The sequence below is a fragment of the Archocentrus centrarchus genome, chromosome 12, assembly GCF_007364275.1.
Source record: "Archocentrus centrarchus isolate MPI-CPG fArcCen1 chromosome 12, fArcCen1, whole genome shotgun sequence".
NCBI lineage: Eukaryota > Metazoa > Chordata > Actinopteri > Cichliformes > Cichlidae > Archocentrus > Archocentrus centrarchus.
The window spans coordinates 2,535,264-2,645,541 of NC_044357.1; the positions used below are offsets into that span (position 1 = coordinate 2,535,264).

Consider the following 110,278-nt stretch of genomic DNA (forward strand, 5'->3'; position numbering starts at 1 on the left):
ACTTTTTATAATTGATTGTGTTAATTTATTTAAGCACCAAGACAGAGTGGAAGATTTAAAAATAACAATGCCCCTAGTGATGTGTATCAGGCATGTGTGCATTCAATTGTGCAATCTTATATGCATATAGGTGCATACATGCTTGAATATGAATATATTTGTGAGTATAGGGTTGGCTGCCTCCAGTGGGATAGAGGTGTTGGTGGTGCTGAGCAGGCGGAGACAGGAGCAGGGAAGATAGAGGGGAGCGAGAGAGTCCCTCAGGCGTGTCCAGGCTCTGATGGCTCCCCTGACAACCTCCTCTGTAATGGTCTCCCTCTCTCTCTCTGAGTGCTGTGAAATTGCAGGCCGGCGCTCTACAGCTGAGGACTCAGAGGAGACAAACGGCCTTTTAATTCAGAGCGCAGAGAGGTGACGGAGAGGGAGGCCCTAAGGGAGGGCTACCAATCAGACATCCATCATACTAACCTCTCCCCTGGGACTGGCCCCGCCAAAGAGGGGCCCTGGAGGTGGTCTTGAGCGTACATGTGCGCGCACCTTTGGGGTTGGGGTGACACCGCATGCAGGGGAAGGGAGGGAGGAGAGGGGAAGAAGCAGTCTGCTCAGGTGTCTGGCTGCCTCCAGAGCGGAGGGGAGTGGAGCAGCGAAGATGACGGCTGAATTTGGGGGTGGGGGGCAGAACCCCCACCACCACCCTCTGTGTCTCACATTTATTTATGTACCTGTTCTAGATTTATATTTTCATCCACTACTTCTTCCCTTCCATTTAAGATTTCATTTCAGCTCACAGTGCAAAGCAACCACCAAAAAATGATCCAGCTGCTTTAAACAGGAGCGGGGGGGGGGTGTTGTTTAAGAACATTTTCTGAAATTTAATCAGGACAAACATGCAGTTTGATTTCTGCATTTCTGTAGGAAATGGCACTGAAGAAAAATCCCAGGTTCAGAGTTTGCGGACATTACTTGTGTTGTTTAAATTACTGCCTTTCCTCCCTGCGCATTATGAATAAAACTACAGAGAAGGAGAGACGTAGATGCCGCTCAGCAGAGATATTTTATGAAGACCTCTCAGTAAAGAAAGGCGACTGATGTTCAAACCACTTCAGATGTTGGTCCTTGAAAAATGTGTTGTGATGGTCTGTCAGCCTGCATAAACAGTTGTGAAGTGTGAACAAACTCCCCATCCTTTAAAAACAAACTAATAATTTCAGAAGTAAACATGTTATTATTAATCGGTTCACCAAAATTTCTAAATCATTCTCGTTTGATTTTTGAAAGGTATTCCAGTCTTTTTTATGTGCTGAATGACACAAATCAGTCCTTCAGCACCTTAGCATGTGTGAAGCCTTTTTATGCAGGCAAAAAGACAAAAAGCAGGATTTTATTTCTAAGCCTTGCATGTGATGAAACTAAATTCATAAAGAATGCATCTTAAAATTGTATGCCACATGATTGTGACTAAGGTCAGGTGATTCTCCCTGCAAAAAAAAGGAAGTCTGCTGCTGTCCTTGGTGCTCCCTGCCTTTGGTACCATGGACAGCGCCCTCATTTTTCTCCACAGGTGAGCGTCTCACTCTTTGGGTGGTGCTCGGTGTGCACAGAAGAACGGAACAAAGCAAAAGCAAACAGAGCCTTTTTTTTAATTATTCCTTTGCACAATGTGATGTAGCTGCATTCAAACAAGAGGCGAGTGGATGCACTTGCCTCACATGCTCTTTTTCCCACTGTGGGCTTTTTGTCTGCACCTCTCTGAGTCCTTCTCATTTTTTCCCTCCCCCTCACTTTATAGGCTAAAGGTCATTGGTTTGGGAGCTTGGATAATTGGGGAAACTCATTCAGCTTTGTCTCTACAAAAACCTGATTTGGCCAGGTTAAACCACATATACCTGTAGGGTAAAATCCACACTTGAATCTGAGGCATCATTTCGATAAGAAAAACACTCATTATACCCTGTGTCATAGCTGAAAGGCTGGGGGTTCCTTTAATGGTTCTATACACCATCAGTGTAACAATTTAGGAAGCCAGTAAAAGGGGAAATTAAAGTGAGGAAAAAACAAATGAGGGAGATAAAAAAGAAAGAAAGAAAGAAAGAAAGAAAGAAAGAAAGAAAGAAAGAAAGAAAGAAAGAAAGAAAGAAAGAAAGAAAGAAAGAAAGAAAGAAAGAAAGAAAGAAAGAAAGAAAGAAAGAAAGAAAGAAAGAGGTTTAATAACTGGCTTCTGCCACTACTATTGTGTATGAATGTTTTAAAAAATGAACATATTGTGACCTAATTTTTAATGTTATCAATGCTCATTTAAAGAATTATGTAATTAATGTTTAAAAATTATTTATATTAAAACTAAATCCCTATTAGAACCCATAGGAAAAACTACGTAAATGTTGATACAAAGATATTAGATAGATAGATAGATAGATAGATAGATAGATAGATAGATAGATAGATAGATAGATAGATAGATAGATAGATAGATAGATAGATAGATAGATAGATAGATAGATAGATAGATAGATAGATAGATAGATAGATAGATAGATAGATTTTCCTTTCTTCCTCTGTTAAAACTAACAACCTTGTTGTTTATCTGTTTCTCTAAATGTTATCTTGAATGGCCTTCAGTCAGTAAAGTGAGCCAAAATTCACACCTAATTTCATTCAAATCAGTCCCCATTATGCTTAAAACAGTCTCACCCAACATGAATTAGCGCATCGCATGTTTGCTTAACTGCAACTAACAAAACGAGGCTGTTGGTAAATATTGAAATTCCCTTCGATTGGTGGCCACTCTGTTAAAGCACCGGGTGACCACGCTCTCCCTATTGATGAGCTCCTGCTAATCCATCGCATTTCCCTGTAAATAGCTTTCTGCATGAGAAAAGGCCCGCGGCCCCCTCCTCTCTTCGCCCTGCACAGCCACCGTGTAATGCAGGGGCATTTTGCCGCAAAGCCATTATAAAACTGTGTAGCATTAGTCCTTGTTCGGCTACTCCCACTCCCAATAATCTACTTCTATTCAGATTCATTTCAGAGGCAGCGGCGTGCTTGTTGTACATATGTACTTCCTAACATTCATCCGTTTTGTAGATTTTCACGTTTATGGCCAGTAAAATGTTCTGACTTTCATAGTCTAACCTGCAGCTGATGCATTTCCTTATAAAGTCAGTGATGTCTCCGTGACCCACCATGAAACTTCCTCATGCCTGCTGGCCCCTATCAGCGCCACTACAAACACCCTGCATCCACGGCCTAGGTATTTTTTGTGCGGCTTGTGCTTAGGGTCCGCTTGGAGGCTACAGCTATGAACGTGTAACCATAACAACTGCACTCTGATTGGCTCTTCTGGCACGGGAATTAACAAGGGCGTCGTCCAATCTCAGCGCAGGATGCGCGTCGCGCTGGCAAAACCTCGTGATAACCCAGGCACAGGGACGTGCAAGTAGCGACGTGAGGTGAGCCTGAAGGAAATTACTGGACCCCAAACAAAGCATGAGCAAAGGGATAAATTATTTAGAAATAAATACGTTTGAAAAATGATGTTTTAACATTGTGTTGGCGAGAAAACATGTCTGGTGTGTCCAGTACGCAGTTCATCAGCTGGCGCAGCTGAATTTTTTTCCTCTTCTCCCCTGGATTTGTGGATTGTGACAAGTAGCAGGAAAGCAACCAAACAGGACCAGGACTACAACAATTCTCGGGGATTGTCACTCCGCTGCCTTTGAACGACAGGTCCCTCCAGTTTTCGCCTGACAGCGCACCTCCCTGAGCCAAGACGTTGTTCCGCGTTTGCCCAAGTCCGAGCAGCGCAGTCCGCGTGGGTAGGTCGGCACTCGGCATCCTGCAGGCCGGCGATATGATGGTCCACTGTGCCGGGTGCGAACGGCCCATCTTGGACCGGTTCCTCCTCAACGTGCTGGACAGAGCCTGGCACGCCAAGTGCGTCCAGTGCTGCGAATGCAACTGCAACCTCACCGAGAAGTGCTTCTCCAGAGACGGAAAGCTCTATTGCAAAATTGACTTTTTCAGGTAACAGAATCTGGATTCAGAGGTCTTCAAAAATCATGATTTTGTTTTTCAAACATTCATGACAGAATGCGCCACAGTTAAGATAAGGAAAATATTTATGTGGGTAAATATTGATATATTTTTTAATTGTAGATCAAGATGAAAATAATATCATCAATAAAAGTGTGGCCCATAAACTCAAGTCCTAAATCTGAATTTTGTGTGCGCTGGGCTCAGGTCATAGGCCACGTTAATCTGTACCTGGATAAAAATAAAATACGAAAGATAAAGTAATTTAAAAGAAATCTAAAAGTATAAATAACAACTGATTAGTTAATAATACATGTAATTTTAAAATGCATGATTTTAACCCCTCTGCGGTGACATTTTAGGAAATATTATAAACCGTCTGGCCTTTAAAAGGGCCTCTACAATAAAAGAAGGGACATCTAAAAATCTATTTCACTGTGTATCCACGTCTGTTCTGTGCTTAGTTTTTTTTTTTTTTTTTTAAATCTATTTCCAGCTCCAGACAACACTTTTATTTCAAACACCCATTAGGCTATTAACCGGTTCACAATTTCCAAAAAGTGTTCCAGGTAATTGAGTGATAAGTGAAGCCCTTGTTTGTCACTCTCTTAGCATCATTTTCATTTGTATGTGTCAGTTATTTTCTCCCAAATTGTCTAATGACATGTAGCACACATCAGCCTTTGTTGGGACGGGGCTATTATTGGCCTCGCGCGGCCTTGGCCGTCATATTACCACAGGTCCCATCAAGCGGTGGATTTAAATGGCCAGCCATTAGCCAGGCGAAACAGTAATCACCCTAATGTGTCCATTTGTTGTGTAAGTAGAGTTGTGCCCTTTCGCTGGGGGAGGCTTGGCCACGCATGTGAAAAGCGGATAGTGATGCGATACCATTGTAAGTGAATGGAAAGGGAAGCCCAGTGTTAAAACAATGCTCCACAAGAAGGGTGCTTGCGCTCACCCAAAGGCTTAAACAGCCCCCGACAGGCCGACTGAAAATGCAGCTCCAGTAGGCCCAAAGTGAGCTTTAAGTATCTGCTGAAACTCTTTATATCAACAATGACATCTGTGGAGGTGAAAGACAACCCCAAACTACAATAAGCATCACTCAGTCAAATATGTTTTAATTTCAAAGCAGTTAAAAAGAAAAAAAAATCCTTTCAATTCAGGAGGGGGAATTTTAGTGAATTTATTTTTGGGTTATTTGTGTATCAAATTGATGAGCCTTCCCACCCAGTGCCATTTAAGCGCGGGTGAATATGGATTAAGAGAAGATTTTCACGCTAAGATGCTCCTACTCTGCCTAATCCTATAATATATCCACGAGTACAATGTGTTGATTGTCACTAATACGTTTTGCGTGGGGTTATTGTCAGAGCACCTCAATCAAAATTAGAAAGGTTTTTTTCTCTAAAGTCTTTTTTCTAAACAATTTTTAATGGCCACGTTATCAACACTCACAGAGAGAGATGCTTTTTTTGTTTGAATATGTGTCTGTGTAATTACCTGTTACTTGCCATATATTTACTAAATATTTCAAAGTGGATAGAGTCCTATAGTAATAATAATAATAATAATAATAATAATTATTATTATTATTATTATTATTATTATTGTATGTGTTAGTGGCATTGGTAGCACTTGCTAAACTATAGGCGTTAGTTCTCGACCTGTTTATTCTTACTAAACTAATATGATATTAACATCCTTTTTTGGTATTAATGATTATACGATGGATTTGTGCACTTTCTGAGAGGCCCCTTTATGCGCTGCTATTGTCAGTGGGTGTACAGGCTGCAGTCATAAAAATCCCCCTCAATTTCACATTAATTTTTCGTTTTTATGCAGGCGGTTTGGCACGAAATGCGCGGGCTGTCTGCAGGGAATCTCGCCGAACGACTTGGTCCGCAAAGCTCGCAGCAAGGTGTTTCACCTAAACTGCTTCACCTGCATGGTGTGTAACAAGCAGCTGTCCACGGGAGAGGAACTCTATGTGATAGACGAGAACAAGTTTGTGTGCAAAGATGATTATCTGAGCTCCGGGACCATAAAGGAAGTCAACTTGAACTCAGGTAAGCGACGCGACAGCAGGCCTGCGCTGCATTTTTTTTCACCCTGTTCAATAATAATAATAATAATAATAATAATAATAATAATAATAATAATAATAGTAGTAGTAAAGCAGATCGTGTTTATTTTAATATGAGTGGAATATTTCATCATGATTAAAAATCTGATGAATAAAATGGCAATCGGCCTTTTAAAGGACAAAAGAAAGGCAGAAGTGGAGGCTTTAAATGCACGTTTATGTTGAGCTTTTGCAGCAGTCCGAGGAGAGCATCTCACAGCAACCTTGTGAGATGAATACTTTCAATATTTACCTCCATAGAACAATAGCTTTCTGTTATTGTACGCCAGGGTCCACTGGGGATGAGCATGCTGAGCTGGCCGTGTGTGCTGCTCCTCTTTCCACTCTCTATTTATCCTCATAAAAAGCTCAGGAGGGCAGCAACTCCACTCCACACCCTGTTTACTGAAGGTGTCACGCGCCTCCTTTTTCATAAACCGCTTATTTCGATCTCCTTTATGAATCTTTTTCATTTGCCTGCAATCCTAATGTGGCTACATGTTCGTATTTTCTGTTTTTTGTGCGTAAATTGGAGATGTTTCCGACTTTACTGAAGAAAAATGTTCTAATTTGTGTACTTGTGCTTTTTTTTTTTTTGCTACTTCAAATATTATTTAAAGAAAAATACATCTGCAAATAAATGAATAAACAAATGCATAAATTAGGAGAATAAAAATCCCACCCAAGGGCGTAAAAGCGCATTTAATTTACGATTTGATAACGTTTGGATGCGTAATAGTCTGCGATGCTGCTTTGCATCGCCAAGCCTGATTAAAGCAGAAGACCCCCCCCACAACGCCCACCCCCTTGACATTTCGGATCGTGACCTTCCTTCTTGTTTGTGCCCCCCTCCCCCTCCCCAGTGTCGTCGTGCACAGATAGGAGTTTATCGCCGGATCTGCAGGACCCAATACAGGACGACATAAAAGAGACGGACAATTCAACGTCCTCAGATAAGGAAACGAACAATATTGAGAACGAGGAGCAGAACTCCGGGGCCAAAAGGCGGGGGCCCCGGACCACCATCAAGGCCAAACAGCTGGAAACATTAAAGGCTGCGTTTGTCGCTACGCCGAAACCGACCCGGCACATCCGAGAACAGCTGGCCCAGGAAACCGGACTGAACATGCGAGTCATCCAGGTAAGCTCAGCCGCCTGCTGTTTGTGGATTGTTGGAACCTATTATGCGGAGATGAGGGAGGATCTGCAGCGACACGGACATATTAGAGACAAATGACAGATTATAAATCAAAGAAATTACTTTTTAATTTTACTGAAATGTGCAGACATTTAATTGAAAGCCTCATCATCTATTAGTGAAATGTCAAAACACGACGCGGACTATTAGATGGATATAAAGCCACATTTAAATGAAACACACCACCTGCTGTATGTAAACTGTTTTTCTTGTTTGTTTATTTTTGGCTTATGTTTTATGGAAGTATTTCATAAAATTTATGGATTTGTTTGAATTTATTTGTACTGTAGCATTTTTTTTTTAAATCTTGTAAAACAAAATAGTCGAACATATGGAACTGGAAGCAGTATGGTGCCTAAAAGTAGATTTTTCTATTTGCATGTAACAGCAGATTCACAGTATGCAGAAAAGCTTTCTTTTTAATATTATTATTTAAAAATAAATTCATTTTAATATTCATTCAAATTTGACTTTTAAAGACACAGGTTCACAGCATTTCATATTTTTATTTTAATGCAAGATTTCTTTTAATTACAGCTTTCAAAAATTCACACTTTATTTTTTCTGTAAAAAGCAGCCCCCTGTTTACGTGTATTTTCAGTATAAAAGCATTAACGTACACTTTGAGCTTACACCGATGCATGTTGTTGATGCATGAAAATAAGAAACACTATTTTAAAAAGAATTTCCTTTTTTGTGTGCAGACCTTGTGGCTTATTTCAGCAATAAGATGTGCTGCACAGCCATGAAATTAGTGAAAGGTTAGCTTTGTTTTTGCCAAAGGCGAGAGGAAACCCAGATACAAACATGTGCTGTGCAATATAACACAAGCGTACACTGTTTTTGGACCCCTCTGCCTGTTTTTTCATCCTCAAACACATATACACACGCACGCACGCACACACATGCGCCGTGCCTGGGTGCAGACTGTGTTAGGATGATTAGCGCCATCTCTGCCAACTGTGATGTGGCTTTTTGTGCACTCACTGTAATTATCGCTGATTTCACAGATTTACATACCACCCTCCCCTTTCCCACCTCTCCGCTCTTACTCACTTACAGCCTGCGCTTCTCCACTGCTTCATCCATATCATAAACTGCAGCCAGCATGTGCGCGTGTGCAGCAGCAGAACTCAATCACTCACCGAATCAATCAATCATTCAATGAACCAGTAAACCGGTCGATATATCAGTCAGTCAGTCTGGCTGCCCCCCCCCCCCCCCCCCCCCCCCCCCCCTCCACCTCTGCACCCTGTGTTGCTCGGAGCCAAAATGGAGGATGCGTTTCGTCATCTTCCTCCTCGTTCAGTGTGTGTTAAATACCATTGCTCTCAACGCAGGGAGCCCTGTGAGCCACGCTGCTTCTCCAGCATGTGTATGTAATCCCTAAGCAACGCTCTCTCAAGGGAAGCGAGAGCATTTCCATAAAAATGTACCCTACAGTTAGATGATTGTTCTCAATAAGCAGGTGTTGCGTTTGCCGCTGGAGCACAGAGAGCAGAGCCTAAGTAGTTTTAGGCGTGCGTATGTGTGTGTGTGTGTGTGTGTGTGTGTCACGTTTTGCGAGTGTGTTTTTGTTAATCTGTAGCACAGTGGGATTCTCCCTCTGGCGTAGCCTGGCTGGTGTGAACATAGATCATTATGCAGCAGTGAAGCAAAGGCGAAACGAGATGTGTTATGTGCTTATAATTCAAAGACATTCTTCCATATGATGCACAGTTTCGCAATTTTGAAATTCTCCTTTGTTTGTCCTGAAAGACAGTTTATTTAATCTCAGTGGTTTAACTTTATAGGCTTTGTATTTGGGTCCATTGGTATTACTTTGCTACTTAACTGAAATTTACAACAGGAAATTTATAATCACCGAAAAGTGCAGCAAAAATGGTTTCTTTCATGTTATTATTCAGTCATCGCCGCCCTTCCTAAATCTTTGACTTTGATCCTTTTGTGCTTTCTTGACATGAAGTCTAACATTCCAGCACAAAATACCTTCCCATTCATTGTGTGCAAACAATCATTTAATAACACCTATGTAATTCTTGTATTGCACTGGAGAATGCTCCTGTTAGACTGAGTTCTTTGACTTTTTTTTTTGGACTATTTTTAATGGTTTAACACTTTGAGTTAGTCGAGCCATCTTTGAAGCTGAATTTCAAACATTTACTCCTCAATTAATACAAATGAAAAAAGGCCACAGCTAATTGTGGCACAGTAAATACAGTTCAGAATGGGTGCAGAGGCGCCAGAGAATTGGGAGGCAAGTGCTTCATGTCATTTCTAGGAAATAGTTTGTGGTTTCTGAATAAAAGGGCTTTAAAGGAATTAATTCATTATCATTTAATTATGGCATTTTAAAGCTGTGCAAACTTTGTAACAGAGAGCATTAACAGCAAAAGATCACCTTGAAGTTGGTCCATATGTAATTGTTTTATTGTCAGTTGTGCTTCACAGATAATTTTGTGGTGATTTCACCTGAATCTTACTCTCACATCCACACGATTCGTAGCCTTTTGCGAGGTTTGCGAGGTGCAGTACAGTTTGAGTGACTGGTGAATAGGAAAAGGATGCAAATTACAAATTTTGCAGAAGTGATGAGATCAGCTGATAACAGAGCCTGCATTGTTTCAGGTCTGGTTCCAGAACAGAAGATCCAAAGAACGGCGAATGAAGCAGCTGAGTGCTCTGGGCGCCCGACGGCACGCCTTCTTCAGGGGCCCGAGGAGGATGAGGCCGCTGGGAGGCAGGCTGGAGGATCCAGACATTTTAGGACCTGGGGCCTATGGTTACTATGGAGGTAAGAAATGAATGCTGTGATAACACACGCGGTGCTAGTGCAAATCACCACACCTGCAGGTTCTTTACCTCTTGCAATATTAATGTGCAATATGGAGCGAGAGTAATGGCAAACATAATCTGTATTCACACTCGGTTCAAAAATGTGATATTGTGTAAGCAAACTGCAGCAGCTCCACCGAAAGCTGGTACTTACACTATGTTTTCAGGCTGCAAGTATATCACATAAATCTGCTATACAGTATAATGCAGGTGAAGCCCCAGTGTAGTTTATTGGATCATTTGCGTTCGCATTATTTTCTTGAATCCCCTCAGATTTCTGCTCAGAGATTAAATGATCTAGACTTTATTTTGACTCTAATCTCGTGCACGCCGCAGTCGGTTTGTGTGGTACAAAATAAGCAGCTAAGAAGCTTTTGTTAACTGTTCCAAACACAGCTTTGTAGTCTGGTTATCTCAGCAGTGCGCAGAGGAATGCAAATAAAGTATCAATCCTGTTTAACTGTCACATTTGTTAAGCAGCTAGGAGAGTAAATGGCAGATAGGAACACATATGTTCTAGTGGGACACTTTGCAAACAAAGCTAGCAGGCTGGGTGGCATGCCTGAGGCACAATATTTTTTTTGATCTTTCAGAACGGTGAACTTCAAAAAAAACGGCACCTGTAATGGTTCCACTATATTTGTGCGAATTGATTTCTGTGCCATCCTGAAATAAAAACGTGTCTCCCGTCTTGTCTCTCTTAACTTTTATTCAGCGTGAAGTTGCACCTAATGACCTTTTCCAGATTACAACATTTGAGTGTCATTCACTTTCTGAAAAGTTGGTAGCTTCCTTCTTAAAAACATAGCTGCTTCAAAGAAAGAAAGAGCGAGATTCAACAAACAGTCAATACCGAAGAGAAGACGTCCTAATTTTAAAGAGAGATTAGCTGACGTTAACCAAAGGCACACACATAGTTTCATAGCAGAATATAGAATATGTATCAGAATATATTTAGGTTCTGTGATATAAACCTTTGTGGAACAATCAGCCAGTTGTGACATCTTTTGGCAAAGGTGCTAAACTTGTATGGAGGTTTGTGCACTGATTTACTGACCATTTAAATGCAAATAAATACAACACACAGATAAAATATTATTGCTGGGGGGGGGGGGGGGGGGGGGGGGGGGGGGGAGTATTTGCAGTTATTAAGTCACAAAGGTTTCATACAGAAAAGGAGTTGTAATTGGTTTGTTTCTGAATTCGAATCTCCAGTCACTGCAGAAATGTTCAAAAAATATTCTCAAAAAAAAAAGCTTGTTGAAGATCATTTGAAAAAAAAAATGTCCCCAGCATCAAAAGGAAATAATCTCGAGACAAAGGAGGGAGATGACAACACGGCGCTAACACAACAGCCGCCCCGCACTGAACTGCAGGAATAAAGCAGATGCACCTGTCATGCATATCAGCAGTTTGTTTTTGATGGACAGTCTGTGAGCTGCTGTTTCCATACAGCTCCTGCACCTCTACCTGAAGGGTCCTGGCATTGAGGATACAATAAACCGGAGCCATCAAGGCTGCAACACAGGGAGTGGGAGGGGAAAAGAGAGGACAAAACCTCCATCCCTCGCTCTCATGTCTCCTCGCTTTCTTTGCACTCTGCTTTTCACACCCTTTTGTCCCACAGCAGCACAGGCCAGCCTGCTTGCCTTTATCTGAGCTCGCTGCCTCCTCGTGTTCCTCTGCTGCTGTTTAAAGCGAGGAATGCCTGTGTGTGGTATGATGCGTCTGCATGTGTGAGTGTAATTATAGTTTGCAGAGATGACACTCCCCTCCTCTCCCTCTCTCTCTCACACACACACACACACACACACACACACACACACACACACACACACACACACACACACACACACACTGCAAACCAAGCTTGTTGCTTATTCCCAAGGTCAGCCAATCTAGCAGGGGCCAGTTTGTGAAATCAGACAATTAGCTTGTTTGTGCGAGTCGAGTCACCTTTGAATATTTTCCCTGATAATTTCTAAAAACTATGTACAACAGCAAATAAATTTAGATCTTATAATTAGACAGGATGTTTCTTGATGTCTGAACTGTTAGTTCTCAACTCTCCCTGTTTAGACTGAAATAGCAGTGAGAAGAACATATGGTGGGAGTGGAGAAATGTCAGTGCAGCATCTGGGGCACGGGGGTAAAACCTGTCATCGATCTCAGTTCGCGGCGGTGCCAAAACTGAATAGATTTAATGTAACTTAGGGAGTTTGCAATGAGAAATGGGAGGCAGGTGGAGGTTTTTAGTAATTGTTGATTAATGGATGCAAACAGTGTATAAAGTAACGGGCTACATGTAAAGGCAATCAATTATTTCCAAACTGTTTTGGTTATTGCTTATAATGAGTGACACACTAAGGGTAAAATAGTTTCATATTTCATATTTAAAAATCAACTTCCAGACTTTTGTCACACAAGCACGGCCTGTGGCTGACTGTCATTTGAGTCCACTGTGCTGGCTAATAATTAATAGAATAATTGTGCAGCCAATTTGAATGTATAGCAGTGCATGGTTTAAGATCAATTCTTTTTTTTTTTTTTTCTGGAAATACAGGAAGTTATTCATATAATTTAAGCTGGTTTCTTGTATGTAAGGATCCAGTTATCTTAAAGCTTAGCGTAAAATGTGGGATCAGCTAACTTGGCTTAGTTATTAGATTAAATCTGCCTTTCCGCATCATTAAAGCTCAAAAAGAGCAAATGCAAAACCTTTGTCTGTTTGACTCCTTTTAATAAGACGTGAGCTCCCCTGAAAACATGATTTGCAGCATTTTGGGTGGTCTCTAAAATACTGACAATATACTATTGTTGCTATTCAGTATGCAGAATTAAGCTATTATATTACATGATTATGTGCAGTCACAATTTAATGTGACTTCTTATGGGTGGATTTTATTTCCTTCAGTCAGAGCTAGCTAGCGTTTTCTTTTCCATTGTTTGTGCTGAGTTAGTAAAAAGAAGTCTTTGTGCTAAGCTAAGCTCATCGAACCGGCCTTTGGTGATTGCATTACATTTATCAGACGGCATCGAGAGCAGCGTAGATTGTTTTTAATAATAGTCTTGGCCAGAGGGATATTTCTCTTAAAGACCGTAGTTGTTGCCAGCTTAAAATACCAGCTTTGCCATATACACTACATGCAGAGCTGTTACTAAAGTTTGCAAAAGAGGTTCAGTTGCTGGTTACTTGGCTTCATATTTACTACACTGTGTGATATGTAAACATTTAGTGTAGGTTAATCTTTTGTCCCTGACACTAAAATGTTACATTTTAATCCTAAACACTAAACACTTGTTCCTCTGGATCAAAAGACCATCTTACAATAACCCCTTTGCTTCGTCATAGAAAGTCGTATTAATTATCCAGTCAACAGGGACAGCGTTTGTAGAGCTGGACATCACTGTTTATTTTTGAAACCAAATGTTTCAGTACCATGGGAACCAGAAACAAAATCGTGCTGTGGAAGGATAAGTGAGAAGACACAAAGAGATGTCTGAAACCTCTAAGAGGCATAAACCATGCCAGTCAGTGTCATAAGTTAACCAGAAAATATTTATTTATCCAGGTATGCGACGCAGAATGTCTGTGGAAGCAACAAAATCTGTTATTAATGTGTCAGTTGTTTGCCGCAGCACTTTGAAGTGAGTGCCGGGAGAAGGTTAAGACATTTTAGGCACGACAGGGCACGGCCCTGGCTGAGGAAGCGTTTTAAATGTGAAGGCGGTGCTTCAGATGTATTTTTAGCCACTCTAAAAAAATCTGTGTCATCAAAAGATGAATTCTGCTGACTTTGGTCAGCAGAATAATGCCATAATAGTTGTGTTTTTGTTTGTTTTTAATCTTTTTACCATGATTAATGGTCCAACTAGGGTTGCCACCATAACAGATTTTTGCTTAGTGATTATCACACTCAAAAATTCAGTGATATCAATCAGCTAATCTATAATTTCTCTTATTGTGTGTTGTCTTTCTTCACAAATTAACCGTCAAGTGGCTGAATGGGGGTGATTTATGACCCCTGCTGCATGTGTATTTGTGCTTTTATTTTAGTGATAGAAATGCTTCCTAATTTGTTGCACTTAGAACTTTTCAAAGGTTTTTTTTTCCTATCTTTTTTTTTTTTTTACAGGAAGTAGCCCACTGGGGTGGTAAAGATAATAGAAAGTTGCAGTGAGGGGTCATTTATGACCCCAGAAATAATATGTGTGTATGTGTTTTATCATTATAGGCTTTGATTTTCCTGTAATGTTTGCCTTCTAATCACGATATTGTAAAGTGTTTCTGTGAATCACGGCTAACAGACTGAGAGTAGAAAGATTAACTGCTGCAGAAGCTCTGAGGCAGATACGGAAACACCTTTTAATCCTAAAAAATAATTGAAAACCGTAGTTATTTACATTAGAAGATTTTAGAACGTCAGATAAAGGAAAGAGTGCAGGTATGGGGAGTGACCCCTCACGGTTATTTTCACACTTAAGTACTTTGGTTGTGTGAAGGTTAAAGTCAAAAACAAATGCAAGGTGTGATGAATGGAGTGGTTCTGGTTCTCATAGAGCGCTTTTCTACTCAACTTGAACATTCAAAGCACTTTAAACTGCATGTCTCATTCACGCACACATTCATACAAACACTTTCTACATCTAAGTGCTTTCCAGCCAACAGTCACACTCTGACGAACGCATCAGGAGTCCAAGGATACTTTGGCATGCAGACTGCAGCAGCCAGGGATCAAACCACCAGCTTTCCGATTAGTAGATGACCTGCTCTACCTCCTGAGCTGCAGTCACTCCCCAGAGAGATTGGGTTAATCAATCTATACAAAAACATACATAAGGAGTTATTATATAATTATTTATGATACTATTCTTACACATTATTGACTTAATATTAATATTAAACTTTTATCTTCTTTTATCATCAATACGTGGCTATCATGACACTGGATACACACAATGGGAACATGATGACAAACCATAAACGGAAGAAGTGGAGATTATACAATGCTGAAAGCACCATGTAGTGGACAAAACAGAGGAGAGAGGGCTAATTCAAAAGGGGAAATAGCATGAAAAAAATACTAAGGAATTTTTTAAAAACTGATTTGGTGTTGTGGACTGATGAAATGAAGATATCACACTGTGTGGGGACATCTGGTGTTTTCCTCTCATGCCACAGAATACCAAGGTTTTTTTTTAAAGACTAGTTGAATAATAATAATAAAAAAACCCATCAGATTATTCAATAAAAATCCTTCTTAGCTGAGTCCTCAACACTAAAGCAGAGAGTATTTGTAGCTCAGGAAGTAACCACAACCTAGTGATGTAGAGGGAAGGGACGGTGCTGGAATCTGCCATCAGACCTGACAGAGAGATGCAGGCGACAGGACCTGGCAGGGCTGCAGGGAAGCTGGAATCTCATTTTGGAATTCCTCATCCAAATCCAGAAGTTTCTGCAGGGGAATCCATCGAGGTGCACGCATGGCTGCGAGCTGAATGAGGGAGAGGGAGATGAATGCACTGTGTAAAAGGCGAGAGAACTGAGGTGGAGAGGTGTGGAGTTGTTTATACACTCAAATGAGGCTGTTGGAGACTGGTTGGTTGGGAATTGGACATGATCAATTTCACCACTTAGGTAGGGGTGGAGCTGTGTGTATAAATACACTCTGCTTGGGGGAACTGTAAGTGTTTTATGTATCTGATAGAAAGTCTAACCTCATGTGTTTTCCTCTCATGCCACAGAATACCAAGGTGACTATTATGGACCAGGGAGTAACTACGACTTCTTTCCCCATGGCCCCCCATCATCGCAGGCTCAGTCTCCGGCCGAGTCCCCCTACATCCTGGGCTCTGGGCCTGGAGCAATGGAGGGATCAGGCCACCACCCATCAGATGACCAAAGGTTCACGGACATGATCTCCCATGCGGAAACTCCCAGTCCAGAGCCGGGCTTACCAAGCTCACTTCAGCCTGTCCCGGGGGAGGCATTTGGGGGTGGACCCAGTCCCCCTTTCTCCTTGGCCAGTAATTCCAGCTACAGCGCTCCAATGTCCCACCAAGGCCAGGAGATGGGAGAAACCACAGCCTGGTAAAAGACAAGAAACGGACGGGGACCATTCCTGGGCTGAATATCAGCCTAGTTAATTCAGGAGATGAATAAAAACACATTGTGGGGTGAAAATTACAGCTGAAATTTTTACGGACTGATTTTCACAACTGATGAACTGATGGACAGAATCAAGAATGGGATAGCTTGCAGGAGAAAGTAATATTTGCTGCCCGGTAGACACTCCAAAGCATATCCCTTCCTGGATTACTGGACTTGAAATATATATATATATATATATTTAAAAAAAGGAGAAAAAAAAAGCGATTCCACCCAGCAAACTTGCTTCTCGCCTTCCCCTTGATTTTAATGAAGGTATCTTCTAATAGAGAGAAATGCCAAAGGGGACATGTTTAGTTCTCTTAGTTTCTCACCTTCTTTAAAAACATTGCTTCAAAGCAGTTTTAGTTTCCATTCTGTTGATCTTCATTGCCGCTTCACACTCAGCATAACAAAGGATCCGGTTGTGATACATGCTTTAATGTTCATCTACAAACACGTCCGTTTCAATTGAGACAGCTTATTTTAAACATTTGCCAACATGTCCAATCAAAGGCTGCCACTTGATAGACACGCTGACACCTCCAGCACGGCACTGACATTCTGTAGCCCACGTCTCAGCTATAAGTCCCTTAATGCACACAAAGCGTTCTTGATCATAGCTCAAAAGAAGGATGTCTATACCATTATTCAAAACACGGACACAATTATACAGACACTTGTACCCACACACACACACACACACACACACACACACACGGACAAATCTCACATCCATCGAAGCGGCCCTGATAGTTCTGCTCGGCACACTGCTTCACCTGACCTTCCTTTTGTTACTGTCCCTTTTAAAAAACATGTTTTAATGGAATTGATTTTCAAAAGAACATTGAACCCATAATGGAGAATGTCCTTCAACAGCTGAGGTCTCCTTCCTCTAAAGAGAGAAAACAAAAGAGGGGGCAGACAACATCTGTGACATTACCGCTGTCTGCTCCGAAGCACTCATTGCCATCTAGTGGCCACATTTTTAAGACACAGAATTAAAATAAGCTCAAAGCGGCAGACTCCAGTTGTGTGTGTGTGTGTGTGTGTGTGTGTGTGTGGTGTGTGTGTGTGTGTGTGTGTGTGTGTGTGTGTGTGTGTGTGTGTGTGTGCGCGTGTGCATCTTTGTACTTCAAAGGACGAATTCTCTACATTTTTTTTCTCAGATTGATCAGGGCCAAGTGTCACCACAGCTGCTATTTGAAAAGTCCGCCTTTGTGAAAACATATTAAAAGGAAAGAATTACGTTTTTTTTGTCCCTTAATTCCTAATTTCAACTCCATGTCAGTCTTTGCTCTCTCAGCTCCATCTCATCATGCGCAAAATGTCTCACACAGAACACATCTAATGCATTGAATGCTGTTTTTCTGCAATGAGTTAGCTCTACTTGAAATTTTGTTTTGAGATCACGTGTATTTCCTTTGGATGCCGTTTCAGATGTAGGAAGAATGTGTCTTTTTTTTTCTCTGTTTTATGAAGATATACTTGGATACAGAATTGAGTGGATGCTTGTCTGTGTGTGTCTGAATGCTTGGAGGTGTGTTCACGTGCGTATGTGTAGATTTAAGGGGGGGAACTGGGGCAAGGCTGTATTATTTCTATGTAAATAGCACTGGTAATAAAACCTTCTCTTATAACTTGAAGATGTGGTTTCTTGCTAAGTGTCATCACACATCTTTTCTTTAGTTTGTTGTAGGGGAACGTAACTGTACTAGCACGATTTTAAGGCAGCTATAAGTCGTTTTAGCTGCTCATTACCCTTCTGAGTAAAATACCACACACTTAACTCAGCTACACCTGTTTAACATTTACTGTGCTGATAATGATTATAACAAGAAAAATGGTTAGCATGTTAGAATGCATTGGTGTAAAACTCACAGCCCAATAGTATATAAGGCAGTTTAAATGAGCTTGAATCCAACCAGCTGTAACACAGAAATCTCCCTGTTAAGGCATTTTTATAAAAGGTTGATCAGTTGTAACAATTTTAATGTTACTGATTGATATTGGTGAATTCATTTATCATTAATTAATATATATATATTCAAAGGGGGGTTGCCAGACTTAACACATGCAGGAGCACTTTACTTATTTTACCAATCATGCTTATAGTGTGTCAATTAGATGTACATTTTTTGTCTGTGAGGTCACTATAGCAAGCTAAAAACACAACATTAACATTTAATTAGCTTAGAAACATGGCATGATGAATACACTATATAGCCAAACATATTCACTCACCCATCTGAATCATTGAATTCAGGTGTTCCAGTCACTTCCACGGCCACGGGTGTATAAAATCAAGCACCTAGGCATGCAGACTGCTTCTACAAACATTAGTGAAAAAATGGGTCGCTCTCAGGAGCTCAGTGAATTCCAGTGTGGTGCTGTGATAGGATGCTACCTGTGCAACAAGTCCAGTTGTGAAGCTTCCTCACTACTAAGTATTTCATAGTCAGCTGTTAGTGGTATTATAAAAGAGTGGAAGTGATTGGGAACACCATGAGAAACCAGCTATGAAGTGGTAGACCATGTAAAATCACTGAGCGGGGTCAGCAGATACTGAGGCGTATAGTGCACAGAGGTTGCCAACTTTCTGCAGAGTCAATCACTACAGACCTTCAAACTTCATGTGGCCTTCAGATTAGCTAAACAACAGTGTGTAGAGAGCTTCATGGAATGGGTTTCCATGGCTGAGCAGCTGCATCCTAGCCTTACATCACAAAGCACAATGCAAAGTCTCGAATGCAGTGGCATGAAGCACGCCACCACTGGACTCTAGAGCAGTGGAGATGTGTTCTGTGGAGTGATTAATCGCTTCTCCATCTGGCAATCTGAAGGATGAGTCTGAGTTGCCAGGAGAACGGTACTTGTCTACATTGTGCCAAGTGTAAAGTTTGGTGGAGGGGGGGATTATGGTGTGGGGCCGTTTTTCAGGAGTTGGGCTCGGCCCCTTAGTTACAATGAAAAAAACTTGGACAATTTCATGCTCCCAACTTTGTGGGAACAGTTTGGGGATGGCCCCTTCCTGTTTCAACATGACTGCACACCAGTGCACAAAGCAGGTCCATAAAGACATGGATGAGCATGTTTGGTGTGGGAGAACTTGACTGCCCTGCACAGAGTCTTGACCTCAACCCAACAGAACACCTTTGGGATGAATTAGAGTGGAGACTGTGAGCCAGGCCTTCTAGTCCATCATCAGTGTCTGACCTCACAAATGTGCTTCTGGAAGAATGGTCAAAAATTCCCACAAACACTCCTAAACCTTGTGGAAAGCCTTCCCAGAAGAGTTGAAGCTGTTATAGCTGCAAAGGGTGGGTCAACATAATGGATTAAGAATGGGATGTCACTCCAGTTCATATGTGTGTGAAGGCAGATGAACTAATACTTTTGGCAATAAAGTCAAGCTGAAGTCACTGAGATGGACCTCGTGACCACATTTGTGGTGTTCTGGGCTTTGAAGCATTGTTTATTAATTATTTGACAAATTATATTTGATTGCTTTGTGATTAGTCATACTAACGGTTTGTCCTTTAGTTTTAATTTAATTTAACAGAATTTTATTGTATTTTATTTTTACATTGGCCCTAACTAGCAGCTGTTAGTGTTTGTGTGATTGATGCATCTTGCTAACCAACCACATCTAAATATGGACACTTTTGACTACAATAAAAAAAAAAATTAATAATAAATGAAAGGGATGCTGACAGCTGAAATGTTGAACTTGAGGGTTCAAAACAGAGTCCCACAAACCAATGAGTGACATCACGTTGGTCATGTCCATCTTTTATATACAGTCTATGAACTAGAAAAACGAGTTGTTTTGCTGTGTAGCTACAAGTGGATTTGCTACTGAGACCCTGCACATTACATATAGTGATCTGAATGATTGCTATTATAAAACAAACATTGGTTACTGCTGTAATGCAGACATTTAACTTACAATTACACACTTCAGTTAAGTGACTTGGCGGACATCTAAAATGCACCGTGAACACCAAGATGAAGAAAGCATTAATCAAAAGCTCTTCTCCATCCCCTTAAATCTGGCTCTGGAGTCAAGATTTTTCTAAGGCCCTCAGGCACTGACCCAATACCAGAAATCCTCTTCTTGCATGAAACTGCCTTCAGAGCAGCGCCCCTTGGCAGCCCTGTCCCTCCCTCCAGGTCCCTTGACCCCCCCCCCCCTCCTCATCCCCTTATCCCCCCTCTTTATCCCCTACTCTCTCTGTGGGGCCAGGTGGACAGACTGTGGCCCAGGTCTGCAGTAATTTTCCCCCTGACTGGTTTTAATGTAAAGGGTAATGTGAGAGGAGACAGGCAGACACCGTGTGAGAGTGTGTGTGCGTGTGTGTCTGTGCATGTGTGTCATTCTTATATATGTTCACAGACTTTCTCTCTCTCTCTCTCTCTCTCACACACACACACACACACACACACACACATACACACACAAACATTCACATGCACAGAGGTGGTTGTGGTCTTCAGCATCTACCAGTCCATTACCAAGAAGCTCTACATCCTCTTTATTTATTTCTTCCTTGCTCCCTCTGTTTACTCTCTGGAGTATTTTCCTCAATTCTGGTTTTTATCACTCCATCCTCTCCAGCAGAGCAAGATACATACTCGCTCTCACACACACACACACACACACACACACACACACAGACACACAGACACACACACACACACACACACACACACACACACACACACACACACACACACACACACACACACACACACACAAACACACACACACAAACACACACACACACACACACACATCTAGGAGAGAGAGAAAAATGCTGGCAATGTATTGGCACTAGCCTGCTCTGTAAAAGTCCATAGCAAAGCTCTGTGCCTATAGGTGCACACCTACAAATATGTATATGCATAAATATAGGAGGGCACGCACATGCACAGAAACTTGTACAGTTTGTGCACCAGTAAACCTCCACGAAACAGCCTTGGTAACCTTCACCTTCCTTTCACCCAGTAGCATCTGGTTATCACTCTCTTACACACACGCACGCACGCACGCACACATACACACCCTTTAAGGTGCACACTCATACTTGTGCAGCCTCTGGATCATGCACACACACATATGAGCATGCACGGACACACGTATACACACAACAATCCCATTAACATCAGTACGTTTGTAATGGATGTGTTTGCGGTGCTGCTGTGGGAGAGAGGAGAGACCTGAAGTAGCTGTTATAAATCACTTGCTTGTTCCCCCTCCCCCCTATCACACACACATATACACACGCACGCACACAGAAAGGTCCTCTATGGCATCACTACATGGGGCTCCATTCACTAACTCTGCAGCAAACACACACTCTCACATACATATGTGCATATCCGTTTTTCTGCCCCCCTCCTACTACCCTTACCGCCCAGGGTGGGGAAATCCTATTACCGTATGAAGAGGAGGAACACATCATTAATTACATTCACATGCTCTTTTACACACACAAACATGTATGTATGCCAGATCTCATTGCAGCACACACTTCCTCACTTAGATCACAGCTACTCACGCTGCCACCAAACTCCAAAATAAGCTGTATCATGGAGCAATATTTTGTAAATTCATCTGCCAGCTGCTCTTGACAAGTGACGTTAGGAGCTGAGCCACTTTATCTGATGGCGTCCGCACACGCACACACATGCATATACACAAACAAACAGAGCCTCTGCATTCACAGGGAATATGTCATGATGTGCGAGAGAGAAAAGTTACGATAGGCGAGAGAGATTTCAGGGAACATGGACAGGCAGATCAGGGACTGTCAGAGTGTCTCCCCCCAGATTTATTCACAGCCTCAGCAGCCTTTTCAAGGTTTGCTAGATAGATGGGTGCCATAAAGTGATACATGCACGCTACAACATGAGCAGAGGAGAAGGAAGCCATGCACAGCAAGGGTGTCAGGAAGAGTGCTTATGCATCCAACTGGGCACCTTAAGGACACATTAAGTCATGGCTGTCCAAGCAAAAATAGAACTATAGCTTCACTTTAGTCAGGGGACATTATATTTTACATATTTTGAAATTTGTCTTTTGGTCTCTATCCTGAACCAAAATTACATTTGAAGAGCAGATCAGAGCAAGTCAGACAGTCCAGAAAAACAATCTTAAAAGCATAATTGCTTGCATTTATCATAGAGAGGTTCACATACACAATTTCCCAGCATCTGTTCCATAGGATATGTGTAGATGACAGATGTAGAATCATTCGCTTCACGATATATAACAAAATAATGCCATGAGCAAAATCTTTTACTCTTCAGCAATAACATCTCTTTTCTCACTTTTCTTCATTGTTGTCATTTTGTTCATAGTCAAAGTTGTGAGATTTGAAACCTGTTTTTGTCTGAAATAAGACAAAAGAGAGAGCAGGGCTCCAAAACAATGTGAGCAGAGCATCTTCCTCCGCCACAACCACAGCACCACCAAGTGGATGCAGACTGCCACTGCGCAGACGCAGCTCATGCTTTTTGGATTGTAATAGGAGGACTGGAGGAGATGCTGATTTGAATAGAAAATAATGAGAGGCACGGTCTGACTTTTGTATGTAGCAACAATGAGACGACTGACTTTGCAAATCAAGTATATCTGAAGTGCCTCTTGGATCCAGCATTGCCAAATAATGTGTTATGAATGAAATTTTGGCATCAAGGTCAGGAAATTAAAAATAAAGAGAGAGATGAAGTAACAAAACAAGCTTTTCTCACTCACTCATGAGACCCACAACGCAACACATAATGGCTCACTCGAGAGAGCTACCAAAATAAAATAATTTTGATTTTTGAGGAAAGACCTTGGTATTCTTTCTTTGTAGTTAAATTTCTGCACAAACAGAGCCTTGTCTCATTTTTCTTTCCACTCTTCTACTCTTTATGCTCATTGTGAGCAGAAATATACAGCTGAGGTTTATGATCTCTTAAATTCTTTTGAAAATATATTTAACCTCATGCTCTATGTCGCTACCCCGTCATTCTTTCACATACATTTAGGCAGAGAACAGAAGGCTATTTAACTTTTATCACATGCTCTATCAGGTGTAATAATGTTAATACATGTTCATTCAAGGTATAAATACACACAGGAATCTTAAAGCAGGAGTTCAGCATTTGGGGAAATACACCTATTTGCTTTGTAGCAGAAAACTGAGAGAACCCTCAAGTATGTTGTGTCAATGTGCAGCTGAAGCCAGAAGATGTGAGATCCAACACAATGTGCAGGTGCAAGATCTCTTAGCCCCAGTCATCGAAGCACTGGCCAACAAAACTGAAAAGTTCAAGTTAGAGAAGGAGGCGTACCCTCAATTCATAGCTAAGATTCTTTATTATACAGTTTTCCAGTGAAGCTAAAGCAGTTAACAGACCTAAATTTGACTCATACCAAAATGTACAATACACTAAATAACAACAGCTGAAAAGGGAGAGATCCTTGCCGCAAGATTTTATTGCCAAAAATTCATCACAAAACTCTTCTTCTATACGACTGCAGCTAGTAACAGTTTCTGTACAGGGAAGTCGTTACTGGCTACAGCAGTTCTGAGATGAGATGCTTCAATATTCCCGCACAATCTGACTGTGTTGTCAGGGTAAATTAAAGTGCTATTTAAAAACAAAAAAGTAGTAAATTACAGACGTATTTCAAGCTGGGATGCATTAAGCTCTCACTCTAAGCACTGACTATTCTCTGAAAATGCTTCAGTGTGTGTGTGTGTGTGTGTGTGTGTCTGTGTGTGTGTGTGATCTTAATCTAAAACCAGTTGCTGCAGCCATCCAGTTCTTGAACTTCTAGTGTAAAATATTTTCTGAAAGTCCAGATGTGACTCAAATTTTTTTTAAATATTGAAGTCCACAGATCATTCTCTGAATACCAAAATATATTGCTCAGCATTTTTTTCCTTTCTCGAGAAAGGTCATCACTAAAATGCTATTAGAATCCAACATTTCTGACCCTGGAAATCTTCAAGGATTCTTCAGAAAAATGTTTGTCGTTATCTTGTTCTTACATTGCGGAATTTACTTTTTGATGCACGAATCAAAACTATAGTATGTAAACAAAACCTATAATAAATTGGTTATGGTGTGTGTGAGGGTGCGTGTCAAAACAAACAGTGGTAGGGCTGCATTTGCCAATATCTATGAATTTTATCCCTTCTTACTGAGTTTTCAAGCCATTCCGGATCATGTATTAATATATTATGATTGTGTTAAGTTTTTGAAGACATATTATCAGTCAACTGAAGGGTTGTAATTTATATATTGGAACAAATATCTTGTTTTAATACAATGCTTAATAATGCTTTACTCTTTCACAGCCTGCAGCCTTGCTGTTTTTGTTCACATCAAGCTTGGCAAAAACTCACAGGCATCAGGCACCCGGGTGGCTTAGTGGTGAAGCCAGTGACCACATACATATGTGTTGTGGTGTGGGCGGCGCAGGTTCGTGCCCCGGCCTGTCATCAGTTTTCCCGCGTGTCTTCACATGTATCTTTCCCTCATTTCGTGTCTCTGTCCACTGCAAATAAAAGCTGCTGTGCCCAAAAATGTGAGAAAAAAAAAGAAAACTCACAGGCATGGTGTATTAGTTGGTTTTTCCTAAGCACAATCAGGTGTCTGACCAAGTGAAATCTCTTTCATCTTTAAAGATATGTTGATGTACTGCTATCACACACTTTAATCATTTGTGCATTGAAGCTGTTCAATAACACACTTTTCTGTAGTGCTCTAAGTTACACCCAGCAGTCCTGTTTTACTTCAATCCCGGTCCTAGGTTCGAATCCACATTTCTGTGTGGAGTTTGCATGCTCTGCCCGTGTGTGCGTGGGTGTTCTCCGGGTTCTCTGGTTTCCTCCCACAGTCCAAGGACATGCACTTAGTGGGGTTAGGTTAACTGGGGAATCTGAAAGGCACATATGTGTGAGTATGAGTGGTTGTCTGTCAGGCTGGTCTGTCTGTTGGCTGTCTGGCTCCTGAAAAGGAGGAAGTAAATGAATGGCTGAATCAGTAAAACCACTGTTTCTTTCTCCTGAAAGGACTTACATCAACTTCCCTTACCCTGGGCTGTTTCTTCAAACTCACACAAGATATATCACAGAAGTGAATTTCCTATTAACTTCAGTACATTATCACTTCTTGTTTTGGTTTTTAGGTTGTTTTATGAAGTCAGAAGAGAAAGATGCCTTTTAGAACAACACAGGTTAAGAAGAGCGTTTTCAGGGTCACTCAGTTCTTAAAAATAAAAACACACACTTCTGTACTTCTTTTGTAATTTCAGTATTAACAGAAATTCTAAGTTATAATCAAACTCTATTTATTTATACAAACACCATTTTTGAGGAGTGTCACCATAGCAATGGCAAACAGAAATTAAAAATCCACTGGATAGAATTAAACTCAATGCTCTATGATATTTTCAACTAGGACATTTTCTATATCCACAGTGAATTATAAAAAAAACACCTCTCCCTCATCCAAATCATTGAATTCAGGTGTTACAGTCACTTCCACGGCCACAGGTGTATAAAACCAAGCACCTAGGCATGCAGGCTGCTGCTACAAACATTTGTGAAAGAATGGGTCGCTTTCAGGAGCTCAGTAAATTCCAGTGTGGCACCATGATAGGATGCCACCTGTGCAGCAAGTCCAGTTGTGAAATTTCCTCACTACTAAATCAGAGTCAATCACTACAGACCTCCGAACTTCATGTGGCCTTCAGATTAGTGCAGGAACAGTGCATAGAGCTTCATGGAATGTGTTTCCACGGTGGAGCATCTGCATCCAAGCCTTACATCATCAAGCTCAATGCAAAGTTTAAAGCACTGGACTCTAGAGCAGTGGAGATGCTGCTAGACCTCAGTGCAGCATTTGATACTGTTGACCATACTACTTTATTACAGAGGTTATAGCATGCACTATAATGGTTTGAATCTTATCTATGTAATAGACTCCAATTTGTTTATGAGTCTTCTTCAAACACTTACATTATTCATGCTTCCCTTGGGCAGTATTATTAGAAAGCATTGCATAAATTTTCATTGTTATGCAGATGATACTCAGCTTTATCTATCCATGAAGCCAGATGACACACATCAATTAGTTAAACTGCAGGAATGTCTTAAAGACATTAAGGCCTGGATGACCTCTAATTTCCTGCTTCTAAATTCAGATAAAACTGAAATTCTTGTACTCGGCTCCACAAATCTTAGAAACATGGTGTCAAACCAGATACTTACTCTGGATGGCATTACTCTGGCCTCCAGTAACACTGTGAGGAATCTTGGAGTCATTTTTGACCAGGATATGTCCTTCAATGCACATATTAAACAAATATGTAGGACTGCTTTCTTGCATTTGTGTAATATCTCTAAAATTAGAAATATCCTGTCTCAGAGTGATGCTGAAGAGCTAATTCACATATTTATTACTTCTAGGCTGGACTATTATAATTCATTATTATCAGGCTGTCCTAAAAGCTCCCTGAAAAGCCTTCAGCTGATCCAAAATGCTGCAGCTAGAGTACTGACAGGGACTAGAAAGAGAGAGCAGATTTCTCCCATATTGACTTCTCTTCATTGCCTCCCTGTTAAATCTAGAATAGAATTTAAAATCCTTGTCCTCACATACAAGGTCATGAATAATTTCATACTCCCAGCTTTAAAGGAACAGTTTGGGCATGGCTCATTCCTGTTCCAGCATGGATGCATACCAGTGCACAAAACAAAGTCCATAAAGACATGAATGAGTGTGTTTGGTGTGGAAGAACTTGACTGTCTGCACAGAGTCCTGACCTCAACCCAGTAGAACACCTTTGGGATGAATTAGAGGGAAGACTATGAGCCAAGTTTTCTCATCCATCATCAGTGTCTGACTTCACAAATGTGCTTCTGGATTATTCCCATAAACACACTCCTAAACCTCGTGGAAAGCCTTCCAGCTGAAGCTTTAATTGATAGATTTCAGAATAAATCCCTTTAAAACAATATGTAATAGTGAAAATGTGTGGAATGTGGTTAGTAGCTTGTGGACCAAAATATAGAACGTAGGACACAGAAGTTAACAAAAGGCGACCATTTAATGCTGGATCGATTAAAGGAAAGCACAGTCCAAAAACAGAAAGCTAAAGCCAGGTGCCACGGGATATAAAGCAGAATTCAAAAACTATAATAAGCTAAGAAGACCTCAGAATATAAACATAATAAAACCAACCAGGAATAAGAGTAAGAAAAAAAATACAAAACTCAAAATACCACAACACAAGAACACAAAATACAAAATTCACACCCAAAACTCCAGGGTGGTCACACGGCTCACAGGGACCGGAAACCAGAACGGTCTTCCCCCAATATACCACAAATATGCTACTTTCCCATTCTGTTCCATATCATTCACCAAGCAGCATGCAAACTTTTAACAGTGAATGCAAAAGCTCAGAAACACCACTCGATTATAAAATGCCCTCGTTATCAAAATTTGAACATGTTTGCATTTGTTTTTGTCAGTAATGTGACGCAGTAGCCAGGTATCTGGTCAGACAGGAAATATAATATCTGGAACACTGTGTGACTGTTCAGTTTGCTCTCTATACAGTTTATCTCTCACAGGAATGTTGTTTAGTGAGTAGCTAAAGTTACAAAACCATCCTTTAAAGAGTGTAACAGAGATTGAAACCAGAGCTTGGAGGAACTGAATCTTGGAAATGAAAGAGGACAGTGTCCTGGCCCAGGGTGGCAAAAGCCTTAATGTGCCAAAGGCTGAACATAAATAAGAACCTCCTTGTGCTTTTTGCTTTGTTTTCTTTTTTCAATGTTTTGCAAAGATGCTCTTGTCTTCTTTTTCTTCTTCTTCTTCTAGCTGCTCCCTTTAGGGGTTGCCACAGCAGACCTTCTGCCTCCTTCTCACCCTATCTATCTATCTATCTATCTATCTATCTATCTATCTATCTATCTATCTATCTATCTATCTATCTATCTATCTATCTATCTATCTATCTATCTATCTATCTATCTATCTATCTATCTATCTATCTATCTATCTATCTATCTATCTATCTATCTATCTATCTATCTATCTACAGACAGACAGATTAACATACCTTTAATCAGTATTTGAATCGTTCAAAGAACAGACCCTATTTTTTTACTTGCATGGGTTCAGGCTAAACTTTGCTGCTTTAAATAGTGCCTTACATATTCACTGAAGCATTTTCAAGCAATTTATTTTGGCTTTCGAAGTGCATTCTAGAGCACTTTTAAGACTGAGACCCACTGCAGGGTGTAATTATGAGTCAGAACATAATTTAAACCGGGCACTGGGCCTCTGCAGAGTAAAAGAAAAAAGTTTAAGCAGGTTAAAAGAACTCAGGACATGAAATCAGCCTTATTAATGTGCACCTCTTGTGCTTTTCTGTTAGTGGATGGTTCATATTAAACATGACCAAAGTTTCAAATAATGAGGTCAGTTTACAAGTAATCTGTGTAAGTCAAAATCTCAGGCTTCCGGCTGTTCTAAGCGTTCTGTTTTTTTTTTTTTTTTTCTAATCTTGGATCTTTATGATGTCATAAAGGGATATCACTGATATGGTCATGTCAGCTGAACAGTTGTGGCTTTCAGAAATCATTACAGGATAAAAACTGATTTCAACTGCAAAATCATTCAAATCTACTCATGTAGAATCCAAGAATAAAATTGTGGAGCTGGAAATGTGCAGAACATGTGCCCTTTGAACACTGGTGAGCCATTTTTTAAAAGGTTTATCATCATCTTTTTGCCTTTAGTAATGCAACATCATAAGCCGAAGGGAATTTTTGCAAATATGCATAAAATAGTGTGAAAATGATTTGAAATAAATGATTCGTGGCTGCTTAAAAACCATGAAATGAACAAACAGAAATATCTTAAATACTCAGCGGATCAAATCACCTCTAATCCCACACCTGTTCCCTGTGTAAGGTGATTCTCATGCTTCCTTTAGGGAAGTGCAGCTCTCAGAGCAATGCCTGTGACCAATCTAGCGTATAGGCAGATGTCTTCTCTGGCTGTGTGTCTGCAGAACAGGCAGATGACAAAGGACACCTCAATGAGGAGTCACCAACTCCCACTCAGTTTGGTTTTAATTAAGGCCTGTAAAGTTAGGCTCCCTCCCTGGAAGACTATATAAACTAATGTCTGTCTGGTAGTCAGCCGTGTGAACAAAACCAAGGTTATGTTGACAGAGGCAGGGAAAGGTGACGGCAATGCTGCACAATTTTTGAATGGAGGTGTATGAAAATAAAAGGTGACGAGAGATTACTTCTTAATGTAGATATATAGTATATAGTGTGACATTAAAGGAGACATAGCAATGAGGTTAGCATGTGTAAGTAATCCATATGAGCCAAAAGCTCAGGCTTCAGTCTGCTCTAAACAGTCTGTTTCATTCTGGTTATTCCAGCCTCAGTTTTGATATTGATATTAAGCAGGATGTATTGGTGATATCTATCCCTAAGAGTCATTTCTGGCAAATAACACTGTGAGCGCACAAACCCCCACCCACCTGACTTTCAAACATTCTTTTGATAAAGAACAGCCAATCAGATAAACGTTTGCTTGTTTCAGCTTGTTCCAGACAAAGGATAAAATGACAGCCCGCACAAAGGCCTAATACACAAAATTCACAAGGATTATATTTAACTGTAGCTGTTCTAGTAGAATCCAATAATATAAACAATGCACTGGAAATCCGCATCATAAGCTGAGCATTAAGTGATGTTTGCTCTTCTTTTAGCTCCAGTTTAGTCTTGACTGACTCCTGAGAGAAATTTCTGGCTCCTTACGAGTCAGTGTTCACTAGCTGTGAGGTCTCACAATGTCTGTCTGCTGCTCGGTGCTGAGCAGGTGTTGTACTGGAGGACAAAGATAGACATGGCGATAAACCAAAATAAGTTAAACAAAAAAAAAAAAAAATGACCTGAGTTACATTTTTGAAAATAAGACATTTAATTCAGTAATGAATAACCTTTTAATTCAATCAATTTGCTGAACTTGAAGAAGTTCATGTTGAAGGCTCATTGTTTTGGCTTTCAAAATCTGACAAAGCGGTTGATGAACCGGTTTAACTACTCAGCTTAAGGCAAAACTATTCAAAGCTGAACGGAACGTTTAGCAAAGCAGTTTGTTTGTGAGTTGAGTTCCTACAACAAGGAAATGAAATAGTCATAAATATATTCCTATCATAATATTACAAAATATTACATTACAAAAATGACATTTGTTAAACTGGTCAAATTAAAAAAAGTTTGTTTAATTCAGAGAATATTGACCTCCTATCACAAGCAGGCAAACAGGGCAGCCACTGTGCTGTATGTATGGTACTTACATACTACCTTTCTACTCAAACTGCTACGACGGTATGTAAAGTAATGCAGCAGTGCACTTCACCAGAGGAAATGAACTGTGACAAGAATTTATATTTATAAGGGTGCATCACTGAATTAAAATAACTCAATACTGCATTAACAGAAGACCTCCTAAATAGCCCCTTAAAGTGAAATCCTATGTCTTCAGTGGGTTTCTTATACACTCAGACAAAATAACACTTTATCATTATCATAAAGAGAAGCTCTGCGTGTGATGTGTGGAGAGTTGTGTACACTCCAGGCTGAACACAAAACACTGAAAGAGATAGCGTTCAGCCTGTGTGTATTTATTTTGTTACTCAGCCACCAAAAGTCAATTATACATGGTTTTTAATGCTGAGGATGAGCAAATACTTGCTTATGTGGCATTTGAACTAAAAGCTTTAAGAGTTTCAATTACTGAAAAGGGTGTTGCTGTGTTTTAAAGGTCCCTTTTGGGACACACATAAGATGCAGATATTAACATGAAAAATGAAAAGAGGGAAAAGTTTTTATCAAGAAATATGTGGCGCTGCTGAGGACCACGCTGCACATAGCGACAGTTAAAAAATGTTTTACTTGCAGGTCTCCTCAGTTCTCTCACATGTTGCTGGCATCAAATTCAAGATGAGCTCATCTTTTCCTAAAAAGAAATACATCTCTGTTTTAGCACAGGACCCATTTTCTGTGTGCTGTTTTCAGATCCTTGAAATCTCTTTTCATTTACATTATTTGCATTTTACAATGCAGTTTAATCCAAATGTGTAAGTAAAACTGAGAAGTCAAACTTATTTTCAAGGCTGAACCGTAAGGCTTGTTAGGAAATGTGTCACTGGGGCCTAAAAGTTATTTCCATTAAAAGAGTTCATCCTCTTGAGCAGCGGTCAAGGGGTTTCTCTGGATGACTTAACAGTGCAGCTAATGGGTCCAAGATGCAGCACCAATGTGCACACAAACAAAACTGTGTTTATATTTCTCAAATAGGACAACACTGTGCAGCCATTTTATACCCAGGAAGCAAACTAAGCTGTCCTTATCTGTCCCATCGTGTCTGTGGGTTCTTCACTCTTTGCAGAATAAACCTTTACATTAGTCTTCCGTTAAAAACAGAGCAAAGCAGCCCGTGCAGAAACCAGACACCTCTCAGATATGTGGTAAGTGAGGAGCTACAGTTCCATGTCCTATTTAAGGCTTTTGCTGTGACCTTTTCCTGAACACTCCCACTGTCTCTCTGTGCAAAAACCTTAGCAGCTGGATTTGTGTAAGTGATGACACACCAGACACCACACTTTTTAAACAGATACCCCCCCCCCCCCCCCAAAAAAAATGCTAATACTCAGAAAAAATACTCATAAGGAACAATGACAAATGAAACAGGAAATGCCACTTAAAACATCCAGCCCACAGGAAGCTAAAATGTGCACATCACCATGTGAAATGAAACTGAGGACATGCAGTATAGTTACTGAGAAAGTTAAAATTAGCAGCAAGTTTTACCAGAAATATAGAGAAAAATCAAGATATTTCTGGGATATACTGATAAATGTTTTGAGACTTCAGCTCCTGAGATGAGTGCACTAGGCTTTAGTCATGAGGGGCAAATGCTGAAGTAGTTACATGAGATGTGCCAGATTAAGTGCACTGACCCCTTCAGTCACCACTTACACGATCGTGTGCATCACCTTCTATAGTTATATATTGTAGTATAATATTCACTTTATGACTTCTCCTGCGTAAAAAGGTTATGTAGACCGAAGGGGTCACCTCAGCAAGGCTCTACAGGAGTCACACCCTCAGATCTCTGTGAGGAGGCTTGCAAGTGAAATATTACATCACGCACAGTACAAGGGATGAACTGTGAAAATTGTAGTTTGTCAAGTATGCAGATACAAAGTCAGTTGCTTTCCAGTTTTGTTTCTGCAAAATGCAGGAATGAGTTTAATCATAGTGCCTTATAGCTTTCACAGCACCTTTGACAGACAGTCAACTTATGGAAATTGTGACGCTTCAGAAGTGTTTCACAACTAGGATTATGATCATAAGACTCTGAGACCAAGCTGAGTCAAAAAAGAAAAGAAACAAAGAAGAAGAAAAAAAAAAACATGTTTTTTTTCTTAAACAAACCTTTAAACAAACAAAGCCTTCAAGGTGTTGTTAGCTCTTATCTTCCTTCTAGTTCCTGCTTTGGGCCATTTGCTCCAGTTAACCAAGCTAACAACCTCGTCAGCAGCTTGTTGATTGTCAGTTTGCACATTAGCTTGGCAGGCAACAGAATAATTAATGATGTCTAAGATTTATTTATACAATCAACTTTTAGCTACCAGCTATTCACAAACCGATCTTGTTATACAGAGTTTTAACTGTCACAACAAGAAGCAAGAGTGGAAGATGCAACTCAGCTAATTAGCACTGAATGGGCTCTAAATTAGCCATGGATGTGAGCTAAATAAAGTGCTTAAAGTGTACAGAATAAAATATGCTATATGAATGCATGATTAAACCTATTTACCAGTAGCATAATATGATAGCTTACTCTGCTGGAGCTGTGAATGTTTTCATTTAGTAAAAGGTGACTACAAACAGGTAGCAAAACAAAGAAGCCCACTTGAGCTGTTTTATCTTGAGTAATTAGATTAGTACTTGGTCTAATCACAGTAGAGTAATGGTTAATTATTAAAAACTACTGCTGGCCAAAAGTGAAAAACTAGATCTCTTTTTACTGGTATTTTTGATGGCTCAGTATGAATCAAGTCTGCACCATCAGGGAAAATTGAATGCCATGCTCAAAAATGATGCCTATTCCTGCGAATGAGAATTGCCTGCTTGTCATTTTCTGCCTTCTAGTTTGCCCTTTAGTCTTTTACTCAGTTGCTCCATCTCTGTGTTTCTGCTTGGCTCTATGCATTGCATTGAGATTATGATCACTGTTTCAGATTCGCACACCCTTGCATGTCTGTGGCACTCTTCAACAGCTCCTAGCTCCCAAGGACTTACTCCCAGTGACCTGGTGCCAGACACCGCAAGGCATTGTAGAGTTTATTGCCCCAACAGGTCAACTTCCACAATAGCAGGCAGGTGGTTGTGATGTCATTGCTGATCGTGTCTGTGACTGGCCTGTGTTATAGCAGACATGCAGGAAGAAAGCAAACTTAAACCTGACACTCCTTCTGGCCTATACAGGTGTAGCATTCTCATTCAAAAAACCAGAATATCCCATAAGCTAAATAATTTACTGGAGTTAGAATAAACCCTCTTGAGTGCTCAGTATTGTGTAAATAAAATACAAAGTTAAGAAGGAGGAAACACAGAACACTGTAAAACACTGAAAAACTAGATGCAAATGTGCTGCCTTACTCCTTGTGTGTAAGCTAGTAGAAGGGTGGACAGACTCTCTTATTGACACTCACTACTTCTGTGAAGTTATGTTTGACGTGCGTATTTTATTGAGTGCCTGAGTCAGCACCTCAGTGCATTGGAAACATTCATTTAGTCCTCACACTTCTATCTCGAAATTGTGTGTTTTTCTTCTGCACTGCTCTTTTCAGTGTCTAAAACCCCAACTGACAAAACCCACAGATGTTGATTAGCTTTAACCATCAGCCAAACCTCTCAAAATCCAGTGTTATTTCCTGTTTTGGTTACAGCCTGTTCATGTCATAAGTACAGAAACAGTCAGACTCAATAGCAGGCCACACGAGAGCAATGCAAGTTTTAAGGGCTTTACAGGAGGCTTTGAGGGAGGCAGGTGTGTTCAACTCACATAAGTAAGTTTTCTGCACAGGGACCCAGCTGGGGGACACTGGAGACCTGCCAAAGATGAGAGGACTGGTGACTATCAATGCAGTAGAGTATTTTGGCTGTGGAGATTTTTGCCTCCTCATGTGGAGTTGGGAGTTAGATTTTTTTCAAAACTTCGACCCAATTCTTGCACGACTGTTTCAGACGTGTCATTGTTACGCGAAGCCGCACCTTGCCCATTATTATTTGCATGTAACTCAAGGCTAGCCAAGGTGCACACACCGACGCATGGAACAAGGTCAGGTAACAGAAGGCACAAGCCAAAAACGCTCACATCGAGCGCTTGATTACCATCACAAGGGTGACAATGATCCGGCAAGGAGTGCGGTTTCTGCTGACCCTTTTATCCCCTTAAGTGATGAGATAATGGCAAACAGGTGTGCTGGCTGAAACTCAGTCAGGGGTACCCCACCCAAGGGCGGGGCAAGGCACCAAAGCCTGCCCAACTCCACCTGAGAATTGAAAGAATGAAAGAGACAGAGGATGCAAAAGATAGCAGTCCTGCCAGAACAATGCAATTCACTGTTGTGCTGTTTATGTCCTCAAGGACAAGAGCTTCACAATTGGAGTCTCTTGGCTCAGTGCTAATTATGAGTCTAAATAGCCATGGTTTATTTATGTGAGCCACATTTTTCCTGCTATTGTTCTGCTCAGTTACAGTAGCTGCAGTAATTTACTGTTTCTCCACTGCTGACATTCGTAAAACATTTAAATGGAGCTCAGATAAACACGATACTCTTGAGATTTCCTGTTTGTAACATCCTTGTGGATCATGAATTGCTGTGCAATTGCGCTCCCCTGTGTTCGAAATGCATCCAGTGTTCTTGTCTGTCAGCCTGACACCAAATGAACAGACCAATAAGAGAGAGAAGATCTGAAAGCAGTTAAGCCAAAAAGGGAAGGTGTACTGAGAGTATAGACTAGATAAGAGACAGATGTGGTCACTCTCGTTTTGGGGGCCTAAAACTCTGCATTGTCCTTTTTCACTTTGAGGACCACAGTGTGCTAAATTACCATTTTCTTGTATTCAACTCAATTCAGTTCAAGCAACTGAGATTGGAAACTCGTGTTGAAAGTCTTTAGTAAAAATCAAATGAGCAGTAGGATCATTTTCCCCACAGGTACTTCCTGTATTTACTTCCTTTTTTTGCCTTCACCTGATGAAGCCAGTCATGTAAAGTTTGCAGCTGATCCAAGTTTGATTTAACACTCCTTTGCATAAATACTAGAAATGAATCCTTTGCTGAAGTGTGAACAGCTTGTATCCATCCACCAGTATGAATTTTACATACAGATAAGTTCTGTGATTGTGTATGGGTTTGTTTTACATAATATCCTACCCAACCTGAGGAACTGGATGACATGGGAAAACCTGAGCTACATGTTCCCTCTGTCTCGCCCATCCAAGCTGAATCAACTCACCTTTGGAAAAAGAAATTTGATTAACATGACCACAATAAAAAAGTGAAATTGAGGTTAGATAACTGTGTTCTGCATTTGGATATTTAATGAACCAAATCTTAAAAAAAGGTATCAGAGGAACTGGAAATAGTCAGAAACAGGTAAGAGCAAGTTAGGTCTTAAATGTAAGCACTCATTACAGTCTAATTACCTGTTATTAAAGAGTCATTCAGACAAATACCTGTTTTTTCCCCCTACACCGAGTAAGAAAATATGTTTTCTTTCAGTATCAGAACATTTTAGATGCCAGCGTAAACTTTGCAATCAGTCACAGAAGACTTTCTGGAACGATGTGTTGCTCTTGGAATTTTTTTTTTTTTTTAAATCGGACTTTGCATTGAAGATAGAAAGAGACAAATCTCTTAAAGCCTAAACATATAAACTCAAAGTTATCAAAATTATTGACACACAACTCTATGCACGAGAATGCACCTCAGAGAGGCCTTTCCTTTAACTAGGACAGTGCTGATTCCACAGAGCTGTAAATGCATCACTCCACACAAAACTGTACAAACAGGTGATAAATAATGGACTAATCATTATAGCTGGAAAGGTTTATCCCCAAATGACACATTAGTAACAAAAGATAATTCAAGTCACTTCAACATATTGGCAGCTCTATAAAATGTCAGCTGAACCTGACGTAGCTGCGTGGATGCAACTAGGACGTCAGAGCAAAGTATGGAAAAAATTGTGCTGCTCTTTGAAATTTCACACGGGTACAGTTTAATGTGGAGTGGCCCAAATGCAATTTTCATATCTTAAATCTGCATATTATTTTTCCACTTACATTTACATTTTTGGTTTCTAAAAGGCCTTTCACCATTACTTATAACCCGTGATAACTTCATCTTGATTTGTAACTCCAAAGATAACTAACTATAACAGATAGCAGCAAATTCGAAAACAGAAATGATTAAAAAAAACATTTATACCTGATTAATCCCATGCTAATTTTAGCTTTCAGTTAACCTTTATGACAAGGAGCCACTGACTGGAATGACTTCTGCTTTTCCTTCAACTTCTCTTCAAGGCACTGAATGACCACAGGATCCACTTTGGGGTCAAACTTATTGGCAAACCAGTGGCCATAATTCAGCAACCAATTCATTTCTGCAGTACCATAAATACAAACACTGCGAACATGTGCCCCTGTGCACGGTGGGTACAGGTTCCCCTCCAGGTACTGCCACTTCACTAGCCTGGTTTTACTCATCAGGTCTGTGATATCAGGCTCAGATCTAGGTACCTCTCCAGGGATGCCGGGCAGTCGCACAAGTGTGGCCCAAAAGTGTTCATCTGGGGAGTAGGTGTCCTCTGACCAGGCCAAAAAATCTTTCACTACAGCAGATTTATCCAAATGCTCGATGAAGTCCCTGGACAGTACAAAGTAGGCATTACCAGAGAATACCTCGATATCGTGCGGTGGCGAGGTCTTTGTCTTCCACGTTTTCACCGGCACTTTTTGATAGTCAAAGCTGGCATCGTTCAGCTCGTGGTGAAAAGTGAACCTTTGTTTCTTAATAGCTGTGGGCCGGCTTGTCTCTAACATGTTCCTGCCATTTAGCTTCTTTAGTTCTGACACCAGCTCCATATTGGACTTGAGGGGAAAGTCTTGGCCACAGAGGTTGATGACATACTTCCATTTGACTTCTGACCTCAAAAGGTCAGACAGACAGTTGAGATCAGCCTTTAGTCGGCTAATGCTTGCATAATAGACAGTTTCTCGCTTGCTGGCGATGAAGACATTGGGCAAACATTGGGCCAAACCCTCCATGGCTGAGATGAACTCAGCAGAGGACTTTTGATCATAGTGAATACAGTAGATATTACTGGGTGAGTACAGTGATTTGATGAGTCTCTCTACCATCCAGGCAGATTTATGCACAACCAAAGAATAAGCAATAGGAAAGTCTTTCTCCTCTTCTGTGACACACACGTCATCATAACCTCTGTACTTGGTGTACAAAGTACAATTAGATACGAGATAAGTTAGATTTTCATCTTTTATCTCCACAAGGTTTTGTTTTCTGATTTTCAGAGCTTTTCCCACCTCCACTGGGTCCATGTCATATATGGCTGAGCAGTCAATGCTGTACCTGTGAATAGTCTGACTGCTTGAATGTATTTGCATATCTGATTCGGTGATGTAGCCAAGCTTGACATAGACCAGTAGGCCACATATAGTCAGCAGTGACAGCAGAGAAGGAAGGAACTGTTTTCCTCTTAGTTGCAGTGATAAACATCTTATATTCATTCTGTAGAGAGAGAAAATGCAATATGACAGAACATAAACCAAAAAATTGATTTTTATTCTACATAAACACCTAACCTGCACCCTAAATAATAGTTATAGTTTCATGGAAAATCAGTGTCTCTCCCCTGACCCCCTCAGAGTCAGCTCATTTATTGCAAAATTGCAAAATTCTGCCTTCATACTATGAGAAGTGTCCAAAAGAAACAAAGCTTAAATGTGTTTTTCAGTCCCGATGTTTTCATGGGGTTACAGTGGGCTCACAAAGAAATGACCAGTCTTGAATTTTTATGGGAGTTTCATTTTAAAAGCGAAAGAAAGAATATCTGCTAAAAATCCAGGGAAAAAAAAAAAACATTACATAAAAGTTCTAAATTGATTTGCATGTTATTGAGTGAAGTAAGTATTTGATCACCTACAAACCCAGCCAGAAATCTGGCTCCCACAGATTGGATGTGTGCCCACATGGCACACAGATAACAAACAATCATTGTGGGTAATATCACATCTATTGATTTCCTCCCACTGGTACAATCACTGAATCTAAGTATGTGGCAGTCCCCCTATTACGGCCCAGCTCTTGGCAAAGAGCCTCGTATTTCACTAAGTAGCTTAGAAATGTGAGTAATATATGACTTCATATTTTGATGCAATATTCTTTCTGTTGTGAACAGTATTTGTGCCAATTTTGAACAAATTCTATCGGTTACCAGTCAAGCATTTTTGAACCAGTCGTGGGTCAGGTCCACCTGGGTTAGGGTTGCTTTAACATTCTTATTTGTCACAGATAAGTGATCTCGGTATCATTAGAAAGGCCTTTTAAGAGCTTTCTAATTATATCAGTATCATTTTGTTTCTTTTTTTTTGCCAGATACCTATACAATTTATTTAATGTTGGTCAAAGACTATCAATGCAACTACCATCTACAAAAAACATAAAAAAGAAGAAAAAGAAGCGGACACCATAGAATGTATATAGCCTATATTGTCACCTAGTCTGCATAGTTCATCTAGGAAGTAGGACACGTGAAACAGTCCGTGCTGTGAGAAACACTCACCTGGCTCCGCACGCTGGTGCCGGTCTCTAAAAGCCTGACAAGCCGTTTTTTCAAGCACCCTGAAAGTTGTGAAAACTTTGTTTCAGTTCACACGTTTGTTCTTCGCTACTCCGACAATAAAACTTCTTCCTACACAAATGATCCGGAACCGTGAAAAACTTACCGAGGAACTTAAAAATAAGCGTGCACGGTCATCCTCCCTGACCTTCCACTTTTTACGCTCCGTGGCTGCGACTTCTGTTGACAACATAAACTTGGGGGAAAAAACAAACAAAAAACTGACGTTAGCACGCTGTTACTGAGAGGAGAAATGCGTTACAAGAAGCGCAACGTGCTTGCATAATCAGCACGAGTAGTGTCGCGCTGAGGACCAAAGGACAGCGATGCTGAGAGATATACCCGGAAAGACTGGGGGATTCAGGAAACTAATTACAGATAGGGGAGAGGGAAAAAAAAAAAAAAAAAAAAACAGTGTTCTGCATGTTATTACTGGTTTGAACAAATGTTCCTGTAGACAGTAACCTTACTGAAAGAGGAGAAAAAAGCAGGAAATGAGCTTAAAGCGACTTCTTCCTGCACAGGTAGCCCATCCTCACAGTGGGGGCCGTTAGAATAAGCTTGTGTTTGGTCGGTTATTTCTTTGTTGTAACAACCCTTCTTGGCAATAGATTTATATAGCGTTGTAAATCCTCTTTAATTCCCCTTAAATGGTTGCGCCCATAAAAAACTTGCCAAATCTCTGCCAATGCCAAGCAGCTTGTTCCGCCATTGGCACTTGTTTGGTATCTTTATTTGATTAGATAGTTGAAGAAAAACTCGTAATTTAACAAGAAGAATTGCTCCATTGTTCTCGGGTAAATAGATCCTGATATTAGATGAAAAGAAGCCTCTCCACCACTGATTCATTTTTATATAATTGCACATTAATAATGTAAAGAGTACAGGCAAGGCACTTAGGTCTATAGGTGTAACGACCTGAGGTTAAGCTGAGAGATGAACACCGATGTAATTATTTACATTGTAAAAGTAACAAAGCATAAATATAATCAAACAAAAAATGTTTAAAGAATAAGAGAGAACCTTTTTTACTATAGAATAAAACTGCTTGTCATTGTCTCTCGGGCTGTGTGTCATTTGCACAAAACTCCGAGTATTATATTACCGCCCTCCTTATTTATTCCCACCTATCCAGCGGTTATGTGCCATATGCTCTCTCTCTCTCTCTCCCACTCTCTGTATGGCTTCCGCGAATAAGCCTCGCATCACCGAGTGTGTATAAGAAGAAAACAAATACTGCTGCCATTGATTACAGTTCTCACAAAACAGTGATGACAATGGTTGTGTAACACTACCAAGATGTTTTCTCAAAGGAGAATTTATTTCCATGGAACATGTTTTGATGCAGCGGTGCGCTTTTCTTCACCAGTCAAAGAACCTCGCAGAGAAAAACACATTTTTGCAATTTGCATATGTTGGAAAAATTTAAATTCTGCATATATTAAGCTGACAGGACAAACAAGGATGGATGGGCACAATAATATTTTAATAACTGTGTTACAATCCTTTTTTTTTTTTTTTTGCTCAGAAGAGCAAAAAAGAGAAAGGAATGTGAAAGTGAATGAAGCCTTGGTTGTTTACATGATTATAATGCAATAGCTTGGTATGTATTGTAAAATTATACTGGACCTAAATTAATGATGAGACCTCTGGATGGATAATATTCCTGTCAGTACTGGAAATAAGCAGAAAAACCAGATTAGGATGCATGACAGGAGCCAGAGGGTTGGGCCAAAAAAAAAAAAAAAACGCTGTTAGTCTGCTGTAAACCAACCCAAGAACCACCTTCTGCACACTGTGAAAGGCCACTCTGTTTCTGCCAAGTTCCCAGCCTGGCTCCAGGTTTTCATACATAAACACGGCTTTATGTACGAGGTGTAGGAGTGGGTCCTACGTGAGCACAATATAAACACAAATATTTCAGGTCTTGAAGCTAGATTCCGTCAGCTAGATCAAGGGCCATATTCACAAAACATCCTCAGACTAAATGTAGCTCATGACAGACTTAGTAAGGGCTAAAAGTAACACCTTCTGTTTGGTCAAATAATGTACTGAGGTAGTCTTCCTATTGAGGCAAGTAGAAAACTACTGTAATAAAGAAGAAATTAGCTAAAATTAGTGCAATAAGTACCACAATAGGAAAATGATTAGTTCTATAACCTGATCTATCTATCTATCTGGATAGCTGCATCAGTGTATAAAATCAAGCACCTACCCATTCAGACTGCCTTTATAAACACTTGTGAAAGAATGGGTCGTTCTAAAGAGCTCAATAAATTTGTGGTACTGTGGGACCACTGCAACAAGTAAGTCTGCAAAGATTTCTTCACCCATGATCAATTGTAAGTGATATTACTGTAAAATGGAAGCATTTATAGGAACCACAGTAATTCAGGCACAGAGTAAGAATAAGAATAACTTTATCCCAGAGGGAAATTTATATGTCTGGTATAACTCATCTGCTATTTGTATGGGACTGAAAACTTTGTTTTACAGCCGGGAGAGAGGAGTCTTCCAGTACTGATGTTTTTTTTGTTCCATAAAGATGTTATAAAGCGGGTGATCAGAGTTGTTCAGGATGGCTTCTGATGCCTTAAGTGTGCATTCTTGTTCCAGTTACAGAGCCAGCTTTCCTCACTAGTTTGTCTCCTTGCATCCTTGTTTCTGATGCTGCCATGTCAGCAGACCGCAGCTCAGATCAGTACGCTTGCCACCACAGACTGATAGCATTTCACTGCACTGTTAAAAGAAAAACTCACGAAAAATTCAGTTAGAAAAAAGGAAATTTTCTATTCCGCAAAAAATGAAAGAGGATCCTGCCGCCTCGTGCTGGTATTACCACCTTTCCGAACAGCAGGTGACGAGCTCTACACCCCGAGACGCAGTCGGGCATAACTGCACCTGTTATCCCCGTTGGTCTCCCATCCAGTACTGTGCAGGCCCGAACCAGCTTTGCTTCAGAGCTCAGAGGAGATCGGACTGTAAACGGTTTCAACAGCAGATGCTTCGTAATCCATTTTCTTCTATCCGGGCCCAGGTCGCGGGTGCAGGTGAAAGGCACGCAGAAAAAAGAAACGCTGACCTCTCTCGCCCCAGCCACCTTATTGAGCTCCTCCAGGGGGGAACAGAAGCGTTCCCAGGCCAGCTGAGAGATATAATCTCTCCAGCGTGTCCTGGGTCTGCCTCCTCCCAGTAGGAAATGTCCGGAACACCTCACCCAAGAGGCGGAATATTTGACGAGAATTTTTGTTGAATGGTCACGAGCTTTGGATAATGACTGAAAGAACGCAGTGTTGCCAACTTAGCTACTTTGTCGCTAGATTTAGCAACGTGGAGCCCGGGCTCCACCACGTTGAGGTGGTTCGGGGATCTGACCAGGATGCCTCCTGGTTGAACTGGAGGAGATAGCTGGGGAGGGAGAGGTCTGGGCTTCTCTGTTTAGGCTGCTGCCCCCGCACCCGGCTATGGTAAATGGTAAATGGACTAGTTCTTATATAGCGCTTTTCTACTCAGTATGAGCACTCAAAGCGCTTATGGATATGGATAAGTGGAATAAAATAATACATTTTCCCCCTTGATTTTTCTGGTGAAAGCTTCCGCGATAACACAACATATCTGATATTTAATGAACAAACGCATGTGAAATTACAGACATTTTTTGTGTCATTATTGTGATGGGGTAAACTGTACCACCCTGTGGTGGCTTGTGTGTAATCAAAAACGACAACCTAAAAACTGCAGCCCGTTGTCGTATCCGCTTTTACCTTTGTGCAGCGTTCATTAAACAGCAATGCCGATGTTCACCTTCTGGCTCTCTGTGCTTAGCATTATGCATACAACCATTATGCACTCAATGCATCAGATTTCAGATATGTAATTACACCAATAAACTAGAATTTAACAGTTTTATCTTTAAAATAAACATATTTATGAAATTATGTTACTCTTGTATTTTGACAGTGTTTTTGTGTGAAAAAATAATGGATTTTCTGTGAAAAAAAATCATGTTTATGCACGTGTTTTTTTTCACACTATTTTACAATAGACATGTTAATTCACGGTCTGTTTTTTTTGTCATTTTATTGATTTTTCACATATTTCAAAAATAATAGGAAAATTCTGTAAAATTTATACAATAAATTCTGTTAAATTAGAGTTTGTTTGTTTTTTACAGTGTGCAGATGTCAGGAGATCTTAGTTTTTTAACAAAACGAGATGGCTGTGCACCTTATAGTTATCTGTATTTTGTATGTCTGTAGTTGTGGTCTGTATTCAGGGACCAATATCTAGGTGTAAACCTAGATATTTATATTTTTGTTACTACCTGTATGTCCACCCGACAAACTTTCACAGGCTGGAGAGGGGGCCATAATCTTCTGAAATCTACTATCATTTCCATCGTCTTAGAGGTGTTCAATATGAGGTTTTTGTGACTCCAGTTCTGAAGTTCTTTAACAAGATCCCTATGTTCAGATCCCTGTCCATTCCTGATACACACCACAAGTATTGTATGTGTGTAGAATCAGCTGTTCCAAGGTTTTCATGATGTGTAATGTAATTCAGTTCAGCTGGACAGTAGTGTTCCCAGAGCATAGTCTTCTTTGCACCAATCTCACTCCTATCTCTGTGACAGATAAGGGTGGAGGAACAGGTGTGGTGGAGAAGCACATTTGTGGAGAAGAAGACTGAGTAGCAGTAAAGATGCCCACATGTTAAGGGGGAATAAGAAGAAGAAGACTGAGGAGCAGCAGTGGAAGTGGGTGTGACCGCAGAGTCAAATCTGTTGAACTGATTGAGTTCATCAGCTCTTTCCACATCACCCATAAGTGTCTGTTGTTTCTTTTTGTTGTAGCCAGAGGTAATATTGATTCCTCTATACACCTCACGATTGTTGCTGTTTTGTAGATTCTTTTCTATTTTTTTATGTTCTTTGTTACCATCTCTAAAAGATACCATTTTCTGGTTGAGGATTGCCTTCATGTCACTTGCAATCCATGGTTTGTTATTGTGGAAAAGGCGCACAGTTTTTGTAGGTATGACTGTGTCTCTACAGAAGTTAATGCTCTCAGTAAAACAATCAACCTGTTCATATCTGTTTCCAGCAGCACATTCCAATCTGTGCATTCAAAGCAGTCTCTTAGAGCCTCAGTAGCATCACGTGTCCATTTCCTGACTGTGAGTTTAGTTGCAGGTTGTCTCTGCACACAGGGTTTGTAACATGTCTGCAGAAAAATCAAGTTGTGGTGCAATCTGCTAAGTGGTGGTAAGACAGGAGGTCTGTAAGCTTCTTTGACATTGACTCACAGCAGATCAAGGGTTTACTTTCTCTGGTAGGAAGTCAAAAAATGACTCCAGTGACTCCAGTCAGGTGGCAGGAAAGAGAAGTCTCCTGAAATCATGAAGAGTGCCTCTGGATATTTAGTCTGTATCCTATGAATAGTTTCATTGAGAACTTCACATGGAACTTCAGCTGTTATCTTGAGGGGAATGTACACAAGTATTGTTATGATATGACTGAATTCTCCTGGTATACATGATAGTCATATACTAACTGCCAATAACTGCCCCTCTGTACTTAGGGAGGGGCACCCATTCGCCGTGACCGGTTGGGGCTGAGGGGAGATAAACAGGACAAAAGTCATGCTGTGGAAGAGAGCCAGAGAGTAATAACTCATAATTAAATGCAGAGTGGTGTATAAACAGAACAGGAGGCACTAAGTGAGCACAATATAAACACAAATATTTCAGGTCTTGAAGCCAAAATCTGCCACACTGCAAAAATTGACTATCTAACTAAGTCTCACAATCTTATATTCAACCAAAAAGTATTTTTGATCTTGTTATAAGAGTGATATACCATCCAAAAGCTGAATGTGTAAGATTATTAAACTTATTTTGAGAATATATTGGTCAATTTTGTCTTATTTCAAGAAATATAATTATCTTACTGCACTGGCAGATTATTTCACTTGATCATAGTCTGAATCTCTCCGAAATTAAGTATTTTTTTTTACTTATATTTAGCTAGGCAATTTTTGCAGTGCAACTAGATCAAGGGCTCCATTCACAAAACATCCTCAGACTAAAAGTAGCTCATGACAGACTTAGTAAGGGCTAAAAGTAACACCTTTAGGGCTTCTGTTTGGTCAAATAATGTACTGAGGTAGTCTTCCTGTTGAGTCAAGTAGAAAACTACTGCAATAAAGAATAAAAATATTTTCATGTTACAGAACTCTGCTCATTTACAGCAGGTAAAATTAGTGCAGTAAGTACCACAATAGGAAAATGATTCTATAATCGGAATGAATATATATATATATATATATATATATATATATATATATATATATATATATATATTTATATTTTCAATCTGACTTTTTTGGGTTCTAGAACATTTATGTATTCTGTGTACAATTACATTGTTTTACAATGATTTCCAGTCATTAATTTGCTCAATTTGAAACAAATTTAACATGCATGTATGTAAGTTTAACTTCTCCAGTTCTATATGCAAAAAGAATTATTTCTCTGGGCTGTCACTGCTTATTTGCAGTGACAGCCAAACTTACATGTATAATTTATTTTTCGTGTATCTTTTTGACCTGGGGGTAGAATTGCTCATGAACTGGGCAGTGAAAATGCTTATGAACTGGTACACACATAATGCATATAAGGCCATTCTATTTGTTTTTATTTAGGAAAAGGATTTGTTCCACAGTGTGAGGGCTGAGTCTGTTTCTCTTTTTGGAGATAGTGAAAATCCTCTCACTGGCGCGCACAGAAACTGCAGTGTAAGACGATATAGATGCGGGTAAACTGTCTTCCTGGTTGCCCAGAAGTGGATTGGATCCCTCACCTGGAGAAGTAAAGGACCTGCCATGTACCTTTGGACTAGTGATGGCATTCCTCACCTGCCTCCCCACCACATGACCACAGACCATCACCTAAAAAGAATGAACAAATTAAATTGTTGCACAGTTTTTAAAATAAGATAATTATAAAAACATTTTTATTACATTAAATTTGAAAAGTCAAATTTAATTCTGTGAAGACAATTAATAAATTTGATATTTATATTTTCAAAAGCAGATTTGAGTTTCTTAAAGACCTTTTATATTTATTTAAAGCATCAGGTGTAACACTTTTCAAATACATTTTAAGAGTATCCAGGAACCCTGTTAGGTCAACACAAACTGTACCTGCAGTTTGATCACTGGTCTGGTTACAGAAGCCCACAGCCTTGAATCTCGGATCGAGCACTGTACTAAGTGGTACTCCTTGGCAGTGATGGGTGTGAGATCAGTCCTCATTGAGATCAGAGCAGCACCAGCTGCAGGAGCTTTAGATATGGTCTAAAGATTGGCTGCTGCATCGTGCAGATCTTCTCTTTTGCTGTTGTGCTGGACCAGAAATAGCGTGCCATCTTCCAAGCCTTGCTTTTGCTCTCTTTCAGCCCTCATGTGTGATCGGTGGATTTCCTGACAATCAGGTTCAGATTATATCCACCACTTCCTTCAGAGGTTTTCTGGTGGGGATTATGTAGGTTGGGTCCAAGACACCTATGAAACAGTCTGAAGCCATCATCGTCTACTAAGGAACCACCCGTAGGGGTGTATACTATTTTGACCTCAGGACTTCCAGGCAATACTTGGCACAGATGTTTCTGTGTATGCCAGCCATTTGGTTATGGTGTTCCACGTATGCCCTGCCTGCTTGCATCTTGCACCCTGCTGTTATGTGCTGGATTGTCTCAGGGGCATCTCTGCACAGCCTGCACCTGGGGTCTTGCTTTGTGTGGTAGACCCCAGCCTCTATCAATTTTGTGCTCAGAGCTTGTTCCTGTGTTGCCATAATTAGTGTCTCTGTGCTATCCTTCAGCCCAGCTTTGTCCAGCCATTCGTAGGATTTTTCTATATCAGTCACTACTTCTATGTGCTGGTGGTACGTACCCTGCAGCGGCCTGGCCTTCCATCATGGTTCCTGTTCTTGCTCCTCATCTTTCTCAGGTTTCAGTTGCCTGAGGTAGTCACTAAGCATGTGATCAGTCACTCAGTATGTTGCTCACTGGTTTACTATCTCTTGCACAAAATCACAAACATTTAACAAATCCCACCAATGAGTCACTTCCTTATACAGCACTGAATCAGCACAGGTGGGAAATAACAAAGTACAAATACTTAGTTACTGAAGTAGAATTGTACTTAAGTAGAATTTTCAGGTATCTGTACTTGAGTATTTCTTTTTCTGACAACCTTTTACTTTTATACTTTCTACTTCTTCCATTTTCAAAACAGACTCACTACTTTAGGTTTAACATCTGAGGGAAGTTTTTATTTCCAGTCACTGCGCCTTCAAACATCAAACCACTCTGAGCCTAACATATAAGAGACAATCGTACTGGCGTGTCCTCCATCAGTGGGGCTTATTGCATACAAAGAGATTAAAAAGGCAAAACCATATAATTTATAGTGCTATAATCAGGGGTTACAGTGGGCCGGACAGAGGGTAGACGTCTGTAAGTTGTGGTCGTGATACTTCAGCATCTTAGCCAGCGCTACTGAAGAGGAGCGAAAATAAAGGGAGCAACGTGTTGCAGGTAATTTCAAATGCAATGTTTCTAAATGCTCAACAAATGTCAGCAAACACACAAAAAGTGCGTGCAGTTTTTCACACAGTGTGTCTGCTAGCTAAAAGAAGAGCTGCTGTATTTCCAGGGAGAGAAAAAAAAGAGAGAGAGAGAAGTTCACTCAGAGATGTAAGAAAGAGGACAGGAGAGGAGGAAGAGAGGTTAGATTTAAAGGTGATGACTGCAAAACAAACTGAGATATGCTAAATTTGTGTAATTCAAAGATTGTATGAAACCAGATCAGCTTGCTGTACTGTATTTACAGTAAAGCTCTGTGTTGGACTGGTGCACAGAGGCTGTGTTCATGGTCAGAGTTACAGGTTACATCAGTGCAGCAGAGATGAGTTTGAATCAAAGCTGCTGATGCTGAGATTCATTCACTGAATTCAACATTTCTACAGCCTGTATGCTGTCAGTGTAGGGGATGGAAATCAGCTAAGATAGCTGTGAAATACTGGGTTGCATCTTTTTGAATTCAGTTCATCCACACAGAGCAGTAAACCTCAGAGCAGCAGCAGCAGGTCAGCTGATCACAGCCTGCACACCAAGAAAATTTACTGGATTTAACAACCAAAAGTTGTGATTTATTTCCCCGTGCGGAGCCACTATTCAGTTCAATTCAATTTTATTTATATAGCGCCAAATCACAAAAAACAGTCGCCTCAAGGTGCTTTGTATTGTGGGTAAAGACCCTACAATAATACAGAGAAAACCCAACAGTCAAAACGACCCCCTATGAGCAAGCACTTGGTGACAGTTGGAAGGAAAAACTCCTTTTTAACAGGAAGAAACCTCCAGCAGAACCAGGCTCTGGGAGGGGCAGTCATCAACCGGTTGGGCTGAGGGGAGAGAAAAAAAGACATGCTGTGGAAAAGAGATTAATAACAATTAATGATTAAATGCAGAGTGGAGTATAAACAAAGTAAAGAAGCGGTGCATTATGGGAACCCCCCCAGCAGCCTAGGTCTAGAGCAGCATAACTAAGGGATGGTTCAGGGTCACCTGATCCAGCCCTAACTATAGACTTGATCAAAAAGGAAAGTTTTAAGTCTAATCTTAAAAACAGAGAGGGTGTCTGTCTCCCAAATCTAAGCAGGCAGCTGGTTCCACAGAAGAGGGGCCTGAAAGCTGAAGGCTCTGCCTCCCATTCTACTCTTAAGTATCCTAGGAACCACAAGTAAGCCAGCAACTTATCAACAACTGATCTTAGAATTCCTCCACCTTCTGAATCCCACTGTAACCCCTGAGTATCCTCATTTTTGTGTTTAGGTGTGGAGGCACAGTCACCCTCTACAATCTAGGACACAGAGAATAGAGCTGTTTTTAAATTCCCTTTCACAGCTTGTGTCCTACGTAACCGACTCAAGCTGAGTACATTCATTGGGATTAAAATTTAGATTGGAATGTTTGTATTCTCATGTAATATTATTTTATATTATTACAATAATATATAATGAGCTTCAGTTAGCTTTACACAAAAGTAGCTGGTAGAAACGTCCTCCAAAGAACTACTTTTACTTTCTTACTTTGAGTACATTTCAGAGCCTGTACTTTTCACTTTTACTTGAATAAAGAAGTTGAACCAGTACTTAAGTTTTACCAGAGTATTTTTTAACACAAGTACTTGTACTTCTACTTAAGTAAACAATGTCTGTACTTTTGCCACCTCTGTGAATCAGGTGCTGTATAAAAATGAATGGAGATCAAAAGGGATTTGGGCTGTCAAAGGGATTGCATCATTTTATGGATAAGGAGGGTGATCTTTTATAGCATGACGCATTCTGCGAGAAGTTCAACTGAAGAGTTATAAAACACTCTGCTTAGAGAGTCCCTTTGACAGTGATAGAAGAAGACATTGGGCACTCTAATATTTCTCCTTGACTGAGACAGCTCTGCACAGCAGATGCACAAACAAGGTGATCAAAACTGTTGTGCTAAATGAAATTTGCTTACTACAGTTAACTCTCACTGCAATTAAATGTGGGATACTTGTTGAGAATTCAAATTTGGACTCTGTTATCAGGGCGGTGCTGTTATGGAAGAGAGTTTTAATTCATGAATGTAGATATTAAACTCCTGGGTAAAACTTGCACTTTTTCTGACACACAAGGCATGACTTGTTTTTTTCCCCCATTTTGTGTTTATTTTTTGTTGTCAATTCAATTCAATTTTATTTAAATTGCGCCAAATCACAACAAACAGTCGCTTCAAGGCGCTTACACTGGTTCTCTGTTTTGGGTGTGTTCTTCTCTTTTTTATGCTCTACCTTGTGTGGTTTCATAGATGACTAGTTAGTGCCTTTTATGCCTGTACTGATGTTCTTAATAAAGTTCAATGAAAAAAAGGGGGCGGTACGAAGCAGTGACGTACCGAATGAATCCTCGGACGTCGTTGATCACGTGGCTGTGGCGCTTCCGCCATCACTTCTTATTTGGTTGTAATTCTGCCAGCGTTAAAAAAAATCTCTTTTGTCTACAGAAAATGTTAAGTACATTATAACGATGTTCCAAATAAAGTTATAAAAAACATCACGTGTGGCCACACTCACTATCTATTGTGTCATTTGTGACGTCCGGATTGTCGTATCGCCATGTTGGTGTCCTTACGTCACATCAGGCCATATAGCAAGCTAAGCGCTTGGGAAGGGCACTGCCGCTATGGAAAGGACTCCCTAACCACGGTGAGATTGATCTTTGTATGTATATGTTTTGTAATAATACAAAACCGTGCGTACAGAAGTTTAAAGAGCACGAGGGATGAGTTTATTTCGGTGTCAAGCTGTAAAATTAGCTAACGCTACCCGATGGTAACGATTAGCGTTAGTTACACTGTGCTAAAATAGCATCAGTGTGTTAATATATAGTTAATGCTAACCAGCAATAAAGGTACCCATTGTTTTTATGTAAATGTTGTTTTTAATCCTCATGACAACACCGGGGCGGGCGACTGTGGTTATTAAACCTAACGATCGTCTTTCACTGTGGTGTGTCGTAGCTGTATTTTGCTGTTAGTGCCGCACAGAAGTCGATTTTCGCTACATTTTGGACTTGCTAACCACCAGTGACTGGACGATGTTTCTGTAACGCAGGTGATTCTGGGACCTTGTGTTGTCTGAAGTCATCCTGAGACCATGTTGGCACGTCTGTTCAGACTCCATGGGTTGCTGGTGGCCTCCCACCCATGGGAGGTAATCGTGGGGACGCTGGCTTTGACCGTGTGCTTCGTGTCCATGAACAGCCTAGCAGCCAGCCACCGAATGTGCAAGTGGAACGAATGCCCCAAAGTCGAGGAGGAGGTCAGGCTAGTCTCACGCCTGCAGTCAGGGACGATATACTCCTGGAGTTGTGTCTGGATACTAATAGGGAGATGTGTGTGTGTGTGTGTTTGTGTGTGTGCTTGTTTTCTTGCAGAAAATCCACAGCAGTGATGTAATCATTCTGACAGTGACACGCTGCATGGCCATCATTTATATTTATTTCCAGTTCAAGAATCTCAGACAGCTGGGCTCCAAATATATTCTAGGTCAGTATGATGAGGTGTTGTAGTTTGTTCAGCACTGGATAGCGGTAAGCACTGGTTTGTTTCCTTTTCAGGCAGACCATCTACCTAACAGACAAATAGTAAAAAGAACACTGCATTCTGTTTCTTCTCTTTCTGCAGGTATTGCAGGGTTATTTACAGTGTTTTCCAGCTTCGTCTTCAGTACAGTGGTCATCCACTTCTTTGGGAAGGAGCTCACAGGTCTGAAGTAAGTGTTTCCATTGCACTCATGTTTACTCGAGGAGAGTGACTATTAAAGTGGTCCGAGGCACACATACTTTGAAGACCGCACCCACTAGAGGGAACACAGTCTCTCACAAAATATCCAGGATGAGGACTAATAAAATACATTTGGCTGCTTAAATAATAATTAATTAATTAATAACTTATTCTCACAAAAACACACTGTCAGGATCACACAGTTTTTCTATTTTTTTGGGTGTTCATTTAAAAAAATGAGTTCCACAGTGTGTTGGTAATGCATCCTACACACAGAAGCTTTTAGCCTTTTTTAAAGTTTTCTGCTGGCAGACAGAATGGACAACAAGGTATTTTCATACAATGTAATGCAAAGTCAAGAGAGCAGGGAATTGTTTTCCCCTCTGATGTATTCATACATCAGATTTTTGGGGACCAAAATGCAAGCACGTCTTCAGGTAACCTAACAAAACCATGAAACCAGCCAAGATGAGTTACTTGGAACGTATTCAGTGGTTTCCAGTTAAGTCCAAATGTGATTGGCATAATCTTTTTGTAATATTGTAATTGGTATCAAAGGAATTTGACTTAATATCTTTCAGTTTATCACTGTGAAACAGGTCTGAAATATTTACACTGAAAGGTTTTAAAATTGAAATGACCCTAATAAGAGTAGATATGGTAGTAGGGACCTGGGTTAAGAATATGTCTCCCATGTTTGTTGTCCCTGCTCTGGAATATGAAGAGTTTCTCATTGACTGAGGTTCTGCCGTCCTTTCTTCTCTGAGATTTTATTTTATCAAGAGCCTGAGCTCAGAGTGCTTTTTTGTTATTTATTATTATTATTTCTACAGATATAAGTTTTTCTATGTTGAATAAAGAAGAGGCGTTCTTTTTACAAATGATTAAGTAAGCAAGTAAGTAAGGGTTTTTAACACCCATGCATATCAAAACTGCATCAGCTGCGTTGCTAACACAGTGGGCAGTAGTTGGATAAGAGGCGGCTAATATGCTAGTGAGACTGAGTAGTTCAAATAGTTAACAGTAGATATTCCACATCACTCTCTGACTCACTCATCACTCACTCTCTCCCTGCAGTGAAGCACTGCCATTCTTCCTCCTGCTTATCGACCTGTCCAGAGCCTGTGCGTTGGCTAAATTTGCCCTCAGCTCAAACTCTCAGGTAACCTCAAACACTGTTGGTTTTACCTTATGTACTGTAACTTTATTCATATGGAGAACGCGGATAAAGTGTCTCTAACTAATGAATTGGTCTTCTGTGCCATCCATAGGAGGAGGTAAGGGAGAATATTTCCCAGGGCATGGCCATCCTGGGCCCAACATTCACCCTGGATGCTCTGGTTGAGTGTCTGGTTATAGGAATTGGAACCATGTCTGGTAAGGATTGTTACTCTTTCTCCACCTGTAAACATCAACAGGAATTCTCTGTATGTTAGAAATGGTGTGGTGATGCTTAATTGAGTGGAAAATGAGAAGATGGTTACGTTTTCTGTGGTTTTTCCAGGTGTGCCTCAGTTAGAGATCATGTGCTGTTTTGGCTGCATGTCTGTTCTCGCCAATTACTTCGTCTTCATGACGTTCTTCCCCGCGTGTGTCTCTCTGGTCCTAGAGGTGAGATGATCTTGTAACATTTCTGAGAAATATGAAGAGAGAAGATGAGGAAATAAGCTGCTAGAATTTCACTGAGGCTTTTTTTTTTTTTTTTTTGTGCATGTGCTCCTGCGTATTGTGTGTATAGTTGTCGAGGGATAGCCGCGAGGGCCGTCCTATCTGGCAGCTGAGCCACTTCTCCCGTGTGCTTGCTGAGGAGGAGGATAACAAGCCCAATCCTGTGACTCAGAGGGTTAAAATCATAATGGTGAGTTTCCATCGTCTTTGATGGAGGTGTATGTTTCGATATGTCAGCAACCTTGTAGGCTGCAAAGCATTTTTAGGTCTGAACGAGGATGCCTGTGTGACATTATCTTTCAGTCTCTGGGCTTGGCTTTGGTTCACGCTCACACTCGACTGACAGCTGAACATTCAGGTCAGAATCGCACAGTGGAAGGGCCTGTAGCAAAGAGTCTGGATTCTCCTAGTACCATATTGCCTCTGAAGCTCACCAGGTAAACACTGGAACATGTGGGAGAACGCTGGATTGTGTACTTAAGCCGCTTATTTGGGCATTGTTGATTCCTGTGTGTTGATGTCCACTGACTTTGTCTCTCTCCAGTATCGACCTGGAACAGGCGATAACCCTCGGTCTTGCTCTGCTTCTGGCTGTAAAGTATGTCTTCTTTGAGCAAGCAGAAACAGAGTCTTCGCTTTCCCTCAAGAGTCCCATTATAAGCTCCACTCCCAGTTCAAAGCCCTGGCTGGCAGAGGACTGCTGCAGGAGGTCCCTGCCAGCTCTGAAACCCCAGAAGACAACTAACTGTATCTTGGCAACCAGCCCTACCTCCTCAGCTGCTGCTTCAGACTTGAAACTTTCTCCTGAGGCTGACATATCATTTAGAGTGGAGGGTGAGACTCATAGTCATTGCTTCTAGCTTTGAGAGCATTTGTACTCACTGATGATAAAGATTCTGATCTGACTACTTTTTCGTCTGAACTGTGTCTCTCTCATGATTCCTCTGCAGCAGTTGTGGCTCAGAATGAGTTTTCTGGTACATGTTCTGGGGGTTCCCTTCCTCAGACACAATGTGCTCCTCCGAGTGTTTGTACTTCCGAGCTCCGAACTCTGGAAGAATGTATGGCCATCCTCTCGGATTCTCAGGTAAGTTGCAAGGTTATACTGAAAGCACAATATAAAAATAAATATAATAATAATGTTCTGTGTTTGTCTGATGCTTAAAAAAAAAAAAATCTGTTTTGCACATGATCCTTTCCAGAGAGGTGCCCATTTGCTGAGCGACGCAGAGGTGATGAACCTCGTAGCCTCGCGGAAGATTCTGAACCATAAGCTTGAAGCTGTCCTTGAGAATCCAGAGAGGGGCGTGGCCATCAGGAGAGAGATGCTGTCATCCAAACTTCCCACTCCCACTGCCTTGGCTTCTCTGCCTTACAAGGACTACGACTACTCAAAGGTACAGAGAGTCCGGCCAAAGTTTAGTCCTGTTTATTGTTAAACTAAACGGTGACCTTTAGTTGTTGATTTTTTTAATCAGATGTATTTATATTTTTCACAAATAAAACGTTTTAATGTTTATTTAGTTTGTAAACCTTTAGTTTGTATTGTGTTTGCACTCTAGGTGATGGGTACCTGCTGCGAGAATGTCATTGGCTACATGCCGGTGCCAGTAGGAGTGGCTGGCCCTCTTCTGTTGGACAAGAAAGAGTTTTATGTTCCTTTGGCCACCACAGAAGGCTGCCTGGTAGCCAGCACCAACAGAGGATGCAGGGCACTTGGTGTAAGTGTATCTACCATAGTATCCTGGGGGAATAGTAGCTAACTTGTAGTAGATCCAAATAAATAAATCTGCAGTGTTTGTACAGTCATGGAAAAACTGTAACAAGTCATGGAATTTGGAAACGACATTTATTTTTGGAAAAATAATCAAAAACCACCACATTTTGGAACAGTCATGGAAATTTGCTCCACTAATACAGTATAAAAGCATGGACTGAGAAAACTATGTTGAGTCAATGATGTGAAAGATTTTGGGCAGATTAAACACATCACTGATCTGAACAACAGCAAGAATTCATAGATGTGCAAATTTGTCGACTGCAGAGTACAGGCCGTACGCCAAAGATAAACACGATCTGAGTGAGAAGCCAAAGTGCGAGGGCCTTTAACCTGCATTCTTCGGTGAATGGCGACTAGGTGGCGGCGACTCTGACTGCTTGTTATTTCCTGTGTATACACAGACATTTTTAGAGGATGTAAGGTCAGGAAAATTTTACCCTCATGGGTCATTTTTGTATCTAGCTTTAGCGCCTGTTATTTTTGTGCATGCGCTCTGTGCTGACAGTGTTTTCTTCCCTGTCCAGCTGAGTGGGGGTTGCAGCAGCAGGATCCTAGCTGACAGCATGACCAGGGGTCCTTTGGTGAGGCTGCCCTCAGCGTGCCGGGCTGCAGAGGTCAAAGTCTGGCTCGAGACCTCGGATGGACTTAGCATTATTAAACAGGCCTTTGACGAGACCAGCAGGTCAGTAGAAGATTTCTGATTGGTTGATGGCACTAAGAATGAATGTGCTATGTATGTATTATGTATTTGAAGTATTTTTGGCACATGAGGCCCCACAGATCGTAACGAGTGAGTACTCTTTGTAGGTTTGCTCGTCTGGAGAAGTTGCTGGTGGGCATAGCTGGCAGAAATCTTTATATTCGCTTCCAGTCTCAGACGGGCGATGCCATGGGAATGAACATGCTCTCCAAGGTATGAGAAGTCTTCCAAAATTCAGTCCTGTTATTTAAATGCTGACTTCAGTGCTGAGTGCTTTTCTATGTCACTGTCTTCTTCAGGGGACTGATCATGCTCTGCATGTGCTCCAGCAGCAGCATCCAGACGTGGAGGTGCTGTCTGTCAGTGGCAACTTTTGCACCGACAAGAAGCCTGCCGCCATCAACTGGATTCTGGGCCGGGGCAAGTCTGCCGTGTGCGAGGCCACCATTCCTGCTAACGTGGTCAGAGAGGTAAAAACATCTCAAAGCCGGCTCCTGACAGGAATCGGGTCACAGCAGCTACAGTTTCCTTTCCCCAGTTTTTCTTTATTGCTGCTGTGGGTAAAATGACCCCTTTAATGTTTCTGCAGGTGCTGAAGACCAGCACAGCTGCTCTGGTGGACCTGAACATCAACAAGAACTTTGTGGGCTCAGCCATGGCTGGCAGTATAGGCGGCTTTAATGCTCATGCTGCCAACATTGTAGCTGCTATCTACATTGCCTGTGGGCAGGTATTAGAACACTGAAGATATTTGAACCTTAAATTTTTTACACAAGTTGGCAAAAAAACCAAATCCAGATGAGGATAAAAAGGTTTAAATGGTGAAACAGTGGCTTTGTGGCATAGGTATATTCTCCAGTGATAACAGATGTGTGAACAAAGATTTGTCTGTATTGTGGTTTAGGACCCGGCTCAGACAGTGGGGAGCTCCAACTGCATTACTCAGATGGAGGCTGTCGGTCCAGGTGGGGAGGACCTGTACATCAGTTGCACTATGCCCTCTATAGAGCTCGGCACAGTGGGGGGAGGCACCAACCTGTCGCCACAGCAGGCCTGTCTGCAGGTAGTCTCATCTACATTTAACCTTACAGGAATTTGTTGACGAGCTTTTAGGATTTTTGTTTTTGTCCCCCTAACACAAAAGCTTCTATACCTTCAGATGCTTGATGTTACCAGTCCCAACCAGCCAGGTGAGAATGCCCGTCAGCTGGCCCGCGTAGTTTGTGCCACAGTCTTGGCAGGAGAGCTCTCCCTGATGGCTGCTCTCGCTGCAGGACACCTCGTCAAGAGCCACATGACCCACAACAGGTGAGATGTTTCATTCTTTGAGGCCTTTAAGGCGAGAGACTATAGGTCGTGGCCTGGCTGTTTTTGCTTTCATGTCATGTCTTCTTTCACACTAACAGAAAGAAAATGTCTGGAAATACATGTTCTAATAAGCAAGCTTAACATAACCATTACTCTGTTCACCTTTAATGATTTCTGATTTGTTTCTGTCTTCTAGATCTAAGACAAACCTGTCGGAGAACACTGCGTGACACTGATGCCCCGTGCTGGTGGGGGTTCTAAAAGGAGCGCTGAGACGTCACAGTGTTAATAAACAGAGCCAGCGTGCTTGCTTTATGCGTCGCGTCACTGACTGCACGAATTCTTGGGTTGAAATGTTCAGTTAGTTATTCGTGCCGTTTGTGCGCATCTGAACTTTAATAGTGTTTGAGGAAACCTGTTATTTGTGGTACGGATCTTGGAGAGAACTGTGAGCGACCGACGGTGTTTGGATTGGTAAAACCCGCCATGCTGCACAAGTCACGAGTCCTGCGCCTCTGAAGAGTGGCAAAGCCAAAAGCAGATATTTTTTTGTGTCATACAGAGGACGGATGGAACGTCTGAATGGTTTTTACATGAAAGCTACGAAAGGAGATCTTCACAATTGTCACCTTTTTTTTTTTTTTTCCTTTTGACAAATGGATCTTTGCACTTGCTAAAAGCCTGAGAGAGTGTAGTGGGCAGCTTTTGCCCAAGTTTCAAATGTGAATGTTTTTATCAGTGTTGTTGGCTATCACATGTACATCCCTCCCTGAGTGAAGGTGCTACTGTATACTGTGTATACTGTAGATTGCCCATGACTGTCGGACTTCTCGCTTCCATGAGTGAAGCAGTTGCCAACAGAAAGGTTCTGATCATGTGTTTGGTTCAGATTCTTATTAGCTTCTACAAATTTTTGAGGAAAATTGGAAGCCATATTAATTTAACTGACTTTTATGGTACACGGTAATCTCTAACTGAATGAGGTGGACGTAAAAGACTGAGTATAAAGTATCACTGACTGCAGGTCCTGCTCATTTTCAGAAAGCAGTGACACTCAGAAGTGGCCTTACATACGTACGTCTGAGAAATTGAGCCTTAGCGCGCTTTAGATAGAATATTTAATTGTAAGAAATTAAAATACTGTCTTATTTAAAAAAAAAATAAAACCATGCTTCTTCCTGACAGCATCTTGTTTTACTTTAACATGAACTAGACCAGGTTCAACACTTTGAGGCCTTTTCCAGATAGGAGGTGAACAGACGAGGCTCTCGAAAGAAGCCTGAAATGAAATCTATGGGAGATTCAACAGCAAAGGCTGTGGTAGAAGTATGAATCCCAGGAGGGGGAAAAAAGCTTTTTAAAACCAGATCTCGGGGTAAGGTCAAGTGATTTTTAATATTTGGTGGCCCTGTGACCATTGAAATTAACGGTGATTTTGATTCAAAATAACGACGTATTTCAAGGCATCTCAGTTCTCTGGTTCAGAACGGCTGCATCAGAGTATGTTGACCCAGCTAAGCGGGTATAAGACAACCAGTGGGAATGAATTATGAATGAACCAATTTATTGTAAACAGTTAACAGGTTTGCATTTTATTCAGCACAGTGCATCATTTATCCAACCTGAATTTTCCCCAGCAGATAAAGCGGGAGTTTAGCCTTATGGGCAAAAATATGCAAATTTATAGCGACTTCTATTCAGTTGTGCACAAACTACTTTCAGCACCACCCTTATTTACAAGGGAGCCGCCAGAAGGTCCCCACATCTGATTTAGCAGATTTTTTTTTTTTTAACACCAGCTGCCCTTCCTCATGCAATCCTAAAGGGATTTGTGTCTCCCGCTGGAATCAAACCACAAACGTGTAAACTGCTACATTATGGAGCCGACATCAGTTATGCAGATAGACGTACAAGAGCATGGACATGGCTACGTGACATCATTCACTCTTCATATATTCCTCATACTTAGGATGGTTTAAGTGCAGAAAATAAGTTTCCATTCAGAGGATCAATAAAAGCTCTACTTCTAAGAACAAATGACAAACATGACAAACTGGAGGATGAACTTATTTATTTCACTTTCAAAACAGGGCAGAAATGTTGCCACGTTATCACAGTACATCTATAAGTTGATCCCACAACATTAGTATGAACAGATTTACAAAAAAAAAAAGATTCAAATTACATTCAGCTTTCACAACATACCAGGAACTAAACCTGTGTTAGAAATGCCTGCTGCAGGCGATGAGCTTCAGCGTGGTGTTTTTTCCCACTTGACTGTGTGGCTGAGCACCACTGTGTCTCAATCACATCTGTCAATGAAAAGCCTGAAAATCAAAGGCTTAAAAGTGAAGCCACTGATGCCATCCCAGCTATAAAAACAAACAAAAAAACTACTTTGTGCTCTCAACAGGTGAATTAAAAATGTACCTGGCAGCAGTACTGATGGCTTAGCTTGAAAACTCTTGAAACTTGCTGGGGAAATGAACTCTGTCAATCATGTGCGTGTTTGAAAAAAAAATCCAGCCTGTGTTAACTGTAAAACTAACTTTAAATGTCTAACAATGTTTCCCAAGGAAAGTGTTCCTATAAAAACTAGGGATGCACCTATTGGGAACCAATTACAAATCTGACCAACAGCCAAGGTTGGCAATATTTTTTTGTCTTTTTCAGGTTATTTCTTCCCTTTTGTTCCAGGGAAATAAATAAACTATTATAATTAAATAAAACTGACTTGTTTTAGAGTCCTTCATCTTTTCATCCCACTGATGCCAGTGGCCAATATTTCCCTCTTCTAGAGCATAGTAATACCAGCCGATAGCCAATATCAGCAGATACCGATATATTGGTGCATCCCTAAGTCTTACTAAACTTTGGACTTAACAGACCTGTCCATGCACAGATAGAAAATAGATGACACAAAGACATTTTAACGGATTCATTTTAGTACTGTAACTGCTCACATGAAGCATGTGACAAATCCCAGAAACGCTGGCAGACAACTTGGCGATGGCTTCCACTAAAATGAATAATTCCGACATCTTCATAATACTTGTAAAAACATCCTGCCAGCCGTCTGTAACGTGCCACGTGGCTTCTTCAAAGTTCAAATGAACATTAGAAAGGGGAGCGTAGCCATGAGGCACTTCACTAGTGATTTCAAAGGGTGGACTAGCAGCACCCTCTTATCCAATCTGAATCTACAGTTTGCTGTAACTCTAAGGCATCTGGGCTCAAGTTGCAAAAAAAGAAAAAAAAAAAAATGCGTTGCAGACCTTCAGCAAAAATGCTAGCGGCACTATTAACAATTCGTGAAACACTTGAAATATGTTCAGTAACACAGTGACGCAAATATAAAGCCACACAGATAATGTACAGGAAGTCTGTCCCTCCTTCAGCACCAATAAGAGGCGTCTTCATCAGAGAGAACGTCATAAGGGTCACGTGAGACTGACAGCCCTCAGGACTTCATACAAATAAAATTACAGTCAGCTCAAATCATTTAAGCTGGTTTACAAGGAAATGTTAGCAGCTTCAAGGAAAGCTGGAAATGTACAATTTATGTAAAATATGAAAAGTAAACAGCAACTCGGAGCTAAATATTCAATTTTAATTAGCTAACATTTGTTTATTTTTACAACCTTACAGAACATACACACATTTATATTAACAGTTGTCTAAACAGACAATCTGATAGGTCAGTCTTCTATATGAGCATTAAAGATAGTATGAAGAGCTGCTGCAGGGACAACAACTGTCTGGCCCACAGCGTTTATCTCTAGAGAGAAATCCCTCCAGGCTCCGATTATCTGTGTGTGAATGACTGCAGTTCAGCATTTTTGAAATGAAATGCTAATACAGAGATATTATTTCATATGACCTCCACACAAGTGTCAACATTTTGACTCACAGATGTTTAAATGCAGAAATCAGGAAGGGTGGTGGACTTTTAACCCCTTCCTGGGAGGAAACTTTGCAGTTTCCTCTAAATGACAGCAGAGCGGCCGACCAACTTTGAGCCTTTTGTTTCCACACTGAAAAGATGGAGATGCTCAGTGTTGTTTTGCTGCATTTGTAGTAAGTATTCAATGGTAACAACAACAAGAAAAAACAAAAACAAAAAGTCATGCACACACAAAAAACAGTTGACCACCTCTCTGCCACGTCTTGCCTGTGTGCATTAGAATAAGATGGGTTTGCCAGCAGTTTTTTCCTGGACGTAGGAGGTGAAGCGTTTGAGGAACTTGGGGTACTCCCTCTTAGCCACGGCCCTGAGCACAGAGGCAGGAGCCCAGCCTCCAGGATTCACTGCACACAAACAAGATACAAAGTTTATTTCCAGCTTCCAGTCTATAGCAAAGAGAGAGAGAGCACTGAGTCATGGTTAACCTTACATATACCAATCAGTGATCTAACCTACCATCATTATTGAACACAGGCAGGTGGCTTTCACTTTAAAGCCATAACATTTGCCTGGTTCTTTATTTAGGCTCGCTGGCAGAAAGCCTGATGCTAAACAAGACCCCAGCGGTCAGATGTTGGCATAAAACGACCTGGCACTAAAGGAGATGTTTAAAAATAAAAAAGCTTTTACTAAAACCACATCGCTGCTCCTACAGGTCTCTTCCTGTTAAAAGGAAGTTCTTCCTTCCTGCTGTTGCCGAGTACTTGCCCACAGGGGATCATCTGATTGTTTGGGGTTCTCACTAATAACAGGGTCGCTCCCTTAAACTATAGTCGGACAAACAATCAAGATGTGAATGAAGTGCAGATTTTTTAATTCAAGGAGCTTAACAGAAGTACTGATTAACTCTAGTCCCCATTTTCAGAAGCTGAAAAGTAAATGGACAAACTAACAATTTTAAATAGAGCCTGACTGATTTTCAATACTGATACCAATACTTAGTGATTTAAAAATCCAATATAATTGGCTGACACTTTTTCTTTTAGACACACTAAACATAGAGACATGTATAGTGTACAATTATTTATGGGTTCTTACTAAGATCATTTGAAAATACAGTTTGAAATAAGTTTTTCACTGTACAAGCTGTGGATTACTTGTTTACACAATGCTGTCTCTGCTCAGATCAGCTGGTTGCTGAGCTTGTAGCATTCCAAACACACACATTGCCAAAAGGGAAGCTGTAGAGTGCCATCTGGTGGGCAAACCAGATACTACATCAACACTGGAGTGTTGATGTAGTATCTGGTTTGAAGGGTGTTTCTCCCATCTCTTCTTAACTTTTTAAATTTTAATTTATCGGCTATTATAAATGCCGATACGATACGGATTTTCCAAAAGAAAGTTAAAACATTAAAAAACAGTCCATGAACTAGAAGTCCTGGACACTGCCAGATGTGCTTGCTCCCCTCAGATGTTCTGCCAGATCTTTACTGCAGTTGCTGCTTGTTTGTCTTCAGTAATGGGAAAAACATGCTCTGCATGGTACGCGCTTCTTAAAAAACATGCAAGAGCTTCGATGTGGACTTTTACTCCAACACCTTATACTGTGGACAAGTGTGAATTTCTTCCTCTTCCAAAAATGGGTGTTTTCCCCTCTAAGAGGACACCAGAACTATTTGTATTCATTTTCTTGACTCAAATAATATTAGATCAGGTAAATTCACTCATCAAAAACAAAAAACAAAACAGTAGTAAAACAGTAGGACACACACCATTGGCGACATAGGTGATTTTACATAGGATGTTGTCTCTGCTGATCTCTTTATCTCCTTCTGGCGGACTGACGAGCGTCTGACAGATCATGGCGATGTTGATTTTGGCACGGACACACCTGCTGGTTGGCTGTGGAAAGTGACAAGATAGAGAATTAATGAGTGTGCCAGTATTACAAATGGAGATTGGGGGGGGGGGGGGGGGGGGGCTCTTGGTGTGTGAAACCTAGAACAGGGGACTTGCTTGCTCACCAGTGCATTCTCGTGATCCACAGAGAAATTACAGACCAGCCAAGTGTCTGGATCATTCTCATTGCTGGCCACAATTTTCCTCATGGCAGAAAGGTACAACACGTCCCTCTGAGAGGCAGGCCACACCCGCTGCAACAGAGATTATTTCTGATCATTTCAGATGCGACCAGAGTGGATTATCCTCTAATCATTGGGCTGGTAAATTATTTAAGTGTCCTTCAAACACCTCAATGTTTGTGTCTTAATGAAAATATAAACAGTGGCCCTCACCTTGTGCGTTTGATAGACAATTACTGCATTGTCTGACAGCGTCTCCACAACACTGAAGTTTTCAATGGTGGCTAAAGGAAGCAAACACATGGCAGTATTACATTAAAGAAATTAAAAACAGCATTCATAAGGGGGGGGGGGCTATAATCCTCTTTTCCAGCTCCACTTTAAAACTAGAATTGAACTGATTTCGACTTCACAAACTTACTCTCCCAGTCGTTGCGGTAGGCAGTGTCCCAAAAGTAGTGGCAGACCTCATGACCAGTCACCCCCTTTACTGAATGGGTGGCCTTCAGCGGATCCAGTACAATCCCATTTTCTTCTACCTCTCTCCTGTACACCTGTGTACACATGCCGTGTTTATGTGAGCTCATGTCATAATCACATTTTCTTGTATTAGTGAGGCTTAAACAAATGTGGTCCAGTAAATTATACCAGATAAATGTGACTTTAAGAACAAATTCAACTAGATTAAAATCTTCCCCATACCTTCATTTCACCTTCTTCGACAACCAGCTGCCAGTTGGCATCTCCACCAACATCCTGCAAGGAGTAGGTCATGTGACTATGCACCATCTCCTCCACCTACAACACAAGGCCAGGGACAGACAGAGAAGTTGACATTGATTAATTTAAAAAGATACTCTAACATCACTATGGGACAATACAGTAAATGTGTGCATTAAAACAGAAACAGTAACTTAAAATACTGCCTTAAAAGATGCAAAATATCAACTTCCTACATTTATAATATTCATCAACACTGGAAAAAAAACCCTAAAAACAAAGTAATTACAAATGAATATGGATATAAACTGCTGTACAGTGCCTTCATTCAACAACCTATGTGCATTTGTGGACTCAGACATTATGTTGCTGCCAAAAAGCATCTGACAAAGCACTAACTGAAGTGGCTGTTCCTCAGGAGGTAAACTAAGTCGTTTAATAATCAGAAGGTGGCTCAATCCCAGCTTTCTACACTCTACAGGGCAAATATTTATTGCCAAATTGGTGCTAAGTTTGGAACTGGTTCCACGCTTTTCCAACAAAGTTGAAACCACTGATGTCATTGGCTATGTGAGGGACTGCCACGGTAAGTTCACCTATTACTGGCCAATGTAGTTCTCAGATTCTGTCCACCATGATTTTCTTCCAACAAGAATGAACTCAGCCTCTGCTGGGAACACTACATAACTAGTAAATGTGGGCTGGTTCTCAAAAGGTTCCACACCAGCACTCCGTTAGTAGTAATGAGGCAAAAGTGGACTGAAACCACAAAACTGCTTTATCAGTGAGTGCCTTGTATTTATAGCACAACAAAATTATTCATGAATGTGTGTGAATGAGTGAATATAGCTTCTAGTTTAAGTGCTTTTAATGGTCAATAAGGCTAGAAGAAAAAAAAAAAAAAAAAAAACACTACATAAATGCAGCCCATTTACCATCCCTTCTTCGGAAGACGATTAGTCAGCTGGCCCGCTGCACTAATGAACAGTGGCTTATTTTCCTTCATGCTACTTCTCTGACTAATGTTGGACTGCCCACATCAACAAATTAGGCACAACTAACCAAACAGCTGAGACAAACGGGAACTGTACGTACCAAACACGGTAGAAATGAAGGAAAAACAAACTGAGATGTCACATGACAGAAATGTGACCTGTAAATGCTGAAGCTGGTAGATAAAACTTTAATGTGCCAGATTCTATTGCAGAATCTATCTTTCACAGCAGACAGAGGAGCACGTTTTCTCTACAATTATTACTACGCACACAAATATAATGGGAGCTTGCGTCTCATGCTGCTAGACTGTGTTAAAGGATCTTCTTGAATAAGCATCTAAATTTACTGGGGATTCAACATGCTGCTTTAGGCTAAGCTTTGGTGGCTGCGAGTTACCTCTGTGCAGAATCTGTGGACATGGTGAGGAGAGGCCCTGTCTATCACAGCAGGGGAGGACAAACTATGAGTCTACAGGGGATGATGAACAAGTAATGACATGTAAGAAGTGCGAGGGGGGAAAAAGGAAATGAGAAATAGAGATGAGACAGGTGGAATGAAGGGTTTAACAACCTTGTCGGAGAATCTGTGCGTGCCAGAGCTTGAGTAGACATCTCCAAGGGGAACTGGGTCGGATCTCTGTATCCTCGTCTTCTGAGTCTGAGACTAGACACAAACAGACACAGGTGTTTTTATCATCAGAACATTTTACATCAGAAAGAGCTTTACCATCAAACACACGGCTTTGCTTTTAGATACACTGTTAAATTGGCACTGGTTATTCTAAAACTAAATACTGTACCTTCATATTTTGCTCACCTGTTCTTCTATTTTGTCCTGTCTGTCAAGAGCAGCTTCCACTGCATCAAAGAATTCATCCTCATTGATGAGACTATTTGGACCTTCCTGTCAGTAATGCAGAATGAGAACATTAACAGAAAGGCTCTTATATGATCCATTCGTCATGTTGCACTGTGGATGAATTTTACACATTACCTCATAATCTGGACCTCCAAAGTGAGACTTTTTCTTCAACTCATTGAGGGTTGATTTATAGCTTTCCTCTAACCTTCTCCTCTTCTCCATCTCCTACACACACAAAAATAATCAGCCTGAATTTATGGAAACAAGAAGCAGATCCTTTCTTTTGTGTAGATGGCCACCGTGTTGATCCAGAGATTACAGACCTTATCCAGTCTCTTTTGCCAGCTGTCCTCTCTCTTCACCATCAGATCGATGCAGTGGGATAAAGTGGCTAAGATCCCAGCTGTGGTGGCCTTGAATGTAATGGCCTCTCCCTTAAAATCTATGCCATTCAAGGACTGAAACACTGTACAATAAAAGAGCAGAGGAACCACAGTAAATGCTGTGATAAATAACCTGCTGTGTCACATGTGGCTGAAGTCCATAGTTGCTCCTTCTGCAGCTAAGAGTAAATTTAATGGTTATATGAGCTTTAGACATATTTCCTAAATCATCTTCTTACTACAGGTTTCACAATAGATATGCTCACAGTCAGAGCTGTTTGCCTCAGATGACCATACTACTCTCAGTGACATCATTCAGATCCATGAGTAGAAGAAAAAAAAAAAAAGCTTCTGGCTCTCAGGGATAATTTGTACATACACTAACCTCATTATCTGAAATGTACCAAAAATTGTGGGAAGAATAAGTTCTGATTGTACAAAAAAAAAATAAGCTCACCATGAAAGACTCCATGTGAATCATTTCCATATACAGATCAGGCATACCATTATGACCACTTCCCTGCCTCTGGGGAACTGGAGGGCAGGTCAACACCTCAAACTTGTTGTGCTCCTCAAACCATTCCTGAACCGTTTTTGTTTTGTGGCAGGGTGCATTATCTTGCTGAAAGAGGCCACAGCCATCAGGGAATGTCATCTCCATGAAAGGGTGCACATGGGCTCCAATGATGCTAAGGTAGGTGGTACGTGTCAATGTAACATCCACATGGATGGCAGGACCCAAGGTTTCCCAGCAGAACATTGTCCAAAGCATCACACTGCCTCCACTGGCTTGCATTCTTCCCATAGTTGCCATGTGATTCACCAGACCACCTTCACTTTTCTGCAATGACTGGTCTGCGGCTATGCAGCCCCATACACAACAACCTGCAATCCACTGTGTATTCTGACCTTTCTATCAGAATCAGCATGAACTTTTTTTGCTAATTTAAGCTACAGTAGCTCGTCTGTTGGCTCAGACCACACAGGTCAGCCTTTGATCCCCACATGCATCAGTGAGACTCATTTGTCCACCTTTCCTGCTTCTAACACAACTTTGAGGACGAAATGTTCACTGGCTCCCTGATACATCTCAGTCACCAACGGGTGCCATGATGAAGAGAACCCGTATTTATCATGTCACCAGTCAGTGGTCATAATGTTATGCCTGATGAGTGTAGATAAAGGGAAATATTTGAGAAGCTGCTGCTTGATAACACCTGTCAGGACACATGCATTTGGGCTTGCAGGGTAGCCTTAGCAATATGCATAAACTTGAATTTTATTTCCTCTGCAGCAGTAAACACAATATATGGCTTTCAAACACTATTTTCTTGAAAGCTCATCTTATCTGGACACACTTGCACTGATTATGACACAATCTGTAGCATGTCAGCTACAATTGTCTGGCTGCAGGTGCTCTTTCTTAGAGCATTCTCATAGTTAAGAGTTTTTGGTGCAAGATATTTTTAATATTTAACAAATAATTATTTTACAGTTCCAACTGACGTGTACTGATATCACAATCTGATTTTAGTGTGTTTTTAAATACATTTAAAAACTTCCCAGGGCTACTCACATTTTTCTTTGCTGCCATTATTGTTGTGCAGAAATTGTCCATCTGTGCGGGTGTTGGGAAAGTCATCCTCATCATCCTCCACAACTGGGAGGAAAAAAAAAGAAAAAAAAAAAAAAGAGAAAGATTCAGAGGGAACACGACAAAACCAAACACCAGACTTTTGCAACACACAAGCCTTTTCTTTCAGGACCCTTCTGAAAGTGAGGGCTACAGGACAGCGTAGCACCTAGTGGCCCATTCGCAACATCAGCCAGAGCACAAATCACATCAGACTGACAGATTTCTACGGTGCCGCACAACATGACAATGGTCTGGTTTCATCTTCAGAATGGACAGAGGGTGAGAGAGGAAAAGAGGCTCAGAGAGGGAGGTGAGGAGAACAAAAGCAGAGCTTTATTCACTGCAGTCATCCACAGATGCCCGGTGCAGGCTGCCATGAACAAATGTTCAGCCAGCCAAGACTGAGAGGGGCGGGTGAGTCACAGCACATAAACACATTCCTTACTAGACCCAGAGTTTCTCCTAAACAAATATTTACCATCAGACACTAAAGTTTCTCCAGCGTCTTCCTAGACTCACTTCTTTCAGGATATTTTTGTGTTGCACTGTACCATCCTGTCCCACACATACAGGAAACACTCACCTGGTTCCAGTTAACAGTTTTTTTTTTTTTTAAATATTATTATTAATGTCTAATGTTCATTGTTTAGGTAACCAGTTCTTTTATGTGCCTAACAACTGGGGAAAAAAAAAAAAATTTTCAAGCTACTGTATCTTACTAGTAGTCTAGAAACCAAAAGTATTCAGTTTACTTTATTGTTAAATAAATAAAATCCTCGTGTTTGTGAAGCGGAACCAGGAAAGATTTGGGATTTTTGCCTGAAAAGATGAACTATTTTTTTTTCTGTTTCAGCTATATAAAAATAAAAGTTGATTTAAAAAGTTAGAATGTTCTGACAAAGTGGATTTTCAAATGTCAAACAAAAATTTGATTCCAACTGGATCAAAACAAACAAACAAACAAACAGACTCGTCTGTGGTTCTTACTTTTATCCCTCTGCAGTTCATCCTTGGACACAGCGTCTGCACAGCTATCAAAGTATTTCTGGAGCGTGTCCACCTGCCTGCACAAGATATCTCTGAACGTCTCCATCTCTGCCAGCTTCTCTCTCAGGCTGTGACCCTTCTGAAGAAAGAACAGAAAAAAAAACAAAAAAAAAACAACTAAATTGACAAGCTTTGGTTTACATTTCCACTATGCAATCAGACCAAAATTATCAGCCTGTGTGTGCATCTACAACTGTCCAAACATCTCAAATACATCTCTCATTCCTCATGTTTACAGATCCAAAAATGAAGCCAGCACCTTCCTCAGCTAAAGTAAAGAGTACCAGGAAAACTCACCTTGAAGGAAGACGTGGAGGTGGCAGAGTAGCCACTGGTGGCTGATGTGAGAGACAGCATGGAGCCATGTTTCCGCAGACTGGACTCCGAGCCATAACCAGAATCAGCCTGCAAAATATACCACAAATGCAGCAGAAAGTAAACAAATTATCCATGCTGTTATACCAGTTTTGAAAATAGATAATTATTTGTAATCATTTGACCATATTAGGGATTTCCTCTCTCAACAACTTCATATTGATCCAACAACATATTAAAAAAACTGGGTAAAATAGAGCAGTTAAAGAATATGAACTAGTGTACATACACTGACCTATTTGACATTTTAGTCTTGTTTAATATGAGCATCCACTATAATAACAGCACATAATGATAGAAAATAAGGAAAATTATAATGAGTCCACTTTAAGCAGAACCAGTGACACAAAGCAAATTCTTCACTCAAACAAATATCATGCATCTTTTTAGCTTTTTCCACATGTCACTCAAATGTAGATTACTGTTATGCATTTGGGATTTTGATACCAACTGTCCTACTATTACACATTTCAGCGTTAATTAACATTTTCTGTTGTCTTTCTTTGAAGAACCACATACAACAAGTAAACAATGTGAAACAGGTATACAAGGTTGCACAGCAGCTGAAAACAACAGCACAACAAGGATTTACTGACCATGGCAGCACAACTGAAACATCAGCTGGCTTCCTGTAATCCTGACTGGTTCCCCTTTCCTCTTACATAACAGCCTGACCCTCAAAATAGCCAGTAATGACAGCAGAGAGGAAAGGTTCAGCTGCACTGAGGTAAAACAAGAGATGCAGTACATGTCCCTTTAAAAGACACTTTCAAGTTGAGCCAGCAGGGGGCATGACATGTAAGCGCAGACAGGCATAAGAGGATGGGGTTACTGTCGGTCAATGACCAAAAGTAGCTCTGCCTGTGTTCACATGGATTTCTGTCACTGCTGCTCGCCCTTTAGCCAACATTCTACTACCCCACTGACTTCACCAGCACAGACAGCCCTATCTTAATCTATGTGATGACTCTCTCGCTGTAAAATAAAACCAAAAAAAAATAAATAAGAAAAATAAATATAAATAATTAGGCTGCATGGAGAACAAATACTAAGTATGCGTGGTGATTAAAGCCCTAGTGAATACACAGAAAGACACACGCTCTTTGGACAAAAGATAAAAAAAATAAATCTGGTGCTCACAGAAAGCCGCCTGCCTGAGCAGAAACAGACTTTATAATTTTCTAATAATGAAGAAATGTAATGAAATCATCATATAAGACCGTTACAAGAGATAAGCTTACAGTATGGTATGCTCTACAGCTGCACATAGAAAACAGAAAATAAATGGTTTATTTACACAGTGACAGTATCCTAGAAACAAGAGTTGTTTCATATTGAGATGTGTCACTTTTTCAAAACGTAAAATGACTGATGCCTGAGCTTGTAGTGTGTTGTGTCTCCTTGGAGACACCGGTTGCTGAGTGCTATGAGTAATGTGGTTTAGACGGGGAAGCGGGGCCTTCGAGAAAAAAGGGTTTTCTGCAATGACTCATTGTGGGTGGGATGGCCTGGTATGCTTGTATGTGCTCAAGATTGATTCCCTCTTGTTCTTGTCTGAGTCACTGGTGCTTAAATGAGTGAGGACAGGAGGGGGGGGGGGGGGGGGGGGGGGGGGGGGGGGGGGGATTTCCTAAAAATCAAGGACCATGAATGAGCAGCACGTGCTTTGGCAGAGGCTGAAGGTGTGCTGCAGAAATATGGAGCAAAATACCAAAAACAAAAAAAAGAAAAAAGTTTCAAACAAAAGCATAAATGCTAATTTACACTGTCTTTAGCAAGAACACAAAAAAAACTGTCTGACTATAAACACAGTGTCCTCCCAGCCTTGTCATTTACCCACTGAATAAAGATGCTGGCTGCCAATGTTGCTCTCCCTGCACTAAAAGGCTTCTCATACAAACTTCTATTCTAACAGCGTGTAAAGGCACTGGCACTGACAACGAGAACTGATGGTCTTCTTCGTCCTACAATTATGTCTGGATCACTATTTTTATTTGCAGATTTTCAAACGTCAACAAAAATGACACTCAATTGTGGTTCCGCTTATGTGATGTGCGACTTGAGAGACCACCAATCCGATGTGGTAGTGAACGCAGCTGTTCAGCGGTCTCTAATACTCCCTGTGTAGCTGGGAAAGAGCCGCCTGAGAGAACCGATTATGGCCACCGAGTTGGTAACGAGTGTCAGCTACTTTAATCAGCTGTGCTGACTGACATCATGTCTTGTCATAGTGTTACCTGCCTTTGTGGAAACATGCTTTCGACACAGTTTACAGTTTATGCTGTTCTGCTTTTTGGTCAGACTTCAGCCAAAACATCCCCACACTCCATCTTTTGAGCCTTGGGCTCATCCGCTGGGGCATCACATTCAGTAATGGTGTCACTCAAGTTTTCATTCACATTTCTGTTCTCATTTAGTCTTTTATTGCTCACACTCCTAACCTACTGCTGTATGGCAGCCCAAACATTAACGCGTGTGCTGCTGCTGGTGCTCCCGTGCTGTATGCGTCAACCTAACATGGCTCTAACTTGATTCCAACCATATGATTGGTTAGGTGTGGCGGTATTGTCATTGTCCTTTCACGTGTATCGCTATCACATATCGCCCAGCTGTACTCCGGTGTTAGGATAACTTTGAGCTACACATGCCTCCTTTGTTAAAAGCCTTTACACAAGTTATTAAACTACCCAAACAGTATGCATGCTTGTGCAGAAAAAAATATGCATTATTGCTAACACAAACACGTTATATGCTACAGTGCTAAAGACAAACGCACAAGAACCCCTACACTCCTGCACAGACTTGCCAACAAACGCACCAGTGGTGGAGGGATGATTATTGTTCCCTGGACTCCTCCCTTCTCTCTCCTCCCTTCTCTGATACTCTAATAGAAATAAATACAGACACACACAAGCATACAATAAACACACATTTACAAATTCAAGCTTGTATGAGATGATACTTCCAAATATGACAAGCATTTGTTCCCTTTTGATATCACCAGTTCATTATCTGCTGTGTTACAGACTTACCCTGTGCAGTTCAATGGAGTCAATCCACTGGTGTCTGTGATCGGGGTCCTGAGCTCTGAGGTACCACACGCTGTCGTTTACACTTATATCCAGCCGGCACTCGTCAAATTCATGAGGCTAAAAAAAAAATAAAAATACACAGAGAAAAAGAATGTAGGACAAAAACTAGGTTAATCAGTGTGTGAGATTCTGGTAAATGAGGCCAGCTACGGGAATCGAGCTGGTCTGATATCTGTGATGATACAGCCATACATTTCAGAATTTGCTGTCATGTTCTTTTAATTCCAAGAAGAAAAGCAGATGTCTCTACTGCTCAGGAGAGCAGAGAGAGGCATATGTGAGAGGTGGCCACCCATGAAAGCAGCGATTAAAAAGACATTGAAAATGCAAACCGCCGATCTGTCCCCTGTATGTTACATGGTGGGCAGCAATCTGTTCCCGATTTTGCGTCAACAAAATCAGCCTTCAATTTAGGCCAATCTATATCTCTCAAAGGGATGGAAGACAAAGAAAAGTGTACCAGAGACACAGAAGCCTCCATTTTAAAAACAGTGGCTCATAGGAGGAGCAGTGGCTGATAACTGGCCTTTTAAAGCATTTTTTTGCACAACTGCATATATATTTCCAATAGCTCTCCACTATACTGTCAGCACTGTAAAACTGCTGTGCAGGTGTGGCCAGCAACCGTAATCTGTGTTACGATAAAGGGAGAGGTGGTGATGGTATGTGTGTGTGTGTGTGTGTGTGTGTAGCATCAGACCTTCTGAAAGGACACCTCTGCAGTTAAGTACCAAGGCTAAACCGCTCTCATCACAAAAGAAGAGCAGGCTGATAGGAGTAACAGTCTGGCTTGTTCAAGCATAGTCAAGGATGGAGGTTAGAGGGATAAAGGAATGAAAACACTTAATGAACAGAGCTGCAGTTTAACTGGAAGAAAAAGTAAACTCTCCTGAGAGAAGAGGAGATCTCTGCATTCTTATGCTGCCCATAATACAAACACATCTGGTAACCTTTATTTATTATATCTGTAATACACAACAAATGCAGTCTTTTATAAAGGAGGGCTAAAAGATTCCAACACTGCACGGGCCTCTGCAGCCACTCATTTCTCTGACTTTTATTCAGGGGACAAAAAGGGACTGAAATGAACAGCTTTAGTGTTTAATGAATGCAATTATCGATTTGTTGGGTTACTGAGTCAATATGATCTTGTCAGGGCAAACACTGTAATTATACTAATTGATTATTCCTATCTATGAACTCCATTTAATCTATCAAAGATTAACAGTACTTTAAAGAGTTTCATTCTGTGAGACAAGCTACAATAAAACAGGCGCATATAATCAACAAAACACTTAAAAGCTCACGATCTAATACAGGAATGGGAAACAAAGCAAAGGGTAAGACCAACATCACTGAATAAATCTAGAAAAGGGAAATGCTTACTATTTGTGAACAAACATACTGCAATATTAGGAATTCCTTATTACCAGGAAGACACAGTTATACACTGCTCAAAAAAATTAAAGGAACACTTTGAAAACACATCAGATATCAATAAGGGGGAAAAAAAAAAACAAAGATGTCACACTGTTTGATGGAAATGATAATGATCAACCCACAGAGGGTTGAATTCAAAGATGCCCTAAAAATCAAAGTGAAATAAAAAAAAATAAATAAAAAGGATGCAACAGATGCAACTCAAAATGGTACTCAGTAGCCTGTCAACATCAGGCCATACTCCTAATGAGATGATGGATGATGTCTTGGGAAATCTCCTCCCAGATCTGGACCAGGACATCACTGAGCACAGTTGGGCTCCATGGTACCAGGCGCTGAGCACAGGGCTCACTAGAAGACATTGGGCCCTCAGGCCACCCTCATTAAGTCTGTTTCTGATTGTTTGGTCAGAGACATTCATACCAGTGGTTTGCTGGAGGTAATTCTGTAGGGCTATGGCAGGGCCCAGGAATCACCTAATGCTACTAGTAGTGACACTGACCCTAGCCAAATGCAACATTAGTCAGAAAAACATTCAGAAATGATGAGGACGGGGAGGGGAAAAAAAAAATGTCAGTGGCCTCCACCTGTAAAACCATGCCTGCATTTGGCATGGTGGGGGGGCAGATCAATACCAGATCAATATCCCAAAAGTTTAATTGACTTGATGCTATATTATGATTAATAAAAAGTGTTCCTTTAATTTTTTTGAGCAGTATATTTGAAGAATGTTGGTATTGGTTCATAATGACCCTGTTGACCAATACTGACATAAGTAAGATGGTATTTGCCAAAGTCATTGGTCTGAGACTTCTAAATATTGAAAAACTGCGTGAAGCAGAGCTGGAAAACTAACAGGTTGGCTGGAAAGAAAAAAAAATATAAAAAAAATATGGTTGCCAAAAGGATCCTGGATTCACAACCGCACATCCTTGAGACAGTAATCTATTTTTGCAAAACCATCAGAGTCCAGCATCATGTCTGACATTAAAACACTGAAAACAGAGGACAGTTGAATTAAATAAATACATTAAAAAAAAGGAATTAAATGAAATTGCTTTGTTGTCATTGTACACAGTATGAAATTCAGTCTGTAAATTTCCCATATAATGATCTCCCTGGTAAAAAAAGACGTATTGATTAATAGAGTGCAGTCACTGTGTCTGGATGTGGCGCCATTTGTTTGGTACATTCTGTTTATCTGTCAGGCATTCATCATATGGCGTACAAAATTTTTCTAAGTCAAATGCCCTCTGATGAAGTTAAGTTAGACACAGAAAAAAACCCTTATTACACTCAATCACCTCAACATAATTTTGTCTTTTATATATTTCGTTTATATTTAGATTTTTTTCTCTGTGTTTTTGTCTTCTTTTTTACTACATAGCATCCCACTCTAAGAAAGTTCATGGACTGTACTTTGCTTGTGTGTGATCCAATATGCCCAAAGATGGCCTGAGCCCAAACCATTACTGCAGAATGCCTTACTTGAGTGCGCTGGCAGAGTAACAAATGGCCCACTATAGTGTCTTTAAGTAGATTTCATTGGAAGAGTGTGACTTGGCTGTGTTGCCTGGCATCTGGGTGGCACTGGGGCCAAGACCAGATGCTCAGCGTCAATAATACACAGCATGTGAGCGAATACTGAAAGCCCACCTAATCGGACGCTCATTTAATAGTTACCAGCAGCACTTAAATAAGATCAAATGCAGTCACAGAGGCACGTGTGAAGGGGAAGCAAAAGCAAGGAAGGAAGCAAGCATGTTACATCCTCGACCCCGTGTCAGTTAAAAGAAACAAAGGATCTTTGACATCCTTCCAGGTTTTACATTGACTAGTTTCAAAATACAACTTCAACAAGACTCAGACTGGATTAAAATTACAGACCTGTAGAAGCCAAAATAATTGTTTTCTTTGCATTTTTTTTAAATACATCTAATTGAGGGACAGATTAAACTATATAAGCAGTGACCCCTATTTTTGAGGAAAGACACTCTTTGAAAGCTCCCCCACTATTATTGATATTGCTTATCTGCTACTACATACTACAGTAAAACCATGGACACACATGAGAGTGTGCTGGCCCAGTGTTTGGTACAAGAATGGATTCTGGTGTCATCTGGTTGCTGGCTGGTTTTTGGCATGGCTGAGGAATGGAAACCTGCACTAAGTTTGAGAAAGTTACTGGGATCCAAGGCCAACAGTTCAAAAAATTAAAATAATGGCTGCTCAGTGCGTGTCAGTCGATTTGTGCAGTTTGATGAATTAACCATCAAAGTGAACATGAAGGTCTAGTGAATACATGTTGCCCAGAGTCCATTACCTTATTATTTGCCTGTGACCATGTACAGAACAAGCAGTCATTGCAGTAAAGCTCTGAAGGTCCAATGACAAATCAATAATTTGTTTTTACATCTTCAGAATAATAAAAGGTTGCATTAAACAGCCAGCTTTTTCATCATACCTTGATCTGTGCTCCACAATGTTACTCTGCATATTCATCCTAAATACTCTGAAACCTATCTGGCACAAATAGATTGTAACCATTAGGCAAGGCAAGACTTCAAGAGGTCATCCTTGCCTATGTTTACTGGCAAAAAGCCTCTGGGAGCAGATACTTCTGATGCCTGCCTGTCTGTGGAGCCCTATAGTAGCTTATATTTCATATACATATAATCAGTGTCAGGGTCTTTTATACAAATGATTATGTCTTTGTGACTGAGTTTTCAGTAGCTTTCCAGGCAGCATGTTAAAAGGAACTACATTTTAGGAACTTATTTACAGCTAAAAATTTTGACTGGTTCGTAATGAAAATGAGGCAAAAACAGCCTCACCCTGTCTCTACTCTCTTATAAACATAAACTTCCTACTAAGCATCAAAAAGCCTCCCCTTCTGTCCTCTCTTGTCTAACCTGTTTTGAACTGGTGTACGTGTCTGCAGTCACAGTCTCCCAAACTGAATGAATGGAAGCACGAGGAAAAAGAAATCACAACATTTCAGTACAGAAGAAAAAGAAAAATGGAGGGAGTGAAACCACTGTAAACACGGAAAACCCATACACAGCTATGATAGAGCCAAATGTATTGCATTACTAAGTTAAACAGTATATTCTCTATGCAAACAAGCTTTAGTCCTAATAATACAATATATTCTTACTCCTTCAACTAAGCTAAGACCAAGTGCCAGGAACATTTTTGTGCAGACTGAGCACCAAAATAGGATTTCCTATAGCCGTAGTAAAGGAAACATTGACTCACCAAGTGTTCAAAAGGAAAAGGAAAGTTAAATCAGCAAGAGTGAACATTTATATTTGTTAGTTACATATCCACACACACACAATAAGGTTTGTGTTTCTTCACTCTCATCATGACCCACAGTGTGATGGAAGTCACACGCTATGAGGAAGAGTCACACTTGCTGGCTAAAGGCCAAAGCTTCACTTGCAACAGTCCATTTGACCTCTTTTCATGGTTTCTAACCCTTTCAAGTGGTTCACTGTGACATAAATAGCAATAAAAAAATTTAAAAAAAGAGCCTGAATGTCACATCCATTTCTGCAGAACTCATAATAATACAGACAAAAACATCCAGTGCTCACCAGTTCCAGTGAGAGATTCCAAGTAGGCCAGTGTGCTTATTAACTGCCATGGAGCTAAAAATGGCAGTGGTAGATGTCAGCCTTTGTATGTACACTTGCAAACCCACATTTGCGCCAACAGAAAATCTTATAATCACATTCAGCCACAACTTCGAACAACATGACAAAACAGTTCAAGACCAAGTCAAACGGAAGGAAGAGACTGACTTTCTTAAAAAGCTGCCAACAGGCCTCAAGAATGGCCTCTAAATCTGGAACTAATAAAAATTAGCAGGTTATAAAATTATGATACAAGATGCTACTCAGTAAGTCCTACAATACTTTATTGTCAGATTTAGCTGTAAGAATTTACCAGCTTGAGAGTTTGTCATAGCCAAAAGTTTCATGACCTGATGAGTTACTGAGGCCGCAGGAGTCTTGTTTGAAGCATTGCCTCTGGTTAGTTTACAATTGTGAAATCATGTGTTCCCCAATATTTCTTAACTGTCATGAACTGATCTTTTAAGAGTGCAACTTAGACCACTGACTTCCCTCTACACTAAAGGCATAATGCGTATACACACATGATGAGCCCATAACAGAAATGGCAAAGGAAGAAGGCCAGAAAGCTGTAAACACTTGGTTGAGTATGGTGTAACGTAATTATGGCAAACTGATTTAATGCTGTGAAGTACATTACACAATGCATGACTCAAACTAATTATCTAAGTAACACACCTTTCGAAACACTGCACCGTGGTCCAGCGTTAGAGAAATAAAGAATAAAATGCTGTTTGAAAAGACGATAATTGTCTGTGAATGGCCATCACCAGCTACAAAGTTTTATTTTTCCAAAATTATCAGGGTATATTTCCACTGGAGTGAGAAACAACTGCTCTAGGGAGTGCTGTGTGAAGGTTAATTTTTACTCGGGCTGGGAATGAATAAAGCTGAACAAACAGATCTAATAGCAAAGTGCTGCCTAGAAACGGTAACTTATTCGTTTCCCTTGTTACTATTTGGGAAGAGCTTCTGTCAGTGGCTGGCCCCAGATTCCCACTGAAAAAAGACAAAAGGTGAAACAGTGGGAACATAAATCTCTGTGACAGGATTGTATGAAAGGGCTGATGACCATGGTGATCACTGCTTCAGTCACTACTACCAGCTTGGAGCTGCATTTTTTTTTTTTGGTCTACCCTTTATACAGTGATACAAGAATGAGTCTCACATGATGGAGTTCCCAGTTTAGTGTTACCACATAGCACACACTTCTTAAACTAGGGTGGTCACCTGACAAGCCAGTTACCCTCAAGCATAAGCTGGAACATAATCAGGAGTGATCAACTACAGTTTAAGAACATTTAAAAAAAAATAAAAATTCAGAGCAAAGCTTCTCATCTGAACTTCTTGAATTTAAGACGAACATATGGCTGATGACTGAATTTCATTTGCCAGACACCAAACTTATCACACCGATGTGAGAGGTTATGGGAGTAAGAGAGAGGGCTGGAGTCTCTCTTTTCCCTTCAGATTTTTCTTTAAGTGATCCTCATTGGGTCAGCCTGTCAGCCTTTAAGGTTGAGTCATTGATACTACACAGTGTAAGAATGACAATTTGTACAAATGAAATGAGAAAAGCTCTTTATAAAACATGTGCTGCATCAGCAGGAGATGTTCATAAAGAAAAAATAAAATAAATTTGGACTTTGATAAAATGCATATCCATCAAGTTGCATTGGATTTACATTCACATTCAAGTGCAGTTGAATAATTCTCCTTATTCTTGCAATTTTTTAAGCTTACATCTACCTTTTGAAATGTTTACGCAGCAGCCTTAAACAATATGAGTGATGGTTCCTTTCTCTTAGCTAGCTCTCTTGCACAAACAGCAGCAGCCATTCTTGCAATATCTTTCGTAAGGACCAAATTTCCACAAATTTAACTGGACAGTAAACCGTCACTTCTAGTAAAGTACAAGTGCAGTACTCACAGCAATAACGGCTTTGCTAAGGCAGAGGGAACCACGACAGCCATACTCGGTCTCATCCTGAGACTTGTAGTAGCTCAGCGTGTTGTTTTTCAGCACAACCCAACGATCCTGCCAGCCATGGATGTAGTTTGTCCACTGAAAATAAAACAAAAACAATACCTTTGTATACTGGGGGACAAGAAAAATAGAAACACATACAAAATATAATGTAAAATTACATATTTTGCAATTCTGTTTCCTAAGCATGGACTACAATTGTATATTTAAAAAATTCAACATATAAAATTGATATGTAGAGACTGCACATTGTGGTGCTTTGTATTTAGCCCTCTAACTCTTAAACCTTAGTTTGATACAGCAATCAGTCACAACACTCAAATCATTCCCAGGTGAATTAGTATAATACTGATTATCTACAAAGGAATGTGTCAAGAAGTGGAATATAACAGACAGGAAGAGAATTTATTTCTTTAAGCTAATGTGCTGAAAGCAAAAAAAGGGAAACCGTTAAGATCTGAGTCACTGACAGGGGCCTAAATGCATGGCAAGGGTAGTGTATAAGAGCATATTCAAACAGCAGGACTTGTGAGGTGCTCCAAGTACACAGAGGTAATACCAAAGAAATAGGCTGCAGTACAACAGGTGAACTGGGAACAGCGTTAGGGATGCCCAAGGCTCACGATGGCTGTAGTCTCACTGTAGCACAACCTACTGAAAAACTCATGGCTGGCTGTGTTACAAAGGCATCTGAACAAGCTGTGTATCGCAGTTTGCTTTTCAGCCAAGTGCTGACCACTTTCAGCCAAAAAACACCCAGAACTGGGCGCCTAGAGCAATAGAACACGGCGACTTGCTCTGATAGGCTGTGTTTCCCTTCACTTCATGTGGACAGCCAGGTGAATGGTTTACCTGGGGAACAGATGGCTGCTGCGTGCACTATGAGAAAAAGGCCTGCAGGGTTAAGAAGTATAATGTTCTCCTGGGAGACCTCGGGTCCATTAATAGGAACGTTACTTTGATAGATACCGTGTACAGCAACACTGTTGTGGACACTTGCACACACCGCAAAAACTGTTTAAGAAGTGCTCAAGGTCTTTATGCCGACTTTAAACACCAGCAATCTAAGTCCAATTGAGCATCTGTGGGATGAACTGGGAAAACAAAAGCCAGATCCATGGATCATATCCTAAGATGGGTCTGAGCTGTTCCATGAAGAGGGATCTGCCCAAAATTAGGCTGGTGGTTTTATTGCTGTGCCTGTCATGCTAGACAGCATAGCGCTGTCAAATACCTCAGAAACTAAAACAACAACCTCATAATCATTTCAAAGCTGAACCAACACCTCTCAGTCACAGTCAAAATGTAAAATTTCAGAAGCATTATCACAGGAGTGTTGGACTGGACTGTTAAAGCAACACTAATTTCCATTTTTCCCTGAAAAATACAAAAACATTCTGACGCATGGGACTTTATGTAAGGTGTAGACTCATTAACCCTCACAAGACTTATCACGTGTATATGGCTTAGTTTAACAGGTGAGCTCATCTAGTTACAGATCTGCTTAATCTCACAATATGCTTGGTTAGCGGGTCAGCGTGCAATCTGTTCAGAGACAGCCTGTGTACAGTGAGATTAAGCTTGACAGCAGCTTAACGAATTAAAACCTTGCTCAATTTGCCCCAAAAAAGGGTGGCACACAAGTGAGCAAAAAGCATATGGGAAAATAGGTTACGAAGATTTTGTCTAGCAGAGGACTTAACAGTCTGTTCACTAAAGGAAAACAGGGCAGATCAACAACGCTAGTGCAGTTTAGTTGCATGTTGTTGTTAACCAGCATTTACAGTATCATTGGACATATGGTCTCAACACCATTTGTTCTGTTGTCATATACATAAAGCCAAAAAGTAATAGCTGCCACCTTTATATTGACAAAAGCATTGTTCAAACATTGTCATGACTGAGATTTTCAGCAGTTATTTCTGTTAAACTGCTGTACGGTACAGCCTTTGAGTAACAGTTACAACACACAGCTATTACAAGGTTTAAGGAAATTAACTTTTATCGATTTAGAGGGTTACAAGACCTGCGCATTATACACTGGTCATCTATTTCACCGGGGGCTTTGCTTTTACTTCAGAGGGATTACCGGTCTGATATCGCTGCGACGTGGAAATGCTGCTGGGCGGATTCTCTGGATAACCTTTCCCTCAAGGAGACATGCCACGATTTGTCATAGCATTATCCAATAACCAAATTTCCTCCTGATAGGTACAGGGACACAGCCGTGGCAGTTAAGGCCATAGGACCTGGCAGCGACACTGAGCTGAATAAACTACTTCTGTCAAACGTGACTTACCTTACTAAGGTATCCGCTGAACTCGGCGATGCCAACGGGATGTCCAGACTCCTCTCGAGGCTCAAGATCTTCCTCAGAACCGGAGGAGTTCCAACTCTGGTTATCTGACATTTTAACCTATCTGCTTAACGCCGCGCATACAACCGATACGAAACAACCAAAAGACAAAACAAAAAGGAAAACGCAAAACTCTCAAAGTAACATTAACTAAAAAGAAGGAAAAACAATCGAGCAACAGTTTACGGAACTATGTTGTGTTATCATCGACTGGCTAATATCTCAGTGCACACAAGGTCAACAGCTAGCTCCCACGGGGCTTGTAAACGTTAGTTAGCAAAGAAGGTTACACACATTTCACGGTACAGGTAACTGTTAGCGGAGTCCTTTACATTAGCTGTCAACACTGCCCTACCGCCCTTTTCTTCAGCGCGCACCGAGTCCCAGAAGTAACGGAATCTGATGAAAAGCAGATAAACGCGCTCAAGACAGCTTCAGCAGTCACAGCTAATCCGTAGTGGACTTTCAGAGAAACGCTGTGGCCCTCGCAGCGTTTGTTTTCCTCCGTCCGTTAGTGACAGCGATCCAGCTCAACGCCATGTTCCACTGACGTCCGGGGCTTCCTCTTGGTTCGTGCTGGAGCGCGTGTTCCCACTTGTGTATTGCGCAGGGGCGCTGGCTCAAGTCACGTCATCAAATCCCCTCCTAAGCTGGAAACAGGCCCCGCCTCCTGTTTATAGTACTGGAAATAGATTCAGAAGTGCTAGAAAATACACTCCTGAATCCGAGAAAATCGCCTACTAGAAAATAGACTGAGGAGGGCACTATGAACTAGTTCCTAAAAGCGTAACAAGGGTGAGGCTGTAGATAACTATCGGTGCCTATAAATTAAGGTGCCTAAGACTAATGTAGGTTTGTAACGCTTCACACGTTTTTTTTTCTCGTCCTTTTCTAATCACAAATATATTCAATAAACTAATGCACAGACTATGAAATTTATTACAGTTCATTTATTCTACACTGTAAATCAAAACATTTTTTTTCTGGTAGTAATGCTGTGTTCAGAGTTCAGACACGTGTATCGATTAATCACTTATGGCTAGAGTGTATACATAGAAAGTATATATAGAGTGGCTAGAGTGTATATAAAAATGTTGACTAAAACAGTGAAATTTTTGGGAGAAAGAATATAACCATGTTTTAAGGGTGATTTCATAAGTAAACTAAAGTATGTTAAGTATATCTAATTTAAAGTTAAGTATTGTGGTACAGTATATTAACTTTATGTAACCTTAAGTCTTGATGCTCTATTTAAGAAATGGTCACTCACAATAAATGAGTCATTCTGCTGGGGCAAAATGGATAACAGACAACTCATTATTTTGTAAATTAGTTGCAAATATATTACAGTATACTTTTTCCTCCCTTGATGAGGCTTGAATAAAGAGCTTATTAAAATAAACAGTCCAATGAGCACATATACAAGCTAAAATGCAAGATAAAACAGCGTTCTAATCTGGAGCAACTACTTAAGGCATAACACTTGATTCCAGTTGCTTATTCCACATGGCATAACACATTCATTCATAAGAAATCTCCTCCCCTGTTGCCTTTCTTCCTTGACATAAGCCTGTACCAGACGTGTACTTATGGTAGCCATGAGTCATATGATAATCCTTAGCACATACACAAACACATGCTTCTCTTAATATCACGCTTGTCATTTGAAATTTAAACAGCAGTTTTCAGTTACTTAAAGAAATGGAAAGGAAAAGAAAAGAAAAAGAAAGGAAAGAAAGAAAGGAAAGGAAAGAAAAAAGAAAAGGAAAAGAAAGGAAAAAAGGAAAAGAAAAGAAGAACAAAAAAAAAAAGGAAAGAAGAAAGAAAAAAAGAAAAGGAAAGAAAGAAAAGAAAGAAAGAAAAAAAAAAAAAGGAAAGAAAGAAAAGAAAAAAAAAGAAAAAAAAGAAAAGAAAGAAAGAAAGGAAAAGAAAAGAAAAAAGGAAAAGAGAGTAAAAAGAAAAAAGAAAAAAAAAAAAAAGAAAAAAGAAAAAAAAGGGAAAAAAAGAAAAAAGAAAAGAAAAGAAAGAAAGAAAAAAAAGAAAAAAAAAAAGAAAAAAGGAAAAGAAGAAAAAAAAAAAAAAAAAAAAAAAAAAAAAAAAAAAAAAGAAAGAAAAAAAAGAAGAAAAGAAAAAAGAAAAAAAGAAGAAAAGAAAAGAAAAGAAAGAAAAAAAGGAAAGGAAAATAGGAAAGAAGAAAAAGAAAGAAAGGAAAAGGAAAGAAAAGAAAGAAAAGACAAGAAAAGAAAAGAAAAGAAAGAAAGGAAAGGGCTTATAGCCACGTCATGGGTTTTGTGAATGGGATGCATTTTCATGAAACCATGAGACTTCTAAATAAATAAACCACAAGACTCCCATTAGGAGCACAATCCAACTCTTCTCTTCCATTAGAGGAAAAATCTGAGTGGCGCAGAAGCTGCAATCTTTCAACAGCTATCTTGTTGCTGCAGTCATTACAATATGGTGAATTTGCTAATCAGTCTGTAGTCAACAGAAAATAGTCACTGAAATTTTAACAGAGCCACTTCAAAGCATTTATATTCATACCATAAATTTTGATACCAGAAACATGTGTAAGATATGAAGTCCTTATCATAGACTTTACAAGTGAAATCAGCTGTGGTTGAGCCCTGCGAGCCAATCCCTTCTTTTCATACTAAGTTCCTGAAAATCCACAGTCGCTGAGGCAACCTGGTGGTCCTGCCTGAGGAAAGGCTCACAGAAACATGTTGTTTTTACTGGGGAGGATTTAAGCTGTTGATTAAATTGGGGAGGCATACAAATTGCTCCTGACTTGGAGAATCGGTGAGTCATTTAGAAGTGAAGAGTCACGGACCAGAACCATGAGTTCAGGCAGGGCTGATCAAGCAGTAATGTGATTAAATCACATCCTCTTTCGAGCAGCATATTCCTAATGAGTCAGCAGCTCCAACTGGGTAAAAAGGAAGCAGCTGGTCCATCAGGTTTCACACAACCTCTTAGTGGCCGGAATAAAATTCTCAGCTAGTGAAAGAAAGCATTAGATTTGAAATTGTAAGCCATTTTTAGCACCAGTTGCTTGGTAGCTCTTTTCTCGAGTTACAACCAGTCATTTAACTGTGACAAAGGAACATTTTCCATATTATTTGCCTGTGGATGTGACTGCTGAGCAGTGGTCTCAGGATTCTTGCATATAAGAAATCTCTCAGAAGGTTGGAGCATAGATTTGGATCAGACTGTGAGCTGCCTCATGTGCCCTCTGCTGGTGGTCTGTGCTGTTGCTAATAGATAATACAGGTCTCTCTGTCTTCCTCTCTCTGTCTCTGTGAATTGTTTCATTTTGTCCTGCTTCCTCTATTCGTTGCAAGAAAAGGAACTAGAACAAAACATACAGTAATGTTCTAACGTGTGCAATCTATCATACTATATGAGGGGTGGGGGGGGTGATTTGGGTTTGTTTTTGCAGCCACAGGACCCGGTCACATTGCAGTCACTGAGTACCATGTTCCCCTTTGTAATACCAGAGTATTCTAGAGTTTAATATGAGGCCGTCTGTCTGACAGCTACAGCTAGGCTGAAACTGAGTCATGCAGCCAGACAATGATCCCAAGCACAGCAGCAAATCTACGACAGAATGGCTGAAAAAGAAAACAATCTGAGGTGTGACTGAAATGTGTGCATAAACATGTCCATAAAAAGTGCCTAAAAGTTGTTCTAAAGCTATTAAATTTAATGGACACTTAGTTTTTCACAGGACTGCACAGAGGCCTGTGTACACCTTCTTTTCTCACAGGATTATTTAAGTATCATATATATTTTCCCCTTTTCTTCTTCAGCATGTTTTCATGGCAGGCTTAATTCCACGAGAAAGTTACTCTCTAATCTTGTTCTTCACATTGTTTCCCCTCTATTGTTGGTATCACCATCCAACTCACCCTTGCTGGCTGTGGCTCTGAACCTACACTCCAGCTTATATCACTGCAACAAGTGGGGACAATTTTGAGTCATTTCATCGCCGCTTGTGGCTTTACTGATCAATGATGTTAATGATGTTTAACTTCTGCCTCCTCTGGTAAGAATTATGCATCACAAGTGAATTACTGAGCAAAATAAGCGAGAATGAGATTGGTTTTAAAGAATAAATGGAGTGTCTAACTAGATGAAAACTGGTTAGGTTATGGCATAAGACATTGAGGGAGTTGGTATTTTTGCAATTCAGGAAAAAACTGTAAAAACAGTTACAAGCTGAATAAATAAATAAATAAATACTGTAGTTAGAGTGATATGACAATGCTGAATGTAGATTAAAAACAACAACAACAACAACAAAAAAACTAGATGAAAAGCACATAACTGTAAGTCACTGAGATTCATTTTGCAACACCATGTCCCTGTGTGGGGTCTGGCCAGAGGACTTCGTCTGCATCACAGGCAATATTTTCCCTTGCCAGGGAATGGGGATGGTGTGTGTTTATGTGTTGCGTGGTGTGTGTGTTGTGTGTGTGTGTGTGTGTGTGTGTGTGTGTGTGTGTATACCATTTTGTGTGCCAAATCCTGCCTTGACAAGACTCCAGTTACTGTATATCATTACAGGCGCGTTCCATTGCCTCCAGTAAAGTTTCCCTGGTGTAGTGCTCTCAGTCATACACCTTCCACCACCACTGCAGAGAAAAACTCCTCTATTAGGGGACGGGGCTTAAGATGGAAGGTTAAATGTTTATGAAGCGTGGTTGTTTGTGAACCAATTATGCATCAGGACAGCACAGTGGAAAGCTCACATTGTCCCCAAACTGTGACATACACAGGATGCCACTTGCTTTGATCAGCTGTTCACTCGCAGCCATAATAATCCTGTAGATCACCCAGAAAAAGTAACGGAGATTGTTCAGTGTTATGTGTTATAGAACCCTAACCCGGCACAGCCCACGGTCTTGTTTTGTTTTCATTGCAATTGAGTACGACCACAGTGAGGGTGGAGTCAATATAGCAGCGTGGGCAGTAGTCTCTGGTCTTTTTTTTTTTTTTTTTTTTTGATGTGGCTCAACAACACACAATAGATGAGATAGAGGCAAGCTAACATAGCCAATGCTAGTTTAATATCATCATACTCCATAAGTCCCCATACAATGTTTTAATGGATGAAGGTTATAATGTTAAGTATTATAATATGTATGCTATGTGCATGTTTCGAGATGGCCCTAATGTTGCAAAACTACCACTGCAAACTGTCGGTCTGGACATTCAACTGGTGCTTTGCGTGCCTCCATTTTCTGCTGTCGGGTTTTAAAATGGCGCGGTTGATTTTGGTGAAGGAGTCTCTCTCATGACTCAACTAATGGCAACACTCCCTGGCCAGTCAGTGGCATGCTGTTCTTCGGTGCCACATTTTCGGATCACCTTGGATGGCTTGGAACCCCGGCTGAGTGAGTGCTAAAAAAAGAACCTGCTACCTAGTACCAGGTACTAATGGAAACACCTTCAAACTGCACCAAGTCGAGTTGAGCCGCACTGAGTAGATACTTATGGAAATGCAGCTTTGACTCTTGTTGTGTTGGAGGACACAGTCAGTAGTTGACAGAGGCACACTGTTGATTCATCACAGATCATATTATCTTCAAATCACTCTCTGCAAGATTTCAAGCAGTCAGGTGATTCTTGGTTGGTTCAGATCTTGGATGTCATCCTCATCCTCGTCCCCCTTCCTCCTCATCCGCCACCTCTCTCATGAATTTCTTCCTCCTCTGCCTTTCTGTACTGTTTGGTTATTGTAGATGCACAGGTGCCACCTGCACACTGAATTGACTTTAATCCTGCCCAGTTGGTCTGATCACATCATTAGAAAAATGTCTGCTCAATTGTGAGTTACTGTGTGTATAAAGATGACAGTTGTGTTGAGTTGTGTTCACACTTTGCTGACAGTGTGTACAGCTTGGCAAAACAGGTGTGAAATGCTTCTTCAGTGACTGAGAAGGTGTTTAAGGCTTAGCAAAAAAGAGTGGTTGAGGTTTTGCAAATTGTGTCTAAGTACCTGAACAGTGTTTAGAGGCCGCTGAGACTTTGGATTAGAAAATGGAGTTTAAGTTTAGCAATTCAGAAAAACTGTAAATGAAGAGCTCCAAACTGCCCGCTGGTGACAGCAAATGCACACTCTAAATATTCATTTTTTCTGTCTCCTAAAATTTGTAATGTAGGGTGGACCTTTGGACTCAAAAGAAAGATACCAAAATTGTTTATTTCCTGATGGTCAGTGAGAGTTTGTACCAGAAGCTGTGTGAAGTCTGGATGCTGTTATCTGAAGTCTGGACCGGCCTTCTCCTCCTGCTACAGTCTGTGTCTAGTCTGCAGAGTTCTGCCCTGAGGTCTGAATGAACAATGGCCTCATGGGAGAGCTGAAGTTCTTTATGAAAAAGCTCAACATTAAATTGGCCCCCTTTTGTCATTTAGTTGTACTTGTAAGTTTAGCTGTCATCCTACTTTTGCTGTTTTCTTATTTATCCCCTCTGGCAGTGTTAGTTAGTTAGTTAGTTAGTTAGTTAGTTAGTTGTAATCATGATTACTATTGTTAGCAGCATTCAAAACCAGTTGTGTACTGCTTTATTGAAGCAACAACTGGGTTTTTATTAATAATTTTGAGGGAGCCTGCAAATTAATTCTTTATGAACCAGCACCTTAATAAGAGATGTAAAAGATTTTTTTAAAATAGAAAAAGAGTATATAAATGAGCATTTAAAGTCTTGTAGAATTGAAATGTAACATTAATGTTGTGGCTGTTTAGAAGTGGGATGGCAGTTTGGCTTGTTGATGAAGTTCATACTCATCTAAAGAGGTCAGTCACAATGGAGGAAAGAACCTGCTTTTACTGGGTGAGACCAGCAGGAGGCAGTGTGGTAGTTGGGTAAGTAGGTTACATGTTAATCAGCTCAGCTGGTCTCCCCTATACTGAGGATGTGCTGCACGTTTGTGTAGCTGCACTATAAATAGGCCCTCTTTTTTTTTTTTTTTTTAGTTAAGTCTATATATTAGGAGTTGTGTTAGAATTTACAAATACAATAAAGTTCATACAAATTATATCAATTCTCTATTCTACTTGCTATTTAAGTGTATTATGCCAAATCCAGAGGATATGGTTTAAAAAACTGAATGCAGATTTTGAAAACTGAATTAATATTAGCTGCATTTCCAATTAAATAGTCAGATGTACAACATTGATGGGAAGAAAGCAATAATAAAGTGATTTAGTGCAGTAATCCGCTTGATCCTGATGCTGTATTTTCATAATAATTAGTGGTCTGTGCCCTCAGGCTCATTGTTTTATATCCAACCATGAAGTAGGGCTAATGGCACACACATATACACACGTTCAGTCTTCACACCTGCAGTCCTTCATTAAAGTACTTTGTCAAGCTATGGTTGCTAAGCTTTTCCATAATTGATATACAGAATCAAGCTCGGCTCCTGTAAGAGGATACACTGAGCCACTGAACTGTGTGAAACTCCACAGTGGAGACACCCTTTCACAGCTGCTACAGTAAGGCATGGCAGTGTCCCAGTCTTCAAACTGTTTAACATGAGAAGCATGATTACTCATGCGACATGGAGACTCCTATTTTAACCCTCCTGTTGTTTACCACATGCTGCCTGCTGTTTTTGCTGCTGAATAATTTATGGTTAAGTGCTGTCAAAGCAAAGAGCATTTAAAGAAACGATCATTACAAAAGCTGAAAAGAAGGAAAAGCGCATTCTCCAACCATAAAGTAGATTAAATGTTTCTATCTTAATGAACGCAGCAGAAGTTTGTGCACATATTTTAATCAGTGATCCCGGATGACATGTTTAAATCAAGACCATCCTTTACCTGGGGCCATTCCAGCCTACCTGACTATGCTAGAGACTGATCTGGCATCTCTTCCTTCCATGGCCAAAGTCACAAGGAGAGCTCCAAGAGGCAAATATGTCATTTTAGTCCTGAATTGATTGGTTATTACTGGACTAAATAAATATAATGATAACATTCATAAATATAAACATTTTTGCAGCATGTCTGGGTAAAACACTGGGTACTGTGAAGGAGGAAACATAACAGAGTACATTTCTCACATTATGCCTGTGCATGTGGGTGTGTCCCGTCCTCGCACCATTCCTGTTTTAAAGACAGCAGAGCAGAACGGTAGCAAGCAGTGGCCTGAAATATCGCTCATTTGTCAGTGACACAGGAGTGCTTTGACCTTCCCAAGGCGGGTGGGCTTTGCCAACTTAGCAGTTTTCTTCTTTCTAGCCGAATTATAATCGTCATCCGCATGAGTGAAAATGGCTCCAGTCTTGCATGGCAGAGAAACAACCGCACACATAAAGCAGGGAAGCCCATAACAGTGCCAAACTGAAGCAAGCCAGGAAGTCTGGAAAAGAAGGTGCGTATTTTCTGTGGGTGTCACAGAGAAACTAAAATAATGCAGTCACCGATGAAAGCATTAATATGCAATACTTAATAAAGAGCAGGGTCAACTTTTATCTTCAAAAATCTCCAGTTGTCCTAAAACTTTGGGTAGCAAAGATGTAGGGCAAGAACAGTCATCACCATTTTTTTGACATGATAAAGAATCCATTTTGATGGTAGGGTCAGAATTTGATATAATCAGTAGGAAAAGCATGGATCCATCTTGCCTTGTATCAGCAGTTGAGGCTACTGGTGGTGGTGGTGGGATGTAGAACATTTCCTTAGGACACTTTGGGGCCCTTAGTACCAAATGAGCATTTGTGCACAGCAAACCTGAAATTTGTTGTTTGACCATATCCATCCATTTTACACCCACAGTGTACTTTCTTCTGATGGCTACTTACAGGATAAAGCTCAGACCATCTCAATCTGGTTTCTTGAACATGACGATGAGTTCACTGTACACAAAAAGCCCCCACAGTCACAACATCTCAAACCAAAAGAGCACTTCTTGAATGGGGTGGAATGGGAAGCAAACTATGCGATGCTATCATGATCATTTGGACTAAAATCTCTGAGGAATTGTTTCCCAGCACCTTGTTGAATCTGTGCCACAAAGATTTAAGGCACTTCAATTTAAGGCAAAGGGGAGTCCAGCACAGTAACAGCAAGGTGAAGCTAATGAAGTGGCCACTGAGTGTACATTAAGATCATAACTCACAGGGTGTCTGTATTGCTAATGCTAGGGCCTGTTTCCACACAGATCATAACTGCTTGACCAGAGGTTTATCCACAACTATAAAAAAAAAATTCTGGCCTCTCAGTTTGACAAGAGACAACAGCCAACCACAGCCACAAGATGGCTGTATTCTCTGTTAAATAGTAAATGCTTCAAATAGACATACCCAGAAAACGTGATTTGAAAGTTATAACTTATATTATTTCACCCAGGATTCACCATGCCTGTAAATAATTAGTTTATTGCTTACAAGTTAAACAGTTCAAAACAGATGGAACTTTAAATAATTCAAAAGGATTAAAGCATGAGAGAGCCTGGAATTATTTATGAGTCTGGTTTAATGCACCACAGCAGGAGTAACCTCTTACATAAGATGGAGTGCTCTTGCAAACATGAGCTAGGTATCCCTCTGTCATTTTGCATTCTAGTAGAAGGCTAACTCTAGGTCTCAGAAAAACAGTGTTCTTCGCACTGAGGCAGGTTGGGAATCAACAGGAGCATTTTCAGCTGAGCTGTTGTTCTTGCAGATCTGTGTGTAAGTCCTGTCAGCACACTGACAAGGATTTACTGGTTATGTATTCGAGGATTTATTTATTTATTTATTTTTTGCAAACCCCCACCGACTAATAGAAAAAAGAAAATTGCCTGGAAGTCATTATAAAAATCATTTTACTTTTTACTCCTCACACTATGCTTCCCTGCCACCCATATTCAGTCTGACCTTCTGCTGAATCATTCACTGGAGTGTGTACTGGAGATGCCTCTTAACCTTCAGAAGACTGTTGATAGTTTATAAGAAAGGGGCATCTGAGATAGAGCTGCTGAAAATGAAGTCTGCCTTTAGAGATCTTTAGTCATACAGAAGCAATAAAGAACTACAGAGAGCCATATTATCTCAATGCTGCAAGTTTATATAGAGTATGTGAGTATTATTTAATAGAATAGTCTCACTGTGTGCTGTGTTTACTGTCTAAAACTACTGTGATCTACAGGCTTTTATTCAGTCCACAGAGAGATATTTTCCGGTTTAATCTTAATTAAATAAGACAAATAGCTCGAGGGTACAAGTCGACAGCTTCACAACATCGTGCAAGACTGCTATCAGCATAGTCATAAATCCATATTCCACACAGTTATTGTTTACAACATGGCTCAAGAGCAATGGTTATGATCACACAGTGAGTACCTAAGGATTGATGAAGTAAGGGTGGCAAAAACATCCAAAACACTTATTCTGGGTGACAAATTAAAGGACAATCAGAGCGTCTCCATCAGGTCTTCACCTAGTTTTAGATTTGGTGACTGTGAATGCTTTTGCACACAGTCGTGTGAAAAATAATATTTTCACAGGACTAAGCACATCTAACGATTCAATAGCTTGTAGAACTACTTTTAGCAGCGATAACCTGAAGTAATCATTTTCTACATGACTTTATTAGTCTCTCACATCATTGTGGAAGAATTTTCTCCCACTTTTCTTTATGACGCTGCTTCAGTTCATTCAGGTTTAGTGTTTGCACAACAGAATTTCAGTTGGGCTGAACTCTGCACTTTGACTGGGCCATTACAACACCTTGATTCTTTCTTTTTCAGGCATTCTGTTGTAGATTTACTGCTGTGCTTGGGGTCATTGTCCTGTTGTATGATCGTATTTCAGCCAAGCTTTAGCTGTCGGACAGATGGCCTCACGTTTGACTCTAGAATACTTTGGCACACAGAGGAGTTTGTGGTCGACTGACTGCAAGGTGGCCAGGTCCTGTGGCTACAAAACAAGCTCAAATCAGCACTCCTCCACCACCGTTGTTGGAATACTGCTAGAAGCCACAATTTCTCATTCAAATATTACTGCTCACTTGGGTGATGGGGGGGTGGTGGCAACCTACCACAGCAATCACGGGGTGATAGGCAGGGTACATGCTGGGCAGGTTGACAGCCTGAGGCAGACAAACATTTGCGCTCACATTTACACATATGGCCGATTTATACTACTAGTTATATGAACAGCTAAATTAACACGCATGTCTTTGGACATGCAAGCTCCACAGAGCAAGGCCACAGCCTTCTTGCTGCTTCAGTAGCATGGATTATTGCGATGAACCTCTCCGAACAGTTGGCAATGGAAGCATTAGTCACAAACTAATGTGGGCAGCATTAGCTTGCTATTTAAAAAGACTGTCTCTTCAAAATTGGACTTCAATCCAGCACTAAATGGATAAAATGTCAAATTGTTTGTGTGAGGTTAGATATGGAATGGTTAAGTGGATAATGATTTTCAGCACTGCAGAAACTGTACGGCTGGATGCAACTATGTTAATTGAAACATTTTAGACTTTGCTGCGTTTCCAGGACCTCTTGGTTGTAATTGTAAGCAACAAAAATCCTCTGCAATAGGTGGAGAGATGCTATTCTTGTGTCCCCCCACCCCCCCCCCCCATCATCTGAGAGTTTGCTCATTTGCGTGATTATGAAACTAAAGGTCTGGATGATTATGCTGGGACAGTAATGGCTGCAGTGGATTCTGCAGCATATTATCTGCACACAGCAAAAGGAGTCCTAATGGATTTTACCAACCAGCATGAAAACTAGCAGGTCTCTCCTTGGCTTTTACAACAAATAGAAGTTTATTAAGGGAGTCATTAAAACAGGTCAAGAAAGTGCTGAAGTAAAGATATCCAATCACAGCCAGATCCAGCACCCGAGGACTTCCCAGCTGTGAGTCATACAATGGTTTATTGATGTGTGAGATACGCAGGAGTGGGAGGGAAAGCCGTCTTGCAGGAATCTCTGATTCCCTTCACAGTTCATCGGCCTCATTTTTTTTGCAAAGAGGGATCCTCAGCACAGTGCAGCTCTGCTCGGAAGAGATGATGACACACAACAAAACCAGCTCGCAATATTTCCATCTCATACATCCTTCTCCCATCTAATTGTGCATTTTCATGCCTTGTACAAGAAATCTCTAGTCGTGTGACCCAATTTTGTTCTGTTTTGTTGTCTGCAAATGCATGCAAACCTCAGCGGCTCTTTCAAAGGTTGAAGCTGAGACAGGTGCTGAATGAGTCAACATTTTCACGTATACTGCTCCAAATATTTTAGACATTTGTGTTTAACTGCATAACAAATTTGGAAATATAATTTTAACCAGTGTTGTTGTCAAAATGATGCATAGAATTTATTCTTGTATTTTTTTGTAACTGTAAGAGAAGCTGGTTCTTGGAAACTGCAGAGAAAATTCAGAGAAAACTGGTATGAGATGATGTTGCCTCAGCTGTGGAAGGCCATTGGAAATACAGGCTCCTTGGGTTATTGTGAACTGACTACTAGACCATGCAGAAATTTCACTTCTAGTCTGAATAGCCCAGCTGCTACTTGTGCACATAGATCACGTATCTATTCCATTTCTGGCATGAATAAACCCTTCAGCTTTTAAGGACACCCCTGACTCATTGCCTTTGAGAACTTTGGGGAACTTTCTAACTTCACCCAGTGACCCTGGCCACACAGACGTCCACCTCATTTAAGATGTCCGTGATTATTCTTAACAAAGCAGAGCATGATGACTGGACCAAGTTTGGAATAAACTATAAAGCAACCTTTTTTCAGGGCTAAGTGTGGCACTTCCCTGCAAAGTAAAAGGCTGACCTTTTCTTTAAAATGTGGAAGTGACCCCTGTTTTGATTACACATGAAACGTTCTTGCAGCCTAGTCACCTCCCTACAAAAGAAGCCTGTGTTATTTTCCTGTCTTATCCATAGACTGTTTTATTTTCATCATGTGTAATAGCTGCAGTTGGTTAATTTAGTATTAGCTTAAACATAGAGCCATCTATAACTAGCTAAATCAGTGGATGCATGCTAAAAATACAAAACCTACCTTTGTTTGCCTGTATCTGAAGCTGAGGATCGATTGCTTCATATAAAGCCTATTAAGATGGATTTTGATTGCTAAAACCACCAATTTAATTGTTATTAATTGCATTATAAGCATTATTAGAATGCTTAAGGGTAATTTCAGCAGTGACATCAAAATATTTTTTCACAGCAAGGGTGTGTCCTACATTGAGTAACAGGGGCCCAACCAGAAATATGACTCTTACTTTTACCTTATTTTTGACAACATTATACAATCACACTGTCAGTGTTATTAATTATAAAATCAATTACATGATGCGATCAAAAAGGATTTTGGATGACTGAAGGGGGCAGAGAAAACATTACGTGGAGGCCACAACACCCTGTAACAAGAAGGTCCCGGGTTTGAATCCAGGCTGGGGCCTTTTTGTGTTGATTTTGCATGTTTTTCTTGTGCCTGTCTGGGTTTCTCATAATCACAGCATTCTTCCACAGTTCAAAGATATACATGTAAGGTTAATTGATGATTCTTATGATAGGGCTTTCTCTCTGAGAGACTGGCTCCCCCCCTGTGTCACTGAATTGGATAAGCGGAAGAAAGTGGATGGAAGGATAATACAGTTAAGGATAACAAGCATGAGCTGCATTAATGTGATATGAAGAGTTTTACTAACACCCCCCACCCCCAATCCCCACTTTTTTTAATTGTTAAAGACATTTTCTATGTTACTAAACAAATTTTCTGATTTCCTGGTCTTGTGCCAGCCTATTGAAAAAAGGTCATTCATATTGTCTCTATAATTTACTGTTTTCTTAAAATATACTTATGTTTTTAAATAGAGCTGCCTCTTTAAGACTCACTGTAACAGCACAGTATCGCAGCTCACTATTTTCCGGCTCCCCTGGCTCTAAGCTGGTGACATATGACATCGGCAGACAAGGTGAGCTCTTGAATGGCACTGTAATAGGATTATCCTTGTCATATACAGTTATTTTTGGAGCAGCCCTGCACTGTAATACTGGTCTGTGTGCATTAATTCGGTTAAATATATGCATAAAAACTCACATCTGGCACACTAACATGCGCCTTCTTGTAACTATATGTCTGTCCATTTGTGATATTCACACACAATAATCCATTTAAAAAGGTGGTGGCTGACAGGTAAATGTAATTAATGCCCTCTTTCTCCACTGGCTTCCACTTCTGATGTTAAATATAATTTTTTCCTCCCCCCAGTTAGTTTGTCACCACTGATCAATGTTTATGGTCTCTTCTTTAACCCTCACCCTAGGCGCTCTCATATCACCACGTCTCTCTCCTGGACAATAAATCAAACTTAGATTCCTGTGAAGAGCGGTCAATACTAATGCTGCTCTCACTCAGTGCTACATAACTCATCCTGCAGGTGTGCAGCCCTCTTGACCATACTCTTCTGAATACTGTCTAACCGTAACATATGTTCTTGAACAGGCTTGAATATGAGTTTCAGTGTAATTGATATTCAACTTTTTGATGTTCAACACTACATTGGAGAGGGAGAGGATGCCTGAGGAATGGAGAAGAAGTGTGCTGTACTGATTTTCAAGAATAAGAGTGATGTGCAGAGTTGTAGTAACTACAGAGGAATAAAATGAGCCATACCATGAAGATATGGGAAAGAGTTGTTGAAGCTAGGCTAAGAAGAGACGTGAATATCAGTGAGCAGCGGTATGGCTTAATGCCAAAAAAGAGCACTACAGATGTGATGTTTGTTCTGAGAGTGTTGATGGAGAAGTACAGAGGTCAGAAGGAGTTACATGGTGTCTTTTTGGTTCACCACTGACAAATGTTGGGGGTGATTTGTGACAGCAGGATAGCAGCAAGAGTGAAAGGGAAGGTTTACAAGATGATAGTGAGGCCTGCTGTGATGTATGATTTGGAGACGGTGGCACTGACAAACAGACAGGAGGCCAAGCTGGAGGTTGCAGAGGTGAAGATGTTAAGATTTTCATTGGGAGTGACCAGAAAGGAAAAGATTAGAGACAAAGTTAGAAACACAAGCTTGAGATGGTCTGGACATGCACCGAGAAGAGATAGTAGATGCATCGGACAAAGGATGCTGAATATGGAGCTGCCGGAGGAGCAGGAGGAAAAGAGGAAGACCTCAGAGAAGGTTGTTGTATTCAGCATTATAGTAGATATTAACATAAGACTAGTCTGTCATATCATTTGCATTTTTATCCACTTTTGATGCTTGTATGGTTACTAATATTAGGGTATATTAGGGTCTTTTTAACAGCAGTTTGTGTTACTGTCCTCTGGTTTAAAAATACACTAAATAAAACTTTTAAATGTCAGTTTTTCACTAATGATACAATGTTTCAAAGTGAGGCAAACTACATCTTGAAAATGTACAGTTAACGTAAAAGTTTAGTCAGGTGTATCAGAAACTGTAAGCAAAGAAAAGTGGCTCATATAACTGAATGGTGTAAGTTTTGTTCTGGTAGAAAATGTAATGCGTGGTAAAACCGTTCTATTCTTTTCTATTTCCCATTCTTTCCTTCTTTCTACCTCTCCTGCTGCCTCTTCTCCCAACCTCTGGCTGACAAGGAGGGGAAAACCAATTAACATCACTGTCACTAACCATCTATTATCCTCCTTCCTAATGGAAGATGACAAATTATGGAGTGTAATATGGGATACCATGGCGTGGTGTGTGTGTGTGTGTGTGTGTGTGTGTAGTGTAATGATTTCATACATTCACCCTGAAAGTGGTTCTATAACTCAGAAACTTTCCTGGAAACTAGGTCCATGAAGTCTGTGTGAATGTATTCATGTGTGTACAGACAATAGTGGCCAGGAGTTTAGATCCACTCGTCACAGGCATGAATGTCACGGTAACTTTGGGCTTTTAATGATTTCTTTGAACTGTTCTTTTTCCAGGGTGGAACGACGGCACAGCATCTTTAATGACTTTGAAAAACAAGAACTGAGCTCACAAGTTTGAATTTATTTTGGATTTTCTCTAATCCACACAGGGTCAAAATTATACATAGAGGCTCAGCCATATACATACATTCACTTATACTTTTTAATAAGTGGTGTTGAAGGTTCTACAGTGTCTTTTAATTTGACAAAGTACAGGCCTGTTAACTCACTATGATCATGATTGGCTATAACTTTCTCTTTGCCAGCATAAAAAGGATTTGTTGGACAGAACTTCTTGGACTGACCAAAAAGGGGGAGGGTGCACGCAGGAACACAAACAATGATATAGATAGCACATAGGGTTACTGACTTTGTCTGTCTGAAATCTATTTGAGAATCTACTCTATGTTAAAAATTCCATAGACAATGTGATGCCACTCATCAATTATTGGAGCATTTAAAACACCAAAGAGTTTAAATGAACTCTACCAAGTCTGCCAAAAAGAGTAGTCAAATATCTAGACAGAATTATGCCAGTAGCTTGTTGATGGCTACCAAAAGTACCTGGTCAAGGTGTAACTTGCTAAGGGCTAAGGGATTTTAACCACATATTAGTGGGGGTGTATGTATATATTTGAGCCTGCATGCACGCTCTTGATCCTGTGTGGACGAGAGGGAAAAAAAAATCTAAAATAAATTCAAACTTGTGGACCCAATTCTTGTTTTTTAAAGTCACTGATGCTGAAAACAAAACAGTTCAACGAAATCATTAGAAGCCCAAAATTACTATGACATCCACGCGCATGATGAGTGTATGTAAACTTCTGACCACAGCTGTATCTGGCAAACAAACTCCTTCTGTGATGAACGCCTGAACAAGTGCATTTCCTGCTCTATACCACACGTTCAGGCAAACAAACAGTTTTACTCAGCCTCTCACTACCAAGCAGTTTCTTTTTTTTTTTTACTCTGACTTCTGATGACCACCACTGAGTTATTTATTTCCACATGCTGATATCTTACAACTAGATAGTTCAGCCCCTGAGGGATAAACGGAGTCAGTGTTTATTTCTGTCTTAATAGAAAAATCTGCCTCTGCTTCACCTTAAGCGCATTTTGGTCCTTTGTGGCGACCGTAGTGCTCTTCCTCTTATGGATCACAAACCTTCTGGCCTCCACCCCTTTTTCTTTCCTAGCTGTTCCACCTGAAGTCTTTATTTTCCCAGGTCTTTGGCGAGAACAGGAGATGTTTTTCATGTTTATGAATAATCATGTATTTTGCCATGTGTAGATCCATAGGTGTCCTTGTCCATAGGTTAACTTAATGCAATTAATGTAATTTAAAAGCGATTCCATGTTGCTTCGGCTGATGAGCCCTTGCTATACTTTCACCCACACTTGTCTCAGTGCATTAAGTTTCAAATGACACTTACTCACACACGCACTTGACAGCATCTTTACACCTACACACATGCACATGTCATTAGCAGTGCTTATAATTAGCACACCGGCAGGTTTGTGCAGAGCAGAGAGCTTCAAAGATGTTATTTTCCTCTTTGATAATCACTGGTATTCCATTTGTTCCTGCGATGGGAAGACATGAAAGAAGAGATGAAGGTGCAGCCCAAAAGCATTTTTCAGCATCATCGGGTTCATGTCAAAAGGAGTTGTTTGGTCCTTTCAGTGCTGGGAAAATAGGCTGTTTCTTCGTGCTGCTGTTTTTATGCCTGAACAGAGAGGAAACATAAATTATTGAGAAGAGTGATAATTTAAGGTATTAACATACTTACTCAAAAGTGTGCAGCTGATTGCTTTGTGCTTGTAAGTTTTCAGTTCGTCTGTGCAATCAAACCACAATATAATGACACTTAAACAAAGTGTCACAACGGATAACAACTACTGCGGTGTTTGCTTAAAAGCACTGCATTAAAGGACCCGGTAATGAGCACATGAAAAAAATTATAATGTGAATTTATTCAAATCAGACCGCTATCTATGAAGCTGAAGAACAAAATCTCAGGCTCTCCTGCCTCAAAATGAGTCCCTGCATCATTTTCTTTCTCTCCTAGGCATTTGACACTTTGGCATTTGCAGAAGGTCTGCAGACAAAAGTATCTGCTCTCCTCTGGGTTCAACAATGTGATGCACAAAAGATCACAGGGCCAAGGCAAATCGGGCTATTGTCATGGAACTTTGCAGGTTAGGCAAAATGCGTAAATATCAAAAATAGCATTTGATCTGCCTCATTGGCTGCATTTATTTTAGTCTCCATTATCCAGCTTATGTTTGATAACCGACAAAAGGCTTCTCACACTGCTGTTCTTGGGAACATAGTGATATTCGTGAAGCTCCAGCAACGCATACTTACATATACACATATATACACATATTTCCAGTAATTTATTAGCAAGAGGCCACATGTTACTTATAAATGCTGATCCAACAACATTAAAAATGCCTCTTAGCCCCTCCTTTCAATCCCTTTGAGCTGATTCCCCTCATCTCATGCTCCTTCAGCCACCTCCTTGTCTGCAGCACTTTACCCCTGTGTGCAAAGGAATGTAATTAACCTTGTTTTAACCTGCTATTCCAGACGCCATCTCTCTTGTTCCTTAATACCCCTCAGTGATATCTCAAGTTTCTTATGTTGCTTAATGAGAAGGTGGAAACAGGAACTGGAAATGACTAAAACTAAAAAAAAAAAAAAAAAAAATGGTGGAAAAATCTTGGAATTCTATTGCAAGGGGACTATGTTGAATGACAGTAAATGCAGTTAAACAGTCAAACCCGAGTTGAAAACAACCTTGCTTCCAGAGCAGACATCCCGATACTATGGTTACATATGTACATACATGAACTACTTCTTGGAGTTGAGGTGTCAACGATGTTGTCTAAATGCACTGGGTAATATGTTATAGGACTGCCATCTGATGGAAGAACTGTTTTTGGAGGTGGGCGTTTTCCTGTGTAAGCCTAGGCAAAATTCATGCATCTAGAATGGTGCAGACATTGAGTAATTTCAGAAAGTTTAAAAACATGCCTCTACCACATGTCCACTTACAATTTATTGGATGTTTTCACAGGTGAACTGGTTCCAAAATGCTCCTGTGACAACTTCCATGCATTCAGGGACGCATGGATGCATCTTAGTGCTACCCCTGATAAAGTATTTCATGGTGCTGTGATGTCCCTGCTACTTAAATATTTCAACATAATTAAGATCCATAAAAAATGGAACTTTATCAACTGTCTTGACCTGTTCTATCGTAAGTTTGATGAAAATGACAAAGAGCAAAATATTTACCCTATAAATTATGCATTTTTTGGACTACAGCTCTGTTCATTCTAAACTGTCTTGCAGGCACCCCCACATGAAACTGGAAGGCCAAAAATGGGAGTTCTTGAGTATTTAGTTCTTTGCACATACTGTAAGCTCTTTTAAAACTAATGTTTTATGTCTAATCTTAAAATCATAGCCAAAACTTATATAATTAATATTTTCCACTGAAGTTTAGTCAGGTTAATTCCAAACGGGCACATGGTTTTTAGTTTTCATGAATCAACCAGTCTTGTTCAAAAGTACTAATTCAGTGGTTTGGAAGCTATTGCAAAAACAAGCAATTATCTACCTCTCAAAATACATTTTTCAGAGGTGTGTGTGTGTGTGTGTGTGTGTGTGTGTGTGTGTGTGTTAGGTATGAGTAGGAATATGAGTGGAGTGTGTAATTACAGGAAAACAAAGCAGTGCATCCTGATGCATTCTAAAGTAGACCTTGCTAACAACCTGCTTTGTTTTTTTACCTATAAAATTATGCGCCCACCAGGGCGTATAATTAGAAATCAATTAAACTCCATATCACACATCCAACTAAATTACTCAAAACAATTTTGCAGTGTATTACGGAAGCGCACTGCCCCAGGGTGTAATATTGAGAGATTTGGAGAAGATTGCAAAAAAGTCAAGTGTATTCAGAAGAGATTGTGAGAACACTTATGTGCATATATTAGGTCCTATATACGAGAGTTTGCAGTAGGTCACCAAATCATTGTGTTTGTGCTGCCGTACAGATGCACACATATACACACATGCACACACATTTTTATAGTTTAATTATAGTGCAGCTGGTTTGGTTGTCACCTTATGCATCATAGCAAAATGTGGCCCTGGACACCCACAGCAGTGAGAGCTACCGCAAAGGTGGCTTTGCGTGCATTGTTTGGTACATACTGTAGATGCCTGTCTGGACCAATTTTGTCAAGAGGAAATTGCACAAACTGAAAGATGCAGTAACAAAAATCCACAGGTGTGTGCGGAGATCAAAATGAAGGCTGAGTTCAAAGAGCAGCAGTGTGGTCTGAGCCATTAGCACTGAGTACTCATGTGACACAATATCAGCATATTGACACTGTGTTGCAGCTTGTGTGATTCTCACAAGATGGATTCATTTCTTTTTATGGTGAAGCAGCTAATTGCGATTTTACATTACACAGACTCTTGGGCTGACAGAGTATGAGCTGAAATTGATATGATGCTAAAATGTGTGTGCAATGTGAGTGCGTGTGTATGATGCAAACAGACCGAGGACACTGGATCCAACAATTTCCATTATGCAGCTTCATAGATTCCTCTCTGAGCAGCCAATTGGAGTGGATGATTCCCAGCATGTTTCACCATATTTGCAATCTAGGAGTTGTGATTTACAATTGTGTGAAGTTTTACAAGGAAAATAACTTGTGTATGAACCTGTGAGAAGCCTGTAAGACTTTGAAATTCATACATATATCAAATGAACAACATTTATTTGTGAACTGCAATATTGCAGGTGGGTAATCTAATTTTCTTGCAGCAGAATGGAGTTTTACATGTGGCAATCTTGTTATTCCACCAGTATTTTATATTTGGTGGCATGGCTCTGTTCGGGGACCATCCTGCCCTTTTGTGCTCATACATGGAAAGCCTAGGTGCATTATAGTTCACTTGGGTCCATTTGGGTCCTTTGGATCAACAGATTTGCATAAATTTCATCATTAGAAGGTGACCATGAGGCTCTGTGCAGATATCCACGTGCCTGCCATTTTTTTTGTGATTGTGCAGACTTTTCCTTGCAGACTTTACGTTACAATGCACCAATTCCACATGCAGCCTTCAAAAACATAATAGGAAGCACTACTTGTCTGTGGTGTCTTTGGCTGTCAGTATCCAAAACAGAGTATAAATGCTGCTGAATGCGGGGAGACCACCAGCAAGACCTACACCAAAGCAGACATCAGTGACAAAAAAATGATGATTACGTCAAAGCTAGCATAAAGGCGTATGGAGGAGGGGTCTGGGTTTGCGGCAATGCAGCTTGCAGAGTCATCAGAAACTGTATGGACACACTATATGAGATTTACCAATAGGATGCACAGAAGGGTATCAGCTGAGCAATCAGCTAATGTGGGCTGGCACTGGGATCCGAAGATCTGCCAGGATTGCTGGCTGTGACTCTCTGGCATCCTAGAACTGACACTGTGCTCAATTTACTTTGCTAGAACCACAATATTAAACTTAGAATTTAGGTGCTGGTATTCAAATGGCCTTGACTAATTGATCATCAGCAAGTGTATAAAGAGGCTTCTATAAAAGTATAAGTTTTGGCAGTTTGCTAGCGAGCATGTGCCAGCAAATTCACCCCAAGGTCAGACCATGCAATGCTTCGGTAAACTGCTAAAAACCTAAGAGCAACATCTCAGACTCAGCAGTTAGCCTTAAATCTTAAAAGACATCACATTAGAAAAAAGACTGCACGGCACTGCCTTTGGTGAAAACCAAACACAGCATATTTGCATAAATTATTCATATCAACTGTCAGGCATAGTGGTGGAGGGGTGATGGTTTGAGGTGGTTTTGTATCCATTGAGTGGACACTAACTCCCTCAAAGTATTCTAGAGTCTGTCTGACAGCTGAAGCTTGGCCAAAACGACGACAATGATCCCAAACACAACAGAAAATCCACAACAGAATGGTTGAAAAAGAAAAGAATGAAGGTGTTGCAATGGTCCAGTCAAAGTCCAGACCTCAACCCAATTGAAAAGCTGTGGTGGGACCTTAAGAGAGCAACACTGTAAAGAAGAGTGGGCTAAAATTCCTCCACAACAGTGTGAGAGACTGATGAAGTCATTCAGACTTAATTCTAGTTATTGTTGCTAAAAGTGGTTCTACAAGCTGCTGAATGATGGGGTGCACTCAGTTTTTCAGAGTCCTGTGAAATCTTCCTTTTTCCCATGACTGTATATGTATAGGTTGAATAGTCTCCTGCAGAATGATCAGGCTAATATTCATTTGTAAAATTCCCCCTTAGTAACTGCAATAAAGAAAATGATGCAAGTATCTAAGCAGACGGGCATGAGAGGTGGTAAAACTATAGGAGTCATGGTTGTAAAGAATGAGTGTTTGTTTTGGCACACAGAAATCTCTTCATCTGTCCTCTTACTATTTCTCCATTCTCTGTGTCTACCCACTCACCTGCTCTCAAACTGCGCATTAGCATATTTTTTGATTGATCAAAGACTTGGTGACAGTTCATGAAAAGGAAAAGGGAAGATAAGAAAAGAGGTGAGATGATAATCTCACCTCTGACTTTGCATGTCCATATCATGAATTCTGACAGCAAGAACAGAGCTCGCGATGTTACTACAGCAGCGAACTGGTGACAGGTGCTGTGCATGTGTGCGCGTTGATATTAATAATCTGTATTTTTATCTATTTCAACCACATTAAACAACAGCCGCTGGATAGAAATGCAAATGCATCTGCATTTTTATTTGACTAAGAGGGATGTCCTTCCAGGCTCCTTCTTTGCTCAATGAGATTTCTCCCTTAATGGTTATTTCTGAGAGCTGGGGAGAGGAGTGTTCATTCACTCAAGTTCATAATGGCCCCTCTCTAGCCATGCAGAATAGGATGAGTTTTGGGGGATTGCTTACTCTCGCTGCCCAGACTTTTGCATTGAACTCTTTTACCCTCCAACCTTTCTTGGAGAATCGTGAGTCACTGACACCCTTCAAAAGGAGCGGATACAAAGACGCTGAGTGGTGCCTGAAAGCAGTGGGTATGCTCTGAATTCAAACCAGGTATACATATATATTTTTATGCAGACTGTCCAGCAAAGGATAAATGTCCTGTATGACATATAAAACTGCTCTTGCATTTAGTGCAATCAGGTTCCTCCAATGAGGTCATTTGCTGCAAAAGAGGTGCATATTTTGATATCTGAATATGAAAACTTTACCATTCTCTCAGCTTGCAAGTCTATGGACCCATAGTTTCTTTTATAAACTTTTATAAATGGAACAGGTGATTTGGGAATCATAGTGTAACCCAAGGTGTGTCACAGTTATAAACGTCTGATGCACATGTAGCCCTACATGTGAATCAGATGGACTTTCCATGTAGATATATGTAAAGCCTGGATATGTATGTCATATACTACTAGGTGTAGACATGCAGAAAAGCTGTGCAAAAATACACACTCAACCATAAAACAGTATATGTAGATAAATACATACACATACTCATGATTAAAATGTAAAGTTATGAAAACACAAATGGATATTATTAATTTATTTTCTTATTCCTATTCCTTATATTTATGTCTTTATTGCTGTGTCTGTACTATGAAAATAATATGAAGAAGCTAAAAATCTTACATGAAATTCTTGATTACCTTACACCTGTGACTTGGATTATTACTAAATCAATATATAATTTATGCTAGCGGCTACTATAGACAAGAGCCAACAGCCTAAAGCACATACAAAGCGCAGGCCACAAATGTCCTCCATAACTCAAAATGTTGCCATGAGAAGCCACATTCTGCAGATTTCCTGCGAGTCCTGGCGCTACACAAGAAAACCTTTTTCACATATGCGGTTTAGCTCTGCAAGACTTGTAAACATACATTGATATGTAAAACTGGCAAGATTTTCCCTTTCAAATCATTTTACTTAACTTTTTTGCTGAGCAGCAGCAAAAAGTGGTAACTGCAGGATAGTAGCACATCACTTTTCCACTGAATTACTTTTTTGTGTTTTCTATATAGAGCAATTTGCTTTGCAGACATCTTTATTATTGACCTAAGTAAGAATGGAGAGACACTAGAACCATGGATGCATTCAAAGAGCCTATGACTAAATAGTATAGCAGAAATAGATTATTACAGCATATATAGAAAATAACCAACCAACCAACCAACCAACCAACCAAAATCCCTTGCCGCCCAAATCATTAAAGCAACCCAATATCAGCCCAAATTAACTGTAAAGGTTATTGATTACTCTAAATCCTTAACCCATGAAGCATGGATATTTATACAATTTTGTTAAAAAAGAAAGAATATGTGTAATAAATCATCTCAAAGTAAGGTCTACTGTGGCTTGAAAGGCCCAGGAAAAAAATAATAATCAGAAAGTGCAGTCAGCTGTGTAATAATGAAAGCAAAAAAGGAAAACAACTTTTTCGGGAATGAACGGGTGCCATGCTGAAATACAATACTGTCATATTATATCTAAGATAAGACAGGAGACAACCAACTTCTCTCCTGTGTGGTCAAATGTATTAACTTATTGATTTACTCTGATGAGAAAAACACTATATGCGAACCTGTGACATAAAAATACCACACCGTAACACACAAGTCAGCAAACTGACCCAGTTACATCAGTAACATGATAAATATTAGGGAGGTTCCTGGTGACTAATCAGGCCAATTAAACTTGAGAATAAAATAAAATCTATATATGAGTGGTGAGGAACTTTGCAATATCCTAAATCAGTTAACAGTTAATTGGTGTTGTACATTAATAAACTAATAATAATGAGTTTACCCTACTAATATTTCTGGAGGCCAACTATAATGAATAATCCTAAGACTGGATTAACTGCCACCTGTAGCAACCAAGTGTTTTGTGAATTTTGATTGCTTACTCTTGGCTTTGTGTGGGTATGCGTTGATAATTGCACTTAAGATTCATAAGTCCTGTTCTGTGTGATAGTGTCTGTGTACTTTGGTAGCTGTGTGGCCGCATCAAGAGGTTATAAACAGAGAGCTTGTTTTGTGTTGCCTCAAGAGGAGGTTGCACTTTTTGTTGTAGCCACCTGTTTTATATAGGTTTATTGTGGTAATTCATCAATGGAGTTTAACATGCAGGAGTTCAGTGAAACTTCTAAAGCGCAGCATGTGGCCATTGCAGAGCACTATCACATTGAAATTGGTCTTAGATCTCATAAGAAAAATTAGATAAGAACTATGATGTCCACTAAGGTATGCTTCCCAATCACTCTTGACTTATAAATTTATTTTTATTTTTTATTGTGAAGTACTTTGATTTTAAATGTACTATATAAATAAAATTTACTTACACGGTGCTTGTTGAGCAAGGAGTACTGTCCATTGATAGTAGTCAGTCTGAGGAGGTGAACATGAGATAAGCCTGATAAGTTACTTAATAGCAAAATGGAGCAGGCAAAGTTGCAGGTTCTAGAAGATCTGTCCGTACTTTTATGAAAAATGGAAGTGCAGTTCAAGAAGAAACAGTTGGAGACAATAAGAAACAAAAAGCTGATAAGCATGTGGAGTTAATGATGTTAATTTAATGTCAGACATCTATGCTAAAAAGTGGTTACATTTCCATAGGTTTGGATACTTCTGGTAACACATTAAGTGATCTAGTGCAGGCCGGAGAACGTAGGGGTTCTTTACTATTTTTGAGCTCTCAGTGTTTGTTTGCTTTTGAGAGCTGATGGAGCATTTGGACCCAGAAGTGTCTAATGATCTCAGACGTAACAAATGGATAATCAGAATAATCAAAATTTTGATCATTACCAAAATAAGCCTAGTAGTGCACCTATGCATTCACCAACCACTTAATTAACTCCTTCTTATTGCAAATATCTAATCAGACAATCACATGCATTTAGACAAATAGGCACAGTCAAAATGATCTGCTAAAGTTCCAGTCGAACATCAGAATGATGAAGAAAGGTGATTTAAGTGACTGAAAGTGATGTGGTTATTGCTGCTGGATAGGCTGTTCTGAGTATTTCAGAAACCGCTGATCTACTGGGATTTTCATGCACACCTTTCTCTAGGGGTTACAGAAAATGGTCCGAAAAAGAGAAAACAGCCAGTGAGCAGCAGTTCTCTGGGTGAAAGGGCCTTGCTGAGGTCAGAGGTCAGAGGAGAATGGCCAGACTGGCTCATGCTGATAGGAAGGCAACAGTAATTCATATAACCACAGATTACAACCAGGGTATACTGAAAAGCATCTCTCAACAGACAACACATCAAACGTTGAAGCCCACCTGCTGCCACTCAGCTAAAAATGGGAAACTGAGGGTGCAATTTGCAAGGTTTTACCAAAATTGAGCAATAGATTGGAAAAATGTATGGTCTGATGAGTCTTGAGTTGTGCTGAGACATTTGAAAGGTATGGTCAGAATTTGGGAGGAACAGTGTGAAAGCTACTGGCAGGGTAACGCACCATATCACAAACCTCAAATCACCTGAACATGACAGTGAGTTTACATACTTCACATGGCCTCCCCAGTCATCAGATCTCAATCCAACAGACCACCTTTGGGATATGGTGGAATGGGAGATTCGCATCATAGATGTGCAGTCGACAAATCTGCAGCAACTGTGTGATGCTGTCATGTCAATATGGACCAAAAACTCTGAAGAATATTTCTAGCACCTTGTTGAATCTCTGTATCTTGAATTGAGGCCGTTATGAAGACAAAAGAGTCCAACCCATTACTAGCAAGATGTAACTAATGAAGTGGCTGGTGAGTGTATAAACTCACTATTTTCTCATGTTTTATAGGTCAAGTATTTAATAATGAAAATGAAATTTAGACTATATTTTTCAGCCCTAACAGAAGACCATCCTGAAGTCTCTGGAGCTTGAAAAAGTGACTGGATTCTTTAAGTTTCCCCTTTTATCCGGAAGGCTTCTTCAGTGCTAGAACCAAATTCTGGAGAGACCCAGGAATGTAAACCCCTGTGGTTTAAATACCTGTTAATGTACAAAATGTACCATTTTGTACATTAACACTCCTAAACATTTGGGCACTGCACAACTGCTTTCAGTGAAGTTGCAGCTTTATCCAGCAGCGCTCATCAAACTTCTTCCCAGGAGCAAAATTTCAGCCCTCCCGCTTTTCTTTCTCCTCATCATACGTCTAAACTCAGCAGCTTGTGATTGTACCAACAACCAGCGTCACTGAGCCTTCACCGGATACGTACTGTGTCTGCTCACTATTGTCCGTAGGATGCAGAGCCACTATTGATCTCAGTCTGCCTATTACTCCTGCACCCTCCCTCCCACCTCGCTCCCCATCACACACACACACACTCACTCACGCTTCCTACCTCCCGTCAGCATCCCTGGGCTTTCTTGGACTGCAGCAGAGAAACCGCTGCATTGAAGAAGACAAGAGGGGGAAAAAATAATAATAAGAAGAAAAGAAAATCTAGGCGCGTTGCTTACTACCTCCGTGAAGAGAGGGAAATCAGGGAACAGACACTTCAGACTCTTCGAGCTCGGCGCGATGCACTAGAAATTGTAAGTATTTTATTTATTTGTCTCATTAAATATCACCAACTAAGTTCATCTCCCGCTCTACGCTTTAGTCTGGATTGTATAGTCGTCATTTAATACGCAAAATGGTAAGAGGAAATTTCGTATTCACCTGGGGCTTTTTTTTTTTTTTTTTTTTTTTTTTTTTGTAATTTTGCGGTAGAAACAAATTTATAAAATGCTCAGTGCGCATGATTGACGGGAAAGTTGGGCAACTTTCGAAGTTGCCTGGCTCGAGCATCTTTACGTGTGCTTAGAATTAGAAATCCACAGCACAGACCTGCGTTTGATCAGAGTATCTCCCCATTCTCTTGATGATCAGAGTCTATACTGAGACGTGTTCAGCGTTCGTCTGCTGGCAAAGTTTTACTGATTTCAAAAAAAAAAAAAAAAAAATTAGTTTTAGCCTTTTCGTTATGAAGCAATGCAGTGACTTTACGGGTCATAACTACGTGTGTGTGTGTCCGTAGGAGGGGGGTTGGGTGGGGGGTATTCTACCATCCTGACGTGATCATTGGTCACAGAAAGACGAATCGGAGCACGCACGGCGAGGCAATCCCGAGCTTCCCCGTCCGCCGAGCGCGCACAAGCAGCCAGTGTGAAATCTGCAGTAAGCTGCGCACAGAGAGAGGGAGAGGAAGAGAGAGCAGGTTCATCCATTAATCAGGAGTCAGTGCTCGATGCAGTGTGAGGATAGTCATCTAACTGTATAGCGTAGTGCGACGCCGCCTCGCAGGGGAGCATTGAAAGGACTGCCCGAAATCTAATTATGGGACGCCACTTGCGTCAGAAGACTGCGCGGTGATTGATGTTCCTTCCCGTACGTGGTCTGCGCTATACTCGCCCTGTGGCAGCGCCGTGTTGAAGCCGCAGTAGTAAAAACGCTGCGAGTGGAACAAAGAGGAAAGTGACAGATGAGTTGTGCATAAAGCTTTCCCAAACTTCCCCATTCATCCTTCTGGAAATTCTGACCAGGTGTTCGCTGTAAGGCAGTTTCTCTGACT

The 110,278-nt window shown here is 40.4% G+C and overlaps 4 protein-coding genes and 1 long non-coding RNA gene across 8 annotated transcripts; 2 read left to right on the plus strand and 3 right to left on the minus strand.

Moving 5' to 3' along the window:
• The first annotated feature begins 3,435 nt into the window (after positions 1-3,435).
• lhx5 (LIM homeobox 5) lies at positions 3,436-17,953 on the plus strand. Its single transcript, XM_030742880.1, has 5 exons — positions 3,436-4,023; positions 5,881-6,104; positions 7,024-7,301; positions 9,987-10,152; positions 15,939-17,953. The coding sequence occupies exons 1-5, from the start codon at positions 3,851-3,853 to the stop codon at positions 16,286-16,288; spliced, it is 1,191 nt and encodes a 396-aa protein (XP_030598740.1). The 5' UTR covers positions 3,436-3,850; the 3' UTR covers positions 16,289-17,953.
• Positions 17,954-36,093: 18,140 nt separating this feature from the next.
• Positions 36,094-39,650, minus strand: LOC115789537 (beta-1,3-galactosyl-O-glycosyl-glycoprotein beta-1,6-N-acetylglucosaminyltransferase 4-like). 2 transcript variants are annotated; one of them, XM_030742993.1, is made up of 3 exons: positions 39,490-39,631; positions 39,327-39,385; positions 36,094-38,272 (listed from the first exon to the last, which is right to left on the minus strand). In XM_030742993.1, the coding sequence occupies exon 3, from the start codon at positions 38,269-38,271 to the stop codon at positions 36,982-36,984; it is 1,290 nt and encodes a 429-aa protein (XP_030598853.1). In that variant the 5' UTR covers position 38,272; positions 39,327-39,385; positions 39,490-39,631; the 3' UTR covers positions 36,094-36,981. The 2 variants fall into 2 exon arrangements, with proteins under 2 accessions (XP_030598853.1, XP_030598854.1); XM_030742994.1 differs by having other exon boundaries at positions 39,327-39,650.
• A 10,806-nt stretch (positions 39,651-50,456) lies between these two features.
• Positions 50,457-58,409, plus strand: LOC115789516 (3-hydroxy-3-methylglutaryl-coenzyme A reductase-like). Of its 2 annotated transcripts, none has more exons than XM_030742962.1 (20): positions 50,457-50,692; positions 51,101-51,307; positions 51,423-51,534; positions 51,673-51,760; positions 52,849-52,933; positions 53,043-53,148; positions 53,276-53,382; positions 53,510-53,629; positions 53,743-53,876; positions 53,984-54,273; positions 54,390-54,526; positions 54,642-54,836; positions 55,002-55,160; positions 55,744-55,901; positions 56,027-56,132; positions 56,219-56,389; positions 56,509-56,649; positions 56,824-56,982; positions 57,079-57,227; positions 57,424-58,409. In XM_030742962.1, exons 2-20 carry the CDS (start codon positions 51,143-51,145, stop codon positions 57,455-57,457), a joined length of 2,616 nt encoding a protein of 871 aa, XP_030598822.1. In that variant the 5' UTR covers positions 50,457-50,692; positions 51,101-51,142; the 3' UTR covers positions 57,458-58,409. The 2 variants fall into 2 exon arrangements, with proteins under 2 accessions (XP_030598822.1, XP_030598823.1); XM_030742963.1 differs by having other exon boundaries at positions 54,393-54,526.
• A 1,087-nt stretch (positions 58,410-59,496) lies between these two features.
• LOC115789536 (collagen type IV alpha-3-binding protein-like) lies at positions 59,497-82,362 on the minus strand. Of its 2 annotated transcripts, XM_030742991.1 has the most exons (18): positions 81,690-82,362; positions 79,334-79,468; positions 72,266-72,382; positions 72,052-72,117; positions 69,156-69,263; positions 68,799-68,937; positions 67,752-67,835; positions 66,116-66,258; positions 65,925-66,017; positions 65,748-65,834; positions 65,502-65,594; positions 65,328-65,399; positions 63,918-64,013; positions 63,637-63,769; positions 63,429-63,499; positions 63,159-63,287; positions 62,907-63,036; positions 59,497-61,535 (listed from the first exon to the last, which is right to left on the minus strand). In XM_030742991.1, the coding sequence occupies exons 1-18, from the start codon at positions 81,798-81,800 to the stop codon at positions 61,408-61,410; spliced, it is 1,935 nt and encodes a 644-aa protein (XP_030598851.1). In that variant the 5' UTR covers positions 81,801-82,362; the 3' UTR covers positions 59,497-61,407. The 2 variants fall into 2 exon arrangements, with proteins under 2 accessions (XP_030598851.1, XP_030598852.1); XM_030742992.1 differs by lacking the exon at positions 65,328-65,399 and having other exon boundaries at positions 81,690-82,361.
• A 16,885-nt stretch (positions 82,363-99,247) lies between these two features.
• On the minus strand, positions 99,248-109,087 carry LOC115789012 (uncharacterized). Its single transcript, XR_004020663.1, has 3 exons — positions 109,067-109,087; positions 107,056-107,101; positions 99,248-99,381 (listed from the first exon to the last, which is right to left on the minus strand). It is a non-coding gene; the product is annotated as an uncharacterized LOC115789012 (long non-coding RNA).
• Between the last annotated feature and the right edge of the window lie 1,191 nt (positions 109,088-110,278).

What these genes read in the sequence shown, in the direction of transcription:
- LOC115789536 (XM_030742991.1), bottom strand. Translation starts at nt 81,800, where the DNA reads ATGTCAGATAACCAGAGTTGGAACTCCTCCGGTTCTGAGGAAGATCTT. An exon ending in TCGAAGAAGGTGAAATGAAG is followed by an intron (nt 63,770 to 63,917) that starts GTATGGGGAAGA and finishes ATGTGTACACAG; the next exon opens with GTGTACAGGAGAGAGGTAGA. An exon ending in CTACCGCAACGACTGGGAGA is followed by an intron (nt 63,500 to 63,636) that starts GTAAGTTTGTGA and finishes TGCTTCCTTTAG; the next exon opens with CCACCATTGAAAACTTCAGT.
- lhx5 (XM_030742880.1), top strand. Translation starts at nt 3,851, where the DNA reads ATGATGGTCCACTGTGCCGGGTGCGAACGGCCCATCTTGGACCGGTTC. An exon ending in TGCAAAATTGACTTTTTCAG is followed by an intron (nt 4,024 to 5,880) that starts GTAACAGAATCT and finishes GTTTTTATGCAG; the next exon opens with GCGGTTTGGCACGAAATGCG. An exon ending in GGCCTATGGTTACTATGGAG is followed by an intron (nt 10,153 to 15,938) that starts GTAAGAAATGAA and finishes CTCATGCCACAG; the next exon opens with AATACCAAGGTGACTATTAT.
- LOC115789537 (XM_030742994.1), bottom strand. Translation starts at nt 38,271, where the DNA reads ATGAATATAAGATGTTTATCACTGCAACTAAGAGGAAAACAGTTCCTT.
- LOC115789516 (XM_030742962.1), top strand. Translation starts at nt 51,143, where the DNA reads ATGTTGGCACGTCTGTTCAGACTCCATGGGTTGCTGGTGGCCTCCCAC. An exon ending in CATATCATTTAGAGTGGAGG is followed by an intron (nt 54,274 to 54,389) that starts GTGAGACTCATA and finishes ATTCCTCTGCAG; the next exon opens with CAGTTGTGGCTCAGAATGAG. An exon ending in GAATGAACATGCTCTCCAAG is followed by an intron (nt 56,133 to 56,218) that starts GTATGAGAAGTC and finishes TGTCTTCTTCAG; the next exon opens with GGGACTGATCATGCTCTGCA.